This window comes from Magallana gigas, chromosome 9, assembly GCF_963853765.1.
Source record: "Magallana gigas chromosome 9, xbMagGiga1.1, whole genome shotgun sequence".
NCBI classification, from domain to species: Eukaryota; Metazoa; Mollusca; class Bivalvia; order Ostreida; family Ostreidae; genus Magallana; species Magallana gigas.
Window position 1 is genome coordinate 26,829,965 of NC_088861.1, and position 144,179 is coordinate 26,974,143.

The 144,179-nt window shown below is 34.6% G+C and overlaps 8 protein-coding genes across 8 annotated transcripts; all 8 read left to right on the top strand.

Annotated features, from left to right (window-relative positions):
* The first annotated feature begins 3,682 nt into the window (after positions 1 to 3,682).
* LOC136271641 (tripartite motif-containing protein 2-like) lies at positions 3,683 to 6,409 on the top strand. The gene is made up of 2 exons (XM_066072019.1): positions 3,683 to 3,766; positions 4,404 to 6,409. Exon 2 carries the CDS (start codon positions 4,446 to 4,448, stop codon positions 6,114 to 6,116), a length of 1,671 nt encoding a protein of 556 aa, XP_065928091.1. The 5' UTR covers positions 3,683 to 3,766; positions 4,404 to 4,445; the 3' UTR covers positions 6,117 to 6,409.
* A 17,487-nt stretch (positions 6,410 to 23,896) lies between these two features.
* LOC105323131 (tripartite motif-containing protein 2) lies at positions 23,897 to 26,860 on the top strand. The gene is made up of 3 exons (XM_066071316.1): positions 23,897 to 24,062; positions 24,250 to 24,356; positions 24,928 to 26,860. Exons 1-3 carry the CDS (start codon positions 23,897 to 23,899, stop codon positions 26,629 to 26,631), a joined length of 1,977 nt encoding a protein of 658 aa, XP_065927388.1. The 3' UTR covers positions 26,632 to 26,860.
* A 3,696-nt stretch (positions 26,861 to 30,556) lies between these two features.
* Positions 30,557 to 39,725, top strand: LOC117692324 (mitogen-activated protein kinase kinase kinase 4-like). Its single transcript, XM_066071274.1, has 8 exons — positions 30,557 to 32,280; positions 33,106 to 33,381; positions 33,763 to 33,912; positions 34,448 to 34,605; positions 35,009 to 35,215; positions 37,759 to 37,858; positions 39,278 to 39,361; positions 39,595 to 39,725. Exons 1-7 carry the CDS (start codon positions 30,580 to 30,582, stop codon positions 39,329 to 39,331), a joined length of 2,646 nt encoding a protein of 881 aa, XP_065927346.1. The 5' UTR covers positions 30,557 to 30,579; the 3' UTR covers positions 39,332 to 39,361; positions 39,595 to 39,725.
* On the top strand, positions 39,460 to 40,567 carry LOC136271389 (mitogen-activated protein kinase kinase kinase 4-like). Its single transcript, XM_066071318.1, has 3 exons — positions 39,460 to 39,480; positions 39,595 to 39,873; positions 40,394 to 40,567. The coding sequence occupies exons 1-3, from the start codon at positions 39,460 to 39,462 to the stop codon at positions 40,565 to 40,567; spliced, it is 474 nt and encodes a 157-aa protein (XP_065927390.1).
* Positions 40,568 to 58,957: 18,390 nt separating this feature from the next.
* LOC136269551 (tripartite motif-containing protein 3-like) lies at positions 58,958 to 61,687 on the top strand. Its single transcript, XM_066070936.1, has 2 exons — positions 58,958 to 59,114; positions 59,692 to 61,687. Exon 2 carries the CDS (start codon positions 59,726 to 59,728, stop codon positions 61,397 to 61,399), a length of 1,674 nt encoding a protein of 557 aa, XP_065927008.1. The 5' UTR covers positions 58,958 to 59,114; positions 59,692 to 59,725; the 3' UTR covers positions 61,400 to 61,687.
* Positions 61,688 to 68,026: 6,339 nt separating this feature from the next.
* Positions 68,027 to 79,646, top strand: LOC105334041 (mitogen-activated protein kinase kinase kinase 4-like). The gene is made up of 12 exons (XM_066072444.1): positions 68,027 to 69,812; positions 70,666 to 70,941; positions 71,323 to 71,472; positions 72,008 to 72,165; positions 72,569 to 72,775; positions 73,774 to 73,873; positions 75,287 to 75,370; positions 75,603 to 75,881; positions 76,886 to 77,035; positions 78,576 to 78,737; positions 79,344 to 79,477; positions 79,565 to 79,646. Exons 1-12 carry the CDS (start codon positions 68,112 to 68,114, stop codon positions 79,644 to 79,646), a joined length of 3,483 nt encoding a protein of 1,160 aa, XP_065928516.1. The 5' UTR covers positions 68,027 to 68,111.
* A 10,329-nt stretch (positions 79,647 to 89,975) lies between these two features.
* LOC117680578 (E3 ubiquitin-protein ligase TRIM71-like) lies at positions 89,976 to 92,814 on the top strand. The gene is made up of 2 exons (XM_066070941.1): positions 89,976 to 90,110; positions 90,824 to 92,814. The coding sequence occupies exon 2, from the start codon at positions 90,858 to 90,860 to the stop codon at positions 92,529 to 92,531; it is 1,674 nt and encodes a 557-aa protein (XP_065927013.1). The 5' UTR covers positions 89,976 to 90,110; positions 90,824 to 90,857; the 3' UTR covers positions 92,532 to 92,814.
* A 39,885-nt stretch (positions 92,815 to 132,699) lies between these two features.
* On the top strand, positions 132,700 to 135,441 carry LOC136271274 (tripartite motif-containing protein 2-like). The gene is made up of 2 exons (XM_066070945.1): positions 132,700 to 132,782; positions 133,439 to 135,441. The coding sequence occupies exon 2, from the start codon at positions 133,481 to 133,483 to the stop codon at positions 135,149 to 135,151; it is 1,671 nt and encodes a 556-aa protein (XP_065927017.1). The 5' UTR covers positions 132,700 to 132,782; positions 133,439 to 133,480; the 3' UTR covers positions 135,152 to 135,441.
* The last annotated feature ends 8,738 nt before the right edge of the window (positions 135,442 to 144,179 follow it).

The window sequence follows — 144,179 nt, forward strand, 5'->3', positions numbered from 1 at the left end:
TTGTAATAAGTACATACATGTCTAGATGGTTTGAACTTTTAAAAAAATCAAAGAATAGAGATAGTCTTTGCGTAGTTCCAGACACATGTAAGGCTATTTTGATAATGACGAGAGAACATCGTATCACTGTTATATATTTACATCTACCAAGTATTACTATATATAGTATTCCCTCTACTTCTTACGGAAACTTATAGTTTATTCATAGCTCTATAGAAACAGCCAGATTAAAATCTACACGCCCCGTTTACTGATTGGTCGAAATCTACAGCGGCTGAAACTGACAAGAAAGTGACAGGAACAAACTTGACACACCCAGTTTATCGATTGGTCGAGACCTACAACTACCTAGGAAAAATCACGGACTGCACGAAATAACCATGACGACGTCAGACTCAAAGTCTCACAGGAGACGATTTGGCTGTTTCTTATAGTTAACGTACAGTTTACTTACATTAACAGTAATTTAGTGAATTTTACTTACTTTTCATGATCTATTTATCAATTGGCTAAAAAAAGATGTTAATATAAACAATAAATTGATTCATTCGGGTAGCGATCATTGCAGAAAAAAAATTACATATTAAACCGCTAACGCGGGTTATGTATTTTTTTCTGCAATGTCGCTATCTTCATATCCTGAATGAATCGCCAAAGAAAGCATTTTATTGTTTAAATGATAGTGTGCATTTCATGAGATTGAATAGTTAAATCAAAATTGTAAAATTCATAGTCCGTTATGATTGAATTGACTATAGTCTGTCAAAAGTTATTGCTTCCATCAATTTTTGATGATTTTTAATAAAAACTAGACTTTGACCCGTGCATGCACAGGTTGACATTGCATATCGGACATTTACGAAATAGGTACATCGACACACTTTATTACTGACATTTACAAAAGAAAGCTACAAGAAATCACATTGACGCAAGCGTCAAATGGGCCGCAAAAATATAATTGTTGTATAAATCATAACTTCAAAGAAAATAACGAGTTGGTTGTACTAATATATATTTAATGGTAGATTTTAATTTAAATAACTATATTTTCAGCAACTCGTTTTTAACATTTTACTTTTATTCAGAATAGAGTTCGATAATTTTTTTTCCAAAATGGAATTATAAATCTTCTATACACTACAGTTTATAAAGATAATCATTGTTATTTCAAAAGAATTTTAAAAAAAATAAATCAGGTTAGCTCAAATTTTCAGATCAATACAAATTTTCAGTTTTTTCATATTTTTGCGTGAAAAAATGATATGGATGTCATTTCATGATAATTTTCTACCACAAAGCACATGGCATTATAATAAATTCACACACAAGGTCATTTTATTTGACGCAGCACATAGAAATTCAAATACATCATTTATATAAAAGTTCATGTCATTCAGGTCTTTAGTATTTCAGGTCTTTAGGATGTCCCGTATACTGATCCCAATACAATGGAAAACTCCGAAATTTTCCGAATAGATTATAGTCTCGATAAAATCACGTCTATGACCAACTTTTCGTTTACAAGCAAAACAAAAAATATGTAATATTTTTAAAAGGCATAAAACATATTTCTACATACAATTTTACTTATAATTGATAAAAATGAGCATAATATTAATTCATGAAAAAAAAACTATCCCGCAGAAACGCAGTTACAATATTTAAATGTGTATCAAATAACGGACCGCCTCCTGGCGGCCCGTAATAAGCCTACAATAATGCTATTAGTTTCACTTCACTTTCCTTAGTTTGAATAATCTAACTGTGCTTCGGGAAAGGCCCTCACCACAGTTAGAATGCATCCCTTATACCCATAATGTAGCCAAAAAATTGCAGAATCGCTCCGGAACGATTTTGGAGAATGTTAATGAAGTTGACTTGAAAATAACGGTCAATTTCATCACAACAAAACTTTTTGGGGCTTTTTGAGACTGCAAATACCTTTCGACTAAAAATTATAATCCATTAAGGGAATTATAATTCAACACCATATAACCAACGTACACGTATTTTCTTTGTAAAACTGGTTCCGTAGGACATTATTCATTTTTACGATAAAACATATTCTAGCTTCACTCTTCTATTAACAAATATAATGTAACTTTTTGCATGTGATCAAATAATTTTTGTCATAGTAAGTACTCAGTTGAAATGAACATTTGTTATTTTATACTTTCTCTCATAAGAAATCATTAATATATATGAAGAGAATATATAGCAAAAGTCCAATGAAAATTTACCCTTATTTGTATTATCATTTCTGAGTTTATTCATGCAGATGTGATATTGTGGAAATTTAAACTAACGATCCGGTTAGCGTGAATGTATTGCGCAAGCGCAAGATTGTGAAATCCAAAAACTCCAGGTGATTTCCGGGATTTTTTGAGGAATTTTCGTTGATAATTAATTAGCAAAGCTTAACTAAGAAAAAATAAAACAAATGGGTAATCTTCAAGTACCAATTATGTTTAAAATATATAAAACAAAACACAGTATTCTTCCGCTTTCTTGGTATTAAAGACCAAATATTCGAGTCTATTATTTTAATATAGTACTATAGATACACATACCTGGGAAAGAAATACAATTGAAATCGATGAAAAGGAATATATCCAAGATATCTTCTTTGAACAATTATCCCTTTTCACTCATAAAATTTCACAGGAACGAAAACAATTTTCTTACGGAGATTTGTAATGGGAAATGTTTACATCTTTTCTCCATTCGGAATACACTCGGAATACATCGCGCAATTTTTTAACATTATCATCCGGGCTTATTAATGGCAGATGCAATGCAAAATCTCCGTAGACTTTCAATTTTTGGATGTGTATTGAAATCTGAAGCGGTAGAGGGGGCGTTTCAAAACAGATAATCTGGACATTTTTCATATTAGTTGATGAACGTAGTTTGAGCACAAAGGTATTTACTATTATTGAAATATCAAGTAAAAAGTGGTGGAAGCAAAAACTCGGGACAGAGTATAATAGATAAAGTATCAAACTTTGCAACATTTTTAGTGAACAATTTTTAGATTTTTTCTTATACCAGAAACTTGTAAATTATTGCATTTTTTTCTCTAGATATCTTTTCTTCAAAATAATACAAAATTATTAAGCATTTATATATTAACGGGATGGCCAATATTGGAGTTAATTTCACGGTTTCATTTTACTCTTTAATGTATTGAAAACTTTAAAAGCTTTGCCCCATTAACCCTTCCAATCTAGCTGCCGGTCTGTAGTTCCCGGTCTGAAAAAATTCAGATGGGCGACCTGGTCGTCTATCCGATTTTTTCAGACCGGGAGCTACAGACCTGCAGCTACCCCTAATCTTACAAGTTTAGGATCTTTAAGAGACCGCCCCTAAAATCCTGCAAGTCTACATATCCTCTCCTATATACCAACGTGGACCCCAGACCGTGACTTGAGACAATGATGCATTTTATGCCAGCAAATTTCCCCATAACCCCACCTTTGAAAATTAATTTTCTGGATCCGCGCCTAGGGGTGTCGACCCCCCCCCCCCCCCCCCTTCTCCAGCCTCAGATACACTTTACGCTAACCACATTCCGAAACTTCTTGTTAAAACAAATTCTTAACGATTGTCATTATTTTCAACGAGTTCCATCACGAAAAATGTGTTTATAAATACAGTAAGGTAAGAGGCGACCCATTGACCTACAAATAAAGAAATCACGTGACGATTGTACAGGTAACCAGACCCGGAAGAGAAAATATCCGAATCGCCATTTTGGAGTGTGAAGGTTTGTAGTTTGTAAAATTGTTTATGAATAAGTAAAATGAATATTAGGAAATGATAATATAGAACATCACCATAACATTGTGCACATTATTTCACTGTTTTGCCATGGGTTAGCGAACAAACTAGACCATCGCCATTAGTGTATGTCGGTAGGGGAGGGCGGGGGCGGACAGAGCAATCCTATTAACGAAAGTCGGCTAGAGAGTGTCGGGAGTCCCCGAACCCTAACCCTCATAGAAAAACGTAACTTAATTCAGAAAAGCAAAATTACACAAAAAATAGGGCATGGACTCCCCCACCCAACTTGAAAAAGAAAAATCACCCCCCCCCCAATTTTGAAATTTTTAGTACCCGCTTATGAGATTGAGATGAGACCCAGCCTGAAAAATATTCCATAAAGCAATGTTACAAAAAATGTACTCTAAGACTTTCAGAAAATATCTTTGTATGATACTCTCTTGGTCCCGTATACTCATATACTATACCCATCTGTTTGTTGGGGTGAGGGGGGGGGGGGGGCTTTCCCCATACCCATCCCTGTGACTATATACACTTTTGACTTAACTTACAAAAATGACATAAAGTTAGTAAAAACAATTTTGCTAATAATACATGTAACTCTTCTTTTTTTCTTTCAGAAATCATCTAAAAATCCCATCAAATTATCGAAGTGCCTGACCATGGACCGCCGTACTTGGGCCCAGGATGTGTTACGGTGTCATCTCTGTGAGACCCCGGGCCCCCCTATGTACTGTGACATTTGTCATATACATCTGTGTGTAGCCTGCGTTGGAAAACATCTCTTAGATGAATCCAAAGAACACAAAGTAGTGCCATTTAAGAAGAGGGGACTAAATCCTAAATGTTCCAAACATTCCACACAGTTATGTGACCTTCATTGTGAACACTGTAACATTCCTATTTGTGTGGAGTGTGTTTCCTCTAATGAACATCTAGGACACAAGCAAGTTGGCATTTTAAAAATTCTGGATACCAAGAGAGAAGCCTTAAAAAAAGATCTACAAGATTTAGAAAATTCCATTTATCCTAAATACCAAGAGATCGCATCTAACATCCCAGTTCAGAAAACTGATCTAAATAAAAATTCCAAGAAAGTAACAACAGCTCTAAACAAACATGGAGAAGACTTGCACAGAGAAATAGACATTGCCATCAAGAAACTGAAATCAGACATGGATGAAATGGAATCAAAACACCTGGTTGTCCTGAATAAGCAGGAAAATGAAATACAACGCAGTATTTCTGAAATCACACAGAGCATTGCTGATCTAAAGAAATTACTAAACTCCAATGATGTCAGCCTTGTCTCTGCCTACAAATCCAGGATTGCTGAGTTCAGAAGATTACCTCCTAAACTCACAGTTTCCTTACCAAGATTCACCCCTCAGAAAATTAACAAAGAACAGATTTATCAGCAGATTGGTTCTCTGTCAGCGTTATCTATTAAAACAGAAGAACATGGCTACACAATGGATTCTCCTGGTGCTGAGTCCTCTCCCCCTGACAGACCACTCATTGATGTACCACGGATCATCACAGATATAAACACAGAGTATGGAGAATCTAATAGATTACGCAGTGTATCCTGTCTGAGTGATGATGAAGTGTGGACGTCTGGTCAGGACAACATGATGAGACTCTACAACCTCCACAGTAAACTAGTGAAGTCAATCCAAACCAAGTCAGGGGATATACCAGAGGACATAGCAGTGACACAGAGTGGTGAGCTAGTTTATACTGATGACAATGATAGAACTGTGAACATAGTGAAGAATACACAGATACAGACAGTGATCAGACTACAGGGGTGGATACCTGGCTATGTCTGTAGTACCTCCTCTGGTGACCTCCTGGTTGTCATGGTCACTGATGATAAAAAACAAGCGAAAGTTGTGCGTTACTCTGGCTCTACAGAGAAACAAACAATTCAATACAATGACAAAGGACAACCTCTCTATTCATCTGAAGGTTACCCTAAATACATCAGTGAGAACAGGAACCTAGATATCTGTGTAGCTGACAATGGAGCCGATGCAGTAGTGGTGGTCAATCAGGCCGGGAAACTCCGGTTTACCTACACCGGTTCTCCCTCTTCTACCAAGGAACAATTTGTTCCAGGTGGTATCACTACAGACAGCCAGGGTCGGATCCTGACAGCAGACTTTAACAACCATCGTATCCACATCCTGGATCAGGATGGACAGTTCCTCCGCTACATTGACAACTGTCATTTACAGAGTCCCAGTGGTTTATGTGTGGACACCAGAGACAACCTCTTTGTGTGTGAATTGACAACAGGTAAAGTGAAGAAAATCCAATATTACATGTAAACAAACTGTGTTCCAGTGATCATAATATTACATGTCTACAGAGTGAACATCAAATATCTATGTAAATAAAGTGATTTAGTTTAAATGTTATAATACATCAACAAACTATCTAGAACTATATAAAATCCATGTATTACCAAACCATGATCGTGTTATTTGTTATGTTTTATCAAACTGCTGTGATTGTCACAATTCAGAGACTGTGTATTGTTCGTGTACATATGATTACTTACTATCTGTATATTTTACATGTAAATAAACTGGTTTTATATGTAAATAAATGTAAATAATCAGTATTTTGTTAATGTGGTTTCTTATATCATAACATTAAAGGATGTTGACATTTGCAAACATTTTTAATTCTTAGGTATAGATATATTAATAGTTCTCTAGCTATTATAGTGAAATGTAATATGTGTGCATGTATATTATTAATTATAAAATTAATGTAACTATTCAAAAGATAGGAGAACTTGACTTAATTCTGAAAAGAAATGTTTATATTATCAAGTGCCTTGGGATCAATATTTCAGAATATTTAAATATTATCATGATGATGAATTTCAGACTTATTGCCGGTAATAACAGACTTCCTGACACTGATTTAAAAATTGACACAGATGCTGGAATTTGACATTGAGTACTTTAGATACAAATCTCCTAAGAGTTAAAAGATCTTGGATACTATATTTGATTCGAAGTTAATTTTACATAGGTCCTCTCTTTATTTTGCAAAAACAGACATAATCAATGGATGAATGAATCATTCATTTTTTTAAAACCTCACCACTAAGTGTTTTAATTTGGAGAAAAAAAATTAATTGGGAAATAATTAACATTGCACCGCCGTCAATCCTGCCCTTACTCCAACCGAATTTCGATTTTGATTTGTCAAAACACTACCACCTCATGTTATACATATGTTACAGGCACGTATCATCAGAACAGATTCTGAATTAACATTTCTCTCTCTCTCTCTCTCTCTCTCTCTCTCTCTCTCTCTCTCTCTCTCTCTCTCTGTCTCTTTCTCTCTCTCTCCATTTCAAATGTTAAATTTAGCAATTCTATTATAAAGAGTAAAATAAATTATGCAAGGGTCTGACTATGCATATTTATTGTTTTTATATTTCATACATAGACACATCTAGGTTAAAATCGCTATTAAAAAACACTAAAAATTGGTTTCTGAGGGTAACTGTTGTCATGTTAACTGAAGTTAACGATGGGAAAATAGCAAAACTTACCTACATGTACTTTGAAGCCATGTTAGAAGGTATGCCCAATAATATCAAATATCAAACACAAAAACAACATTTATTCCTATTTTTAATTTTTTTTTTCATAGAAGAAAACTATTGGAGAATACCAATACTTATTGAATTTTTTTTACGTTTTTCATTAAGCAGAATAGAGAAACTAATGAATTTTACTTACCTATTAGTGACCATGCAATATGTACGTTTTATTAATGAAAATTGACACCCATTGCTATAAGAACATGGCAAAGAAATGCAAAAAAATTGGAAATTTTAAGGTGATTTTGATATGCTGTAATTTCCTGATTTTACAGATTTTTGGCAATTGTTTTTATTGGAAGTTGTATAGATAAGCCTTAATTTTCTTTATAAACCACAGATAGCTTTGTTCTGCAACATAGTTCTAAGTGTTGTTGCTATAAAATGTAAAGTTGCATGGAAAAATCCAATAGCAAATTGCAGATTTTATCATATATTTATATTTTCCTGTGAATAATACCTATTCAAAAATGCCTCAAAATATGAGAATTAACCTTATTTTTCCGCTGGTTGCCATAGCAACGGTTTTCAATATTGATTTATAAATTCTTAATTTCTCAATCAGGATAGTGTGCACAGAAATTCAAGATTTGCATTTTAAATTCAGATGAAATGAAGAAATCATATTGTGAAATTTCTCTTTACATGTAGTTACCATGGATGACTTTTAAAACATGCGTTTATAAAATATGTGAACACTGTTTGTTTCTATTGAAAAATGACAAACTTCTTCATAATACATTCTACCCTGGAAACCCCAAATTGTTGTCATTACTCAGAAAATGTTCTTGAATAAGCCTAAAAATGCCATTTTAAAATCTTTTCTCTCTGTTACCATGGCAACGGTTCCACATAGCATCAAAGAAATTGTGTTATGCTTCTTTTCAAAGTCTATCAAACTGAAAAGTATGAAAAAAATCTGTGACTATGTGTGGCTACCGAATTCTTATTTTTGCAAAGAATTGCGCGGATTCAGAAACTTTTCCAGGGGGCAGTGGGGGGGGGGGGAGAGGGGGTCCAAGGGATCCCGCTAATTTTATTTGTCGGGGTGGGGGGGGGATAAGCGGATCCCCCTCTCCCAACCCGATTCCCTCTAGATCCGCGTATGAATATACTGAATACTGTACCACCTTCCCACATACATGTATATATAGTGACGACTTGAAGCTTCAAGAAAACACAATCATGAATTTTTCATTTTTTTTTCAAGCTTATCTACCCTTGTACTTGGAGAAGTGGTTGTCACGTCATTTAGGCATTTACAAGTTGTCTGATAAGTATGTATGAATTGTGGGTAAAATGGAGATCGAGTTCAATACACCAAAAAATAGCATTCAAAACAAAATCGAAACAGGTATTTTCTTGAAGTAAATCTACGTTAGTTCAAACAACATATCTAAAGAGGGAGCGCATCATCCCATGTAAAGAATATTGTGGATTTTTTTTTTTAATAAATTAGATCTATTTCTGAGAGTATAGCTATTAAAAGTAGAACACTCATAACCAGTGTTCATGTGCACATTGCATTCTTATGATTTTTTTCTCGCTAGTATTCATATAAGTTTTTGCTTTGTTCGCGACCATTTTCAGATTGCAGAAAATTCATAATCCATTCGATCTTTGGTACACAAGAAATTCTCTCTCTCTCTCTCTCTCTCTCTCTCTCTCTCTCTCTCTCTCTCTCTCTCTCTCTCTCTCTCTGTGCAGTATGGCAATTTATTTACAATTATAGCTTAACAATTAAGAGAGCTCGATGGTCGTGGCCATTTTTAGACGGTATTGCTCTCCTTTAGAAGAAGAGCTCTATATCAAATAATAGGAAAATACCAAATATAAAGGGTGATATATATGATTTTCTTTTTAACTAAGTAATAGCTTATAGCTTAACAATTCATACCTTAAAATTATAGGTAGATCTGATGGTGAACCTGTTGACAATCCAGCCTTTTTAAACGATTACATGTTTACTTTAACTAATTTCTTTATATATAAAAAGATCAAGTTAACAATAAGCGGTTCTAAACCTTTGATATCATCAGTAGCTGCGTATATTTATCTACATCCAGCAATCCACTGGGGCTGCATGGTGAATCAGTCCTTGGTTTGCTAGTGATGACTGTAGCGTACGTAGCCACGCATTAATTTGACCCTATAAGTGTATACGACAAACCAACGATAAAATGTGATAATTAAAAATGTATGAAAATAAATAAGTAAAATGAAATGAAAATGAAAAGAAATGCTAAAAATAATGACGATATAAGTATAACGGGGGTCCTTTGGCATGAATATATATATACCGGTACTCTGCAATATAAATTTGCAATGCATACATTATTACTGGTCAATATAAATTAGCTCATAGCTTTTTAGGTTAATAATTTATTAAAATAAAGTTACATATTCATAAATGGACAATCATGCAATTGTACATTTGAATTATATAATTTATTTAAAATACACCGACTATTAGATGTACTCATTTCCCTCGTTGGCAAATGACTTTCACGCCATTTACTAAGTATACATGTATATGGAGAGAAAATTAATTGTCATATTTGAATTATATTTAAAATACACCGACTATTACATAAGTTTGAAAGCCCCCCCCCCCTCCCACCCTCCCCTCTGACTTGCTTTGAATTTGATAAGTTGTAGTTGTTTTTTAAACCCAAAAAGTAGTGTAAATTTCAATTAAAGAAAAGATTTTCTCAGAATATATGGTCGTGAAAAAAGAGAGAAAAAAATCGCAATTCTTGACATAAACATCTTCCTTATATAAAAAAAAAATTTGTTTCTTGTTATCATATTTTGACGTTTGATATCAGTTGAAAATTTCTCTATTATAAAAAGAGGTCATACCGATATTGTGATATTTTTATTATAAAGATATTAAATTGATTGATATCTGAAGTTCTATTCCTTCAATTTCTTCAAAATTAAAATAAAACGACATTCGATCTGTATTAAAGGTTCAAGAATATCAGATAAATCAAAAAAAAATTCATATTCTTCATATTAAAAAATAAATTAGCATTTCTTCTTAAAATTACCAAACAATAATGATAGCCAGACTACATATTAAAGGATTGATAAACTGCATGTAATACATTGGGTAGAAAATTAAAGAAGGAAAACTCTGACCATGTTCACCGAGCAGGAGTTATCGAAACTTGATATGGCGGAACGGGAATTAAAAACTCCCTTGTTGACAACGCCAACCGAAGATTTTAACCCACTGGCGGAAGATCCAGACGATTTCATCAGGTAGATTAGCTTATTGTGACTTAGATATTTTGCATAATCAAAATAATCGTGCTAAAACAATGCATCCGACCTGCATTAATGCTGCAAGCAAGCAGTGTCGTGAACGTCGTACATGTTATCTTGGACGGAATGACTAGGTGATACAAACATTGTATCATTGAGTCTTAGAATACACAAAATAAACACTTAGCTATCTGTTGGAAATTATTAACATTTGCAAGAGCTGTAATACAGCGTTTCAAAAAATGATTCTGTGTAAATGGGTTCAAGGTTAGTGTTAATAAAAAAAGGGCTTGGAAAGGGGGGGGGGGGTGGTGGTAAGATATTAGTGCGTTGTCAATCTGGTTAGAACAGTGTTTGATGAAATTGAAATAAGACTGTAATGTGCATGGTGTTTTTGTTGGTTCATCAATCCGTGGAGTTACATATGCCAAATTACATGTAAGGTGCTATAATGATAAACATGATAAAAAATTTCTAGTCTGAGAGAGAGAGAGAGAGAGAGAGAGAGAGAGAGAGAGAGAGATATGTTGCATTATTTAAACAGTGTTAAAAATGAATTATTTTGTGTTTTTCTATGGTTATGACATATTAATGCCATGTTTATGAAGTGTGAAGTGAAATTTAATTTTGTCAGTTTTATTTTTTTTTTCTCAGTGGACATTCTCCTCAAAGACAAGGTCATCATGATGCAGATTGTAGTGGAAGTGAAGAAGAGAGTGATTACCAATGTAATTCTATGGAAGAAATGTCAACAGGAAACTTGTATGGTGTCACCCCACCACCTTTTATGCGTGGAGTAAAAAGAGACAAAAAAAAAACACCAGACAAACATTCAAAAATCATCCCATAAACAATTCACAGAACTGAAGAAGGCCTCCAAGAAGTCACATCGAAATGCAGTTATAAAAGATAGGTATGCAAATGACCCTTTATTTTGCAAACTTGGACATATAGACCCTGACGACAATTTAGACAAAAATTTTGCAGACTTTTTTTAAAGAAATAATTCTTCCAACTTAAATCCTGCATAAAGAAATATGCCAAATTTTGCAGTAGTGAATTATATTGAGTTGTGCATGGCATTTTTAACCCATTAAATATAATCATTGGAAGTTTTGTGGAATTTGCCGTTTTGTGGTATTGAGAAGTATTTTTTGTTGTTGAAGGATCTGGAAATAGCTGCGGACATTAATATTGCAATGACCACAGTTTTTAGCTGAACTTAAAACAAATAATTTTGTGATGGTAAGTATGTGATTGTGTCTCTAGCTTGAAGCAGTGAAGTCTAGGCCATCTTCTCCACACTTTGTAACAGAAAGTGACATCACCTTTAAGGTCAACTTCTTGACCAATGACCCAGGATATCTGATGTTCGTCCCGTTCATCGACCCTCATCTTGCAGCTGTTAAATGTGACTTGTGGACGTTAAGACTTAAGCGCCTCAATACAAAACCTTGGTACTCTCAAAGAGGACGGCTACCTACTGATGGTGTGTTGTTTGGGGTGGGGGTGGGGGGGGGGGGCAGGGAAGCATGAAGGAATCCCCCTGCTGGTTCGGTCAAGTCGTCAAAGTGCACCCCACCTCTGAAACAGCCATCGCATTGTCTCACATACAGGTACCATTGATACCCTCTACTCTTATGTAAAATATTCAGGTAACACCATAACACTATCCTTATGTAAAGTTAGATTATCCTATAAAATTAATGTGAAAATTTACAAGCTGGAATAATTTAAACTTATTATGAGAAGAAATAGTATGGATGTAAATACTGCAAATATTTTAACATGTAAATTGATTGACCTATTATAATAGACACATTTTTGCACCATGAAAATAAAATGTGTTTTTTATGTTTTGATTAAGAGAGCTGGATGAACATGGCCATTTTTAGACTATATTTATCTCCTTTAAAAGAAGAGCTCTGTTTAAAGATATGCAGAAATATTCATATTTTAAAGTAAAATACTTTTTTACTATTGAGTAAATACTGTATAGGAGGTTAAAATTGCGGTCGGAAAAGATCGCAATTTTTTCATTTTGCATTAAATCGCGGTAGCTTGAATTTGTGGAAAACAAAAACTTGTAAAACATAAAATTCAAACACGATCATGATTATCTGTATATGGTACATGTATATTAACTCGCAATGATCTTGGATTCATTTTCAAAATATGTATTTTTGTTGAAAAACAATTAGAGTGATATCTAATGAAATGCTTTTCTATAAAAACAGCGGTTTGTGTAGTACCCGTTCATGAATTGTCCGGTTAATATAACAGTTTCTTTAAGTGCACCCCACTTCTATAATGGAAAGATTGCTTCTGTCAATTGAGTTTCACACTTTTTTTATGTGGTAGACACTCGTGAGAACCTTGTATAAACACAATGAGCCCCCAAATCACTTTGAAGTTTACTGAGAGCACTGGGCAGACAGAATTATTCACGCATTACCGCATGTGGCTTGGGTACCTGTTAAGTGTCAATCCAATCATGTTTGATTAATGCAGTTCTTTTTAAAAGATTATGTAACATGAAGAATGTGCTTTTAAAGAAGTTATTAAAAACAAATTTTCCCTTGTATGCCAAAACCGAAAGTAGAGGGAAAAACCTTCAAAATGAAAGCATGTCTCTATTGGTAGATCATAAAATATTTCCAGTTTGTAACAATAGCAATGATCTGTTAATATGATAGACTGCTTAATACCATTATCTTTCTTGACAAAATACTGTGGTTTCATAAATTTTTGTTGAATATCAATTTTCATGGATTTCGTTGTTAAGTTTATCCATGAATTAAATGTTAAATAAAGTGAAATTTCTACTCACAATTTGAATTGATAGGGTCATTGCCATGTATTTACGTATCCTTGAAATTGTGATTTTCACTTTATCCACGAAAATTAATACCCTTGAATATTAATGAAACCACAGTAGCTATAAATTAAGTGGGGTCAACTATACTACTATGCCATTAAAACGGAAACATATTTTGTGTTTTGTGTTTTGATGATAAAATAAATGATTTTAGTAAATCCTATTTCTTTATCATTATTATACTTTACAAGATGTTAAATTTGCAGAGTTTTAATTTCAGCGAATATAGCGAAAATTAACTCCGCGAGTTAATTTCCTGGTATACAGTAATAGTTTTTAGCTTTGAAAATATTACCTAAAAATTTAAGGTGAATTTGATGACTAAGTTGTTGACCACCTAGACTCTTTAAATACTGATATGAAGGTTGATAGTAATCAAATGATTGAGAGTGTTTGTTGTTTTAATGGTTTGTTTAATTGTTTGTTTATTTACATGTTCATTTGTAGTTAGAAGGTCTACTCCTTGTTGGTATACATTCCTCTCAGCTCAGAGAAAGGAGTTTGAATCCTTGATGGGGAAAACGATGCAACTTATGTACAAGCAGACATTTTCTCATCAAGCCATAGCCGAATCCTTGACAGAGCTGAAGGTAATGTCTGGTGTTCTTGTGATAATGGAAATTAAGGACTACGGACCCAATTCAAGATTTCACACCTTTGCGCAGACATTTTGTCATCAAGCCATAGCCGAATCCTTGACAGAGCTGAAGGTAATGTCTGGTGTTCTCTGAAACTGTAAATTAAGGACTACGGACCCAATTCAAGATTTCACACCTTTGCGCAGACATTTTGTCATCAAGCCATAGCCGAATCCTTGACAGAACTGAAGGTAATGTCTGGTGTTCTCTGATACTGTAAATTAAGGACTACGGACCCAATTCAAGATTTCACACCTTTGCGCAGAAATCTGCGCATATGCTATGAATATGACTGTCGTAATAACATCAGATTAAGAGAAAATAATGAAATTTTCACTCTATTAAATGTAATTTGTGGTGCAGAAATATTTTTAGTGGTTTAGTTGATTTCCTGTTTACACAAGATTACGGTAAGTAAAACTTGGCACTCCTGACTCATAATCCGTAGCCTCAGTATTGCTCTTTCAGATGAAATGAAGGAGTTGGCTGATGAAATTATCTTGTTTGAGGGCATGCAGCATCCAAACTTGGTGCAGTATCACGGAGTTGAAGTCCACAGGGTGAGGATTTGTTACTGATATGTTGGATTCATCAGATATTTAAAGGATTTAGAATTCTGTGGGTTTTGTGAGTATCCCCCCCCCCTTTTTGCAGGTACAAGTTTCTGTTCACATAATCATTGACTCTTTGTTAATACAATTACTGTAAGCCGACCTCTATATATGTTGCAATTTTTCTGTGATAAACAAGTTCAATGTGCCTAATTTTCATGACCAGATCTTTTTAATCCAAAAAATGTTATTAAGAGGTTAAAAAAACGCTTTTTGGCGAACACATTGTCTCAAACCACAGTCTTGCATCTGTATATCTGGATAGCTCTTTCATACCCATGACTGCTAGAACACCTTATTCATCAAAATCTTGAATAATATCACCAAATGTGTAATGTCCACTTCAACCAATGAAAATTAGTGTTTAACCTTGCATGGTCACTGCCTTTGTAGCAATGATATAATACTGTATGTTACGTAAACTGTGATTGGATAATCAAAGGTTGCTTCAAAATTGTCAATACCTATAAATAAAAAGATTATATTAATATAATAATTTATTCATTACTTATAACATACCGGTATGTAACTTGCTTGCTGTAGCTTTAAATTACAGCAGAACAGATTGACAATTTGTATAGTTTTGTATCGGATATGTCGGCTTACTCACTTTTTTCTTCCAATATATTATAGGTCTGGATGAAATGCTGGTGTTTATGGAATACTGTGATTGTGGAACTCTGGAGGAGGCGGCTAAGGCGAGTCTACCCGAACAGAGCATTCGAGTGTACACGTTAGAGATTCTACTGGCCGTCAATTACCGTCATGGTAGGACCTACATGTACCAGTACATGCACATACATACACAAGTGATGTCACAGTCATACTAGTTATGCCTGGTCCTTTTTTTTTAATTGTTAAGATACATGTATGCATCGGTTGGGAGGTGGGGGACGGGGACCTGTTGAAATACTAATATTTAGTCTTTACTTTAATTTAAAGGGGCATCGCCATGATTTGGATCAGAAATAAATTTTTTGATTTTAATGTTAACAATGCTTTAGCAAGGCATTTTCAATAGGCAACCAAAATTTGAGTTTCATTTGTTAAGTTATAAGCGAGTTACAAAGCTTACAATTCTTTGCAATTTAAACAAAGCTTTTGTTTACATTTTAAATGTTGAAGTGAAAATTCTAGTTTTAGACCTAAAATGAATGTGTGAGTCATTAGGAACTGTTTATTTATGTTTAAAATAAATAAAACTATAGACAAATCAGCTTGAAAAGATTTTTTACTGGTATATTGAACCTATGTAAACAAAAACAGGGCACGAGCCTTGTTTACATGACAAAGAATTGTGAGCCCTGTATCTTGCTTAAAACTCATTAACGGGCACTCAAATTTCAGTTGATCATTAGAAATGTATTCTTGAAGCAATATAAATAATAATAACAGAAAAATAGAATTTGACCAAAATCGTGACCATGCCCCTCTGAAGTTATTTCCTATAAAATTTCTCTCTCTCTCTCTCTCTCTCAGTGTGTATATAGTGTAATTTGTTGTATTGATTGCAATAAAATTAACATGGACCTTTCAGAATTATTACATTTTTTGAATTGCCAAACAACGGATCAATGATGTTTATGTCCATTTTACTGACATTATCATTACTTTGTTATGCAGATCCCACTACCATACTGTAAACTCACGGAGAGGGGCAGCTGTCAACCCATATCATAGTTTTTCCTCTAACAAGACTTGTAATGGGGGTGCATCTTTATCCCCAATGAACCCAATGTAAAATAACAACATGTTGTAAGGTAAGTTTATCATATTTATTTTTATGACAATAACACTGAAATGTAAATATGAGGGATATGCAAATTTATTATGCTGGTCAGTGTGTACCTAGACACAAAACATTTAATGTATAAATACATGTATATGTTAATAAATATTGGTTAGAAAGTGTCAGTGTAAGCATTTAATATATAAAAACATATGAATAATTATTGATTAGAACCTGCTTGTAACTTTTTAAACCTAATTGTATTGCATATTTTTATTACAAAAATAGTTGTAAGTTCTAAATAAGTCTTTTGTTCTCATTGTAGGCTATGAAATGTATCTACTAACACTGTTTAAGGTTTGGTTGCTGGCATTGAACTGTGACTGCCCAAGACTGATGAGGTCTGCTGAAAACTCTAATCTCTGTAACACTGTTACATCCTTTTTGGCCGCCTCATCTTCATTAAGTGTCTTGGGCGTCACTGTTCATGGTAACATACCAGACACTAACACCCAGAAGAGCAGCTGTATGTAGAGATGTATGACCCTACATGTATATATGTATGGTGTAAGTCTTCTTACTAAGTTACAGCTTCGAAGAGTAACCACAGAGAAACAGACCCTCGAAGTGTAAGTGTGTGGGGGGGGATGAGAGGAGGAGAGTGTTATTGGACCTATGGTGAGCTTTGAGAGAGAAGCATATTATTTTTTATGTAGATTTTCACCAATAGAGTTGTTCATCAAAGAGTCTGACTGATATCATGGATATGAGGAGTGGATCTGAGATTTCAGTGATGAAGACATCAGTTATCGTAGGTAACTGTTAGAACCAGGCTCACTTTGATTCAAGTCATGTCAATACAGCTGAAGAGTAATATGGTGAGAGAGGATTTAATATTTTGTCATCAACTGAGTATTTTCTGGGGGAGAAAACAAGTGCGTTACATGTACAATTGTGAAAAAGCATAATCTAACTAGTTACCGGTAAATCAATTTTTATGCATAAATATGAACATTCATTATTAAAATCGCTTTCAAATGCATTGTGTAGTTTATTTTAAAAAATCTCATTATTTATTAAATATATCACATGTAACTTTTTTGATTTGTGCTTTGTTTTGTACAGTACTTTTTGTCGACTTTACTAGAATTATTTCATGTTACATTCAGATTACGGACTTGCTTGGACTGACGCAAGCAGACAGTTGTAGTTTCCATTATGGTAACCTTCACTTATACCAAAAAACCGGCTGTTCGTTCTTTGTTTATAACTATGCAATCATACTGTTAAATTGTAGATTTTAAATTATTCAAACTGTGACCTCTTAACCATAACTGGGCTCCAAGGAGTGCTTCAAATTTTAATACTGGAATATAGTTTAGATTTTAAATTTTTCAAAACATGACCACCAAACTCAAGTAAAAAAATAAGAATAAGAATTTCAATGTGTATTAGAAATATTCTTTGAAAGAACTGCAATGCTACAATTTGTCATATTATTATGTATGAAAGTGCCATAAAGCGTCATTAAAGCGTTTGCATTTTAAATTGTGCTCAATAAATATTTGTAAAAAAAATCTTTTTAAGCAAGATATTCTCTACTACATTGTCAATTTGTTTTATATATGACTCCATAAAGGTGATCATTGTCGGATACCCACGGGGGATTGCGTCTTTTACTAAAAGACGCGATCACCCGTGGGTATCCAACGATGAAACGTGATTTGATCAGTTATTGCTATTGTTTTCTTGTGAGCGATGTGGCCCATGGGCCTCTTATTTTATCATTACAGCTGTAAATGTCATAATAAGTGGATGTTATTTTGTCTTCTTTGGTGTTTTATGTGGGTATGAAGATAAATAGCAAAATACAGTATATAATTAACCCGCTTTAGTATGCTGTGTTATTTTTTGTCTGCAATTATTGATACCTTCAAAGTCCGTCTGAAACTAATTTCCACAGAGAAAAAAAACACGTGCTTAAAGATATTTCATATTAAAAAAGCGTTTTCGGATGAACGAATGCGCTGAAATTGAGAATTAATATGACTGTAGACCCGAGATAAAAGAGGGTATATTTCGTGTTCCTAAATTCCTGTCATCTTCAAGCAGTAAAATTGTTTCCTTTGGTGGTTCTTCCTTTTCGCTAGCCAAGAATGACGATCCACTGTGTCTCTATATTCTCTATAGAAGGTGATGGTTCTCACACAGTCAAATTGGGTTAGAAGGTGCACGTTATTCGGTTTAGACAAAATAATCTCAATAAACACTGTGGCATTAGAAATGTAGTATAAAATACCCTGTTGTTGTTATCTTACAATTCATTTCATTCTCGTCTGTATAAAACCTTAATAATGATTAATTTTTATTATACAATCATAAGAATTGAGTAAGGAAGTGTTTGTGTGTGTGCGTGGGAAAGGGGGGGGGGGTTATAGGGCCTGTGAATTGCGTTTGATTAATATAGTTTCATTAAATTCTTAAGTACTACTCAGTATCCTTTTGACATATTTAAATTTTAGCAATTACAATGAATTACCAATTAATACATGCATTATGACGATATGTCAGAAGGACCCATAAATAAGATAAATATTGTCTGCCATTATATAATCACATTAACATGTATTTGAGATTTAACAAATTAACGATCAGCGCCGATGGGGAGAATAGAGATGCTTTACCATTGGGTGCATTGGCGGATCCAGAGCGGGGGGGGGGGGGGGGGGAGTTCCGGAAGTCGGAACCCCCCCCCCTTTCTCTGGGACATATGAATTTTTCGAAAACGTTAATGCCTATTTAAAGGCAATTTTTCCCATTTATAATAGAAATACTGTAATTATTTCAAATAAATGCTTTAAAAATTGCTTTTTTAAAGAATTTCGTATACTGCGTCCAATAATTTTGTTCTTATATGAAAAAAAAACCCTATCGATATTTTATCGAAATAACGTACATGTACATTGTACTCCTTAAAATCAGCATCTGGTGTTTACTACACTGAGTAAACATGTGGAAAATGAAAGAAAAAATACATGAAATTAAGCAGTATCTTAAAAAACGCAGATTTATAATAACATCTACAATGTATTTTTTACTCTATTTTTAAAAAAAAAATTGATTATAGTTTATACAGTTTTGAACTGTCATGCCATCGAGTAAAACGACGTTCAAGTACGAGTACACGCATTCGTTTTACTCAAGTTTAAAAGTATTGTTTAGTTAACTAACTAAAGTAATTATAATAGATGAGTTTTACTTCCTTTCATACGAAAAATATACAAAGGAAATTACATGACCCGCTTATGCGGGTTATATATATAAGCTATTTTTCTGGAATGCTAGCTACCTTCATACACACATGAAACACGAAAGAAAGCTTTTTTTTGTTTTGTTTCCAAGAATCGGAAATGATGTTACAAAAATACCGTGTAAAGGTTTTATATGTAAACCACTATGAAAATGCCCAACTTTTCAAAAGTTTTCTAAATATGATCGCATCTGTACTAGTGCCGGATGATGTAGCGCACCCATTAAAGAGGTCACATCAAGTTCCCTGGGACGACAATTGCTTTTACCATTGTATTACACACGTACCATCTATTCAGCAGATAAATTATCCCCATTCTTTTGTCATATCCTATCATTTAGACCTTTATTTAAGAAGGCAATCGATAGAAATCAAAATCGATGTATAGTTCAGAATAGACATATAAAATTACCAAAATATCCATTTTTAAAATAGTTTGTCGTAATTAGTCTGAGTTATTTTTTGTTTCTTAGTGTTTCTTTTCTGTCAAGCATAGACGCACTTTCTCATTGCTGGAGACTTGGGTTTCTTGAGGCTAAATATTATGCAAATCTTCCTTACCTAAACCAAAACGCTCAATAATGCTGTTGAAATAGATGTAAAATAGATAGTGATAAGATAAATGTTTATTAAATACAGTTGTATACGCACGGAAATGTTCAAAAACTCCTTGTTTATTGACAAATGATGAATTTTGCACATATTGGTTTTTATCAAATGGACCCCCCCCCCTTTTCCAAATTGCTGGATCCGCCTCTGTGGTGGGTGAGGTATCCCAGCCTATCGTTAATCTGTTGTTAAATTTCACTGGCACCTGTCAGGGTACAGTCAAATTATACAATATATGTACTCATACATAAGTGTGACTTATTTTTATAGAAACGAGTTAGTATGCACCGACAACTTGATATAATACCTTTGAAATGTGTTCTTTTACCAAGTCACTCTTAATGTCCAAACCGATAGTTCTAGTATACTTCTTGCATACGTAGAATGACGAAGGCATTTGTATGATATATGCAGGATTTACGGTCATTGGGATATTTCGAAACATTCTTCGTTTCGTGTTTTCGGAATTTTGAACTTCAGAAGTATCGCTATTCCGAGTACAAAGACCTTCTCTACAAATCATACCGGTAACCATCTAGACGAGGACGTCTACTTTTTCCGAAGCGCGAGAGAATTATCATGGAGTGAATTTTTGACAAACTTTTGTTGAAGAATTTTTTCTAAAATTCGACTTACTTTTATATATTTTCAAAAGAATTCATTAATGTACCTTTCCCCTTTGTACAACAAGACAATAATTCACTTTAGTTATAATTGCTTAATTATTCTTACACCTCACCTTTAAATTTAATGGCTCTCTCAAATTGAAGTTTTACTCTATGATATATGTCACTCATACTCAATTTCTTATTTCTAATGTTTTCAATTCATATTTGTTTTGTGATATACATGATTGTCGAGAAAGAGGAATTAGGTTTCGGGATTTTCAAGTGTAGTTTTTTTTATTCCCAGAAATCACATATATCGACCTAACTATAAGTAAAGTGCTTTTTACCATCTTTAGAACAGTTTAGTCTAACATTGTTGCCGGATGTATAACGCCTTATTTTCCTCAGTGATATTATATCAAATCTAAAATTGTAATAAGGGGAAAAATGGACTGATGTAATTATTTTTTTTTTTACTTTTTATAGAATGTTGGGAAATAATATGAACTATTTAAATTGTAATTTTCGTCGAGCTTGGTTTCTTTTTTTTAGTTCCACTACCCGGGAGACAGAAATGATCCTCAATTAAATGTTTAAGTGATGTTTTAATACATGTAAAAAAAAAAAACCGGTTAAAGTCGCAAAAACAGAAATGTTTTGTAACAGATATCTGTTTACTGTTGGAACAAGCATCAAATAATTAACATCAGTTTTACATATATCTGTGCAGAGGCGAATCCAGAAGAAGGTTGTGCCCCCTTCATTTGAAAATGCTAAAGAAAAGAAAAAAGAGGGAAAGAGAGAGAGAGAGAGATAGAAAAAAAGGAAGAAAAAAGAATTAAAAATAAAATCGCCCAAAATACACATGCATTTAAAGTAGAATGTTTTGGCATTGCTTGTACTTGTATAACTGTAGATAGGTGTTTGCCATGCACCAATAGTTATAGTGATGTCGTACACACACGTAGCATCACCCCCCCCCCTTTTCTTTTCTGGCAGCAACTACTTTTCTTAAATTTACGTATAAAAAGTTGAATCAGCTTGTCCCCCTTTTTTGGATTGTGTGTTTAATATTGAAATGAAATAAAGAAATTATGAATGAATTTGAAGTTATATATATATATTACGCCAGCCCGGCGCCCCCCCCCCCCTCCCCAACGGATTAGAATTTTGAAGATATGTATGCCTCAAAACCGATGCTTTTTGTATTTTGTGGTCGAAAAAATATAGTATCTCAATATGTAAACTAGAGTATCCAATCCATCTGTTTTTGAGAACTATATACCTCAATTGTTTTAAAATTTAAGAGAATTAGAGCATCCTGCGTAAATACCATTTCCAACTCCTCATCCTTAAATAGCTTAAAATTTGGATTTAAAGAAGATGGGGGAACAAGATAGCGCAATTACCCATTTGGTTTTGTCATAAAAACAATTTCAAATTAATTTTTTTCCAACCGAATATACTACATGATGTTATATTACAAGTTACAAAAGCACAATTTCTAATCATATTCAGTTTTGAATATTTTAACAAACGATAGAAAAAACAAATAAATTCATAAGTTTTGGTATCCAACCCACAACCTGAAAACCCTAGCTCATGAATGTTACCTTATGTATGGTGCTCTAACCACTGAGCCATTTCAGTCACAACAAACTCCATTGTTAAATGTTAAATGCAACTTCAACCAGAAATTTACGGACTTGTAGTATTTCTCTAAAACGTTTATTTGTTGGGATACAAAGTGATATTTTTAAAGTATCAGGCACGTAGCCCCCCCCCCCCCCCCCCACACACACTTTTTCTGGCAGCAACAAAGTTTTTAAAATTTACAATAAAAAATGGAATTATCATTGAGTTGGCCCCACGGATTAGGATTTTGAAGATTTTGGGAAACTAAAAATTTTCCTTTTTTTTTTTTTTTTTTTTTTTTTCTTGCTTGTCAAGATTTTTTTGATGAGTCTGCCCCCCCCCCCTCCCACTTTCAAAAACGATGCTACGTGCCTGAGTATAGTGGGTCAACTCTCCATGTTTTTGTCGATTGAAATCGCGGTTTGATTTCCTTTAAACCTTACATAGACTTAGACAAAAATATGGAGCCCAGACCCACTCTAGTCCAGAAAAGGCATTGAAGTTCTAAAAATGACACTATTTGGAGGTTTTGACACGCATACGCCAGTTTAAATCAACCTATTCTAAATATTTAACATACCGGTATGTAAAGGTTATAAATCGATGTTTTGTCAAATATACATTGTCTTCAATGTTGAATAATTTAGGAAGAAATTATAAGATTTGTTCATATTTTAATTTATAGTATCTTATCTATCCCTGTATAGGCAGTTTACACGCCAAATTCACCCATCTTTTTTCTTCAAACTTTTGTATTGAGTAATAGGCACATACTTGTACATTCATGATTTGTTCATAAAAAAGTCAATTAAAGAAAATACATGTAGATATTCCTTAGTCAGACACGTGACGATTTCAACGATTAGAGAACATCATATCACCGTTTTGAAGTGTTATTATTATGCAATTTTTAAAAAATATTTTTAATATTAAAATTGTAAAATTCCTATTCGATTTAGATACACTAATATTTAAAGACGACGAAATATTCAACTTTGCACGATGTTAGAAAACAAAATGTCTAACTAGACACCCTTAACTGCAATTTTTAAAAAATAAAAATTGTAGAATTCCTATTCGATTTAGATAGACTGATATATAGAGACGACAAAATATTCAACTTTGCAATATTTAGGAAACATAATTAAAAACCCTTGACTGCAAAAAAGACTTCGCCCCTGGACCCCCTAATCATAGATGGGTCTCCATGCAACCGCCCCTATATCCCCTTCCCCTGAAAAACTTCCTGCAAGCATACATGAACTGTACTTACATGATCACAAAACACGCCCAATATCTATAAATCTCTCCCACCTGTGTGGACTCAAGATCGTGGCTAATGACGTTGTTGAACTTTATGCCAGTAGGCCTAATTTCCCCCTCAATTCCCGACCTTTGAAAATTTTCTGGATCCGCACCTGGGGACCCCCCCCCCCCTTCTACGTTAAGCACGTCCCAAAAGTTTTTAACTTCTTACACAATAACTTTGTCAATATTCTTGGTGATTCCCATCACGAACAACAGTTTACAATATAATTTGAACATTGCAGGAAGGAGGCGACACATTGACCTACATATAAAGAAATCACGTGACGATTGTACAAGTAACCAGACCCGGAAGAGAAAATACCCGAATCGCCATGTTGGGAGTTTGAAGGTTTGTAGTTTGTAAATGAATAAGTAACATGATTATAAAGAAATAATAATGAAGAACATAATCAAAATTGTACAGTGGGCATCGTGTAATGTTTTACAATCAGTTACCGAACAAACTAGACCAGTGCCATTGGTGTGTGTCCGGAGGGGGGGGGGTGGGCGCACGGACCGACTAAGAAATCCTATAAAAGTTGGAGAAAGCGCGGAGCGGATCCTGACGGCCACAGGATGTCAGGAATCCCAGGAAACTACCATTCATATAGAAAAACGTAATATAATTTTCAAAAGTAAAATTTTAAAAAAGTAGGGCTTTGACATCCCCCCCCCCAACTTGAAAAATAAAAATCACCCCCACCCCAGGACCTGTGCATGAGATTGGGAAGTGACACAACTTGAAACTGGTTAACCCTATAGCTCAGTAAGTAGAGCGTAGGGGGGGGGTCTTGATTCTACGTACCTCCCATCCTTGTGAGAACACTTTTGACTACACATACAAAACTGACATAGAATTAATAAAAACAAGTTTGCTAATAATAGAATACATTCATGTAACTGTTCTTTTATTCTTTCAGAAATCATTAAAAATCTCATCAAGGTGTCTGACCATGGACCACCGTACTTGGGCCCAGGATGTGTTACGGTGTCATCTCTGTGAGACCCCTGGCCCCCCTATGTACTGTGACATTTGTCATATACATCTGTGTGTAGTCTGCGTTGGAAAACATCTCCTAGATGAATCCAAAGAACACAAAGTAGTGCCATTTAAGAAGAGGGGACTAAATCCTAAATGTTCCAAACATTCCACACAATTATGTGACCTTCATTGTGAACAATGTAACATTCCTATTTGTGTGGAGTGTGTATCCTCAGGTGAACATCTAGGACACAAACAAGTGGGCATTTTAAAAATACTAGATACTAAGAGAGAGGCCTTGAAAAAAGATCTTCAAGAATTAGAAAATACCATTTATCCTAAATACCAAGAGATCGCATCTAACATCCCAGTTCAGAAAACTGATCTGAATAAAAATTCCAAGAAATTAACAACAGCTCTAAACAAACATGGAGAAGACTTGCACAGAGAAATAGACATTGCCATCAAGAAACTGAAATGTGACATGGATGAAATGGAATCCAAACACCTGGTTGTCCTGAATAAGCAGGAAAATGAAATCAAACACACCATTTCTGAAATCACACAGAGCATTGCTGATCTGAAGAAATTACTCATCTCCAATGATGTCAGCCTTGTCTCTACCTACAAATCCAGGAATGCTGAATTCAGAAGATTGCCTCCTAAACTCACAGTTTCCTTACCAAGATTCACTCCTCAGAAAATTAACAAAGAACAGATTTATCAGCAGATTGGTTCTCTGTCAGCGTTATCCATCAAAACAGAAGAACATGGCTACACAATGGATTCTCCCGGTGCTGAGTCCTCTCCCCCAGACAGACGGCTCATTGATGTACCACGGATCATCACAGAAATAAACACCGAGTATGGAGGATCTAATGAATTATGCAGTGTGTCCTGTCTGAGTGATGATGAAGTATGGACGAGTGGTATGGACAACATGATGAGACTCTACAACCTCCACAGTAAACTAGTGAAGTCAATCCAAACCAAGTCAGGGGAGATACCATATGACATAGCAGTGACACAGAGTGGTGAACTAGTTTATACTGATGACAGTGATAGAACTGTGAACATAGTGAAGAATACACAGATACAGACAGTGATCAGACTACAGGGGTGGAGGCCTTTCTATGTCTGTAGTACCTCCTGTGGTGACCTCCTGGTTGTCATGATCACTGATGATAAGAAACAAGCAAAAGTTGTGCGTTACTCTGGCTCCACAGAGAAACAAACGATTCAATACAATGACAAAGGACAACCTCTCTATTCATCTGATATTTACACTAAATACATCAGTGAGAACAGAAACCTAGATATCTGTGTAGCTGACAATGGAGCCTGTGCAGTAGTGGTGGTCAATCAGGCCGGCAAACTCCGGTTCACCTACACCGGCCCTCCCTCTACTACCAAGGAACCATTTAGACCAGTCGGCATCACTACAGACAGCCAGAGTCGCATCCTGACAGCAGCCTGTTACAACCACCGTATCCACATTCTGGATCAGGACGGACAGTTCCTCCGCTACATTGACAACTGTCATTTAGAATATCCATATGGTTTATGTGTGGACACCAGAGACAACCTCTTTGTGGCTGAAAATGAAACAGGTATAGTGAAGAAAATCCAGTATTACATGTAAACAAACTGTGATCATAATATTACATGTCTACAGAGTGAACATCAAATATCTATGTAGATAAAGTGATTGTGTTTAAATGTTGTAATACATTAACAAACTATCTATGATTATATCAAATACATGTATTACCAAACTGTGTTTATTTTATAATTATGTTATGTTTTATCAAACTGTGGTGACAGTAAATGTCACAATTCAGACGCTGTGTATTGTTCTTGTATATATGATTACTTACTATCTGTATATTTTACATGTAAATAAACTGGTTATATGTGTTAATAAATGTAAACTATCAGAACTTTGTTAATATCGTTGCTTATATAATTACAAAGACTTTTGTCATTGCAAAGATTTCTTATTCTTTGGTAAATAGTTTTCTAACTATAAAGAAAAGTAATATGTGTATGTAAAATTTATATAAAATTTATATAATTTTCAATAGGTAGGAGAACTTGACCTACCCCTGGAAAGAAATGTTTGCATTATCGAGTGGCCTATGATCAATATTTCAGAATTTATATGAATATTATAGATTTCAGATTTATTAATAAGTTTTATTTTGTATGTATGAGTTATATCCCTTTGATCAAAGTATCTCTTAATATTGAGGAGGCTGGATGGTCATCAAGTTAACCCTCAGATCTGCCTAAAATTTTAAGATATGATTTGTTTAAGTATAAGCTATTATTTAGGAGGAAAAAAAACAAATTTTTTACATTCTAAATTTAGTAAGGAAAAAAATCAATACATTTTACCTTTTAAACTTGGGTACATATACTTATATATATACATGTAAACCTTCTCTTGTAAATGAGACCAATGCAGTATACCCATTAACCATGGCCACGACCATCGAACCCTCTAAATACAACAAGCAAACTCTGCTCAAATCAAATTTGGAAGGCCCGCACAAAATTGCTGTGGCAAGAAGTCCTATTAATTAAATGAGCATAAAAATGCCATTTTAAAGGGCGTTAATCTAAAGTCTATCAAACTGAAAAGTATGAAGAAAATCCGTGACTATGTGTGGCACCAATTTTTATTCTTACATAGAATTACGCAGAACCAGAAACTTTTCCAGGGAGTAGAAGGGGAGGGGGTCCAGGAGATTCCGATAAGTTTATTTGTCGGGGTGGGGGGGGGGGGGGCGGATCCCCCTCTCCCAACCCGATTCCCTCTAGATCCGCATATAAATATACTGAATACTGTACCACCTTCCCACATACATGTATATACTATATAGTGACGACTTGTAGCTTCAAGAAAACACAATCATGATTTTTTTCATTTTCTTTTTTTTGGCAAGCTTTGGTTGTCACGTCATTTAGGCATTTACAAGTTGTATGATAAGATGTATGAATTGTGGGGGAAATGAAGAGTTTCCTTCAATACAAAAAATAATAGCAAAAAAAAACCCAGGCGTTTTCTTGAGGTAAATTAAATCTACGTTAGTTCAAACAACATATCAAAAGAGGGAGCGCATCATCCCATGTGAAGAATATTGTGGGTTTTTTTTAAATAAATAAGATCTATTTCTATAGCTGTTAAAAGTAGATCATTCATAACCATTTATGTGCACATTGCATTCTTATGATTTTTTTCTCGCTAATATTCATATACTTTTTGCTTTGTTCGCGACCATTTTCGGATTGCGGAAAAGTCATGATCCATTTGATCTTTGGTACACAAGAAATTAATTAATTCTCTCTCTCTCTCTCTCTCTCTCTCTCTCTCTCTCTCTCTCTCTCTCTCTCTCTCTCTCTCTCTCTCTCTCTCTCTCTCTCTCTGTGCGGTATAGCAATTTATTTACAATTACAGCTCAACAATTAAGAGAGCTCGATGGTCGTTGCCATTTTTAGACGGGTTTTCTCTCCTTTAGAAGAAGAGCTCTATATAAAAGGGGTGATATATATTATTTTTTTCTTTGCTGAGTAATAGCTTCATTATAGCTTATCAAATCTTATCTTAAATTCATAGGTAGATCTGATGGTGAACCTGTTGACCAACTAGCCTTTTTAAACGATTACATGTTTACTTATACTAACTTCTTTATATAAAAAAAGATCAAGTTAACAATAGGCGGTTCTAAACCTTTGATGTCATCAGCAGCTGCGTATATTTATCTACATCCAGCAATCCACTGAGGCTGGTGAATCAGTCCTTGGTTTGCTAGTGATGACAGTGGCGTACGTAGTCACACATTTGACCCTATAAGTGTATACGACTAACCAACGATAAAATGTAACTATATAAAAATATGAAAATAAATAAGTAAAATAAAATGAAAATGAAAAAAAAATTGATAAAAATAATGACGATATAAGTATAACGGGGGTCCTTTGGTATAAATATACCGGTATTCTGTAATATAAATTTGCAATACATACATTATATTGCTGGTCAATATTAATTGGCACATAGCTTTTTAGGTTAATAATTTATTAAAATAAAGTTATAAATATTCATAAATGTACAATCATGCAATTGTACATTTGAATTATATAATCTAAAATATACCGACTATAACATAAGTTTGAAAGCCCCCTATCTTCCTGCCCTCCCCTCTGACTTGCTTTAAATTTGATAAGTTGCAGTTGTTTTTTAAACCCAAAATGTAGAGTAAATTTCAATAATAAAAAAAAAAAATTCTCAGAACATAGGGTCATGGGAAAAAAAGGGAAAAAATCGCAATTCTTGACATAAAAATGTTTCTGATAAAAAAAAAATTACTTAGTTTTTTGTTATCATATTTTGACGTTTGATGATAGTTTAAAATTTCTCTATTATAAAAAGATGTCATGCCGATATTGTGATATTTTTGTTATAAAGATATTAAATTGATTGATACCTTCAATTTGTACTAAATTAAAATAAAACGACATTCGATCTATATTTAAAGGTTTAAGATATCAGATAAATTAAAAAAAATCTTCGTATTCTTCATATCAAATCATATATATATTATAAAATAGATTAGCATTTGTTCTTAAAATTACCAAACAATAATGATAACAAGAAGTTCCATCTTAAAAGATTAATTAACTACATTCAGATTTCGTTTGGGTAGAAATTTAAAGAAGGATAACTCTGACCATGCTCACCTAGCAGGAGTTATCGAAACTTGACATGGCGGACGGGGAATTAAAAACTCCCTTGTCGACAACGCCAACCGAAGATTTTAACCCACTGGCGGAAGATCCAGACAATTTCATCAGGTAGATTAGCTTATTGTAACTTAGATATTTTGCATAATCAAAATAATCGTGCTAAAACAATGCATCCGACCTGCATTAATGCTGCAAGCAAGCAGTGTCGTGAACGTCGTACATGTTATCTTGGACGGAATGACTAGGTGATACAAACATTGTATCATTGAGTCTTAGAATACACAAAATAAACACTTAGCTATCTGTTGGAAATTATTTACATTTGAAAGAGCTGTAAGACAGTGTTTCAAAAAATGATTCTGTGTAAATGGGTTTAAGGTTAGTGTTGATAAAAAAGGGGCTTGGAAAGGGGAGGGGAGTGGTAAGACATTAGTGCATTGTCGACCTGGTTAGAACAGCGTTTGATGAAATTGAAATAAGACTGTAATGTTTGATGCAGGGTGTTTTTGTTGGTTCATCAATCCTTGGAGTTACATATGCCAAATTACATGTAAGGTGCAATAATGATAAACATGATAAAAAAGTCCTAGTCTGAGAGAGAGAGAGAGAGAGAGAGAGAGAGAGAGAGATTTGTTGCATTATTTAAACAGTGTTATGAATGATTTATTTTGTGTTTTTCTATGGTTATGACATATTAATGCCATGTTTATGAAGTGTGAAGTGAAATTTAATTTTGTCAGTTTTATTTTTTTTTCTCAGTGGACATTCTCCTCAAAGACAAGGTCATCATGATGCAGATTGTAGTGGAAGTGAAGAAGAGGGTGATTACCAATGTAATTCTATGGAAGAAATGTCAACAGGAAACTTGTATGGTGTCACCCCACCAACTTATATGCGTGGAGTAAAAAGAGACAAGAAAAAACACCAGACAAACATTCAAAAATCATCCTATAAACAATTCACAGAACTGAAGAAGGCCTCCAAGAAGTCCCATCGAAATGCGGTTATAAAAGAAAGGTATGCAAATGACCCTTTATTTTGCAAACTTGGACATATAGACTCTGATGACAATTTAGACAAGGATTTTGCAGACGATAAAGATAAGAGAAGCATGGATCGACGAGAAATGAGAAAGAAAAGCATGACTAAAACAATTGCTCATGAGCGCTTAGCGAAAAGAAGTTCTAGCGATTTAGCTGCCATAGACACATCTACAGTGGATGTTCCTGTGCCTCAGGCGGCCGCAAAATTTGACACCTCTGGAAGATTTTCTTCCTTTAATTTCGGCAGTAAATTGCCAGTGGATAGTTCCGGCAGATTCACATCGTTTAATTTGAAATCTCATCCCCTCTCCATGATGGGACAGTCTCTGAGCTCAAGCTGGTCTGTTGGAAGGAGTGAACACAGGAGGCAGTCTGTGGTAAATGTGGAAGTGCCCAAAGAGAGAGTGGATTTTTTCAAGATATTCTCAACACTGCTTAATATGGGCTCAAATTCCAAAAAAGAGAAAGACGCAAAGGGAGTGAAAGAAAAAATGAGTTACAGAAGGCAGATCAGTTCAGAGCAGGAATTGTGGCAAGAACGTTACAAGGATTACCTGTGGCTGGAACTTCAGATGGAAAAAAATGGATTTCAGAATCAGCTTGAACAGGAGGAATTTCTACAAAATGAGAGAGCAAAAATTCCAGGTGTGATTGAAGAGATACTGAATTTTAGGTTTGAATGTTCAGTAGAACTTAGTGACAGCAAGAGTGAAGAAGATTCCTATGCTAATCGGCAGAATGAAGGGACTGCATATTCATTCACTCTTTCAAGTGAAACTGTCGCTCAACAGAGGGAAGCTTTGAAATACGTCCAAGAATTGCTGGACAAACTAGATTCTTGTGAGAAACTGTTTCCAACATCAAGGTCCTTTGCAAAAGAATATGAAATGTATAAAAATGAACAATTTACTCAAAGAGTGAAATCACTTTATCTTTGGCAAAGTATTACCAAAGATCTGTGCCACAAAATAAAAAAATTAGGACTAGTACTTGGTGCACAACACGCATCAGATTTAGACTGGCCAGTTATAGAAAGTCCCCGATCATCGGAGGAATTTGATTTTACAGGTTTAAATAGGGTAGATATTCCTAAAATTCAAGAATCTGTCAGTGGAAATAGCGAAGACGAAGTTGAAATTCCATCACCAGAATGTTTAGGTGCACAGACAGACAATGCTAAGCGTGTAACGTTTACACTCCATCCTTCAAGGGCATCAAAGATCAGTAGTCCGGACTCCTCTGAGATTCCTTCGAGAGGATCCAAGTTGTCCTCGACCTACTCCCTCGGTAGTCTCTCTCGAGCCTCCAGTGAAGCCAGCCTTGATGAGCTGCATCACACTTCAGCCAAACTGTTGTTTAGAAAGTATGTAGACAAGACATTAAAGCGAATGGGCATGAATAAAATGTTGTTGAGGTTCAAAGAGCTCTTGGACAGAACGTTACAGAGAGCAAGAGAAGCTTTACAGAGACCAAAGACTCTCCCTCAGTTAGAAATGCAGGTAAACAAGTTTTAACATTTGCAGTAGTTTTAAAGAAATTTGCAGTTTTAATGCATTAGATTAGGATGTTTATCATGTTTATTTGTATTACAGTATCGACTAGACACAACTTAACACCAAAGCAGTCCGTAAAAGTTTTAAAAAAAAATGCATCTGATCTCAGGTCTGATCAGGGTCTGTTATGGGTTTACTCGGGGTCGGTTCTTGGGGTTGGCTTTATGCACAAAAGCTGATTAATCTTTTTTCTTACAACCTGTAAACCCGCACCTAATATATTCCAAATACACAATCAAGTAGAGACTTTTGGTCATATTTCAGTAGCAATTTAAGGGTCTGCTTCTGAAATCGGAGTCTGCTTTCGATGTTTGCTCTGGGTTAGCATGGGGTCTGCTTGGAGTCAGCTCTGGGTCCGCCATAGCAAACCCTAAGCAGACCCTGAGAGGACACAGGGAGCAGAATGGGGGTTTGGTTGGAGTCTACTTTCTGTTAGGTTGGGTCTGGTCATACTGTATATGTACTGCTATACATCTCTTAATTGTTCACGTCTAGCACTTCAGATGTTATGTCAGTGTCTGATCTAAATTTTAGGTTTTATTCATTAATATAATTATAAAAGAAATAAATGAATAAAATTTCACTTTTTGTTCACTGTGATTATTGTATATTAATTTTTTGTACAAGTTATATATTTTTGCTCACTTGCACTTTTGATTTTGCAGGTTTTTTAAAATCAAATTATTCAATTTTATTTGCCACAGTTCATTCAATTGTACTTCTTTGCCGACAAATTTCAGGATTTTCAGTACTTTTGATTTGTGATTGTAGTCACCAGAGGTAGATGGCACAGTCCAGCTCTCATCCTCACCCTCCTTGGATCTCCACTACGCCGACGCTAGCTCCACATCCATCAATTTCCACCGAAGTTCCAGCCTCACAGATTTCGGAGCTTGGTGCGAACAGTTCATCCAGATGGGCTTGCCTTCATTCCAGTCCAGCTACCTATTCCTACTGCATGTGTTTTTGGAAGTCATTCATGAAGCCTTGCGGCTTCGCCTGGAGCAGAGACCTGTTATCGACCCCTCGTTTCTCAGCATAAGACCGGTATGTTTTCAAATTTCATGTTAATGGCTACATGTCTGGTATAATGGGCAATACTGTTTGTTCCTCTTGCTTTTGAAATGGAATTAGAGGCCTCCATTTTGCATTATCTTATCTAGCAACACATTCAGAGTCTAAAAACCAGGACTATTTATAGAAGAAATTAAACATCTTTTTAACACTATGTATAGAACCTGTTTATAGTCATAGTCTTCATGAAACCATCTTTGTTTGGTTACGGAAGGACCAACCATTCATTGCTTATTACCAATACAAATTAATATTCATAATAATTACAATAATTACCACATGGATTCTGAAATGTACTAGTAAACCCATGCTTTGTGCATACTGTACTCTTTGAGATTTATTGTTCTATGTTAGCTTTTGAGAGAATGCAAAGAGGTTTTGAGGGGAGCGGTGATAGTCAAGCAGTATTTCCAGACCATGGTGGACGAGGTAACATCAGAAGGGGACACCAACACAATGAAAGATCTGGAAGAGTTTGACAACGATGTCCGCCAGATGTTAGAAGTAAGTTTAATAAGACCCACAAGATGTTACACGTAAATTTATGTCCTACAAGATCAGTGGTCCAAGTTGCGAATAAAATGATTTGCAACCAGAAATTATGAGTATTTTGCATATTTGTGACAGAGTAAATCCCGGCCAGCAATCATCTTTTATAAGTGTAAATGTAACTCGGAGCATTGCACAAGATGTTGGACATAAATTATGTTCCACAAGAAGTTAGATTCAAGTTTATATACTGCAATATGTCAGACCTAAGTTATAGTCTCGCAAGATATTACACATAAGTAAATGTCTCGCAAGATGCTAGACTAAGTTAAAGTCTTGCAAGATGTTAGACTTAAGTAAAAGCCTCACAAGGTGTTAGACTTAATTTAAAGTCTCAGAAGAAGTTAGATGTTGGTTTTTATCCTTGCTAAGAAGTATTACAGAGTCTGTGTTAAGTATCGAAGTCTTTTTGTATTCCCCAACATCACAACTCATAGATTTAGGAGATTTGATTACAGGCATAAACTCTTTGTATTTGTACTTGCTGCAGGTGTATTTCACATACCTACAGAGCTGGATGTTGGCTCTCCAGAGTCTCCCTGAGGCATCTCTCAGTCTGAAAAATGTCCTGGAGTCAGAATGGCTCTTCACCAAGCAGATATGTCCCCATGTTATTGGAGGGGAGGCAGAAGCAGGCAAACGATTCAGGTATTAGAATGTTGTATACAGGCCCTGTATACACTCCATCCCTGTATTACAGAGTTATTTTTGCTCTCGTAATTTTCACCCTTCTCCACATGCAATCAGTTTTGCCCCATTTTGGAGTCTTCCAGACAAAGTTGTGTTTAGAGAGAGCCAATATGAGATATTCAGATTAATCCAGTCTTAAATTTTTCCACTGACAACAAACGTGAAAGGTTGGAAATGAAACAGGGGCGAATATTCACCTAAATACAGTACATGTACTGGCTACAGACTTCATAATGATATTCTAAAACAGCCAATTTAGGTTTAAATTTTTACAAAGGTGTGATTTTGAAGGGTGAAGGAGAAGACAGCTCAATGTTTTTTTAAATCACTTTAGTGACATGGATTTTACATGTGCTTTCAGCTCACTGGCCAGTAGTCTGCTGAATTCTATTGCGGACTTTTTGGAGAGCGGAATTGATGATTTCTCAACAAGCCTGTACAACTTAACGATCAACGATGATAGCGTGGATAGATCAGACCCAGGGGAGAAGGACACTAACAACAACAACGACAGCGACACCAATGATGAAGTGCAGGATCAACAGAAGATGGTGATCCAGGATATCAGGTCAGAAGTGCAGGCAATATATATACGATTTTTGTCTCATGATGGTGAATCTAATAGCATTTTATATCTCTCTATAGTATTTGTCTCATGTGTAGGCTTTGTATCTCTTTATGGTTATTGTCTCATATGCAGACTTTATATCTCTTAATGATATTTATATCATATGAAAGCTTTATATATCTCTGTATGATTTTTGTCTCATATGCAGGCTTTATATCTCTGTATGATATTTGTCTCATATGCAGGCTTCTTAATGATATTTGTCTCATGTGCAGGCATTATATCTCTCTAGGATATGTGTCTCAAGTGCAGACCCCACATATCTCTATGATATTTGTCTCATGTGCAGACTTAATATCTCTTAATGATATTTACCGTATTTTCCCGACGACTCGTCGATGCGGACGACTCGTCGAATTGCTAATTTTTAGCCAAAATTTAAACAAAATCCTACGATACGTCGTTTCAGACGACACGTCGAACTTATCGCTTCAAAATGGTGTATAAAACTGCAGTAACATTATCAGTGTATGATGCCACGATGTCCCCGATATTGCTACCAATTATTATTAATGATTAACATTTAAACAATTACTCTTTATACTTATGCATCATATTTTCAATTACCGACAACATCTACAAAGTCGCTTGCATTGTAAACAATTCCCGATATCGCGTGTTATGCAAAATTAAACTTACTTTGACAGAAATATTTTATTCCCATGCATTAAAATAATCACCCACTCTGACCATCGCCAGTGTATCCGCCATTACGTAACCAGCCACCTGTTGACTCGGCGCGTGGTCAATGTTTGTTTAACAATTTCCGGTGTCAGAGGCATGCACCTGTCTCGTGTCGGACTTCAAAGGGGTATCTCAAAAGCAGAAAGCTTAGCAATTACTTTGATTTGATGAAACTTGTTTACTTTGTATCCAGTAATACAGTTACATGTTATTATTTTAAAGAGACACTGTCAGAATAGATCGATCATTTGTACGACTTGATAATGACGATATACGACATACATACGTTTCCTAAATTTTTTATTTAACAATAATCAAAGAATTGGACAATAATTAATTAATGAACTATAATCACTCTTATAACGGTACTCTTTATGTACACAGTGAGTGAAATTGCCGTATAGATTTCAGCCTTAGCAAGATTATTAACACAACCTGGATCAGTCTACCGTATAAACAATAGAGTTGATAATGGCCGATTACGTATTTTAAGATTGATTTTGACCATAAAATATTTCTTATTTATACTTTCCACTAACAACTCTTTACTAATAAAATAATAAAACTTTAAAACATTCCCTGGACCTACTGCAATATTTTTTCCCATCCAAGTTTGGTTTCAATTTTACTGCGCAATATTATCTTCCCACTATAGTGATATATGGAATCATGTGACAATGTGGTTATAAAAACCGAACGGTAAAACTTTTAATTGATTAAAAAAATACACCATTGTTCAATAACTGTTATTAATATGTATTCTAGTGTTAACAGATGAGTGAAAATGATAATAATTAAAGATGAACATTGAATTCAACAACGTAATTTTCAATAACACAGCCAGCTCAAGATGATTAAAACCAAGATTTTTAATATTTTTAGACGATAAGTCGAGTGCTCTGCTTCAGAGAAAAAAATACCGACTTATCGTCGGGAAAATACGGTATCTCATATGCAGGCTTTATATCTCTATTCGATATGTGTCTCAAGTGCAGGCTTTACATATCTCTATGATATATGTTTAATGACCCGCTATAAACATGCACCTCTCTGCAATAATTGTCTCATGTGCAGGCTATATATCTCTCAATGATATTTATCTCATGTTCAGACTTTACACCTCTGTATGATATTTTTCTCATGCTGGTTAATCTTGATTCATATTTTTGGGTTTCATAAATATTTGTGAAAATTAATTTTGCTGCATGGATTCAATGAATTTGCAGTTTCAAGGAAAAATTGTATTATGAAATTTTTTGATGAACATTTTATTTTATTAATCAAATCAACAACAACATTTCGGCGAAAATCATTTAAAACTATAGTATATTTCACTATGTTATTTGTCTGGGAACAGCAAAAGTAGAAGCATTTTAGAAGCATTCTATACCATGGACACAGAAATTCATTAATTTAAAAAATGAAATCAAACTCTCCCTCCCACCCCCACCCCCCCCCCCAAAAAAAAAAAATAAAAATTAATCTATAAGTTTTTCAGGCGAACAATTTTTTAAGATGGCAAAATAATACAATGTATAAGAATAAATGTGGCAACTTTTATCAAAATTATATGATGTTCAACAAACAATCTTATACTCATCGACATATTTGATTTTGTTTGCATGTCAGAAAATTCAAAAGTTTTCAATTTAAAAGAGATTGTGAAAAAATTGAAAATTAGACCATCTCAAAAATTACGGGATATACGGTATCATTGTATTGAAATTCTGTTATTCAAGATGCCTTTCAAATTATGTTTGTTACATCTGTGTGTTAATGATAATGTATTGATTTTACAGGCATCTGTTTCAACAGACATCAAGAAATTGCAAAAAACTCTTCAATGAAGCAAGAGAAAGGGCTTCAAAAGCATTAGGATTTGCAAAAGCACTGCGAAAGGTATCCTTACTTTATTCTAGAATTTGAATCTTCTAGATTAAAGTGAAAAACGTAATGTGGAGATTTTCTAAAGTAAGCTAAATTTTAAAACTGGCATGTACATGTACATGATGTATTTTACAGATTTATGATTCAACATAAGACTTGCAAGATCTAAAGGTATCAGATGTACAATTGACCAAAAAATGATAGCCAGCGCGAGTTATTCAATTTTGTATGCACACACCATTGCAGTTATGAGACCTGATTTTTCAAAAAATAATGATTCAATGCTCAAATACCAAAATATGAATCAACCATAAATGACTCTGTGATGTTGTAATAAGCATGCATTTTTTACATGATAAGATTGTGTACTCATACCACACATAACATCGGACATGGGAAATCTGGCTGAACTTGTCAATCAAATTTTGAGTATTTGATTTCTGTAAACAGCAAAGTGAAACAAATTGACTTTAAACCAGTCGGAATTGGTATCTAATAGCATTATTTGAATGATATAAAATCCAGCGATTTGAAAAAGAGTGAAAAATGTACCGTTCATGCACATACATGTAATATGAAATGCGAATCCCGATGAAAAATTGCAATCAGTGATTAGAAATTTCATTATTTGACTCTTGGTTACATGATTTACGGAAAAAAACAAGGATATGTTTAAACACAGTAATTAAAATAAATGTGTACAAGCATTTTAACCAAGAAATCCATTATGCATGGTACTTATTAAAAATAGTTAGTAGCAAATATGCCGTTATACAAATGTTAGGTCCAAAACACTCTGTATGTATAATGAAATTAGGTATACAAAAAATTGAACAAATTGAATAGGGCCATACAATTACCAGATTACCCCAATTCAAGTTATGCACAGTCACAATATCTACAAAATCAATACCGGTAATTAAAACGACTTACTCAGTATTTTTCGACGAAATACGCGACTTGTTCACTGCAAACTTTACTCTATAAATTAGGGTTTTTTTTCTTCACATTATTGCAATAGCGCCAGGGGAAAAAAATAACGTCATACAACGGCAAATGACGTAAAGCTGCTACAAGTCACAATCAGCGTAAGGGGGGGGGGGGAGTTAAAATAATTCGTTTTAAAATTATGAAAAAAAATATTGCTTGACTTAATGCATCAATTGTTAATTCTTTATTGTTTATTATGTTAAATAAATAATGGTGCGACTTTTTGAAAATTCATTTCAAGCTCCGTAATCTACCGAGCTCATCCTGGAAAATCCCGAGCTCTCAGGCTCAATTGTACATCCGATACCTTAAGTGAATTTATTTGACATGTTTGAAACATAATTCCTACAACTCAGATCATGCATATGAAAATGATATGCCAAATTTTGCCCAAGTGAATTATGTTGTGCTGTAATGAGAAGTATTTTTTTATTATTGAAGGATCTGGAAATAGCCGCTGACTTTAACATTGCAGTGACCACAGTTGAGCTTTAAGCTAAACTAAAAACAACTAATTTTGTGATGGTAAGTGTGTGATTGTGTCTGTAGCTTGAAGCAGTGAAATCTAGGCCATTTTCATTACACTTTATAACAGAAGGTGACCTTGAGCATTTTATCAAATAATGCTACAGAACCAGTTAATGGTAATGGATTCTTTGATTGGGATTGTATATATTATTTAAGACAAGTATCTTCTGCAGGTAAATTGGAAATTTCTTTCAGTGAAGAAAAGACAAAATATTTGTTTTTTCTTTAAGGTCAACTTCTCGACCAATGACCCCGGATATCTGATGTTCATCCTGTCCAGAATCGCTGACAACCGACGCCTCATCTTGCAGCTGTTAAATGTGACTTGTGGACAAGAAGACTTAAGCGCCTCAATACAAGACCTGGGTATGCTCAAAGAGGACGGCTACCTACTAATGGTGTGTTGTCAGGGTGGGCAGGGGAGTGTGAAGGACTGCCCCCGCTGGTTCGGTCAAATCGTCAATGTGGACCCAACAGCTGAAACGGCCATTGCATTGTCTCACATACAGGTACCATTTATACTCTCAAATGTTATGTAAAATATTCAGGTACCTCTATCATAATGTACAGTAAGCATTTACCAGCAGGTGTAATTTACACTTATTATGAGAAAATTTATATGAATGTAAATACTACAAAAATGGCCACATTTGAATTGATTGGACTATTATAATAGGAAAATTTTTGTACCATGAAAATTAAATGTCTTTTTTTATGTTTTAATTAAGACGGTTGGATGATCTTGGGCTTTTATAGACTATATTTATCTCCGTAAAAAGAAGATCTCTGTATAAAGATATACAGAAATATTCATATTTTAAAGCTAAGATAGTTAAAATACTTTTTTACTAAATAATAGTTTATAGCTTTGAAAATCATACCGAAATATTTAAGATGAATTAAGTGGCTCGACTCTTTGAATAGTAATATAAACTTAAGGTTGGTAGTATAAATCATTGAGATTGTTTGTTGTTTTCATGGAATGTTTGTTGTTTTAATGGTTTGTTTAATTGTTTTGTTCATTTGTAGGTAGAAGGCCTACTGCTGGTTGTTATTCATTCCTCTCAGCTCAGCGCCCAGAGAAAGGAGTTTGAATCTTTGATGGGGAAAACGGTGCAACTTGTGAATGAGCAGACATCTTGTCATCAAGCCATTGGGTATATCCCTCTAACTATTTTTAGAAACGGTAGGACAACAAAGTAGTGCCTATAAGCAAAATAGTCCCTATTCTTGCAGATTGTATATACATTTATTTGGACATTTTAAATCGGAATGCTTGACACAGGTCAGAGAAGAGAATTTTCAATTTTTAAAACAATTGTCAAAATTGAATAATCATTTGAAGAAAAGAATTGAAATTGTTTGATGTAAACCCTTTCCAAAACTGAGAAATTCCCTACTTTTACTTTCATTTTCAGAGTTTTTCAATACAGACGCAATTTGCCGGAAAACAAATCTGACTTCAAACCACGAAATTTGAACAGGAAAGAGACAATTTGATGAGCTTTCATTCAAGAGGTCCCTCGTTGCTGAAAGAAAATTAGGGCCGGAGCTATGAACCATAACGTTAACATTGCCGCCTATGGAAAATGCATTAGTGGACTATACCCATATTGAGCTCCATGCATGCTGGTAAGGCATATTTCTTACTATGATATTAAAGAAATTGTGATTTTAACTTGAACATAATTTATTTTGAGTTTTTACATAAAAAAATGAAAAGGTGTGTGTGTTTCTAATTATATATGAGTTTAGAAGACATATTTATAAATTTTGATACCAAATATCACTTCGGGTTTTTAGTGCGATCATTTCAAGCGAACAAAAGTGAAAGTAGAAAAGCAGAAAGTTTCCGGTGAGGAAAAATACTTCATTCTAGCAGTGTCCAGCTATCTAAGATTAGTTTACATTGTAAGTGAATTGAATTAGTGTCCGGTAGGTTCCAATTCTATATTTATGATGATAGATTTGCATTAAATTTGAGTAAATTGATTTGTCATGCATGTGGCATTACTATGTACCGAAGATGTAGGTATGCACTCTTTAACATGTAGAAGCCTTTTGCAAAAATAGATCAATATGTTGGGGTGGGTGTTGATATTGAATGCTATGGGGGGGGGGGTGTTGGTCTTTATGCTGTATAGATGTGTTGTGCATGAAGATGTAGTTATTGTTCCCTATATGTTCTCTCTTTCTGTATCTTTCCCCCTCTCTCTAATTCTCTCTGTGTCACTTAATCTCTCTCTCTCTCTCTCTCTCTCTCTCTCTCTCTCTCTCAAACTAATGGCTGCTTTTGACATAGAATTGCATATGTTGGGGATAGTGTTTGATAATGTAAAATTTAATTCAAAACATTTCATTTTAGATAACATGTAAATTGAAATGGAACTTCTTCAAAGAATAAAACACAACAATGAGCCACACTTGATGTAAGTAAAATTTATTTTTGTAACTACACTCGTCCAAGTTTAAAAGAAGAAACCTGTAAAACTATATACCCTGGCCAGTATTTTACATGCAGATAATTTAGAATATTAGATACTGGGAAACTTTACATTGATTATACATATTTCACAGACTTAATGGGTATTTCTTGTTCTTCTGGATTTTGAACTTCAGTTAGATGTATTCGACTCTCTTCCACTGGATGTCTTTTGATAATTTTTGTTAAATTTGTTACCATGGTAACAATTAATATACAAGAGTAAAAGAAAAAATCCTTATTAGCAAGTTTCTTTTCCCTATGACATATATTTAATGAGTTAAGGCATGGTGCATTTGTTCCGAATTTAGGCTTGAATAAAATTAAGCAAATATTACACTTATGTGAGTAAAAACAACTCATTACTATGACGTCATAGTTGAGGTAATCTCAAGCTAGCATCAAAATGGAGCAAAAACTGAATTGAGGGTCTCACATTATAGAGTCATATAACTTTATTATTTATAAACCAATACCTACATGTAATACATTGATGGATAGGGAAATTCCTAAGTCTATACTTTTCTATTTTACCTTTTTAGTGGTGTTTGAAAACAATTCTTTTTTGTAACTAAAGAAAAAGTAAAATCAGACATAATTGAGCTTTTTCATAAGAATATAAACAAAATGAATTTGGTAAAATATTGAATGTTTATGTTTTACATGTATTTTAATCCTTGAGATTAAAGTTTCCTCAATTTATGCAATTTGAAGAGCATCGAGTGCCAATGAGCTAGGCCTATATGTTGTGTAGGTAAATTATGACTGGACTGTTTCTTCCGATTTCATGCATGTGTATCAATGCTGCAAAATCCATAATTATGTATTGAATTTTTCCAAATTTGGAATCATGGTTCTATATAGTGTCTAGAGTGAATAAGCTAAGAATTGTAAATAACCACAATGACTGTTTTATATTGCTTTTCTATAAAAACACCGGTTAATGTAGTACCCGTTCATAAATTTTGTTAGGTTAATATAACAGTTTCTTTAAGTGCACCCGATTTCTATGATGGAAAGATTGCTATCAGTTGAGTTTCACACCTTTTTTACGTGGTAGACACTCATGAGAACCTTGTATAAACACTATGAGCCCCCAAATCACTTTGACATTTACCGAGAGCACTGGGCAGACAGAATTAGACACGCATTACCGCATGTTGCTTGGGTACCTGTTAAGTGTCAATCCAGTCATGTTTGATTAATGCACTTCTTTTTAAAAGATTATGTAACATGAAAAATGTGCTTTTAAAGAAGTTATTAAAAAACAAATTTTCCCTTGTATGCCTTGTTAGATATAGCCAAAACCGAAAGTTGAGGGAAAAACCTTCAAAATGAAAGCATGTCTCTATTGGTAGATCATAAAATATTTCCAGTTTGTAACAATAGCAATGATCTGTTATTATGATAGACTGCTTAATAACATTATCTTTCTTGACAAAATACTGTGGTTTCATAAATTTTTGTTGAATATTAATTAGGGCCCCGCAAGGATTTGCGGGTGCCCTATAGTAATCACTCTGTCCGTCCGTCCTTCTGTCCGTCCGTCCGTCTGTCACTCTTCCGTCCACAAATTTCCTGTTTTTTTCTAATAACTTTTTTTATGGTTGCCCAATCAAGTTCAAATTTGGTATGGTAGTTCAGTAGGCAGAAATACATATTTTGATGCTAAGTTTGGTTCTCTATGTCTTCTGGTTTGGAGCTGGGGTGGTGGGGTAGATTCATAACTATGCATAAGAAGAATGGGCAAAGAGAGATAACTGCTGAGAATGAATGGGCAAAGAGAGATAACTGCTGAGAATGTTACCATTGTATACATGGAAGGCTGTGCAATATTTGTCCTTTGGGATTAATTAACCTTCCACAGGAAGAAAATCCTAAGCTTTATCTTTATCTGTCACATTGAGATTAATTACTGCACTGCCTGTGTCTGCAAATGAACTTTGTTTTGAAGTTAAGGTCAATTTTGAATGATGTGTAGTATTGTGTACATTCTTTGAAATATGGATTTGAAATATAATATTCATATTTTTTGGGGTTAAAATACCGTACACAATGATTTATGATAGTTTTATTGAATAGAGGCAAAGCCTAGGTATCATTGCATTGGTATCAATTCTTTGTTTTTTTAACAAATTTTATTTCATCCCATGTTAACCCACTTTATCCCGTGGATATGACTCATTGGATATTTTTTTGATATTCCAGAGTTGTGACTTTACAATGGGATTTGCCTAGGCATAATGAAGTAAAAATAATGTAGAGTTTTATAAACAGTGTAAACATTGATTGCGGTGTATAAAATATGGGATAAATAGAATCTCATGATTTTGTAGTATAATATGATTTTTATCCAACTTGTGTGTTTTATCCCCTCACTAAGGCTCAAGAAAAAAACACTTTAATTGTTGGATGAAAATCATATCCAACTACAAATCACGAGATCCTATATATTCCAGTTCTTTACATCTTCTGCCGGGCATTTATTTTTCATCATTGTTAATATAAAGAGGATGGAATTCAAAGTTTTTTTCACTTCTCTATATTAATTGTCATAGCGGGGCCCTTCCTGACTGGTCAGTTTTCTAGTTTTCATGGATTTCGTTGTTAAGTTTATCCATGAATTAAATGTTAAATAAAGTGAAATTTCTACTCACAATTTGAATTGGTAGGGTCATTGCCATGTATTTACGTATCCTTGAAGTCCACGAAAATTAATACCCTTGAATATTAATGAAACCACAGTAGCTAATAAATTAAGCGGGGTCAACTATACTACTATGCCATTAAAACGGAAACATATTTTGTGTTTTCATGATAAATCCTATTTGATTCTTTATCATTATTATACTCAAATAATTTACAAGATGTTAAATTTGCAGAATTTTAATTTCAGCGAATATTGCGAAAATTAAGTACGCAAGTTAATTTCCTGGTATACAGTAATAGTTTTTAGCTTTAAAAATATTTATTTACCTAAAAATTTAAGGTGAATTTGATGACTAAGTTGTTGAACACCTAGACTCTTTAAATACTGATATGAAGGTTGATAGTAATCAAATGATTGAGATTGTTTGTTGTTTTAATGGTTTGTTTAATTGTTTGTTTATTTACATGTTCATTTGTAGTTAGAAGGTCTACTTCTTGTTGGTATACATTCCTCTCAGCTCAGAGAAAGGAGTTTGAATCCTTGATGGGGAAAACGATGCAACTTATGTACAAGCAGACATTTTGTCATCAAGCCATAGCCGAATCCTTGACAGAGCTGAAGGTAATGTCTGGTGTTCTCTGATACTGTAAATTAAGGACTACGGACCCAATTCAAGATTTCACACCTTTGCGCAGACATTTTGTCATCAAGCCATAGCCGAATCCTTGACAGAGCTGAAGGTAATGTCTGGTGTTCTCTGATACTGTAAATTAAGGACTACGGACCCAATTCAAGATTTCACACCTTTGCGCAGAAATCTGCGCATATGCTATGAATATGACTGTCGAAATAACATCAGATTAAGAGAAAATAATGAAATTTTCACTCTACTAAATGTAATTTGTGGTGCAGAAATATTTTTAGTGGTTTAGTTGATTTCCTGTTTACACAAGATTACGGTAAGTAAAACTTGGCACTCCTGACTCATAATCTGTAGCCTCAGTATTGCTCTTTCAGATGAAATGAAGGAGTTGGCTGATGAAATTATCTTGTTTGAGGGCATGCAGCATCCAAACTTGGTGCAGTATCACGGAGTTGAAGTCCACAGGGTGAGGATTTGTTACTGATATGTTGGATTCGTCAGATATTTTATAGGATTTAGAATTCTGTGGGTTTTCCGAGTATCCCCCTTTTTGCAGGTACTTTTACCTACAAGTTTCTGTTCACATAATCATTGACTCTTTGTTAATACATGTACAGTACTGTAAGCCGACCTCTATTTATGGTAACTTTATGTTGCGATTTTTCTGAGTGTAATAAAAAGGTTTAATGTGCCTAATTTACATGACCAGATCTTTTTAAGCCAACATTTTTTATTAAGAGGTTAAAAAAACGCTTGTTGGTGAAACATTGTCTCAAACAACAGTCCAGCATCTGTATATTTGGATAGCTCTCTCCTACCCATGACTGCTAGAACACCTTATTCACCAAAATCTTGAATATAAACACCAAATGTGTAACGTCCACTTCAACCAATGAAAATTATTGTTTAACCTTGCATGGTCACTGCCTTTGTAGCAATGATATAATACTGTATGTTACGTAAACTGTGATTGGATAATCAAAGGTTGCTTCAAAGGTCAATCTCCGACTATGCTTTACCTGCATTGGTTAATACTATAAGAAACTGAGTTATTTTTGTGTCGAATCGTGCAACCACAGCGAGGTGGAAGAGGGTCATACATATTGCCAGTGGTTTGTGACGATGTGAGAACATATTCTTGACAGTGATATTTCTGCATGCAAATTAAAGATAATTTAAAGTACATGTATCAGGATAATTATTCAATCAAGATGGCTTAAGGTATTCTAATGTAAAAAAAAAAAAAAAAACTCTGTCCCACTGAGGTTTTTGCAATTCATTTAACATTTACTCCCCATAATAAGTATATTTCTGACTGGACTAACTTGTCAGTAACCTATAAAAAAAAAGGTTAATATATTTATTCAGTACTATTATACATGTAACTTGATGGCTATGGCTTTACATTGCAGCAGAACGGATTGTATAGTTTTGTATCGGGTACCTCAGCTTACTCACTTTTTCTTCCAATACATTATAGGTCTAGATTAAATGCTGGTGTTTATGGAGTACTGTGACAGTGGAACTCTAAAGGAGGCGGCTAAGATGGGTCTACCCGAACACAACATTTTCGAGTGTACACACAGGAGGTTCTACTGGCCTTCAATTACCTACATGGTAGGACCATCAGGTACATGCACACATACACACAAGTGGTGACACATTCATACTAGTTGTGCCTGGTCCTTTTTTTGTTGTTTGTATCATCAACCTTTAAAAGAGTTTTGTTTGATGTATTGGTTGGGAGGTGGGGGACGGGGACCTGTAGAAATACTAGTATAAAGTCTTAACTACAATTTAAAGTTATTTCCTATAAAAAAAATTTCTCTCTCTCTCTCTCTTTCTCTCTCTCTCTCTCTCTCTCTCTCTCTCTCTCTCTCTCTCTCTCTCTCTCAGTGTGTATATAGTGTAATTTGCTGTATTGATTGGAATAAAATTAACAGGGACCTTACAGAATTATTACATTTTATGAAATGCCAAACAACCGATCGATGATATTTATGTCCATTTTATTGACATTATCATTACTTTTGTTATGCAGATCCCACTACCATACTGTAAACTCACAGAGAGGGGCAGCTGTCAACCCATTCCATAGTTTTCCTCTAACAAGACTTGTAATGGGGGGGGGGTGCATATTTATCCTCAATGAACCTCAATGTAAAATAACAACATGTTGTAAGGTAAGTTTATCATATTTATTTTTATGACAATAACACTGAAAAGTAAATATGAGGGATATGCAAATTTATTATGCTGGTCAGTGTGTACACACAAAACATTTAATGTATAAATACATGTATATGTTGATAAATATTGGTTAGAAAGTTTCAGTGTAAGCATTTAACGTATAAATACATATGAATAACTATTGATTAGAACCTGCTTGTGACTTTTTGAATCTAATTGTATTGCATATTTTTGTTACAAAAATGGCTGTAAATTCTAGATAAGTCTCTTGTTCTCATTTTAGGCTTTGAAATGTATATATATATATATATATCTACTAACACTGTTTTAGGTTTGGTTGCTGGCATTGAACTGTGACTGCCCAAGACTGACGAGGTCTGCTGAAAACTGTAATCTCTGTAACACTGTTACATCCTTTTTGGCCGCCTCATCTTCATTAAGTGTCTTGGGCGTCACTGTTCATGGTAACATACCAGACACTAACATCGTGAAGAGCAACTGTATGTAGAGATGTATGACCCTACATGTATATATGTATGGTGTAAGTCTTCTTACCAAGTTACAGCTTCGAAGGGTGACCACAGAGAACAGAACCCCGTGGTGTATGTTGATATGTGTATGTGTGTGTGTGTTTGTGTGTGTATGTGTGTGTGTGTGTGTGTGTGTGTGGACCTATGGTGAGCTTTGAAGAGTATATCATTTTCTTAGATATTGACCAATAGAGTTATTCATCAATGTTTCTGACTGATATGAGGAGCGGATCTGAGATGTCAGTGATGAAGACATCAGTTATCGTAGGTAACTGTTGGAGCCAGGCTCACTTTGATTCAAGTCATGTCAATACAGCTGAAGAGTAATACGGTGAGAGAGGATTTAATATTTTGTCATCAACTGAGTATTTCCTCCATAAATTCTGAACAAAAAAACATGATTATGTACAATTGTAAAAAAGCATAATCTAACTAGTTACTGGTAAATCCATTTTCAGGCGTAAATATTAACATTCATTATTAAAACCGCTTTCAGATGCCTTGTTTAGCTCATTTTCAAAAATCTCATTATTTATTAAAATATATCACATGTAACGTTGCTGATCGGTGCTTTGTTTCATACGGTACTTTATTGTTGACTTTACTTGAATCATTTCATGTTACATTCAGATTACTTGGACTGACACAAGCAGACAGTTGTAGTTTCCATCATGGTAACCTTCACGTATACCAAACAAGAGGCCCATGGGCCACATCGCTCACCTGAGGAACAATAGAACAATGTACAATCATACATGTAGATCCTGTATAAATAAAATCTATTTTTCCCCCTGGATATTCTTATGTTTAATTATAATCATTAGTCCCTTTTCTAACAGGATGATTTTATAGTCATACAGCCAGTTCAAGCATATCTTTTACAACATACACCATAGCATAGCATAGCATTGAAATCTCATAGCATAGCATTGAAATCTCATAGCATAGCATTTGAATCTCATACCATAGCATACAATCTCATAGAATCGCATTCGTCATATCATACCATGGCATAGCATACAACATTCTTTTAACTCGGTTTTAAATGTTTTTATTTGAAAAAATAAATGTTTACATAATATATTTGTGGTAAACTTTGGCTTCTTCTTATTTTACTGCGAAAGGTGTGGAACTCTTCTGTGTATGGAGGCGTTTTTGTTCAAATCTCATAGCATAGCATACCATATCATTAAGCCCTTCATTTCAATTTCTCATAGCATAGCAAACAAGTCTCATAGCATAGCATACACATCTCATAGCATATCATTAAAATCACATACCATAGCATAGCATAAAGGACTATATATGATATGGGCCTAAAATGGCCCCCTAAAATGAACATCATTATTATACTGTAATTCTTTGTTTTCTTTGTACAGATATATATATTATGTTTTTATATAATGTTCATTTTGATTCAACTGCCCACAATTTAGAAATATGACATCGTAAAGACAACCTTTCCCGCCATTTTTTGTATTTTTAGCATAAAACAGCTTGTTTTCAAGCAGTTTTTCTTTCAGAAAACATAGAGCGCATGCTTGAACAAACAGAATATTTTAATCAGAGATTTATCTTGCCAAGGGTAATAAGTGACCAAACAATTTTCCTTGTTCAAGCATGCGCTCTATATTTCCCATTCATAAAAAAATAAGAAAAATGTCAGTTTTTGACTGATTTTGATTGAATTATAGAAATAGCGTCACTTCTGACGTCATATACTGCCAGTGAGTGCAAATTAATCAAATAATTAAGTGAAAAATATATTTTACATCAACTCTTCTAAAATATAACATAACATTTTATTGTACCAGAAACTCTAAAAAATGGCGAATTACAGGGGCCAAATTTAACATATCATATACATGTATAGTTCTTTATAAAAGATATGCATGAAATGACTGTATCACATGTTAAGTATTTTTTATATATGGGATATAAGGCTACATCAAACTCTGAACATTCTTGTGAGGCCGAAGAATTGTCATGGAGCCAAAGTCTTAACAATTATAAAGAATCATCTGGCTGATTAGTTTCTGAGAAGAAGATTTTTAAAGATTTACTCTATATATTCCTATGTAAAACTTTAACACCCCCCAATTGCAATGTGGCCCTACCTACCCCCAGGGATCATGATTTTTAAAACTCTGAATCTACACTACCTGAGGATACTTCCACACAAGTTTCAGCTTTCCTGGCTGATTAGTTTCTGAGAAGAAGATTCTTAAAGATTTTTCTCTATATATTCCTATGTAAAACTTCGACCCCCCATTGTGCCCCACCCTACCCCCGGGGGTCATGATTTTCACAACTTTGAATCTACACTACCTGAGGATGCTTCCACACTAGTTTCAGCTTTCCTAGCTGATAAATTTCTGGGAAGAAGGTTTTTAAAGATTTACTCTATATATTTCTATGTAAAACTTCAACCCCCCATTTTGGCCCTACCCTACCCCCAAGGGGTCATGATTTTCACAAGTTTGAATCTACTCTACCTGAGGATACCACACAAGTTTCAGCTTTCCTGGCTTATTAGTTTCTGTGAAGAAGATTTTTAAAGATTTACTCCATATATTCTTATGTAAAACTTCGACCCCCCATTGTGGCCCCACCCGACCCCCGGGGGTCATGATTTTCACAACTTTGAATCTACACTACCTGAGGATGCTTCCTCACAAGTTTCAGCTTTCTTGGCTGATTAGTTTCTGAGAAGAAGATTTTTAAAATATTCACTCTATATACTCCTATGTAAAACTTTGACCCTCCGGCCCCCATTGTGGCCCCATCCTACCCCCAGGGGTCATGATTGTCACAACTTTGAATATACCCTACCTGAGGATGCCGCACAAGTTTCAGCTCTCCTGGCTGATTAGTTTCTGAGAAGAAGATTTTTAAAAATTTACTCTATATATTCCTATGTAAAGCTTTGACCCCCCCCCCCCATTGTGGCCCCATCCTACCCCCGGGTGGTCATGATTTTCACAGCTTTAAATCTATACTACCTGAGGATGCTTTCATACTAGTTTCAGCTTTCCTGCCTGTTTAGTTTCTGAAGAAGATTTTAAAAATTAAAGATTTATTCTATATATTCCTATGTAAAACTTCGACCCCTCATTGTGGCCCCACCTTACCCCAAGGGGCCATGATTTTCACAACTTTGAATCTACACTACCTTAGGATGTTTCCACACAAGTTTCAGCTTTCCTGGCTTTATGGATCTTGAGAAGCAGATTTTTCAATATTCCTAAAAAAAAAAATTCATTAATTTCTAATTCTCTCCCCTTGAAAAAGGGTATGGCCCTTAATTTTCACAACTTTGAATCCCCTTTGCCTAAGGATGATTTGTGTTAAGTTTGGTTGAAATTGGCCCAGTAGTAATGAGAAGATGTTGAAAATGTGAAAAGTTTACGGACAGATGGACGACAGACAAATTGTGATCGGAAAAGCTCACTTGAGTTTTCAGCTCAGGTGAGCTAAAAACCGACTGTTCGTACTTTGTTTATAACTATGCAATCAAGTGTAGATTTTAAATTGTTCAAACTTTGATCTTTTAACCATAACTTGGCTCAAAGGAGGGGTTCAAATTTTAATATTGGTGTATTTTTTAGATTTTCAATTGTTTAAAACATGACACCCCCCCCCCCAAAAAAAAAAGAAAAAGAACTTGTTCTGTTGTCTATGAAGAAGTTAAAATATGAGAATAAGAAAACCAATGTGTATTAAAAATATTCTTTGCAAAAAATGCAATGCTACAATTTGTCATATTATTATGTATTAAAGCGACATTAAAGCGTTTGTATTTTAAATTGTTTAAACAACAATCACTAAAACAACAAAAGGCGCTCAATAAGAATATGTAAAAAAATCTTTTAAAGCAAGATATTCTCTACTACATTGTCCATTTGATTTGTATATGACTCCATAAAGGTGATTTCATCAGAGTTATTGCTATTGTTTCTCATGCGAGCGATATGGCCCATGGGCCTCTTATTTTATCATTACAGCTGTAAATGTCACAATAAGTGGATGTTATTTTGTCTTCTTTGGTGTTTAATGTGGGTATGAAGATAAATAGCAAAATACAGTATATAACCCGTTTTTAGTATATGCAATAATGTTACTTTTTGTCTGCAACTATTGATACCTTCATAGTCTGTCTAAAACTAATTTCCTCAGAGAAAAAAACACGTGCTTAAAGATATTTCATATAAAAACAGCGTTTTCGGATGAATGAATGCGCTGAAATTGAGAATTAATATGACTGTAGGTCTAGATAAAAGAGGGTTTATTTCGTGTTCCTAAATTCCTGTCATCTTCAGGCAGTAAAATTGTTTTCTTTGGTGGTTCTTCATTTTCGCTAGCCAGGGTAACGATCCACGGTGTCTCTCTATTCTCTATAGAAGGTGATGGTTCTCACACAGTAAAATTGCGTTAGAATGTGCACATTATTCGGTTTACAGACAAAATAATCTCAATAAACACTCTGGCATTAGAAATGTGGTATAATATACCCCGTGGTTGTAATCTTACAATTCATTCATCCTCGTCTGTATAACACCTTAATAATGATTTATTGTCATTATACGATCATAATAATTGAGTAAGGAAGTGTTTGTGTGTGTGTGTTGGGGATGGGGGGGGGGGGGTATAGGGCCTGTGAATAGCGTTTGATTAATATAGTTTCATTAAATTCTTAAGTACTATCCTCTTGACATATTTTAATTTTAGCAATTAAAATGAATTCCCAATTAATACATGCATTATGACGATATGTCAGAAGGACCCATAAATAAGATAAATATTGTCTGCCATTCTATAAACACATTAACATGTATTTGAGATTTAACAAATTAACGATCAGCGCTGAATGGGAGAATAGAGATGCTTTACCATTGGGTGGGGTGTGGTAGGAGAGGGTATCCCAGCGTATCGTTAATCTGTTGTTAAATTTCACAGGCACCTGTCAGGGAACAGTCAAATTATACAATATATATATACTCATACATAAGTGTGACTTATTTTATAGAAACGAGTTAGTATGCACCGACAACTTGATATAATACCTTTGAAATGTGTTCATTTACCAAGTCACTCTTAATGTCCAAACCGATAGTTCTAGTATACTTCTTGCATACGTAGAATGACGAAGGCATTTGTATGACATATGCAGGATTTACAGTCATTGGGATATTTCGAAACATTCTTCTTTTCCTGTTTTCGGAATTTTGAACTTCAGAAGTATCGCTATTCCGAGTACAAAGACCTTCTCTACAAACCATTCCGGTGTTATATAGTGCCTTTTCCCCCTAGCCATCTTTCCCCCCGGAAAAATGGCTATTTAGCAGTTCTTCCCCCCGGAAAAATGGCTATATAGCAGTTTTTTTCCATCGGAAAGCTGACTATATAGTGGGCTTTCCCCCTTTTTATAGCCAGATTACCCCCACAGAAAACCTACTATATAGTGGATTTTCTCCCATTTTTACTTTCCGGCCATGTTTATCGCGGACCATTCCTGACAATTATTTGCAATAACTGATATGATATTAATTTCTCACATAAAAGGATAACCATGGCATTTATTTTTTTCAACTCCAAATATGAACTAAGGGATGCGCCTTCATAACATGCATGTGTCATCATCGTTTATTTCACCTGTTCTCACCCCTTTTTGGAACAACTTTTACACGGATTTCGGAATACCTCGAATCTTTTTCATCTAATCGATGCTTATCTACAGTTTTGACTTCGACGTTATGAACACGTAAGAACACATTTGAGTGAAAATACGCCGGTTTGGAAATTTGATTTTCCAATGTATTACCATCAATGTACAAGCTTCTCCCAGGGAACTAACTGACCAATATTGACTTAATTTTGTAGAGGAAGGGAATAAAAAGTGGAAATGTATTACTCCTTTCGTCCAAAAGGTTATCAAATTTAAAATAATACCGTTAGAATTGACGATCTTAAAAACAATTATATATTTCTTCTAAATATCAAACGGGAGACAGGGTGCAATGATATAATGAGAAACTGAAATGTTTTAGTTCTTTGATTGATGGGGTTCTAAATCATGGGTAAGGGATATTTTAATTATGTATTAAAAGCATGTGTAAAGTTAGTGTTTACCATTTCTTTTTAAAGTTACGCATATTCATATTTTTAAGCACATTTCTACGAAACGCGAGATATTATGATGTAAACATTTCATGAGTGATTGTGTATTTTTAAATGATGTTTTTACTTTTAAATGACCGTAAAAATATGTGCATGTGGTTATCTAGAGTTTTTGAGATATGGGGCCCTAAAATACATATTCTTTATAACTGGATTTCAAACATCGGGCTCGAAAACAACAAAGGCTCCTACCCTGCATGGGGGCTTAAATTTTTGATGTCATCTACTAGTGGTATACCACTACCACTGTGAAAATATGGTTAATTGGTCATCTCTAGAATTTGAGATTCGGGTCCCCACTTATAGAACATTGGCGGATCCAGAGGGGGGGGTTCCGGGGGTCGGAACCCCCCCTTTCTCTGGGACATATGAATTTTTTTGTAAACTTGAAATGCCTATTTAAATACTGTAATTATCTCAATTAAATGCTTTTAAAATTGCTTATTTTAAGAATTTCGTACAATGTACCAGAATTTACAATCATGTACCGGTATTTCTTATATGAAAAAAAACCCTAACGATCTTTTTATCTAAAAAAGTACTCCCCTTCTGCATCCAATGTTCACTTCTATGAGTAAACACGTGGAAAATAAAAAAAAATCATAAACTTATGCAGTATCGCTTAAAAACAAAGATTAAGAATAACTTTTAAAATGTATTTTCTGCTCCATTTCTTAAAAAATATCGATTATAGTTCATACAGTTTTGAATTTTGAATCATCGAGTAAAACGACGTTCAAGTACGATTACATGCATTTGTTTTACTTTTAAAAGCTGCTTTCAAATGTATTTTTTAGTTAATTAACTTAAGTAATTATGATAGAGAAGTTTTACTTCGTTACATACGAAAAATACACAGAATATTATATAATAGCTTATTGTAATTAATTTAGTCTGAATTATACTTTTTCTTAGTGTATATTTCTATTAAGCATAGACGCGCGTTCTCATTGCTTTTTTTTACCTAAACCAATACGCTAAATAATGCAGTGCAGTCTGATATTAAAATAGATATGAAAAAGATATTGACGAGATAAATGTTTATTAAATTACGCACGGAAAACGTTCAAAAGGCCTTGTTTATTGACAAATAATGAATTTTGCACGTATTGATTTTCAACAATTGGAACCCCCCCTTTTCCAAATTGCTGGATCCGCCTCTGTAGAACACTATTCAATCATAATAATGGGGTTTTAAACATAGGGCCCTGAAACATCAAGGGCCCCTACCCTGAGGGCTGAAATTTTCAGAGTCATCTTCAAGTGGTTAACCACTGCCACTTCTGAAACATCGGAAACAAAATTTCTCTAAAACAGAGGTTTAGCCTGGATGAAATTCTCACAAACAGACAAACAGTCTGATAGATTTATCAAGAAATTCTTAAAACATTCTCGTTTAATACAATTTCAGAACACAGAATTATGCATATAAGTGTATAACTTGTAAAACTTTTTTTCAATATTTTACCTAAATTAAGTTCTATGTGTAATTCCATTACACACATGTTCAACTTTCAGCATTGTCTATAAAAATAATAAATCGGCAAAACGAAACTTAACCTGTACAGATGAATGCAGATATATGCAACCTGGGAGTGTAGAAACATTGATTTTAATCCTTACTGGATTTCCATAAATATTTTTTATAAAATCTGAACCAAAAACGTGAGGAAGAAACCCTACTATGGGGGAAAAGGTACTATATAGTAGCTTTTCCCCCCGGGGGAAAAGGCTACTGTATAGTAGGTTTTCCGGGGGGAAAAGCTACTATGGGGGAAAAACTGCTATACAACACCGGTAACCATCTAGACGAGGACGTCTACTTTTTCCGAAGCGCGAGAGAATTATCATGGAGTGAATTTTTGACAAACTCTTGTTGAAGAATTTTTTCTAAAATTTGACTTACTTTAATATATTTTCAAAAGAATTCATAAATGTATCTTTCCCCTTTGTACAACAAGACAATAATTCAGATTAGTTAAAATTGCTTAATTATTCTTACACCTCACCTGTGAATTTAATGGCTCCCTCAAATTGAAGTTTTACTCTATGACATATGTCACTCATACTCAATTCCTTATTTCTAATGTTTTCAATTCATATTTGTTTTGTGATATACATGATTGTCGAGAAAGAGGAAGTAGGTTTCGGGATTTTCAAGTGTAGTATTTTTTTGATTCCCAGAAATCACATATAACGACCTAACTATAAACAAAGTGCTTTTACCATCTATAAAACATTTAAGTCTTACATTGTTGCCGGGTGTATAACACCTTATTTCCTTCGGTGATATTATATCAAATCTAAAATAATAATAAGGGGGAAAATGGACTGATGTAATTATTTTTTTTTTTACTTTTTATAGAATGTTGGGAAATAATATGAACTATTTAAATTGTAATTTTCGTCGAGCTTGGTTTCTTTTTTTCAGTTCCACTTCCCGGGAGACAGAAATGATCCTCAATTAAATATTTAAGTGATGTTTTAATACAGGTAAAAACCCCGGTCAAAGTCGCAAACACAGAAATGTTTTGTAACAGATATCTGTTTACTGTTGGAACAAGCATCAAATAATTAACATCAGTTTTACATATCTGTGCAGAGGCGAATCCAGAAGAAGCCCCCCCCCCATCCTTTTGAAAATGAAAAAGAAAAGAAAAAAGAGGGAAAGAGAGAAAAAAGAATTTAAAATAAAATCGCCCAAAATACACATGCATTTAAAGGGAAATGTTTTGGCATTGCTTGTACTTGTATAACTGTAGATACTGAAGCTGTTTGCCATGCACCAATAGTTATAGTGATGTCGTACACACACGTAGCATCACCCAACCCCCTTTTTTCATTTCTCACAGCGACTACTTTTCTTAAATTTACGTATAAAAAGTTGAGTTGAATCAGCTTGCTCCCTTTTTTGGATTGTGTGTTTAATATTGAAATGAAATAAAGAAATTATGAGTGAATTTGAAGTTATATATATATTACGCCAGCCCAGCCCCCCCCCCCCCCCCCCCAACGGATTAGAATTTTGAAGATTTGTATGCCTCAAAACCGGAAACCAGAAAAAATATAGTATCTCAATATGTAAACTAGTATCCAATCCATCTGTTTTTGAGAACTATATACCTCTATTTTTTTTTAAATTTAAGAGAAGTAGAGCATCCTGCATAAATGCCATTTCCAACTCCTCATCCTTAAATAGCTTAAAATTTGGATTTAAAGAAGATGGGGGAACAAGATGCAATAGCGCAATTACCCATTTGGTTTTGTCATAAAAACAATTTCAAATTAATTTTTTTCCAACCGAATATACTACATGATGTTATATTACAAGTTTACAAAAGCACAATTTCTAATCATATTCAGTTTTGAATATTTTAACAAACGATAGAAAAAACAAATAAATTCATAAGTTTTGGTGGTATCGAACCCACAACCTGAAAACCCTAGCTCATAAATGTTACCTTATGTCTGGTGCTCTAACCACTGAGCCATTTCAGTCACAACAAACTCCATTGTTAAATGCTAAATGCAACTTCAACCACAAATTTACGGACTTGTAGTATTTCTCTAAAACGTTTAATTGTTGGGATACAAAATGATATTTTTAAAGTATAGTGGGTCATCTCTCCATGTTTTTGTCGATTGAAATCGGTTTGATTTCCTTTAAACCTTACATAGACTTTGACAAAAAATATGGAGCCCAGACCCACTCTATTCCAGAAAAGGCATTGAAGTTCTAAAAATGACACTATTTGGAGGTTTTGACACGCATACGCCAGTTTAAATCAACCTATTCTAAATATTTAACATATGTAAAGGTTATAAATCGATGTTTTGTTAAATATACATTGTCTTCAATAATTTAGGAAGAAATTATAAGATTTGTTCATATTTTAATTTATAGTATCAGAAGTATCTTATCTATCCCTGTATAGGCAGTTTACACGCCAAATTCACCCATCTTTTTCTTCAAACTTTTGTATTGAGTAATAGGCACATACTTGTACCAGTCTGACTAAAGCCAGCCCCTACTAATTCACTTCGTTGTAAAGCCAGCCCCTACTAATTCACTTCGTTGTAAAGCCAGCCCCTACTAATTCACTTCGTTGTAAAGCCAGCCCCTACTAATTCACTTCGTTCTAGACAACGAAGTGAATTAGTAGGGGCTGGCTTTAGTCAGACTGATACTTGTACATTCATGATTTGTTCATAAAAAAAAGTCAATTAAAGAATATACATGTAGATATTCCTTAGTCAGACACGTGACGATTTCAACGATTAGAGAACATCATATCACTGTTTTGAAGTGTTATTATTATGCAATTTTTAAAAAATATTTTTAATATTAAAATTGTAAAATTCCTATTCGATTTAGATACACTAATATTTAAAGACGACGAAATATTCAACTTTACACGATGTTAGAAAATAAAATGTCTGACTAGAAACCCTTAACTGCAATTTTTAAAAAATAAAAATTGTAAAATTCCTACTCGATTTAGATAGACTGATATATAGAGACGACAAAATATTTAACTTTGCAATATTTAGGAAACATAACTAAAAACCCTTGACTGCAAAAAAGACTTCGCCCCTGGACCCCCTAATCATAGATGGGTCTCCATGCAACCGCCCCTATCCCCTTCCCCTGAAAAAATTCCTGCAAGCATACATGAACTGTACTTACATGATCACAAAACACGCCCAATATCTATAAACCTCTCCCACCTGTGTGGACTCAAGATCGTGGCTAATGACGTTGTTGTACTTTATGCCAGTAACTTCCCCCTCAATTCCTGACCTTTGACAATGTTCTGGATCCGCGCCTGGAGACCCCCCCCCCCGCTCTCTCACATACCTTCTACGTTAAGTACGTCCCAAAAGTTTTAACTTCTTACACAATAACTTTGTCAATATTCTGAGTCAGTCCCATCACGACCAACAGTTTACAATATAATTTGAACAATGCGGGAAGGAGGCGACATATTGGCCTACATATAAAGAAATCACGTGACGATTGTAAAAGTAACCAGACCCGGAAGAGAAAATACCAGAATCGCCATGTTGGGAGTTTGAAGGTTTGTAGTTTGTTAATCATAAATGAATAAGTAAAATGATTATAAAGAAATAATAATGAAGAACATAATCAAAATTGTACAGTGGGCATCGTGGACATTATTTTAATGTTTTACCATCAGTTACCGAACAAACTGTAGACCAGTGACATTGGTGTGTGGGGGGGGGGGCGCACGGACCGACTAAGAAATCCTATAAAAGTTGGAGAATGCGCTGACCGGATCCTGACGGCCAGAGTGTGTCAGGAATCCCAGGAACCTACCCCTCATAGAAAAACGTAATATAATTTTCAAAAGTAAAATTACCAAAAAGTAGGGCTTTGAAACCCCCTCCCCCAACTTGAAAAATAAAAAAAATCACCCCCACCCCAGGACCTGTGCATGAGATTGGGAGGGACACAACTTGAAACTGGTTAACCCTATAGCTCAGTCAGTAGAGTGTGGGGGGTGGACGGGGGGGGCGATACTACCTCCCTTCCATGCAAGAAAATTTTAGACTACACACACAAAAATGACATAGAATTAATAAAAACAAGTTTGCTAATATTACATTCATGTAACTGTTCTTTTATTCTTTCAGAAATCGTCTAAATATCTCATCAAGGTGTCTGACCATGGACCGCCGTACCTGGGCCCAGGATGTGTTACGGTGCCATCTCTGTGAGACCCCGGGCCCCCCTATGTACTGTGACATTTGTCATATACATCTGTGTGTAGCCTGCGTTGGAAAACATCTCTTAGATGAATCCAAAGAACACAAAGTAGTGCCATTTAAGAAGAGGGGACTAAATCCTAAATGTTCCAAACATTCCACACAATTATGTGACCTTCATTGTGAACAATGTGACATTCCTATTTGTGTGGAGTGTGTTTCCTCTAATGAACATCTAGGACACAAGCTAATAGGCATTTTAAAAATACTGGACACTAAGAGAGAAGCCTTAAAAAAAGATCTTCAAGAATTAGAACATACCATTTATCCTAAATACCAAGAGATCGCATCTAACATCCCAGTTCAGAAAACTGATCTGAATAAAAATTCCAAGAAATTAACAACAGCTCTAAACAAACATGGAGAAGACTTGCACAGAGAAATAGACATTGCCATCAAGAAACTGAAATCTGACGTGGATGAAATGGAATCCAAACACCTGGTTGTCCTGGATAAGCAGGAAAATGAAATAAAGTGCACCATTTCTCAAATCACTCACGACATTGCTGATCTGAAGAAATTACTCAACTCCAATGATGTCAGCCTTGTCTCTGCCTACAAATCCAGGATTGCTGAATTCAGAAGATTGCCTCCTAAACTCTCAGTTTCCTTACCAAGATTCACTCCTCAGAAAATTAACAAAGAACAAATTTATCAGCAGATTGGTTCTCTGTCAGCGTTATCTATCAAAACAGAAGAACATGGCTACACAATGGATTCTCCCGGTGCTGAGTCCTCTCCCCCGGACAGACCACTCATTGATGTACCACAGATCATCACAGAAATAAACACATATTATGGAGAATCTAAAAGATTACGCTGTGTGTCCTGTCTGAGTGATGATGAGGTATGGACGTGTGGTAATGACAACATGCTGAGACTCTACAACCTCAACGGTAAACGAGTGAAGTCAATCCAAACCAAGTCAGGGAACATACCAGAGGACATAGCAGTGACACAGAGTGGTGAACTAGTTTATACTGATGCCAATGATAGAACTGTGAACATAGTGAAGAATACACAGATACAGACAGTGATTAGACTACGGGGGTGGATACCTCGTGGTGTCTGTAGTACCTCCTCTGGTGACCTCCTGGTTGTCATGATCACTGATGATAAGAAACAAGCAAAAGTTGTGCGTTATTCTGGCTCCACAGAGAAACAAACGATTCAATACAATGACAAAGGACAACCTATCTATTCATCTGATCATGAATACTCTAAATTCATCAGTGAGAACAAGAACCTAGATATCTGTGTAGCTGACAATAAAGCCTGTGCAGTAGTGGTGGTCAATCAGGCTGGGAAACTCCGATTTACTTACACTGGTCCTCCCTCTACTACCAAGGAACCATTTCATCCAGTCGGCATCACTACAGACAGCCAGGGTCGGATCCTGATAGCAGACTGCAACAACCACCGTATCCACATCCTGGATCAGGATGGACAGTTCCTCCACTACATTGACAACTGTCATTTACAGAGTCCCAGTGGTTTATGTGTGGACACCAGAGACAACCTCTTTGTGGCTGAATTCTTCACAGGTAAAGTGAAGAAAATCCAATATTACATGTAAACAAATTGTGATCATCATATTACATGTCGATAGAGTGAACATCAAATATCAGTAAATAAACTGATTGTGTTTGAATGTTGTAATACATTAACATACTATCTAGAACTATATTAAAATCCATGTTTTAGCAAACCGTGATCGTTTTATATGTTGTGTTTCATCAAACTGCTGTGATTGTCACAATTCAGAGACTGTGTATTGTTCATGTACATATGATTACTTTTTACTATCTGTATATTTTACATGTAAATAAACTGGTTTTATATGTAAATAAATGTAAATAATCAGTATTTTGTTAATGTGGTTTCTTATATCATAACATTAAAGGCTGTTGACATTTGCAAACATTTCTTATTCTTAGGTATAGATAGTTCTCTAACTATAGTGAAATGAAATATGTCTGCATGTATAATTATATATAATTGATATAACTATTCAATAGATAGGAGAACTTGACCTAATTCTGGAAAGAAATGCTTACATTATCAAGTGCCTTGGGATCAATATTTCAGAATATTTAAATATTATCATGATTATAGATTTCAGACTTATTGCCGGTAATAACGGTCTTCTTGACACTGATTCAAAAATTGACACAGATGCTGGAATTTGACATTGAATACTTTAGATACAAATCTCCTAATAATTAAAATATCTTGGATACTATATTCAATTCGAAGTTAATTTACATAGGTCCCTCCTTTCTTTTGCAAAGATAAACATAATCATAATCAATGGATGAATGAATCATTGAATTTTTTAAAGTCTCAGGCGCTAAGTGTTTTAATCTGGAAAAAAAATTAATTGGGAAATAATTAACATTGCACCGTAGTCAATCCTCCCCCGTGCTCCAACCGAATTAGGATTTTGATTTGTCGATACACTACCACCTCATGTTATATATATATGTTACAGGCACGTAGCATCAGCGGGGCCTGACCCCCCCCCCCTTTTGTGCAGCAGAGATGTTTTTAAATGTTACATAAAGAAATTGAATGAACATAGAGTTGGCCCCCCACTTTTATGGGACCATGTAAAAAAATTACTTGTCCCCCCCCCCCCCCCCCCCCACGGATATTAGGATTTCAGAAAGAACCTTTTCCTTTTTTTTTTAAGAAATAAAGAAATGAATTGATTTCTTTCTTTTCAATCCCAATCCCCTAACTTTCAATTTGCTTCTGACGCCTATGGTATTGTTTAATATATAGCTTACTTTCTCAAAGATCTGAAAAATGTAATGAAATTGTACATCAAGGCAAAATCTGTAGTAGTTTTAATATTAGTTTTCAGGTCGACAACACGAGTAGTTTGGCATTTGACCTTGTTATTATAAAATCAATAAGAGTCATTTACTCCTAAATGGGTTTCAGCGATTCAATTTTGAGGTGTAGCTAAAAAAGGATTCTAAAGATATATCATATGATATTGCCTAGTCGATTGTGATTTCCTACTTTAAGAATTGTCATCTTCTCCTTTTAAGGTACTTCACTACACCTAGACTTATGCTTTTTAAGATACTACGTCACAAGATGGCGATTTAAATGTTTTGTTAAAGTGTTTGTATCAATCAATTCTGATGTATATCGTCATAGCTCAGTGGTTAAAGTATCAAGCTTGTGAACCGCAGATCATGAGTTCGAATCCACCTGTGGCTTTTGTTCATGTTTACTGAATGAATTTTTTTAAAATATCATTTTTATCCAAAATTGCACATTATTTCGCCTATTTGACATGTATACTTCTTATCCATCATGATCTCTATCATAATCAAGTAATTTTCTGCTGATTTGAGAAACTATTTGAAGGTGTAGTGGAGTACCTTAAGGTACCAGTAAACTAGCTTCACGCTTGGCTAGCAAAGAATTCATTATATTTGATTGTACTACACCTGGTTTATCAATTCACCAAACAGTTTTATTTTATATGTATGAGTTATCTCCTAGATCTGCCTAAAATTTTAAGATATGATTTGTTTAAGTATAAGCTTTTATTTAGGAAGGAAAAAAGCTCAAAATTTTTAACCTTCCAAATTTAGTTAGGAAAAAAAATCCATACATTTTACCTTTTTAAATTTGGGTATTTTCCTATACTTTTACATATACATGTAAAGCTTCTCTTGTAAAGGAGACCAATACAGTATACTCAGTAACCATGGCCACGACTATCGAACTATCGAACCCTCTTAATATAACAAGCAAACTCAGCTGAAATCAAATTTGGTAGGCCCGCACAGAATTCCTGTGGTAAGAAGTCGACTCAGCACACGAGTTATGGACCTTTGATATCAGGAACAAGTCTTAGAGCTAAAGCGGAAATAAAATAGAAGTTCAGCATTTACATCTATATGTTGGGGTTGGGGTTTTTCCCATGGGGATCCAAAGGATAATTTTTTCCAGGGAAGGTCTAAAGTCTTTTTTTGGTAATTGTAATATGAATTGAATAAGTTTTAATTTCCCAAAAGGGAGGGGGGGGGGGGTTGAACTCCAAACCACACATTATTATTGATATTTTAAAGTTAAGGTTGTTCCGAAAAATAAATTTCATGGAAAATGCATGCATTACACACATACTAAAAATACACATACTTTTAAAAACAGATTCTGAATTAACATCTCTCTCTCTTTCTCTCTCTCTCTCTCTCTCTCTCTCTCTCTCTCTCTCTCTCTCTCTCTCTCTCTCTCTCTGTGCGGTATGGAAATTTATTTACAATTACATGATTCATGATTTTTCATGATTTGGGATTTAAGGTTTTTTGTGCTTGTCAAGATTTCTGAGGATTAGTTTAGTAAATACCTTTGTGCTTAAACTACGTTCATCCACCAATATGAAAAATGTCCAGATTATCTGTTTTGAAACGCCCCCTCTACCGCTTCAGGTTTCAATACACATCCCAAAATAGAAAGTCTACGGAGATTTTGCATTGTATCAGCCATTAATAAGCCCGGATGATAACATTGAAAAATTGTGCGAGGTGTCCCGAGTACTTTCGAATGGAGAAAAGATGAGAACATTTCCCATTAAAAATCTCCGTAAGAAACTTGTTTTCGTACCTGTAAATTTTAAAGAGTGAAATGGGATAATTTGTCAATGAAGATGTCTTGGATATTTTCCATTTCGTCGATTTCAACTGCACTTCTTTCACAGGTATGTGTATTTTAATTAAAAATCATCAAAAAGTGATAGAAGCAATAACTTGGGACAGACTATAAGTGTTTTTGCTATGAAATGTCAAGTTGCATGGAAAAAGCTATCAGCAAATTTCAGATTTTATTCAAGTTGCTTCAAAGGTCAGGTCATATACTTGATTTTTTTTTCTCGCCAAACATATCAAATATTTATATTTATATGTGAATAATACCTATTCAAAATTGCCTCGAAATGTGAGAATTAACATTATTTATCTGCTTGTTGCCATAGCAACGGTTCTCAATATTGATTTATAAATTTCACAATCATTGTAGTGTGCACAGAAATGCAAGATTTGTATTTTAAATTCAAATGAAAAGAAGAAATCATAATTTGAAATTTCTGTTTAGTTACCATGGAAATACTTTTAAAACATGCATTTATAAAATATGTGGGGTTTTTTCTATTGAAAAATGACAAACTTCTTCATAATACATTCTACCCTGGAAACCCCAAATTGTTGCCATTACTTACAATTTGTTCTTAAATAAGCATAAAAATGCCATTTTATATCTTTACCCTCTGTTACCATGGCAACGGGACTGCATAACATCAAAGAAAATGTGTTTGTTTTTTATTCAAAGTCTATCAAACTGAAAAGTATGAAGAAAATCCGTGACTATGTGTGGCTGCCAATTTTTTATTGCGCAGATGCAGAAACTTTTCCAGGGGGTAGTCGGGGAGGGGGGGGGGTCCAAGAGATTCCGATAATTTTATTTGTCCGGGGGGGGGGGGGAATCCCCCTCTCCCAACCCGATTCCCTCAAGATCCGCGTATGAATACACTGATTACTGTACCACCTTCCCACATACATGTATATAGTGATGACGTGTAACTTCAAGGAAACACAATCGTGAATTTTCAACTTTTTATTTTTTGGCAAGCTTATTTACCTTGTACTTGGAGAAGTGGTTGTCACGTCATTTAGGCATTTACAAGTTGTATGATAAGTATGTATGAATTGTGGGTAAAATGGAGAGTTCCCTCAATTTGATACAAAAAAAAATAAAAGCAAACAAAACAAAATCGAAACAGGCGTTTTCTTGAAGTAAATCTACATGTACGTTAGTTTAAACAACTTATCAAAAGAGGGAGCGCATCATCCCATGTGCACGAGGAATATCATGGTTTTTTTTTTTTTTAAATAATTAAGATCTATTTCTGAGTGTATAGCTATGTAGAACATTCATTACCAGTATTCATGTGCACATTGCATTCTTATGACTTTTCTCGCTAGTATTCATATACTTTTTCCTTTGTTCGCGACCATTTTCGGATTGCGGAAAATTCATAATCCATTCGATCTTTTGTTCACAAGAAATTCTCTCTCTCTCTCTCTCTCTCTCTCTCTCTCTCTCTCTCTCTCTCTCTCTCTCTCTCTCTCTGTATGACAATTTATTTACAATTACAGCTCAACAATTAAGAGAGCTCGATGGTCGTTGCCATTTTTAGACGGGTTTTCTCTCCTTTAGAAGAAGAGCTCTATATAAAAGGGGTGATATATATATTTTTTTTTTCTTTGCTGAGTAATAGCTTAATTATAGCTTAACAAATCTTATCTTAAATTCATAGGTAGATCTGATGGTGAACCTGTTGACCAACTAGCCTTTTTAAACGATTACATGTTTACTTATACTAACTTCTTTATATAAAAAAAAGATCAAGTTAACAATAGGCGGTTCTAAACCTTTGATGTCATCAGTAGCTGCGTATATTTATCTACATCCAGCAATCCACTGAGGATGGTGAATCAGTCCTTGGTTTGGTAGTGATGACAGTGGCGTACGTAGTCACGCATTAATTTGACCCTATAAGTGTATACGACTAACCAACGATAAAATGTAACTATATAAAAATATGAAAATAAATAAGTAAAATAAAATGAAAATGAAAAAAAAATTGATAAAAATAATGACGATATAAGTATAACGGGGGTCCTTTGGTATAAATATACCGGTATTCTGTAATATAGATTTGCAATACATACATTATATTGCTGGTCAATATTAATTGGCACATAGCTTTTTAGGTTAATAATTTATTAAAATAAAGTTATAAATATTCATAAATGTACAATCATGCAATTGTACATTTGAATTATATAATCTAAAATATACCGACTATAACATAAGTTTGAAAGCCCCCTACCTTCCTGCCCTCCCCTCTGACTTGCTTTAAATTTGATAAGTTGCAGTTGTTTTTTAAACCCAAAATGTAGAGTAAATTTCAATAATAAAAAAAAAAAAATTCTCAGAACATAGGGTCATGGGAAAAAAAGGGAAAAAATCGCAATTCTTGACATAAAAATGTTTCTGATAAAAAAAAAAATTACTTAGTTTTTTGTTATCATATTTTGACGTTTGATGATAGTTTAAAATTTCTCTATTATAAAAAGATGTCATACCGATATTGTGATATTTTTGTTATAAAGATATTAAATTGATTGATACCTTCAATTTGTACTAAATTAAAATAAAACGACATTCGATCTATATTTAAAGGTTTAAGATATCAGATAAATTAAAAAAAAATCTTCGTATTCTTCATATTAAAAAATAGATTAGCATTTGTTCTTAAAATTACCAAACAATAATGATAACAAGAAGTTCCATCTTAAAAGATTAATTAACTACATTTCGTTTGGGTAGAAATTTAAAGAAGGATAACTCTGACCATGCTCACCTAGCAGGAGTTATCGAAACTTGACATGGCGGACGGGGAATTAAAAACTCCCTTGTCGACAACGCCAACCGAAGATTTTAACCCACTGGCGGAAGATCCAGACAATTTCATCAGGTAGATTAGCTTATTGTAACTTAGATATTTTGCATAATCAAAATAATCGTGCTAAAACAATGCATCCGACCTGCATTAATGCTGCAAGCAAGCAGTGTCGTGAACGTCGTACATGTTATCTTGGACGGAATGACTAGGTGATACAAACATTGTATCATTGAGTCTTAGAATACACAAAATAAACACTTAGCTATCTGTTGGAAATTATTTACATTTGAAAGAGCTGTAAGACAGTGTTTCAAAAAATGATTCTGTGTAAATGGGTTCAAGGTTAGTGTTGATAAAAAAGGGGCTTGGAAAGGGGAGGGGGGTGGTAAGACATTAGTGCGTTGTCGACCTGGTTAGAACAGCGTTTGATGAAATTGAAATAAGACTGTAATGTTTGATGCAGGGTGTTTTTGTTGGTTCATCAATCCTTGGAGTTACATATGCCAAATTACATGTAAGGTGCAATAATGATAAACATGATAAAAAATTCCTAGCCTGAGAGAGAGAGAGAGAGAGAGAGAGAGAGAGATTTGTTGCATTATTTAAACAGTGTTATGAATGATTTATTTTGTGTTTTTCTATGGTTATGACATATTAATGCCATATTTATGAAGTGTGAAGTGAAATTTAATTTTGTCAGTTTTATTTTTTTTTTCTCAGTGGACATTCTCCTCAAAGACAAGGTCATCATGATGCAGATTGTAGTGGAAGTGAAGAAGAGAGTGATTACCAATGTAATTCTATGGAAGAAATGTCAACAGGAAACTTGTATGGTGTCACCCCACCAACTTATATGCGTGGAGTAAAAAGAGACAAGAAAAAACACCAGACAAACATTCAAAAATCATCCTATAAACAATTCACAGAACTGAAGAAGGCCTCCAAGAAGTCCCATCGAAATGCGGTTATAAAAGAAAGGTATGCAAATGACCCTTTATTTTGCAAACTTGGACATATAGACTCTGATGACAATTTAGACAAGGATTTTGCAGACGATAAAGATAAGAGAAGCATGGATCGACGAGAAATGAGAAAGAAAAGCATGACTAAAACAATTGCTCATGAGCGCTTGGCGAAAAGAAGTTCTAGCGATTTAGCTGCCATAGACACATCTACAGTGGATGTTCCTGTGCCTCAGGCGGCCGCAAAATTTGACACCTCTGGAAGATTTTCTTCCTTTAATTTCGGCAGTAAATTGCCAGTGGATAGTTCCGGCAGATTCACATCGTTTAATTTGAAATCTCATCCCCTCTCCATGATGGGACAGTCTCTGAGCTCAAGCTGGTCTGTTGGAAGGAGTGAACACAGGAGGCAGTCTGTGGTAAATGTGGAAGTGCCCAAAGAGAGAGTGGATTTTTTCAAGATATTCTCAACGCTGCTTAATATGGGCTCAAATTCCAAAAAAGAGAAAGACGCAAAGGGAGTGAAAGAAAAAATGAGTTACAGAAGGCAGATCAGTTCAGAGCAGGAATTGTGGCAAGAACGTTACAAGGATTACCTGTGGCTGGAACTTCAGATGGAAAAAAATGGATTTCAGAATCAGCTTGAACAGGAGGAATTTCTACAAAATGAGAGAGCAAAAATTCCAGGTGTGATTGAAGAGATATTGAATTTTAGGTTTGAATGTTCAGTAGAACTTAGTGACAGCAAGAGTGAAGAAGATTCCTATGCTAATCGGCAGAATGAAGGGACTGCATATTCATTCACTCTTTCAAGTGAAACTGTCGCTCAACAGAGGGAAGCTTTGAAATACGTCCAAGAATTGCTGGACAAACTAGATTCTTGTGAGAAACTGTTTCCAACATCAAGGTCCTTTGCAAAAGAATATGAAATGTATAAAAATGAACAATTTACTCAAAGAGTGAAATCACTTTATCTTTGGCAAAGTATTACCAAAGATCTGTGCCACAAAATAAAAAAATTAGGACTAGTACTTGGTGCACAACACGCATCAGATTTAGACTGGCCAGTTATAGAAAGTCCCCGATCATCGGAGGAATTTGATTTTACAGGTTTAAATAGAGTAGATATTCCTAAAATTCAAGAATCTGTCAGTGGAAATAGCGAAGACGAAGTTGAAATTCCATCACCAGAATGTTTAGGTGCACAGACAGACAATGCTAAGCGTGTAACGTTTACACTCCATCCTTCAAGGGCATCAAAGATCAGTAGTCCGGACTCCTCTGAGATTCCTTCGAGAGGATCCAAGTTGTCCTCGACCTACTCCCTCGGTAGTCTCTCTCGAGCCTCCAGTGAAGCCAGCCTTGATGAGCTGCATCACACTTCAGCCAAACTGTTGTTTAGAAAGTATGTAGACAAGACATTAAAGCGAATGGGCATGAATAAAATGTTGTTGAGGTTCAAAGAGCTCTTGGACAGAACGTTACAGAGAGCAAGAGAAGCTTTACAGAGACCAAAGACTCTCCCTCAGTTAGAAATGCAGGTAAACAAGTTTTAACATTTGCAGTAGTTTTAAAGAAATTTGCAGTTTTAATGCATTAGATTAGGATAATATCATGTTTATTTGTATTACAGTATCGACTAGACACAACTTAACACCAAAGCAGTCCATAAAAGCTGACCCCTGTTCTGGCCTTGGTCTGCATTTAAAAAAAAAAATGCATCTGATCTCAGGTCTGATCAGGGTCTGTTATGGGTTTACTCGGGGTCGGTTCTTGGGGTTGGCTTTATGCACAAAAGCTGATTAATCTTTTTTCTTACAACCTGTAAACCCGCACCTAATATATTCCAAATACACAATCAAGTAGAGACTTTTGGTCATATTTCAGTAGCAATTTAAGGGTCTGCATCTGAAATCGGAGTCTGCTTTCGATGTTTGCTCTGGGTTAGCATGGGGTCTGCTTGGAGTCAGCTCTGGGTCCGCCATAGCAAACCCTAAGCAGACCCTGAGAGGACACAGGGAGCAGAATGGGGGTTTGGTTGGAGTCTGCTTTCTGTTAGGTTGGGTCTGGTCATACTGTATATGTACTGCTATACATCTCTTAATTGTTCACGTCTAGCACTTCAGATGTTATGTCAGTGTCTGATCTAAATTTTAGGTTTTATTCATTAATATAATTATAAAAGAAATAAATGAATAAAATTTCACTTTTTGTTCACTGTGATTATTGTATATTAATTTTTTGTACAAGTTATATATTTTTGCTTACTTGCACTTTTGATTTTGCAGGTTTTTTTAAATCAAATTATTCAATTTTATTTGCCACAGTTCATTCAATTGTACTTCTTTGCCGACAAATTTCAGGATTTTCAGTACTTTTGATTTGTGATTGTAGTCACCAGAGGTAGATGGCACAGTCCAGCTCTCATCCTCACCCTCCTTGGATCTCCACTACGCCGACGCTAGCTCCACATCCATCAATTTCCACCGAAGTTCCAGCCTCACAGATTTCGGAGCTTGGTGCGAACAGTTCATCCAGATGGGCTTGCCTTCATTCCAGTCCAGCTACCTATTCCTACTGCATGTGTTTTTGGAAGTCATTCATGAAGCCTTGCGGCTTCGCCTGGAGCAGAGACCTGTTATCGACCCCTCGTTTCTCAGCATAAGACCGGTATGTTTTCAAATTTCATGTTAATGGCTACATGTCTGGTATAATGGGCAATACTGTTTGTTCCTCTTGCTTTTGAAATGGAATTAGAGGCCTCCATTTTGCATTATCTTATCTAGCAACACATTCAGAGTCTAAAAACCAGGATTATTTATAGAAGAAATGAAACATCTTTTTAAAACTATGTATAGAACCTGTTTATAGTCATAGTCTTCATGAAACCATCTTTGTTTGGTTACGGAAGGACCAACCATTCATTGCTTATTACCAATACAAATTAATATTCATAATAATTACAATAATTACCACATGGATTCTGAAATGTACTAGTAAACCCATGCTTTGTGCATACTGTACTCTTTGAGATTTATTGTTCTATGTTAGCTTTTGAGAGAATGCAAAGAGGTTTTGAGGGGAGCGGTGATAGTCAAGCAGTATTTCCAGACCATGGTGGACGAGGTAACATCAGAAGGGGACACCAACACAATGAAAGATCTGGAAGAGTTTGACAACGATGTCCGCCAGATGTTAGAAGTAAGTTTAATAAGACCCACAAGATGTAACACGTAAATTTATGTCCTACAAGATTAGTGGTCCAAGTTGCGATTAAAATGATTTGCAACCAGAAATTATGAGTATTTTGCATATTTGTGACAGAGTAAATCCCGGCCAGCAATCATCTTTTATAAGTGTAAATGTAACTCTGAGCATTGCACAAGATGTTGGACATAAATTATGTTCCACAAGAAGTTAGATTCAAGTTTATATACTGCAATATGTCAGACCTAAGTTATAGTCTCGCAAGATATTACACATAAGTAAATGTCTCGCAAGATGCTAGACTAAGTTAAAGTCTTGCAAGATGTTAGACTTAAGTTAAAGCCTCACAAGGTGTTAGACTTAATTTAAAGTCTCAGAAGAAGTTAGATGTTGGTTTTTATCCTTGCTAAGAAGTATTACAGAGTCTGTGTTAAGTATCGAAGTCTTTTTGTATTCCCCAACATCACAACTCATAGATTTAGGAGATTTGATTACAGGCATAAACTCTTTGTATTTGTACTTGCTGCAGGTGTATTTCACATACCTACAGAGCTGGATGTTGGCTCTCCAGAGTCTCCCTGAGGCATCTCTCAGTCTGAAAAATGTCCTGGAGTCAGAATGGCTCTTCACCAAGCAGATATGTCCCCATGTTATTGGAGGGGAGGCAGAAGCAGGCAAACGATTCAGGTATTAGAATGTTGTATACAGGCCCTGTATACACTCCATCCCTGTATTACAGAGTTATTTTTGCTCTCGTAATTTTCACCCTTCTCCACATGCAATCAGTTTTGCCCCATTTTGGAGTCTTCCAGACAAAGTTGTGTTTAGAGAGAGCCAATATGAGATATTCAGATTAATCCAGTCTTAAATTTTTCCACTGACAAGAAACGTGAAAGGTGCGAAATGAAACAGGGGCGAATATTCACCTAAATACAGTACATGTACTGGCTACAGACTTCATAATGATATTCTAAAACAGCCAATTTAGGTTTAAATTTTTACAAAGGTGTGATTTTGAAGGGTGAAGGAGAAGACAGCTCAATGTTTTTTTAAATCACTTTAGTGACATGGATTTTACATGTGCTTTCAGCTCGCTGGCCAGTAGTCTGCTGAATTCAATTGCGGACTTTTTGGAGAGCGGAATTGATGATTTCTCAACAAGCCTGTACAACTTAACGATCAACGATGACAGCGTGGATAGATCAGACCCAGGGGAGAAGGACACTAACAACAACAACGACAGCAACACCAATGATGAAGTGCAGGATCAACAGAAGATGGTGATCCAGGATATCAGGTCAGAAGTACAGGCAATATATATACGATATTTGTCTCATGATGGTGAATCTAATAGCATTTTATATCTCTCTATAGTATTTGTCTCATGTGTAGGCTTTGTATCTCTTTATGGTTATTGTCTCATATGCAGACTTTATATCTCTTAATGATATTTATATCATATGCAGGCTTTATATCTCTGTATGATATTTGTCTCATATGCAGGCTTCTTAATGATATTTATCTCATATGCAGGCTTTATATCTCTGTATGATATTTGTCTCATATGCAGGCTTCTTAATGATATTTGTCTCATATGCAGGCATTATATCTCTCTAGGATATGCGTCTCAAGTGCAGACTTTACATATCTCTATGATATTTGTCTCATGTGCAGACTTAAAATCTCTTAATGATATTTATCTCATATGCAGGCCTTATATCTCTATTCGATATGTGTCTCAAGTGCAGGCTTTACATATCTCTATTAATCAAATCAACAACAACATTTCAGCGAAAATCATTTAAAACTATAATAGTATATTTCACTATGTTATTTGTCTGGGAACAGTAAAAGTAGAAGCATTTTAGAAGCATTCTATACCATGGACACAGAAATTCACTAATTTAAAAAATGAAATCATACTCTCCCTCCCACCCACCCCCCCCCCCCCCCAAAAAAAAAAAATAAAATAAATTAATCTTTAAGTTTTTCAGGCGAACAATTTTTTAAGATGGCAAAATAATACAATGTATAAGAATAAATGTGGCAACTTTTATCAAAATTATATGATGTTCAACAAACAATCTTATACTCATCGACATATTTGATTTTGTTTGCATGTCAGAAAATTCAAAAGTTTTCAATTTAAAAGAGATTATGAAAAAATTGAAAATTAGACAATCTCAAAAATTACTGGATATACGGTATCATTGTATTGAAATTCTGTTATTCAAGATGCCTTTCAAATTATGTTTGTTACATCTGTGTGTTAATGATAATGTATTGATTTTACAGGCATCTGTTTCAACAGACATCAAGAAATTGCAAAAAACTCTTCAATGAAGCAAGAGAAAGGGCTTCAAAAGCATTAGGATTTGCAAAAGCACTGCGAAAGGTATCCTTACTTTATTCTAGAATTTGAATCTTCTAGATTAAAGTGAAAGACGTAATGTGGAGATTTTCTAAAGTAAGCTAAATTTTAAAACTGGCATGTACATGTACATGATGTATTTTACAGATTTATGATTCAACATAAGACTTGCAAGATCTAAAGGTATCAGATGTACAATTGACCAAAAAATGATAGCCAGCGCGAGTTATTCAATTTTGTATGCGCACACCATTGCAGTTATGAGACCTGATTTTTCAAAAAATAATGATTCAATGCTCAAATACCAAAATATGAATCAACCATAAATGACTCTGTGATGTTGTAATAAGCATGCATTTTTTACATGATAAGATTATGTACTCATACCACACATAACATCGGACATGGGAAATCTGGCTGAACTTGTCAATCAAATTTTGAGTATTTGATTTCTGTAAACAGCAAAGTGAAACAAATTGACTTTAAACCAGTCGGAATTGGTATCTAATAGCATTATTTGAATGATATAAAATCCAGCGATTTGAAAAAGAGTGAAAAATGTACCGTTCATGCACATACATGTAATATGAAATGCGAATCCCGATGAAAAATTGCAATCAGTGATTAGAAATTTCATTATTTGACTCTTGGTTACATGATTTACGGAAAAAAACAAGGATATGTTTAAACACAGTAATTAAAATAAATGTGTACAAGCATTTTAACCAAGAAATCCATTATGCATGGTACTTATTAAAAATAGTTAGTAGCATGCCGTTATACAAATGTAAGGTCCAAAACACTCTGTATGTATAATAATGAAATTAGGAATACAAAAAATTGAACAAATTGAATAGGGCCATACAATTACCAGATTACCCCAATTCAAGTTATGCACAGTCACAATATCTACAAAACCAATAATTAAAACGACTTAACGGTACTCAGTATTTTTCGACGAAATACGCGACTTGTGCACTGCAAACTTTACTCTATAAATTAGGGTTTTTTTTCTTCACATTATTGCAATAGCGCCGGGGGAAAAAATAACTTCATACAACGGCAAATGATGTAAAGCTGCTCCTAGTCACAATCAGCGTTAGGGGGGAAAGTTAAAATAACTCATTTTAAAATTATGAAAAAAAATATTGCTTGACTTAATGCATCAATTGTTAATTCTTTATTGTTTATTATGTTAAATAAATAATGGTGCGACTTTTTGAAAATTCATTTCAAGCTCCGTAATCTACCGAGCTCATCCTGGAAAATCCCGAGCTCTCGGGCTCAATTGTACATCCGATACCATAAGTGAAATTATTTGACATGTTTGAAACATAATTCCTACAACTCAGATCATGCATATGAAAATAATATGCCAAATTTTGCCCGAGTGAATGATGTTGTGCTGTAATGAGAAGTATTTTTTTGTTATTGAAGGATCTGGAAATAGCCGCTGACTTTAACATTGCAGTGACCACAGTTGAGCTTTTAGCTAAACTAAAAACAGCTAATTTTGTGATGGTAAGTGTGTGATTGTGTCTTTAGCTCGAAGCAGTGAACCTAGGCCATTTTCTTTACACTCTATAACAGAAGGTGACCTTGAGCATTTTATCAAATAATGCTACAGAACCAGTTAATTTTAATGGATTCTTTGATTGGGATTGTATATATTATTTAAGACAAGTATCTTCTGCAGGTAAATTGGAAATTTCTTTCAGTGAAGAAAAGACAAAATATTTGTTTTTTCTTTAAGGTCAACTTCTCGACCAATGACCCTGGATATCTGATGTTCATCCCGTCCAGAATCGCTGACAACCGACGCCTCATCTTGCAGCTGTTAAATGTGACTTGTGGACGAGAAGACTTAAGCGCCTCAATACAAGACCTGGGTACGCTCAAAGAGGACGGCTACCTACTAATGGTGTGTTGTCAGGGTGGGCAGGGGAGTGTGAAGGACTGCCCCTGCTGGTTCGGTCAAATCGTCAAAGTGGACCCAACAGCTGAAACGGCCATTGCATTGTCTCACATACAGGTACCATTTATACCCTCAACTGTTATGTAAAATATTCAGGTACCTCTATCATAATGTACAGTAAGCATTTACCAGCAGGTGTAATTTACACTTATTAATATGAGAAAAATTATATAAATGTAAATACTACAAAAATGGCCATGTTTGAATTGATTGGACTATTATAATAGGAAAATTTTTGTACCATGAAAATTAAATGTCTTTTTTGTGTTTTGATTAAGAGGGCTGGATGATCATGGGCATTTATAGACTATATTTATCTCCGTAAAAAGAAGATCTCTGTATAAAGATATACAGAATTATTCATATTTTAAAGCTAAGATAGTTAAAATACTTTTTTACTAAATAATAGTTTATAGCTTTAAAAATCATAGATTACCTAAATATTTAAGATGAATCTGGTGGGTGGACACTTTGAATAGTAATACAGTAAAACTTGTTTAGTACGAACACAGATATAACGCATTCTCGGATATAGCGAAGGTTTTTGGAGTCCCGGTAAAATTCTTAACAAACCTTTGCACAATTTTACGGCTATAACAAATTCGGATATAACAAATTTACGGATATAGCGTACTGATTTTGAATCCCGTAGAAGTTAATAATAACGAAATTTAACATTTTTATAATGAATTTCCTTCAGTTTAATAAAGTTTGCAATACTTATATTTAACATAATAGTTTGAATAAATTTATTTTCATATAAATTTTTCGACTCACAATCATTATAGGTATCAAAGTAATGTATTTTTATTCTAAGCCTCAATTAGTAAAAATTGGATGTGTCTTGTGAAAGAAAACATATGTTATATAGTGAATTAACTATAGTTATTATTAGAAATTTGTTATACGGATATAACGAATTACGGATATAAAGGAGTAAATCCTTTGGTCCATAGGACTTCACTATAACCAAGTTTTACTGTATAAAGGTTGATAGTAATGATATGATTGAGATTGTTTGTTGTTTACATGGTTTGTTTAATTGTTTTGTTCATTTGTAGGTAGAGGGTCTACTGCTGGTTGTTATTCATTCCTCTCAGCTCAGCGCCCAGAGAAAGGAGTTTGAATCCTTGATGGGGAAAACAGTGCAACTTGTGAATGAGCAGACATCTTGTCATCAAGCCATTGCCGAATCCTTGACAGAGCTGAAGGTAATAACTGGTGTTCTCTGATACTGTTAATTAAATTCCTGTTCACGGAAATAAGTTTATAAAACTTGTATTAATTAGATTATCTTTGCTGATCTACCTGAAATAAAAAAGACAATAATTTACTTTTATGAGTACATATATAATATACATGTACTGGTAGCTAGAAATTAAGTTTATTTCTTTTTATTATACCCCCCGCAAACGAAGTTTGGGGGGGTATATAGGAATCACCTTGTCCGTCCGTCCGTCTGTCCGTCCGTCCGTCTGTCTGTTCAATTCATGTCCGGTCCATTTCTTTCGTATGGAGAAACATTGGAAGTTCTTACTTTACACAAAGATTGCTTATGACCTAAGGGTGTGTCACGACGTTGACCTAAGGTCATTTGGGCAAGGTCAAGGTCACTGGCAGAAAAAGTGCAAAATTCGTGTCCAGTCCATATCTTTCTTAAGGAGAAACATTGGAAGTTCTTACTTCACACAAAGATTCCTTATGACCTAAGGGTGTGTCACGATGTTGACCTAAGGTCATTTGGGCAAGGTCAAGGTCACTGGCAGAAAAAGTGCAAAATTCGTGTCCGGTCCATATCTTACTTAAGGAGAAACATTGGACGTTCTTACTTTACACAAAGATTGCTTATGACCTGAGGGTGTGTCATGATCTTGACCCAAGGTCATTTGGGCAAGGTCAAGGTCACTGGCAGAAAAAATGCAAAATTCGTGTCCAGTCCATATCTTTTTAATGGAGAAACATTGGAAGTTCTTATTTCACACAAAGATTCCTTATAACCTAAGGGTGTTTCATGACGTTGACCTAAGGTCATTTTGGCAAGGTCAAGGTCACTGGCAGAAAAAGTGCAAAATTCGTGTCCGGTTCATATCTTTTTAATGGAAAAACATTGGAAGTTCTTACTTCACACAAAGATTCCTTATGACCTAAGGGTGTGTCATGACCTTGACCCAAGGTCAATTGAGGAAGTTCAAGGTCATTGTGTAAAAAAAATCGGACTCAGTATACCAATAATTCAAAATGTTTATATATTAAATGGCTGCTTAACATGTGGAATTTTGTTTGATTCGAGTCCTGTTTGTTAACATAAGGATTCAAATGTCCTCGTGCATTAACAGATAACTTGAACTAAAATGGAATTTAAAGAATAGAAATTACTTTGTGTACTCATATTAGCATTAATAGTTTCAAAAAATAGAGCAGTTGTTATTTATAAAAAATGGACGGTGAAATAGAATCATCCAATAGTTTCTATAATAGAAAAAATATGAGTTATGATTTTTTCGTAGCGGGGGGTATCAATTGTGAGCTTGCTCACAGTACCTCTAGTTTAATTTGGTCACTTTCTTGTTCAAAAAATTAAATGCATTTAATATTTAAAATGACTTTGAATCTGAGCACAATGTTTAAGCAGATTAAATACATTTAATACACAAGTTATGTTTTACAATATAGACATCATTTAATTTGATAAGGCAATCAAATACATGCAGCAAGTTACAACCAAAATTAAATTATTTATTATTGTAATAGAGCTCTGCAATGGAACTTCAGGAGAGAGTGGTCCAAGCCATCAAATCGGTGGACGAAAAGTTTTACTGTGAAGAAATGGCAAACTTTGACGACAACGAGAGGAACCATCTTTTGAATCTCTACAGAGAAACCATGCTCAAAGGATACAACTTTGGGTTTGAGGTGAATACCTTTTTAACCCTTGCCCTGATTTGTTTTCCTTTGGAAAATAGCAACATTTTATTCAATATCTTAAAGGTGTTATTTATTTTCTATTTTGTTTCTTGTTTAAGTTAATAAATTTTTACCATAGATTGACTTTAACAATGTTAACCCTGATTAATTTTTATTAATTAGAATTAGGATTCAGTTAATTCAATGGCTGTTTTGTTAAAGTTTCATTTATTGATTGCAATTTAATTTTTGTCCCTTTTCTCTATCTCGGGTATATTGGTACATTTTACGTTGTACTTAGTGAAATCTCAAAGCATTTATTAATGATTGATAGATAATTATTTGTTTATATTATGATTGATAATGAATCTGAGTTTGAGGAAGAGAATGGGGGAAATTGAAATTGAAAGATTTTTTATTTTAAAAATAAAATTCTTTAAATTTGAATAATTTTTGAATTTATGTAACTTTATATAGATGCCATAGTGTGCAAGTACAATAGATGTATTTTGGATGAGTGACACATTTTACGTGGCATTTGCTATTCTGTGTCTTTTAAACGTCTAAGTTTTGTGTTTATGCATGTATGATACATATTGTTACATGTTTATGCAGTATCTTAGAGAGGTGACTCGCCTGGTCTCAGGCGACACCAAACAGAGGCTGAGCAAACGACTCGTTAACTTTGCCAAAGAGTGGATGGCCTTTGTCACAAACAAATGTGAGAAAGGGAGAGGCATGATGCCCAAGTAAGTACAGAACAACAAATAAATAGTGGATACAAAATTACATATCAACAAGGCAACTTAGAATATAATCTATCTTTTACTATTTAGGTGGGCTAGTCAAGGAATGGACTTTCTCATTGTTGCATGTAAACCTAAGGTTCTGGCTTGCTTGACAGATGAAGAATATTAGGCAAGTATTGGAGTAAAGTTTCAAAAAGCCCATATGTAGAAAAGTAATTATTACTTGGCTGTTAAGTATCATCTCACTTATTAATAAAATATATAATTATGTAGATATTGAGATGGGGCATCAATTAATTCTTTATACTGTGGAATTTGAATTTTGATATGGGCCAAGTCTCATGTATTGTCAATCATTTACAAGTAAAAGGGGTCATTATTTTCTTAATTTATTAATGAATAAATAATGTGGTTGACAATTCTTTGAGGATGTAAAATTATGCCCATCAAATGCATAGCATAGAAAAATTGAGCCACAATAAATGCTGATGACTTTGCATTATTGATATTTGATAATATAATATTGGTATTATCCTGATTGTTAACAAAGTAATGATGTTTATATAGGAATTGAAGAAGAGCATCAACAGTTGTATCAGTCATATGATCGGTTCAGCCGACCGGACACCTGTCAGTCCAACCCACAGTCAAGGTCAGTAGTTGTTGGAATCACTGCTTTGGGGTTTATAAAAATAAGCTATCCCAAAGTTCTGTAATATTGTATAACTTGGATAGAAATTTTATTCATCCCTTAAACAGATGTCAATTAGAAATTAGTACTGTGTATTTTACAGGAACGTCCCTCATTCCACACTCTTCCAGTGTCGACCCTGGCAGACAGCCCTATTTGCGGTATCCCTCGCGGTCTTCTGAGCAGGTACAGGGAAAGTTTAACAATTGTATTTTTTAACAGTTGAAGGGACAGAAGATTAGAAGCAAATGGACGGAAGAAAGCAGACGATAGATTAAAAGAGAGGAGACAGGCTCACCTCAGAGACTAGTTAGGGGTCATCAGGTTGTTGCTAGTCACGAGATCGAGCTTGAACACAACATTCCAGTGTACACTTTGGAGATTCTACTGGCCGTTGATTACCTACATGGTAAGACTTACTGGTAAATGTACACATATACAAGTGATGTCACAGTCATACTGGTACCTTTTTTTATGGCTTACGGCCATCTAGTTGCCGGATAATCTTTACGGCAAAGAGTTCAGTTATCTGAACATGCGCGACAAAAAATAGTTCTATTCGAATGTGTTTGTTGTTCATAATAAATATCTTTAAGCAAGATTATATTTTCCATATGTTATTATCACTTATGTTATTGTAACCAATATGAATTGACTTTATTTAAATAAACTCGAAATCTAACGCGAATGAATATTAACTGCAGTGTTTTCCCTAGGCCGTTTTTGCTATATATAGCCCCCCGCCATGCATCACACAGTGCCGCCATGCTTTCCGCTATGCATACTTACATGTATTATAAGCAAACAATCTTTTCCCAATTATTTCAGATCCTAACAGTGATAAGTAAATGTAAAGTTGTCGTTATTTTGTTCAATCTTCATAAAAACGTTTGCACCCGCAGAGAGCGTCGCTAACCTTGATCGACATCGATCTCAGCAAGGGGGAAAGTGTTTAATGGTTAAAGAACTGAAGTTATGATTGAGATATATTGAAACTGGGATTATAAATCAGTAATAAATGCATAAATAGAGGGGCAATTACTACTTGTTTTAATATAATGTGCCTTCTTCGACACCTCCGCCATTATCGAATGTTGGAGATTTTCCAAGATCTAAAAATAACACAATGTTCCCTCGATGGAGTTACCTTGGTTGTGCTATGATTGAACTGTTTATTTGTCGTAAAAATATTGGAAACTTGAGACCAAATGTACTCACATAAGAAAACAATATACAGTGAAGCTTGATTGCAAGTCATATACGGAAGCGATGTCACATTACTATAACATAGAGACATATCGTATAGTATGCCTCTGAAAATGACTGTGTACACATGTCATGTGAAGAGAGACTGACTGCAAAGTTATAGTGCAGTAATTAATTTTAATTAAATTTGATGTCAAAACAAGTTTGCTGTAATTGCATAGTTCTGCCTTTTTTTTGCCCTCCCTCCCCCTCCAAAGAGTTTATCTCTGTACAAAGAGAAAAAAATAAAATAGAAGGTGTTAGAACTGCCTTGTGAATCTATATTTCTTATAAAAGCTTGTGAAGGTCAGCCTCTTAAAAAAGTAGAAAAAAACCAGTAAAATATGAATAGATATACATTTATAAAATATAAATAAAATGGAATAATACTTGTTGGTGTAGATTTCATGAGAATTCATTAATTATAGTACATAACATGCAGTACATTTCATCATTTGGTTATATTATTTTTACGCGCAATGATTTCGCGCTGGCTGTGGCGCTGTTACGTCGCACCGTGCACCAACTCTCGCGCAAGTTCATAGTGCATAGGAATACAAGGTATACTGATATTTGAGAGCATGTTGGTTTTAAGTGTTTTTGTGTCCTATATAGTTGAATGAATTTACAGTTAATGTACTTCAGTCTTTGGATAAAAGAAAGAAACAAATTGTCTCATATTGTAGTTTGAGTCTGACATCATCATTATTATTTTATGCAGTCTATGATTTTCCTAAAAGCAATGGTGGTTTCAACCAATTGATAAAAGAGGCGTCTAGATTTCATTCCTGTCTCTTTCGGTCACTAAGGTTCGACCAATCAACAAATGGGGCATGTTGATATGGGTCCTGTTAGTTTCTATAGATCTATGAATTACATGTAGCTAGTTACTTTCTATAGAACTATAAATAAACTAAAGTTTCCGTAAGAAATAGAGGGAATCATACTCGATCCATGTAAATAAAGTCATATCAAACCCGTAAGCCATTATGGCCCTTCAGGCCTTTGATTTTTGTTTAGGCCACACCAATATAATTTCTTGTTCGTCGGACCCCGTGCGCTAAGTATTTAAGTAAAACATTACAAATAATATTATTATCAATTTTACCGCATCCAGGAAAATCTGTGCTGTTTTCTCTTCTATTTTCGCTCTATTTTATGCAATTTAAATAGTTTTAATTTGTAAATCAATTTCACTGCATGTCTGATGAACAAAAAATTATATTGGTGTGGCCTTAGCTATGTGTATGTAACATCAACCTCTAAAAAAGTTTGGTTTGATGTATTGGTTGGGAAGTGGAGGATGTGTGCTTGTTGAAATATTTAGTCTAAGATAACTTTAATTTTTGTTAGCAAAATTTTAATTAAATTATTTCCTATTGAATATGTCTGTCTGTCTGTCTCTCTCTCCCTCTCTATCTCTCTCAAAAACTCTCAGAGTGTGTATGTAATGTAATTTGCAGTGTTGATTGCAATACATTTGACATATAAACCTTACAGAATTATTACAGATTTTGAATTGCCAAACAACGAATCAATATAATGCCATTGTTGATGTTTACATCCATTTTATCGACATTATCGTTTCTATTGTTATGCAGATCCCACGACCATACCGTGAACTCAGGGAGAGGGGAACCTGTCCCCCTATCCCTCTTCTTTCTCTTCTGACAAGACTTGTAATGAGGTACATCTTTTAACCCCCAATGAACCCAATGTAATAAAACAACACGCGGTAAGGTAAGTTTATCATATCCAACCGAGAAATGAAATCATGAGGGATATGTAAATTTCTTATGCTGGTCAGTGTTTATTCAATATTTAAATACATATCAATAAATATTAGTCAGAAATTATTTGTAACTTTTTAAATCCGATTGCATTGCATATTTTTGTCACGATAATAGGTGTAAGTTCTTATTTTAGACTTTAAAATGAATCTACTATACCAACCGCATCGTAAAGTTTGGTTGCTGGCATTGAACTGTGACTGCCCAAGACTGATGAGGTCTGCTGAAAACTTTAATCTCTATAACACTGTTACATCCTTTTTGGCTGCCTCATCTTCATTAAGTGTCTTGGGCGTCACTGTTCATGGTAACATACCAGACACTAACATCATGAAGAGCAGCTGTTTGTAGAGAGGTATGACCCTACATGTATATATGTATGGTGTAAGTCTTCTGACCAATTTACAGCTTCAAAGGGTAACCACAGAGAAAAGACCCTCCAAGTGTGTGTGTGGGGGGGGGGGGGGTTGAGAGGGAGAGAGTGTTATTGGACCTATGGTGAACTTTGAGAGAGAAGCATATTATTTTTGATGTAGATTTTCACAATAGAGTTGTTCATCAAGAGTCAGACTGATATGAGGAGTGGATCTGATATGTCAGTGCTGAAGACATCAGTTAACGTAGGTAACTGTTGGAGCCAGGCTCACTTTGATTTAAGTCATGTCAATACAGCTGAAGAGTAATATGGTGAGAGAGGATTTAATATTTTGTCATCAACTGAGTATTTCCTCCATAATTTCTTGAAAAAAAAATGTTTATGTACAATTGTGAAAAAGCATAATCTAACTAGTTACCGGTAAATTAATTTTTATGGCGTCGAGCGAAGCTCGAAAGCCATCTAGGGATCGTACGTCCGGAAGTTACATTTTTAGGAGCCAAACAACTCAAATGAGTGCAAAGTTTTCGTATGTGTTTGAAGAAAAATAGATGACATACTTCAATTTCGAGCAGAACTGTACGTCAACAAAACAAGTTTGCAGATTCGAAATGGTTGCCGTCTTTAAAAATGTTCACATTTTATTGAAAACAATATGTCTCGGTTTCAGCGGATGAATACACTAGCACCGAGACACATGCGATAGCTGGGCTTACATACTCAATTTGGTTATGAAATGTACTAGCCTGCAAAATAGATTATTTTGTATCCATATCGAAAATTGACAATGCACAAATGTTTGATCTTGTAGAAACAAAACTTCCTAATCGAGCGATAATACATCTACAACCAAAAGTTAAGTGAACTACTTTCACTTTGTAAACAACGTGAATGGGTGCTTTCTTTTAACTACCCCCGATATTTTCGGCCCGTGTCATTTGGACCCTTGTGAATTTTAGATGAAATTGATAATAAGAGACAGAGTGGTTATCAGCAGTATACAATATATAGAATTAAACACAATAATAATTTTAATATTTATTTCCATATAAATAGAGAAAAAAATATAAAAAATTTATAACTCCTAAGATATCTCTATAAACTTAAATTTTCAATTGAAATTCAAAACTTTTTAAGAGGTGAGCAAATTTGTAATGGATTGTAATTTTATTAGTTATGTGATAAATAACATTTTCTATTTTTTTTTAAAGTTGACTAATGTGTTTTTTATTTTTTTATTTTCGATAATTTATGAAAAAAATACCAGCTTTTGAACTTGGTCATTTTTTGGCAAAATATTGCATATAGGGTACCCTCATTGTACAGATAAGTCCTCCTACAGTTTTCAAAATAGGAAGTTGTTCTTTTGCAGATCAATTATACATATATCAGAGGTATGCATATTGCTAGGATTTTGATTTTCGATAATTTATGAAAAAAATACTAGCTTTTGAACTTAGTCATTTTTTGGCAAAATAGTGCATATAGGGTACCCTCATTGTATGGATAAGTCCTCCTACAGTTTTTAAACTAGGAAGTTGTTCTTTTGCAGATCAATTAAACATATATCAGAGGTATGCATATTGCTAGGATTTTGATTTTCGATAATTTATGAAAAAAATACCAGCTTTTGAACTTAGTCATTTTTGGCAAAATATTGCATATAGCGTACCCTCATTGTACGGATAACTCCTCTTACAGTTTTAAAGATAAGAAGTTGTTCTTTTGCAGATCAATTATACATGTATCAGATGTGTGCATATTTCTAGGATTTTTATTTCTGATTATTTGTGAAAAAAATACCAGCTTTTGAACTATGTCTTTTTTAGCAAAATATTGCATATGGGGTACTTTATTTCACTGGATATGGGTTGACATGGATTATGGATACAGTTCGCATATAAAAAGAAAACCCGGTTAGCTGTCACATTGACAGCTTTTCACTTGTTTAAAAAATTATTTAGGTTTTTACTCTTCAAATTAACTTTAACTCGACGCCATTGTGGCCCTTCAGGCCTTTGATTATGTGTAAATATGAACACAGATGCATTGTTTAGCTTTTTTTAAAAAAATCTCAGTATTTATTAAAATATATCACATGCTTTGTTTCATACAGTACTTTATTGTTGACTTTACTTGAATTATTTCATGTTACATTCAGATTACGGACTTGCTTGTTCTCACACAAGCAGATTGTAGTTTCCATCATGGTAACCTTCACTTATACCAAACAACCGGCTGTTCGTTCTTTGTTTATAACTATGCAATCATACTGTTAAAGTGTAGATTCTAAATTATTCAAACTGTGACCTCTTAACCATAACTGGGCTCCAAGGAGGGGTTCAAATTTAAATATTGGAATATAGTTTAGATTTTAAATTGTTCAAAGCATGACCCCCCCAAACTCGTTCTGTTGTCTATAAAGAAGTTAAAATAAGAGAATAAGAAATTCAATGTGTATTAAAAATATCCTTTAAAAAAATACTATGCTAAAATTTGTCATATTATTATGTATCAAAGCGTCATTAAAGCGTGTTTATTTTTTTTTAAATTGTTAAAACAACAATCACTTAAACAACAAAAGTCGCTCAATAAGAATATGTAAAAAAAAAAATTAAGCCAGATATTCTCTACTACATTGTCCATTTGTTTTGTATATGACTCCATAAAGGTGATTTGATCAGTTATTGCTATTGTTTTCATGTGAGCGATGTGGCCCATGGGCCTCTTATTTTATCATTACAGCTATAAATGTCATAATAAGCGGATGTTATTTTGTCGTCTGTGGTGTTTTATGTGATATGAAGATAGCGTTTTCGGATGAATGAATGCGCTGAAATTGAGAATTGATATGACTGTAGGCCAAGATAAAAGAGGGTATATTTCGTGTTCCTAAATTCTTGTCAGCATTAAGCAATAAAATTGTTTCCTTTGGTGGTTCTTCTTAATTTTTGCTAGCCAGGGTGACGATCCACGGTGTCTCTCTATTCTCTATAGAAGGTGATGGTTCTTACGCAGTCAAATTACGTTAGAATGTGCACGTTATTCGGTTTATAGACAAAATAATCTCAATGAACACTGTGGCATTAGAAATGTAGTATAATATACCCCGTTGTTGTTATCTTACATTTCATTCATCCTCGTCTGTATAACACCTTAATAATGATTTATTTTCATTATACAATCATAATAAGTGAGTAAGGAAGTGTTTGTGTGTGTTGGGGATGGGGGGTTATGGACTTTGAATTGCGTTTGATTAATATAGCTTCATTAAATTCTTTATTAGTACTGTCCTTTTGACAAATTTGAATTTTAGCAATTAAAATGAATTACCAATTAATATTATTATACTTTCATGTGAAATGCTAAAATCAGATTGGTTTAGACGCAGTTGATAATATATAAATAGTGCCTGTTTGGGAGGGTAACAGTTGAAATTGACACCCCGAGAAAACCATTGTCAACTGACGCAAAGCGGAGGTTGGCAATGGTTTTCAAGGGATGTCAATTTCAACTGTTATCCTCCCAAACAGGCACTATTTATTTTGTTATACTGAATGTCTTAATTTTTAAGAAAATTTTACTGCTTTTATATAAGAATAACGTGAATTTTACAGCGAACCGTACGCGCATAATTTTTGCGCATGTAACATTTTTTAATGTTACCCGTTGCTAAGTGCGTTGCTAACGCTGAGGGTAATAGAAAGGATTATGAACTGCGTCTTAACCAATCAGATTTCAGTATTTAACATGAAAATATAACAATCCGTTCTATTACCCTCAGCGTTAACAACACACTTAGCAACGGGTAACACAACGAATTGTTACATGCGCGTAAACTATGCGCGTACGGTCACATCATTCATATACATGTATAAAAGTATTAAGTTTTCTTTGAAATTAAGACATTCAGTATAATTTAATAAATAGTGCCTGTTTGGGAGGGTAAGAGTTGAAATTGACACCCCTCGAAAACCATTCGCGTCGGTTGACAATACTTTTCTCGGGGTGCCAATTTCAACTCTTACCCTCCTAAACGGGCACTATTTATATAATATAGGCATTATGACGATATGTCAGAAGGACACATAAATAAGATCAATCCTGTCTGCCATTTTATAATTACATTAACATGTACAGTACATTTATTTGAGTAAAACACATTATGTGATGATGACCAACTGATGTTGAGAATAGAGATACTTTACCATTGGGCGGGGTGTGGTGAAGAGGTTATCACAGCGTATCGTTAATCTGTTGTTAAGTTTCACAAACACAGTTAAATTATATTCATGTACATATATAAGTGTGACTTATTTTTCATTTCATTGTCGAAAACAATAAACCTCTGTTAAGCTATTTAGAAACCATACATGTAAAATTACGTGGTTTTCATCCCTGCACAAATTAGGTTGCTAACTTGCCATATATTCTATTAAGCAGAATTGTTTATTCGTTGAAAAAAAAAATCATGTGTTTCAATCATGCTCATTAAATTTAGTCACATATTTATTAATCCTAATATCACATTTTCACAGCAAAATAAAACGCTGAAAAATATCAACAGTAAAGACAGATACAGTTTATTTACTTCACTAACAATAAAGCCCAGGAAAGCCCAGGAAAGAGTGTGCATGAAAATATACACATACAACATGTCTGTGTAACATGTCTGAAGTATTGAAATCAAAAATGCTAGGGGAAATGAATTTAAGAACAAACAGATGATTGCAGGGATTTTTTCTGTTATTGACCAAACTACTATAAGCGTTATGTCATATTGTAAATTTGTCATTTACTGGAAGGAATGATTTGTCATGTTGTAAATTTTGAATTTACCGGGTGGCAGTAAATTTTGTATTCACTGCCTACCGGTAAAGTCAAAATTTACAACATGACAGATCACAATTTACAGGTTAAGTGTAAATCCGAAATTAAACAACGTGTTGCATTGTATTTTTTATTTTTTATCTATATTTGTACACATGTCAGAAGAGGGTTGCCCCCCCCCCCCTTTCAAATGCAAAAGAAAGGAAAAGAGGGGGAAAGGGAGAGGAAAAGGGAAGAAAAAAAGAATTTAAATTAAAATCGACCAAATACAAATGCATTTAAAGGAGAATCAGTTTCGGCATTGCTTGTATTTGTATAACTGAAGAGGGGTGTTTGCCATGCACGTAGCAACAGGGGACCGTCCCCCCCCCCTCCCCCACACACACTTTTAAAATGAAAGTAAGGAAATTAATAGTGAAAAAGAAGTTAGATATATACTACGCCAGCCCCCCCCCCCCACACACACACACACGGATTAGGATTTTGAAGATTTGGATGAGTCTGCCACCCCCCCCCCCCTCGAAAAGTATCTCAATATGTAAACTAGTATCTAATCCACCTGTTTTTGAGAACTATATAGCTTTATTTCTTTCTAAAATTAAGAGAATAAGAGTATCCTGCATAATAGGACCATCTCCAACTCCTCTTCCTTTAATAGCTTAAAAATTGGATTTAAATTTCTTCAAACTTTTGTGTTGTCTAGTAATACGCACATACTTGAACATTCGTGATTTGTCCTTAAAAAAGTCCATTAAATAATATACATGTAGATAGTCAAGACACGTGACGATTTCAATGATGAGAGAACATCATATCACTGTTTTGAAGTGTTATTATCATGCAATTTTTAAAAAATATTTTTGATATTAAAATTGTAAAATTCCTATTCGATTTATATAGACTTGGTAATATTTAAAGACGACCAAATATTCAACTTTGCATGATGTTAGAAAACAAGATTTCTGACTGGAAATCCTTATATGCATTTTTATTTAAATCAAAATTGTAAATTTCCACTACGATTTAGAAAGACTAATATTTAAAGACGACAAATTATTTACCTTTGCACGATGTTTAAAAACATAACAAAAACACTTGACTGAATTGTTTAATTCTTATTTTCACTCAAATTAATGCATTTTTTAATAAACATAATTATATTAGCCGATATTGAGGTTAATTTCACGCTTCTAAAGACTTCGCCCCCTGGACCCCCTAATCATATGTTGGTCTCTAAGCGACCATCCCTATCCCCTTCCTCTGAAAAAAAAAACCTGCAAGCATACATGTACTGTACTTACATGATCGCAAAACACGCCCAATGTCTATAAATCTCTCCTACCTACATGGACTCAAGACCGTGGCTAGAGACGTTGTTGTACTTTATGCCAGAAAATTTCCCCTCGATTCCCGACCTTCGAACTTTTCTGGATCCGCGCCTGGGGCACCCCCCCCCCCCGCCCTCACGTATCTTCTACGTTATTAAGCACGTCCCAAAAGTTTTAACTTCTGACAAAATACCTTTGTCAATATTCTGAGTGTGTCCCATCACGAACAAATATTTATAATATAACATGAACTTTGCAGGAAGCAGGCAACCCTGGATTGACCTACCATGCACTAAAGAAATCACGTGACGATTTTACAGGTAACCAGACCCGGAAGAGAAAATACCCGAATCGCCATGTTGCGAGTGTGAAGGTTTGTAGTTTGTTAATGAATAAGTAAAATGATTATAAAGAAATAATAATTAAGAACATAATCAAAATTGTACAGTGGACACCGTGGGCATTATTTAAATGTTTTACCATCAGTTACCGAACAAACAGTGTAGACCAGTGCCATTGGTGTTTGTCGGGGGGGGGGGAGGGGCACGCACCGACAAAGAAATCCAGGCCTATCAAAGTTGGAGAATGCGCGGAGCGAATCCTGACGGCCAGAGGGTGTCAAGAGTCCCTGGAACCTACCCCTCATAATATAATTTACAAAAGTGAAATTACTCAAAATTAGGGCTTGGACACCCCCCCCCCCTAGATAGAATGTTCTATCGTTAAAATGACAGATGTCCTACGGATCTGGTTTTAGATAGAATGTTCTATCGTTAAAATGACAGATGTCCTACGGACCCGGTTTGTGACCTGAGCGTAGCCTGGTCACGGTAAGATTATTCTTTCTACCCCCCCCCCCCAAACTTGAAAAATACAAATCACCCCCACCCCCTCAGGGACCCATGTATGAGATTGGGAGGTGACACAACCTAAAACTGGTTAACACTATACCTCAGTCAATAGAGCGTGGTGGGGGGGGGGGGGGGCTCTATACACTTTAGACTACACACTCACAAATTCATATAATTATTAAAAACAAATTTGCTTATATTAAACATTCATGTAACTGTTCTTTTATTCTTTCAGAAATCATCTAAAAATTTCATCAAGGTGTCTGACCATGTACCCCCGTACTTGGGCCCAGGATGTGTTACGGTGTCATCTCTGTGAGACCCCGGGCCCCCCTATGTACTGTGACATTTGTCATATACATCTGTGTGTAGCCTGTGTTGGAAAACATCTCTTAGATGAATCCAAAGAACACAAAGTAGTGCCATTTAAGAAGAGGGGACTAAATCCTAAATGTTCCAAACATTCCACACAATTATGTGACCTTCATTGTGAACAATGTAACATTCCTATTTGTGTGGAGTGTGTTTCCTCTAATGAACATCTAGGACACAAGCAAGTTGGCATTTTAAAAATACTAGATGCTAAGAGAGAAGCCTTCCAAAAAGATCTTCAAGAATTAGAAAATATCATTTATCCTAAATACAAAGAGATTGCATCTAACATCCCAGTTCAGAAAGCTGATTTGAATAAAAACTCCAAGAAATTAACAACAGCTCTTGACAAACATGGAGAAGACTTGCACAGAGAAATAGACATTGCCATCAAGAAACTGAAATCTGACATGGATGAAATGGAATCAAAACACCTGGTAGTCCTTGATAAGCAGGAAAATGAAATAAAGCGCACCATTTCTCAAATCACTCAGGCCATTGCTGATCTGAAGAAATTACTCAACTCCAATGATGTCAGCCTTGTCTCTGCCTACAAATCCAGGATTGCTGAATTCAGAAGATTGCCTCCTAAACTCACAGTTTCCTTACCAAGATTCACTCCTCAGAAAATTAACAAAGAACAGATTTATCAGCAGATTGGTTCTTTGTCAGCGTTATCTATCAAAACAGAAGAACATGGCTACACAATGGATTCTCCTGGTGCTGAGTCCTCTCCCCCGGACAGACCACTCATTGATGTACCATGGATCATCACAGAAATAAACACCGAGTATGGAGAATCTTATGAATTACGCTGTGTGTCCTGTCTGAGTGATGATGAGGTATGGACGAGTGGTTGGGTCAACATGATGAGACTCTACAGCCTCCACAGTAAACTAGTGAAGTCAATCCAAACCAAGTCAGGGAATGTGCCATACAACATAGCAGTGACACAGAGTGGTGAACTAGTTTATACTGATCCTGAAGATAGAACTGTGAACATAGTGAAGAATACACAGATACAGACAGTGATCAGACTACAGGGGTGGAGGCCTTTCTATGTCTGTAGTACCTCCGCTGGTGACCTCCTGGTTGTCATGATCATTGATGATCAGAAACAAGCAAAAGTTGTGCGTTATTCTGGCTCCACAGTGAAACAAACCATTCAATATGATGACAAAGGACAACCTCTCTATTCATCTGATTATGATTACCCTAAATACATCAGAGAGAACAAGAACCTAGATATCTGTGTAGCTGACTATATAGCCCGTGCAGTAGTGGTGGTCAATCAGGCCGGCAAACTCCGGTTTACCTATACCGGTCCTCCCTCTGCTACCAAGGAACCATTTAATCCAGTCTGCATCACTACAGACAGCCAGAGTCGGATCCTGACAGCAGACCTCAACAACGACCGTATCCACATCCTGGATCAGGACGGACAGTTCCTCCGCTACATTGACAATTGTCATTTACATTATCCAACAGGTTTATGTGTGGACACCAGAGACAACCTCTTTGTGGGTGAACCGTTAACAGGTAAAGTGAAGAAAATCCAGTATTACATGTAAACAAACTGTGATCATAATGTTACATGTCTACAAAGTGAACATCAAATGTCAATGTACTAGTAAATAAACTCATTGTGTTTAAATGTTGTAATACATTAACAAACTATCTAGAACTATATAAAATCCATGTTTTAGCAAACCGTGTTCGTTTTATATGTTATGTTTCATCAAACTGTCACAATTCAGAGACTGTGTATTGTTCGTGTACATATGATTACTTACTATCTGTATATTTTACATGTAAATAAACTGCTTTTATATGTAAATAAATGTAAATAATCAGTATTTTGTTAATGTGGTTTCTTATATCATAACATTAAAGGCTGTTGACATTTGCAAAGATAGTTTTCTAACTATAGTGAAGTGAAATATGTCTGCATGTATGATTATGAAATTTTAAAATACAACTAATCAATGGATAGGAGAACTTGACCTGCTTCTAAAAAGAAATTTTAACATTATCAAGTGCCTTGGGTTCAATATTTCAGAATATATGAATATTATCATGATGATAGATATCAGACCTATTACCGGTAATAATTAAGGCCTATACAAAAAATTGTGTGTTGAGGGTAACACTGATGAAAAAAATAGGTTAGGTAGGAAGGGTTTTCTTCTATTTTATCATATTTTTTTCTGCATAATTCCTAAGAATGTTTGTTTGTGTCACATTTAAAAACGAATGTTTTATAGAAATAATATAAAATTCACAATCGGATAAAAATTGACATATCAAAATGGTAGGATAGTGGCATTTTTGTAGGTTAGGTCTGGTTACCCAAAACACACAACTTCTTTTTTTTAGGCCTAAAAGTCGATCTTCTTGACACTGATTGAAAAATTGACACAGATGCTGGAATTTGACATTGAGTACTTTAGATACAAATCTCCTAATAATTAAAAGATCTTGGATACTATATTCGATTCAAAGTTACTTTTACATAGCCCCCCCCCCCTTTTTTTTGCAAAGATAGACATAATCATAATCAATGAATGAATGAATCATTCATTTTTTCAAAATCTCACCGGTCTGTGTTTTAATCTGGAAATAATTAATTGGGAAATAATTAACATTGCATCCCTTTGATCAAATAACCTCTTTATATTGAGGAGGCCTCAGATCTGCCTAAAATTTTAAGATATGATTTGTTTAAGTATAATTTAAGGTATTATTTAGGAAGGAAAAAATCCATACATTTTACCTTTTTCAAATTGGGTATTGAACAGTATTTTCCTATACTTTTATATATACATGTAAACCTTCTCTTATAAAGGAGACCAATACAGTATACTCAGTAACCATTGCCTCGACCAACAAACCCTTAATATGACAAGCAAACTCAGCTGAAATCAACTTTGGTAGTCAACTCAGCATACGAGTTATGGACCTTTGATATCAGGAACAGGAGCGAAAGCGGAAATAAAATAAAAGTTCAGCATTTACATATATTTCTATGGATTATCCCCATGGGGATCCAAAGGATAATTTCTTCCAGGGAAGGTCCAGGGTCTATTTTTGTAATATAAATTGAATAAACTTGTTTTACTTTCTCAAAAGGAGAGGGGTTCGACTCCAAACCACTCATGATTATTGATATTTTAAAGTTAAGGTTGTTCCGAAAACTAAATTTCATGGAAAATGCAAGCATTACACACATACTAAAAATACACATACTTTAAAAAAGAATGACTAGGAACGGATTCTGAATTAACATCTCTCTCTCTCTCTCTCTCTCTCTCTCTCTCTCTCTCTCTCTCTCTCTCTCTCTCTCTCTCTCTCTCTCTCTCTCTCTCTCTCTCTGTGTGCGGTATGGCAATTTATTTACAATTTAATAACACCTCAACAATTAAGAGAGCTCGATGGTCGTGGCCATTTTTAGACGGTATTGCTCTCCTTTAGAAGAAGAGTTCTATATTAAATAATATAGGAAAATAGGGTAAAGTGTATGATTTTTTTCTTTACTAAGTAATAGCTTATAGCTTAACTAATCATATCTTGAAATTATAGGTAGACCTGATGGTGAACTTGTTAACCAACCAGCGTCCTTAAACGATTACATGTTTACTTATACTAACTTCTTTATATAAAAAAAGACCAAGTTAACAATGAGCGGTTCTAAGCCTTTGATGTCATTAGTAGCTGCGTATATTTATCTACATCCACTGAGGCCTTGGTTTGCTAGTGATGACAGTGGCGTACGTAGTCACACATTTGACCCCTTAAGTGTATACGACAAACCAACGATAAAATGTGATTATAAAAAAATATGAAAATAAAGAAGTAAAATTAAAAAAAATGATGAAAAAAATGACGATGTGATAAGTATAACGGGGGTCCTTTGGTATAAATATACCGGTATTCTATAATATGAATTTGCAATACATACATTATTGCTGGTCAATATAAATGGCACATAGCTTTTTAGGTTAATAATTTATTAAAATAAAGTTATAAATATTCATAAATGTACAATCATGCAATTGTACATTTGAATTATATAATTTATTTAAAATATACCGACTAAGTTTGAAAGCCCCCCCCCCCCACCTTCCTGCCCTCCCCTCTGACTTGCTTTGAATTTGATAAGTTGCAGTTGTTTTTTTTTAACCCAAAATGTAGAGTTAATTTCAATTAAAAAAAAATTTCTTCAGAACATATGGTCATGGATATTAGTTTAAAATTTCTCTATTATAAAAAGAGGTCATACCGATATTGTGATATTTTTATTGTAAAGATATCAAATTGATTGATACCTTCAATTTTTACAAAAAATTAAAATAAAACGACATTCGATCTATATTAAAGGTTCAAGATATCAGATAAATTAAAAAAAAATCTTCATATTCTTCATATTAAAAAATAGATTAGCATTTGTTCTTAAAATTACCAAACAATAATGATAACAATAAGTTACATATTAAAAGATTAATTAACTACATGAAATACATTCAGATTTCGTTTGGGTAGAAATTTAAAGAAGGATAACTCTGACCATGCTCACCGAACAGGAGTTATCGAAACTTGACATGGCGGACGGGGAATTAAAAACTCCCTTGTCGACAACGCCAACCGAAGATTTTAACCCACTGGCGGAAGATCCAGACAATTTCATCAGGTAGATTAGCTTAATGTAACTTAGATATTTTGCAAAATCAAAATTATCTTGCTAAAACAATGCATCCGACCTGCATTAATGCTGCAAGCAAGCAGTGTCGTGAACGTCGTACATGTTATCTTGGACGGAATGACTAGGTAATTCAAACATTGTATCATTGAGTCTTAGAATACACAAAATAAACACTTAGCTATCTGTTGGAAATTATTTACATTTGCAAGAGCTGTACTACAGTGTTTCAAAAAATGATTCTGTGTAAATGGGTTCAAGGTTAGTGTTGATAAAAAAGGGCTTGGAAAGAGGGGGGGGGGGGTAAGACATTGGTGCGTTGTCGACCTGGTTAGAACAGTGTTTGATGAAATTGAAATAAGACTGTAATGTTTGATGCAGGGTGTTTTTGTTGGTTCATCAATCCGTGGAGTTACATATGTCAAATTACATGTAAGGTGCAATAATGATATTAAAACATGATAAAATTCCTAGTCTGAGAGAGAGAGAGAGAGAGAGAGAGAGAGAGAGAGAGAGAGAGAAATTTGTTGCATTATTTAAACAGTGTAATGAATGATTTATTTTGTGTTTTTCTATGGTTATGACAGGTTATTGCCATGTTTATGAAGTGTGAAGTGAAATTTAATTTTGTCAGTTTTATTTTTTTTTTCTCAGTGGACATTCTCCTCAAAGACAAGGTCATCATGATGCAGATTGTAGTGGAAGTGAAGAAGAGAGTGATTATCAATGTAATTCTATGGAAGAAATGTCAACAGGAAACTTGTATGGTGTCACCCCACCAACTTATATGCGTGGAGTAAAAAGAGACAAGAAAAAACCCCAGACAAACATTCAAAAATCATCCTATAAACAATTCACAGAGCTGAAGAAGGCCTCCAAAAAGTCACATCAAAATGCGGTTATTAAAGAATGGTATGCAAATGACCCTTTATTTTGCAAACTTGGACATATAGACTCTGACGATAATTTAGACAAAGATTTTGCAGACTTTTTTGCAAGATCCTTTAAGTGAATTTATTTATTAATAAGAAATACCGAAATTTTTCCAACTTAAATCAAGCAAAAAGAAGTACCGGGTATGCCAAATTTTGCAGTAGTGAATTATATTCAGCTGTGCACAGCATTTTTAACCCATTAAATACAATCGTTGGAAGTTTTGTTGAATTTTCTATTTTGTGGTATTGAGAAGTATCATTTGTTGTTGAAGGACTCATGCCCCTGCTGCATGGTTCGGTCAAGTCGTCAAAGTGGACCCAACAGCTGAAACAGCCATTGCATTGACTCACATACAGGTACCATATTTACCATCTACTGTTATGCAAAATATTCAGGTACTACTATCATAATGTACCGTTTACGGTTAACTTTATCCTACAAATGTGAACATTTACAAGATGGAATGATTTACACTTATTATGAGAAGAAATAGTATGAATGTAAATATTGCAGAAATGTTCACCTGTAAATTGATTGGACTATAGAAACATTTTTGCACCATGAAAATTGAATGTCTATTTTATGTGTTGATGTTTTAAACACATGGCTTTCTTAAGCCTCGTAGTTGTGGTGTTTCTTGAAAAACATGATGACTTTATTATTATGCCCCCCTTTGGTTGCAAGGGACATTTGAAGGCCTGTATGTACTTTGAAAATTAGTGAATTGATTTTAGGTGATAATTTTATGGTAGCAGGGAGTCATTCCTGTATTTTGATGTAAAGCATGTAGGTCCCATAGTGTTATAGGGGATGCTTGGGAGTCAGATGCGAAACGGCGGCTGTTGACAGGTGTGCTTACTTTTCATGCAAGAAGAAAGTAGGGCAGACGGTAAGTGAAATAGTGTGAAAATGACATGGATGGGGGGTGTGGCGAATAATCGCAAGGGGGTACACCCGTCTGAGAGGTAATAACAAACAAACTAGCATGTAAACATACATATTTTCTTTTGTATATGTATTGCTAGAATGTATATTTATCATTTAAAGCTAAGCTTATGATGATTGAGCCCATTTAGTGCCGAGTATAGGACTACCTTAATTGTATTTAATTTACTAAAAACGTAGGGAAAATTCAAAATTATAGACACTGACAATTTTGGCTAATATGTAAGTGTCTCACCTTGATGCAATAAGTCAGAGTTGGGAAAAATCTGTTGATATAGAATCTATAGGCTCTGTAGTATTTCTCTATTTTTTAGTTGTCTTCAGTCTTTTTGAGTTTTTGTAGTTTGGACCCTTAACAAATGACAACTCATACTTTCTCGTAAAGAGCTTTTTTTATTCAAAATCTACATGTTTTGTTCCACTGGCATATTTCATTCTCCATAGTATCATCTTCAAAATTTTGTCAAGTTTACTCCGTCATAGGCTTGAGTAGTCTTTAAGGCAGTTTCACCCCTATTTAAGGATGTTCACTCAAAGTTAAAGGTAGCAAGGGACAGTTTTGCATAAAGTACCCATCAATATTTTAGTAAAAATGAGTGTTACTGTATTTGAAGGCCTGTATGTACTTTGAAAATTAGTGAATTGATTATAGGTAATAATTTTATGGTAGCAGGGAGTCATTCCTGTATTTTGATGTAAAGGGCAGACAACTCTTCTTTTTTTTTTGATAATTTTATTTTTTCTTATCAATAAACTCTTTTAAAAAAATTTAAGTGCAAAAAGTTCATTTAATTGACTACATACATACGTTCAAGTTTGGTTTATGTCAGCCTCATAATAGCTTTAAAATATGTATTTGTTGTAGTATAGATCAATCAAATTTGTTAAATTTGCCTTAGTTATGGATGGACTACCTTCAGCCATAAAAGGTTGTTTAGAGGTTAAAAAAACACCAAATGTCACATGACAACCATGTATATTGCCGTGCAATAGGTACGTTTAGCTTATATATAGTACAACTGAATATATTTATTGACAGGGTACATTCTATTGTGTACACATGACACAAGGAGAGATTGACAGCTAATAGATTATCTACAAGAAGAATAGATAAGTTAAACTTTATGAGTAACAATTTTTTTTTATTTTGAGGGATTTTAGGGTAGACCATGGTGGAATGAATGATGTTACAAAGAACACGAAAACAGCCATCCATCAAGCCACATGCTGCTACCAACTTCTTTGTAAAATCAAAATTGGAGCAAGATGAAGGTAACTAATTTTTCTTAATAAGCTAGTATATAATATCTCTATAGAATTTTAAGCCAGGAAACAATTATAAATACTTTCTTTCACTTTTTATAGCAAGTTGACCCATTAAAGCTTTTTAATATCTAATTTAATTAATTATTCATTTTATTTTGTAGATGTCACAAGAGCAGAGGTCCTGTTTGCCAACTGCATTACAGAATTAAGTGCTTTTTGAACTGCTATACCATACTATTTATTGTTTGTTGAGATTTTAAAATTGATTTAATAAAGATTGATTTAATATATGAAAATAAAGTTATGTACTTTATTTATGATTTCATTTGAAAGAGGAGATTGTTTGATAAACACATTAGGATAATGATAAATAGTTGAAGAAACAGATGAATTTCTAAGTATACAAAGCAATTACACGACAAAATGCCGCGAAATTTCCTTCTAGGAAAATGTCGTCGCGCGTAAAATCCCCCATGGAGATTTTCAAAAGTTGGCATGTATGAATGTGTAACGTCCACCTCAACCAATGAAAATTATTGTTTAATTATTGTTTAACCCTGGTCACTGCCTTTGTAGCAATGATATAATACTGTATGTTACATAAACTGTGATTGGATAATCAAAGATTGCTTCAAAGGTCAATCTCCAACTATGCTTTACTCACATTGGTCAATACTTTGATAAAGTAGGAGTTATTTTGATCTACTGCAACCACAGCGAGGTGGAAAAGGATCATGCATATTGCCAGTGGTATGCGACGATGTGAGAACATATTCATTACAGTGATGTTCTTGCATGTAAATTTAAGATGGTTTAAAGTATTCTGATCTCCAAAAAATCTCTGTCACACTGAGGTTTTGGAAATTCATTTAACTTCAATATAAATAATAAGCATATTTTTAGACTGAATTCTCAATGACCTATAAAAAAAGATTAATATATATATATATCTAGTACTTTACTACCTGTAACTTACTGGTTGTGGATTTGCATTGCAGCAGAACGGACCGTATAATTTTATATCGGGTATGTCAGCTTTCTCACTTTTTCTTCCAATAAGTTATAGGTCTAGATTAAATGCTGGTGTTTGTGGAGTACTGTGATCGTGGAACTCTGGAGGAGGCGGCTAAGATGGGTCTACCAGAACACAACATTCGAGTGTACACGCGGGAGATTCTACTGGCCGTCAACTACTTACGTGGTACATGTAGGACCTACTGGTACATGCACACATACACACAAGTGGCGACACATTCATGCTAGTTATGTCTGGTCCTTTTTTTATTGTTTAGCTATGTGTATGTATATGATCAACCTTTAAAACAGTTTAGTTTGATGTATTGTTTGGGAGGTGGGGGACGGGGGCTTGTAGAAATACTAATATTTAGTCTTTAATAATTAAATTTAATTTAAAGTTATTTCCTATAAAATTTGTCTGTCTGTCTGTCCGTTCTCTCTCTCTCTCTCTCTCTCTCTCTCTCTCTCTCTCTCTCTCTCTCTCTCTCTGTATATAGTGTAATTAGCTGCATTGATTGCAATAAATTTAACATGGACCTGACAGAATTATAACAATTTTTGAATGGATTGATGATGTTTATATCCATTTTATTGACATTATTATTACTTTTGTTATGCAGATCCCACTACCATACTGTAAACTCATGGAGAGGGGCAGCTGTCAACCCATATCATAGTTTTTCCTCTAACAAGACTTGTAATGGGGGTGCATCTTTATCCTCAATGAACCCCAATGTAAAATAACAACATGTTGTAAGGTAAGTTTATCATATTTATTTTTATGACAATAACACTGAAAAGTAAATATGAGGGATATGCAAATTTATTATGCTGGTCAGTGTGTACGCACAAAACATTTAATGTATAAATACATGTATATGTTAATAAATATTGGTTAGAAAGTGTCAATGTAAGCATTTAATATATAAATACATATGAATGATTATTGATTAGAACCTGCTTGTAACTTTTTAAATATAATTGTATTGCATATTTTTGTTACAATAATAGCTGTAAATTCTAGATAAGTCTCTTGTTCTCATTTTAGGCTTTGAAATGTATATATATATATATATATATCTACTAACAACTGTTTAATGTTTGGTTGCTGGCATTGAACTGTGACTGCCCAAGACTGATGAGGTCTGCTGAAAACTGTAATCTCTGTAACACTGTTACATCCTTTTTGGCTGACTCATCTTCATTAAGTGTCTTGGGCGTCACTGTTCATGGTAACATACCAGACACTAACACCGTGAAGAGCAACTGTATGTAGAGATGTATGACCCTACATGTATGCCATCCTCGCTAGCCAAGGGTTTACGATCCACTCTGCTCCTTTATACAACCTTTGGCAAATTCAGACGACAAAATCAAACTTGCGCAACGGAATCTGATTGGCTGCGAAGCAAGGCGAATTCAGGAAATCAATTAATTGGCTGTGCAGTTATTTATGTTTTCATACAAAATTTAGATACAATCATTGTCACAATTTTTATGTGATTAATTTTAATTACATATGATATATAATTACAAATATATGGGTGTCACATTTAATGTCCAAACTGTTTCTCATAGTTTTAATTGGTACATATATTTTAATCCAAATCGGGTGTCCATAGATCTTTTTTTAGTACCTTTAAACTCAATCAACTGGTTAGGCATTTAAATACCTGGCTGGTGTGGTCTGTTTGGGCGTAGCAGGCACCTGATAAGGACATGCTGTCCTGCACTAGAGCTTGTTCAGCTTAAAGTAAAGTATTTGCCTCTGAGCATATTCTAACAAGGTTCTTCTCACTTTTGAGTTTGTTTATTGTAAATTTTCAGTTGCCATGACAGCCAAGTTGCTTTTTGTGTTTTGTAGATTTGTTCCATAATGTTGTCTTAAACTTAACAAATTGTTTGAGTATATAAAAACTGGTAATGTTAATTAAAGTATACAAGTAAAGTATACAGCTGTAAAGTAACAAAGCTATGTAAACATTGTAAAAAGTTTGTACAGTAATTGCGTGAATTCAGTGTATAAGTATACATGCTATTTGCGTAATATGTAGAGTATGTGTAAAAGTATAAGTTTACATGTGAAAGTAAAACTATATAAGTAAAAACATCAGTAAAAGTATGCATGTATAATATAAGTAAATACATGTGAAGTAGTTGTGTAAAGTAATTTATATATATATATATATATATATATATATATATATATATATATATATATATATATATATATATATATATATATATATATATATATATGGAAAAACATGCATAGTATGTAACCCTAATGTATGGTATATACAGCTATGATATGTGTATTATTTAATAGATCCCAGTTTGCAGTATCCCAGTTTGCAGTATCTCAGTTTGCAGTATCCCAGTTTGCATTATCCCAGTATTGTAGAAACACAGTATTGCTGTTCTCCAGTATTTCCGTATTCCATGCAGTGCAACAGTATTTCGGGAACTCAATTTTCCGTAAACCCTAAATATTCAACAATACAGATTCAACAACATTTGGTCTGTCATACCTGGACGGATGGTTTGGGAGCCCTCTAAGGCCGCCATTACGGACCAGCCAATGATTGAACCAAACAAATTAAACATTTTCTTTGTCAAACTAAAACACAAGATAAACAAATGTATTGTATTAAAATGTAGTAAAATACAGTTATTCTTTATGACAACTAACATAGCCAGTCTGTGGCACATATAGACTTCCTTTTAGAAACAAAAGGGGTCACAGTATAGAATGGATTAAAGAGCGTGATGTGTTCTGGGAGATACTGAGAGGAACCCAAAACCAAACAGACTGTACAAGTTAAAAATTTATCTTATCTCAGCATTTTTGCGCAACTGGCACCATTTGTTGAATAAATGTTTGTTACTATTGCGAAATAATACATTCAATTGGAACCACCAATACTGTTGCAAATTATTTACTTTACTTTACTATTTACTTTATTACTAATAATGGCTTTAAAACAAAAACGGTGCAACTTATACATACAAGTATTTTTTTTTTTTAATCAAACAAATACATTTAACAATGATGTAAATAATATTACAATTATTTTTAAATATTTGAAAAGTGTCCGTGACATTTAACACGGTTCAATTTATTGGCTGATATAGGCAGATAAACATCAGAATGTGTTTTAATTAAGCGACCGCCCCTAAAAATCCTGCAAGTCTACATATCCTCTCCTACCAACGTGGACCCCAGACCGTGACTTGAGACAATGATGTATTTTATGCCAGCAAATACCCCCATAACCCCCACCTTTGAAAATTTTCTGGATCCGTGCCTGGGGGTCTCTACCCCCCCCCCCCCCCCTGGTGTCCGGTCAAGTCGTACACAGACCAACTCGTATACAGGTCAACTCGTATACAAAATTTCCGCATAAAAAACCGAAAGTCAACTCGTATACAAAAAACATTTCCGTATACCTAACCGAAAGTCAACTCGTATGCAAAAAAATCCCGTTACAAAATCGAAAGTCAACTCGTATACAAAAATTTCCGTATATTTAACCGAGAGTCAACTCGTATGTACAAAAAATCACCGTAATTTGAAAGTCAACTCGTATACAAAAAGTTAGAAACAAAACGTAAAAGTAATTTAAAAGTAACTTAAAAACACTTGGTTTCTTGTAATAAAATTTCTTTATATATTGCTTCCGTAATTCAGCGTAAAAAGGACATATAAGAATAAAATGGATGTTATCAACAATTACGAAGATTGTAATTCATGCATTATCATTAAACTCGGTAACGATGTGAAATTACAACAAAAAAGTTAACGATAATTAATTGTGTCAATCCAATCATTATTATTTGGTAATTATTTCTACACATCAAAACATGTAAACATCCGGGGGTTTGGTACTCTCATTCCTATTAAAAGAATATCAGAGGCAAGTGAAGTGACAATATCTGTAGTAAAATGTCTGAGGAATTTTTTGGGATTAAATATTTGTACAGAATGTGATCGTAGATGAAATTAATCAGTCAAAACCTAGCGCAATTTTTTGTGCGCCGTAAATTGCAGTTTTTTACTATGGGAGGCACTGTAGCTCCAAGGTCGTCCATCCGAATTTTTTCAGACCGGGAGCTACAGTCCTGCAGCTAATCCCGAAACCTGACTTCTTGTTTAAAAAAACCTCTTAATGGTTGTCATTATAATATTTTCAACGAGTCCCATCACGAAAAATGTGTTTATAAAGGAAGGAGGCGACACATTGACCTACAGATAAAGAAATCACGTGACGATTGTACAGGTAACCAGACCCGGAAGAGAAAATACCCGAATCGCCATGTTGGGAGTGTGAAGGTTTGTAGTTTGTAAAATTGTTTATGAATAAGTAAAATGATTATAAAGAAATAATAATATAGAACATCACCATAACATTGTGCACATTATTTCACTGTTTTGCCATGGGTTACCGAAGAAACTAGACCATCGCCATTGGTGTCTGACCGGGGGGGGGGGGGATGCGCGAACCGACCAAGCAATCCTATAAACAAAAGTCGGCCAGACGGTGTCAGGAGTCCCCGAACCCTACCCCTCATAGAAAAACGTAATTTAATTCACAAAAGCAAAATTACACAAAAAATAGGGCTTGGACTCCCCCACCCAACTTGAAAAAGAAAAATCATCCCCCCCCCCCAATATTGAGATTTTTAAGACCAGCTTATGAGATTGGGAGGAGACCCAGCCTGAAAAATATTCCATATAGCAATGTTACAAAAAAAGTACACTCAGACATTCAGGAAATATCTTTGTATGATACTCTTTTGGTCCCGTATACTCATATACTAAACCCATCTGTTAGTTGGGGGGGGGGGGCTTTCCCCATACCCATCCCTGTGACTATATACACTTTTGACTTAACATACTAAAATGACATAAAATTAGTAATTTAGCTAATAATAAATGTAACTCTTCATTTGTTCTTTCAGAAATCATCTAAAAATCCAAACAAATTATCAAAGTGCCTGACCATGGACCGCCGAACTTGGGCCCAGGATGTGTTACGGTGTCATCTCTGTGAGACCCCGGGCCCCCCTATGTACTGTGACATTTGTCATATACATCTGTGTGTAGCTTGCGTTGGAAAACATCTCTTAGATGAATCCAAAGAACACAAAGTAGTGCCATTTAAGAAGAGGGGACTAAATCCTAAATGTTCCAAACATTCCACACAATTATGTGACCTTCATTGTGAACAATGTAACATTCCTATTTGTGTGGAGTGTGTCTCCTCAGGTGAACATCTAGGACACAAACAAGTGGGCATTTTAAAAATTACTAGATGCTAAGAGAGAAGCCTTAAAAAAAGATCTTCAAGAATTAGAAAATACCATTTATCCTAAATACCAAGAGATTGTATCAAACATCCCAGTTCAGAAAGCTGATTTGAATAAAAACTCCAAGAAATTAACAACAGCTCTTGACAAACATGGAGAAGACTTGCACAGAGAAATAGACATTGCCATCAAGAAACTGAAATCTGACGTGGATGAAATGGAATCCAAACACCTGGTAGTCCTGAATAAGCAGGAAAATGAAATAAAGCGCACCATTTCTCAAATCACTCAGGATATTGCTGATCTGAAGAAATTACTCAACTCCAATGAGGTCAGCCTTGTCTCTGCCTACAAATCCAGGAATGCTGAATTCAGAAGACTGCCTCCTAAACTCACAGTTTCCTTACCAAGATTCACTCCTCAGAAAATTAACAAAAAACAGATTTATCAGCAGATTGGTTCTCTGTCAGCGTTATCTATCAAAACAGAAGAACATGGCTACACAATGGATTCTCCTGGTGCTGAGTCCTCTCCCCCGGACAGACCACTCATTGATGTACCACGGGTCATCACAGAAATAAACACAGAGTATGGACAATCTAATGAATTATTCAGTGTGTCCTGTCTAAGTGATGATGAAGTATGGACGACTGGTCGGGAAAACATGATGAGACTCTACAACCTCCACGGTAAACTACTGAAGTCAATCCAAACCAAGTCAAGGAAGGTACCATGTGACATAGCAGTGACACAGAGTGGTGAACTAGTTTATACTTGTGACAGGGATAGAATTGTGAACATAGTGAAGAATACACAGATACAGACAGTGATCATACAACGGGGGTGGTATCCTCTCAATGTCTGTAGTACCTCCTCTGGTGACCTCCTGGTTGTCATGATCACTGATGATAGGAAACGAGCAAAAGTTGTGCGTTATTCTGGCTCCAAAGTGAAGCAAACAATTCAATACAATGACAAAGGACAGCCTCTCTATTCATCTGAACTTTACCCTAAATACATCAGTGAGAACAAGAACCTAGATATCTGTGTAGCTGACCATGGAGCCCGTACAGTAGTGGTGGTCAATCAGGCCGGCGAACTCCGGTATAAATACACCGGTCCTCCCTCTACTACCAAGGAACTATTTAATCCAGTTGGCATCACTACAGACAGCCAGGGTCGGATCCTGACATCAGACCTTAACAACCACCGTATCCACATCCTGGATCAGGACGGACAGTTCCTCCGCTACATTGACAACTGTCATTTAGAATATCCATATGGTTTATGTGTGGACACCAGAGACAACCTCTTTGTGGCTGAGAGGAAAACAGGTAAAGTGAAGAAAATCCAGTATTACATGTAAACAAACTGTGATCATAATATTACATGTCTACAGAGTAAACATCAAATATCTATGTAGATAAAGTGATTGTGTTTAAATGTTGTAATACATTAACAAACTATCTATGATTATATCAAATACATGTATTACCAAACTGTGTTTATTTTATAATTATGTTATGTTTTATCAAACTGTGGTGACAGTAAATGTCACAATTCAGACGCTGTGTATTGTTCTCTTACTATCTGTATATTTTACATGTAAATAAACTGGTTATATGTGTTAATAAATGTAAACTATCAGAACTTTGTTAATATCGTTGCTTATATAATTACAAAGACTTTTGTCATTGCAAAGATTTCTTATTCTTTGGTAAATAGTTTTCTAACTTTAAAGAAAAGTAATATGTGTATGTAAAATTTATATAAAATTTATATAATTTTCAATAGGTAGGAGAACTTGACCTACCCCTGGAAAGAAATGTTTGCATTATCGAGTGGCCTATGATCAATATTTCAGAATTTATATGAATATTATAGATTTCAGATTTATTAATAAGTTTTATTTTGTATGTATGAGTTATCTCCCTTTGATCAAAGTATCTCTTAATATTGAGGAGGCTGGATGGTCAACAAGTTAACCCTCAGATCTGCCTAAAATTCTAAGATATGATATAAGCTATTATTTAGGAGGAAAAAAACAAATTTTTTACATTCTAAATTTAGTAAGGAAAAAAATCAATACATTTTACCTTTTAAACTTGGGTACATATACTTAAACCTTCTCTTGTAAATGAGACCAATACAGTATACCCATTAACCATGGCCACGACCATCGAACCCTCTAAATACAACAAGCAAACTCTGCTCAAATCAAATTTGGAAGGCCCGCACAAAATTGCTGTGGCAAGAAGTCCTATTAATTAAATGAGCATAAAAATGCCATTTTAAAGGGCGTTAATCTAAAGTCTATCAAACTGAAAAGTATGAAGAAAATCCGTGACTATGTGTGGCACCAATTTTTATTCTTACATAGAATTACGCAGAACCAGAAACTTTTTCAGGGAGTAGAAGGGGAGGGGGTCCAGGAGATTCCGATAAGTTTATTTGTCGGGGTGGGGGGGGGGGGCGGCGGATCCCCCTCTCCCAACCCGATTCCCTCTAGATCCGCATATAAATATACTGAATACTGTACCACCTTCCCACATACATGTATATACTATATAGTGACGACTTGTAGCTTCAAGAAAACACAATCATGATTTTTTTCATTTTTTTTTTTTGGCAAGCTTATTTACCTTTGTACTTGGAGAAGTGGTTGTCACGTCATTTAGGCATTTACAAGTTGTATGATAAGATGTATGTATTGTGGGGGAAATGAAGAGTTTCCTTCAATACAAAAAATAATAGCAAAAAAACCCCAGGCGTTTTCTTGAGGTAAATTAAATCTACGTTAGTTCAAACAACATATCAAAAGAGGGAGCGCATCATCCCATGTGAAGAATATTGTGGGTTTTTTTTAAATAAATAAGATCTATTTATATAGCTGTTAAAAGTAGATCATTCATAACCATTTATGTGCACATTGCATTCTTATGATTTTTTTCTCGCTAGTATTCATATACTTTTTGCTTTGTTCGCGACCATTTTCGGATTGCGGAAAAGTCATGATCCATTTGAACTTTGGTACACAAGAAATTAATTAATTCTCTCTCTCTCTCTCTCTCTCTCTCTCTCTCTCTCTCTCTCTCTCTCTCTCTCTCTCTGTGCGGTATAGCAATTTATTTACAATTACAGCTCAACAATTAAGAGAGCTCGATGGTCGTGGCCATTTTTAGATGGTATTGCTCTCCTTTAGAAGGAGATCTATATATCAAATAATAGGAAAATACCAAATATAAAAGGGGTAATATATATGATTTTCTTCTTTACTATAAGTAATACCTTATAGCTTATCAATTCATATCTTAAAATTATAGGTAGATCTGATGGTGAACTTGTTGACCAACCAGCATCCTTAAACGATTACATGTTTACCTATACTAATTTCTTTATATAAAAAAGATCAAGTTAACAATAAGCGGTTCTAAACCTTTGATGTCATTAGTAGCTGCGTATATTTATCTACATCCAGCAATCCACTGAGGCTTGTGAATCAGTCCTTGGTTTGCTAGTGATGACAGTGGCGTACGTAGTCACACATTTGACCCATTAAGTCCATACCACAAACCAACGATAAAATGTAATTATAAAAAAAAATATGAAAATAAATAAGTAAAATGAAATGAAAATGAAAAAAAAATGCTAAAAATAATGACGATATAAGTATAACGGGGGTCCTTTAGTTTATAAATACCGGTACTCTGCAATATAAATTTGCAATACATACATTATTGATGGTCAATATTAATTGACACGTAGCTTTTTAGGTTAATGATTTATTAGAATAAAGTAATAAATATTCATAAATGTACAATCATGCAATTGTACATTTGAATTATATAATTTATTTGAAATACACCGACTATATTACTCATTTTCCCCGTTGGCAAATGACTTCCACGCCATTTACTAAGTATATATATGTAGAGAAAATTAATTGTCATATTTGAATTATATTTAAAATATACCGACTATTACATAAGTTTGAAAGCCCCCCCCCCGCCACCTTTCCTGCCCTCCCCTCTGACTTGCTTTGAATTTGATAAGTTGCAGTTGTTTTTTAAACCCAAAATGTAGTGTAAATTACAATTAAAAAAAGATTTTCTTAGAACATACGGTCATCGAAAAAAAAGAAAAAATCGCAATTCTTGACATAATACGGAAGCGTATTAGTGCCACTTTATATATATTTTTATTTTTTAAAATTCCAACTTTAAAGTTGGAATTTCCAACTTTAAAGTTGATTTTTCCAACTTTAAAGTTGATTTTTCCGACTTTAAAGTTGGAATTTCCAACTTTAATCTTGGAATTTCAACTTAAATCTTGGAATTTCAAACTTTAATCTTGGAATTTCCAACTTTAAAGTTGATTTTTCCAACTTTAAAGTCACCGATATTGTGATATTTTTATTATAAAGATATTAAATTGATTGATTTCTGAAGTTCTATTCCCTCATTTTGTACAAAATTAAAATAAAACGACATTCGATCTATATTAAAGGTTCAAGATATCAGATAAATTTTTTAAAAAATTCTTCATATTAAAAAATAGCTTAGCATTTGTTCTTAAGATTACCAAAGAATAATGATAGCAAGAAGTTACATATTAAAAAAAATATATCAAAAGATTAATAAACTACATGTAAATACATTCAGATTTCGTTTGGGTAGAAAATTAAAGAAGGTTAACTCTAACCATGCTCACCGAGCAGGAGTTATCGAAACTTGACATGGCGGACGGGAAATTAAAAACTCCTTTGTCGACAACGCCAACTGAAGATTTTAACCCACTGGCGGAAGATCCAGACGATTTCATCAGGTAGATTAGCTTATTGTAACTTAGATATTTTGCATAATCAAAATAATCGTGCTAAAACAATGCATCCTACCTTCATTAATGCTGCTAGCAAGCAGTTGCGTGAACGTCGTACATGTTATCTTGGACGGAATGACTAGGTGATTCAACCATTGTATCATTGAGTCTTAGAATACACAAAATAAACACTTAGCTATCTGTTGGAAATTATTAACAGTTGCAAGAGTTGTAATACAGCGTTTCAAAAAATGATTCTGTGTAAATAGGTTCAAGGTTAGTGTTGATAAAAAAAGGGCTTGGAAGGGGGGGGGGGCGGGGGGTGTAAGACATTAGTGCGTTGTCGACCTGGTTAGAACAGTGTTTGATGAAATTGAAATAAGACTGTAATGTTTGATGCAGGGTGTTTTTGTTGGTTCATCAATCCTTGGAGTTACATATGCCAAATTACATGTAAGGTGCAATAATGATAAACATGATAAAAATTCCTATAGTCTGAGAGAGAGAGAGAGAGAGAGAGAGAGAGAGAGAGAGAGAGAGAGAGAGAAATACGTTGCATTATTTAAACAGTGTTAAAAATGAATTATTTTGTGTTTTTCTATGGTTATGACAGATTATTGCCATGTTTATGAAGTGTGAAGTGAAATTAATTTTGTCAGTTTTATTAGCTCACCTGAGCTGAAAGCTCAAGTGAGCTATTCTGATCACATTTTGTCCGTCGTCCGTCTGTCCGTCTGTCTGTCCGTCCGTCCGTCTGTCTGTCCGTCTGTAAACTTTTTACATTTTGAACTTCTTCTCTAAAGCCGCTTATCCAATTTCAATCAAATTTGGCACAAAGCATCCTTATGGGAGGGCGAATATAAATTGCAGAAATAAAAGTCCGATCTGTATTCAAAGCGGAGAAAACCTTGAAACTGTAGAAAAAGGGGGATGGATTTTAAAAATCTTCTTCTCAAGAATTACCGAGTCCAATTCAACGTAGTTTAGCATAAATAATCCTTATGGGAAGGAAAATATAAATTGCAAAAATTAAGTGCTAATTCGGTTTCAAATCTGAGTTATTACGAAAATAATAATAAAGAAAAGGCGTGTTTCAATCAGTTTAATAGCTTCGGCTTCGGCATACGGTAAAATGGGTAGGCAAGACTTGGCCTGAGCAAAACAAAAGATTGGCGGGTATTAATCTGCCAATCTCATTAAAATTTCAGGATATTTGATGGACCAGTGTATTTGTAGTCGCTGTAAATATTGTTGCAAAATAATGCGTATTTGGAATTGACGATTGCCGATCTGCCCCGGCTTTTATTTTGCCACGGCCCGGGTTTGCATACCCATTTTACCAAGACTCGTATTCCATACTTCAAAACGAGGTTCTTTGTTTAAAGCAGCCATGACATTATACGAAAAAGGGTCGATCTGACTATGATGAATATGCAATAGATCGCGTATGAAGGGAAATTTTTGAAACATGCAAAACATATTGGTGCCGATTTTGTGAAGTAAATTGAGGCTAAATATTTCAATGCGTTGACAGTTTTCACACATGACGTTGGTGTTAGCTTGTTCTGATTTTCGTTTCGTTTTCATTATTTATGCTTTGTAACCTGAGAACTATCGTCTGTATTTCGTGATTTTTACGTATCAAATCAAACAGAGACTTCGGTAAATCAAACAGTTAACTGTTTACCTGCGCAAATTAAGCAAAATCTGATGTATCAAAAAAGTACTGAAATACAATTCATTCTATCGGTAATTCAGCATTATCTTTTGCGTAATGGTAGATTAATGCAATAGGTTTTGTTGAGATGCTCGGCATTTTCTCGAGTTTATTCAGTTTAAATAGAGTTTGATATCGCTGACGGAAATATGTAGGTATATACATGTATACCGGTATAAATAATTCATTTCGAAAAAAAAAATTGTGTTCTTTATTTGTTCTGGTGCATGTTTCTTGTGTTTCATTGTTTACAATTTCTGTTTACTAACTATATTTGAGTGTTAAGTTTCGAATTATAAGCAAGATACAGAGATTTGCTCACAATTCTATGTTTGTACACAGATCTTAAAAACTAAAGATTAAAAAAGTAAAAAATTGGTCAATATTTATTAAGAAAATTTTCAAAGTCTGTTCTTCCAGAAACCAACTTTAACAATTTATTGTATTGTAAACTTAACCTTTTTTTCGTCATTTTCACTCCTACTGTACATGTAATCCTTGATTGAGTTTGTGTTCATTGGTATAAACTGATTTTGAACCTCAAATACCAGTGAAATGGTCTTGAGTGAATAAAAGAATTGAAAATCTTAGGCCATTCTTTTTTTTCCATTTTAAATGCTGAATAGGAAATACCAAGTTAAAAATCTTAAGCTGAATGTAATAAACTCATGTGAACAAAATATGACTCAAACCTAGGTGAACTGTGAGCTCTGTATCTTGCACATAATTCTACGATTGACGCTGAAATTTTGGTTGAACATTAGAAATTCTATATGAATTAGAGTATGTTAAATACTTGTACTAACAAAATAAAAAAATGATATTCTGTATATACCTACTCTCTGGGGCCCCCTCTTTATACAATAAATAATGTGAAAATCTACATCAATTTTGATAGTTTTTCAGACACGAGTAAATAAAAACGACATCTTTAAAACAGTTTCAATAGTTCTGAAACATTTCTGTTGCGGGGATTAAGTAATTTTCACTATTCCTAAGAAAATATCACAGCGGAAAATTATCCTGGTTTGTACGCAAAGTAAATAACAGTCATTTAATTATAATGGAAAAGACAATTAAATTTTTGAATGTTTTTAGCTCACCTGAACCGAAGGTTCAAGTGAGCTTTTCTGATCACCCGTTGTCCGTCGTCCGTCCGTCCGTCCGTCCGTCCGTCTGTCTGTCCGTCCGTCTGTAAACTTTTCACATTTTCAACTTCTTCTCAAAAACCACTGGGCCAAATTTAACCAAATTTAGTACAAAGCATCCTTATGGAAAGGGGATTATAAATTGTGAAAATAAAGGGCACAGCCCTTTTCAAAAGGGAGATAATTGCGAAACAGTGAGTATAGGGTGCATGTCTTTAAAAATCTTCTTCTCAAGAACCACTGCACCAGAAATGCCAATATTTACACAAAAGCTTGTATACATAGTGAAGATTCTAAATTGTAAAAATCGTGACTCTCGGACCAAAACTGGGGCCCCAGGCGGGGTTCAAAGTTTAACATAGAAATACATAGGAAAATGTTTAAAAAATCTTCTTCTCAAGAACCACTGCACCAGAAAAGCCAATATTTACACAAAAGCTTATATATATAGTGAAGATTCTAAATTGTAAAAATCGTGATCCTCGGACCAAAACTGGGGCCCCAGGCGGGGTTCAAAGTTTAACATAGAAATACATAGGAAAATGTTTAAAAAATCTTCTTCTCAAGAACCACTGCACCAGAAATGCCAATATTTACACAAAAGCTTGTATGTATAATGAAGATTCTAAATTGTAAAAATCGTGACCCTCGGACCAAAACTTGGGCCCCAGGCGGGGTTCAAAGTTTAACATAGAAATACATAGGAAAATGTTTAAAAAATCTTCTTCTCAAGAACCACTGCACCAGAAATGCCAATATTTACACAAAAGCTTGTATATATAGTGAAGATTCTAAATTGTAAAAATCGTGACCCTCGGACCAAAACTGGTGCCCCAGGTGGGGTTCAAAGTTTAACATATATAGAAATACATAGGAAAATGTTTAAAAAATCTTCTTCTCAAGAACCACTCCACCAGAAATGCCAATATTTACACAAAAGCTTGTATACATAGTGAAGATTCTAAATTGTAAAAATCGTGACCCTCGGACCAAAACTTGGGCCCCAGGCGGGGTTCAAAGTTTAACAAAGAAATACATAGGAAAATGTTTAAAAAATCTTCTTCTCAAGAACCACTGCACCAGAAAAGCCAATATTTACACAAAAGCTTGTATACAAAGTGAAGATTCTAAATTGTAAAAATCGTGACCCTTGGACCAAAACTGGGGCCCCAGGTGGGGTTCAAAGTTTAACATAGAAATACATAGGAAAATGTTTAAAAAATCTTCTTCTCAAGAACCACTGCACCAGAAATGCCAATATTTACACAAAAGCTTGTATATATAGTGAAGATTTTAAATTGTAAAAATCGTGACCCTCGGACCAAAACTAGGGCCCCAGGCGGGGTTCAAAGTTTAACAAAGAAATACATAGGAAAATGTTTAAAAAATCTTCTTCTCAAGAACCACTCCACCAGAAATGCCAATATTTACACAAAAGCTTATATATATAGTGAAGATTCTAAATTGTAAAAATCGTGATCCTCGGACCAAAACTGGGGCCCCAGGCGGGGTTCAAAGTTTAACATAGAAATACATAGGAAAATGTTTAAAAAATCTTCTTCTCAAGAACAACTGCACCAGAAATGCCAATATTTACACAAAAGCTTGTATGTATAATGAAGATTCTAAATTGTAAAAATCGTGACCCTCGGACCAAAACTTGGGCCCCAGGCGGGGTTCAAAGTTTAACATAGAAATACATAGGAAAATGTTTAAAAAATCTTCTTCTCAAGAACCACTGCACCAGAAATGCCAATATTTACACAAAAGCTTGTATATATAGTGAAGATTCTAAATTGTAAAAATCGTGATCCTCGGACCAAAACTGGGGCCCCAGGCGGGGTTCAAAGTTTAACATAGAAATACATAGGAAAATGTTTAAAAAATCTTCTTCTCAAGAACAACTGCACCAGAAATGCCAATATTTACACAAAAGCTTGTATACATAGTGAAGATTCTAAATTGTAAAAATCGTGACCCTCAGACCAAAACTGGGGCCCCAGGCGGGGTTCAAAGTTTAACATAGAAATACATAGGAAAATGTTTAAAAAATCTTCTTCTCAAGAACCACTGCACCAGAAATGCCAATATTTACACAAAAGCTTGTATATATAGTGAAGATTCTAAATTGTAAAAATCGTGACCCTCGGACCAAAACTGGGGCCCCAGGTGGGGTTCAAAGTTTAACATATATAGAAATACATAGGAAAATGTTTAAAAAATCTTCTTCTCAAGAACCACTGCACCAGAAATGCCAATATTTACACAAAAGCTTGTATACATAGTGAAGATTCTAAATTGTAAAAATCGTGACCCTCAGACCAAAACTGGGGCCCCAGGCGGGGTTCAAAGTTTAACAAAGAAATACATAGGAAAATGTTTAAAAAATCTTCTTCTCAAGAACCACTGCACCAGGAATGCCAATATTTACACAAAAGCTTGTATACAAAGTGAAGATTCTAAATTGTAAAAATCGTGACCCTCGGACCAAAACTGGGGCCCCAGGTGGGGTTCAAAGTTTAACATAGAAATACATAGGAAAATGTTTAAAAAATCTTCTTCTCAAGAACCACTGCACCAGAAATGCCAATATTTACACAAAAGCTTGTATATATAGTGAAGATTCTAAATTGTAAAAATCGTGACCCTCGGACCAAAACTTGGGGCCCAGGCGGGGATCAAAGTATAACATAGAAATACATAGGAAAATGTTTAAAAAATCTTCTTCTCAAGAACCACTGCACCAGAAATGCCAATATTTACACAAAAGCTTGTATTTATAGTGAAGATTCTAAATTGTAAAAATCGTGACCCTCGGACCAAAACTGGGGCCCCAGGCGGGGTTCAAAGTTTAACATAGAAATACATAGGAAAATGTTTAAAAAATCTTCTTCTCAAGAACCACTGCACCAGAAATGCCAATATTTAATCAAAAGCTTGTATGTATAATGAAGATTCTAAATTGTAAAAATCGTGACCCTCGGACCAAAACTGGGGCCCCAGGCGGGGATCAAAATTTAACATAGAACTACATATGAAAAATGTTTAAAAATTTTCTTCTCAAGAACAACTTCACCAAAAATGCCAATACATACACAAAAGGTTGTATATATAGTGAAGATTGTAAAAATTGTGACCCCCGAACAAAAGTGGGGCCCCAGGAGGGGTTTAGATTTTAACATATATAGGAAAATGTTTTAAAATCTTCTCAAGAACCATCGTGCAACTGTTTGGGATATTACTATGCATACATGTACATCCTTAAATAATGTAGATTCAAAAAATTGTAACTCCCGGACAATTGATGGGCACCAAGAGGGGTTCAAAATTTAAACATTTTAAAAAACAAAGGAAAAGTTAAAAAATTTTCTTCTCAAGAACTACAATGTTTTAGTTAGTGGAATATCTATGCATGCATCCTTCGCTTATGTAGATTCCTAATTCGTAAAATCGTGACCCCCGGACCAATAATGGGGCCCCAAGATGGGGTCAAAGTTTATTATAGAAATATAAAGGTAACAGGTTAAAAAATCTTCTTCTCGAGAACTACAATGCTTCAATTTGTGAGATTGCTATCATGCATACAACCTTGGATAATGAAGGTTCGACAGTTTTAAAATAGTGACCCCTGGACTAACACTAGGGACCCAAGATGGGTTTAAAGTTAATTGTAGAAGTACCGGTATATATGGAAAATGTTTAAAAATCTTCTTTTCGAGAACTACAATGCATCAATTTGTCAGATAACTACGTAAGCACCCTCAAATAGTGTAGATTCGAAATTATAAAAGCCGTGACCTCAATCTAATACTGGGGCCCCAAGAGGTGTTCAAAGTTTAGCATAGAAATATAGAGGGAAAATGTTGAAAAATCTTTTTCTAGGGAACTATAATGCTTCAGCTTGTGAGATAACTATGCAAGCATCCTTAAATAATGTAGATTCCAAATAATTAAAACTTTAGCACTGGACTAATACTGTGGCCCCAAAAGGGGTTCAAAGTTTAACATAGAAAGATATATTGAAAATGTTTTTAAAAAGTTCTTCTCGAGAACTATAATGCTACAGTTTGTGAGATTACTATGCAAGAATCCTCAAATTGTGTAAACTCTAATGTAGTGGAACCAAGAGTTATCTTTCTTAATGTTCTGTACAGTCTGAGAGTTATTCCTCTTGAAGTGGAACTCTTCTACGTTCAGTTTTTCAGGTTGTGTACGTGCGGTCCCACCGCAGTGCTACACATTTTCATTCCTATGTTACTATTTATGTTGTTCAAGCCAACCTTAAACCTCGGACCATTACTGGGTCCCCAGAAAGGGGTTCAATGTTTAAAATAGAAAAAGCATATGCTACGAAATGTAATGTTACAAGGAACTGCTGTTCGGGTGAGCGATGTGGCCCATGGGCCTCTTGTTAATTTGAGGAATTGAGCACATTGAGGTACAATTTTCTTCTTCACATCTATACATGTAGGAGTTTTTAAATAAAAAACAATAACTATTATATATTCTTTTTAAATACAATAACTAGTAAGTAGTTGATGCAAAAAATGTACCTATATGCTCTCATATATTTTGATCGCTTTACAAAGTGGAGGGGGGGGGGCAGAAAGAAAATTTAGGGAATTGGAAGTAACAACTTAACAGTGTACCCCTACCAAATGTTTAGTTTTATATCTTGCGTAGGATTTTCTTATTCTGGTAAAAAAATAGTATTTGATGAAGGTTCAATGTCAAAGATTACGTGTATGCAAAAATAAGTGTAAAATTCGAATACTTTACAATATATTTATTTTTTGTAATTCTACCGATGGACCATATGGCACAATATCTTTTGAACGCCCATTGTTGCTCAGGTAAGCAATGTGGCCCCATGGGCCTCTTGGTTTTTTTTCTCAGTGGACATTCTCCTCAAAGACAAGGTCATCATGATGCAGATTGTAGTGGAAGTGAAGAAGAGAGTGATTACCAATGTAATTCTATGGAAGAAATGTCAACAGGCAACTTGTATGGTGTCACCCCACCAACTTATATGCGTGGAGTAAAAAGAGACAAGAAAAAACACCAGACAAACATTCAAAAATCATCCTATAAACAATTCACAGAACAACTGAAGAAGGCCTCCAAAAAGTCACATCGAAATGCGGTTATTATAGCATTGAATCATGATTTTTTGAAGTATACACTCTCATAACTGCCGCTGTGTGTGCATACAAATTGAGTAACGCGCGTTAGCGCGTTATGAAAATTTGTATGCACACACCGCGGCAGTTATGAGAGTGTATACTTCAAAAAATCATGATTTAATGCTTATATTTACATTTTTTCAACTTCTTGCCTTGTCTGCAAATGTGATTCATGCCTTAAAATTCCTATCTTATTCTAAGGGTAAGTTAATATTAATGGAAGAGCCACAGTAACAGCCACAAGCGTGAACTTTGATTTTCGCTTGTGACGTTGCAGTTTGTAGCGTTCAGCGTTTGTGACGTCATAATAAAACTCGTCAATTTGACCTTTGACTACTTGTTGCATTTAGAGGCATTTGAAGATCACAGAATTTAATGGGAAAACAAAGTAGAATGTAAATATTAAAGAACGGTATGCAAATGACCCTTTATTTTGCAAACTTTGACATATAGACTCTGACGATAATTTAGACAAAGATTTTGCAGACTTTTTTGCAAGATCCTTTAAGTGAATTTATTTCTTAATATAGCATTGAATCATGATTTTTTGAAGTATACACTCTCATAACTGCAGCGGTGTGTGCATACAAATTGAGTAACGTGCGTTAGCGTGTTATGAAAATTTGTATGCACACACCGCTGCAGTTATGAGAGTGTATACTTCAAAAAATCATGATTTAATGCTTATATTTACATTTTTTTAACTTCTTGCCTTGTCTGCAAATGTGATTCATACCTTAAAATTCCTATCTTATCCTAAGGGTAAGTTAATATTAATGGAAGAGCCACAGTAACAGCCACAAGCGTGAACTTTGATTTTCGCTTGTGACGTTGCAGTTTACAGCGTTCAACGTTTGTGACGTCATAATAAAACTTGTCAATTTGACCTTTGACTACTTGTTGCATTTAGAGGCATTTAAACATCACGGAATTTAATGGAAAAACACAGTAGAATCTAAATATTAAGAAATACCGAAATTCTTCCAAATTAAATCAAGCAAAAAGAAGTACCGGGTATGCCAAATTTTGCAGTAGTGAATTATATTCAGCTGTGCATAGCATTTTTAACCCATTAAATACAATCATTGGAAGTTTTGTGGAATTTTCTATTTTGTGGTATTGAGAAGTATTATTTGTTGTTGAAGGACTGCCCCTGCTGGTTCGGTCAAGTCGTCAAAGTGGACCCAACAGCTGAAACAGCCATTGCATCGTCTCACATACAGGTACCATCTTTACCATCTACTGTTATGCAAAATATTCAGGTACTACTATCATAATGTACCGTTTATGGTTAACTTTATCCTATAAATGTGAACATTTACAAGATGGAATAATTTACACTTATTATGAGAAGAAATAGTATGAATGTAAATATTGCAGAAATGTTCACTTGAAAATTGATTGGACTATAGAAACATTTTTGCACCATGAAAATTGATTTTTATGTGTTGATGTTTTAAACACATGGCTTTTTCAAGCCTCGTAGTTGTGGTGTTTCTTGAAGACTTTTTTATTATGCCCCCCTTCGAAGAAAGGAGGGCATATTGCTTTGGTACATGTAGCAAGGGACAGTTTCGCATAAAGTACAATATTTTAGTAAAAATGAGTGTTACTGTATTTGAAGGCCTGTATGTACTATGAAAATTAGTGAATTGATTATAGGTGATAATTTTATGGTAGCAGGGAGTCATTCCTGTATTTTGATGTTAAGCATGTAGGTCCCATAGTGTTATAGGGGGAGTCAGATGCGAAACGGCGGCTGTTGACAGGTGTGCTCACTTTTCATGCAAGAAGAAAGTAGGGCAGACGGTAAGTGAAATAGTGTGAAAATGACATGGATGGGGGTGGGGCGGTACAGAGGGGCAGGGAGGGGACATGTTAGACTACAGGTTGCACCCTGTCCCGGGGGTCATCTCTCTGCAGGGAATACGGTAGGGTGGGGTCTAAATGGGCCAAAATGGGTAAAATTTTGACATTACACAGGGGGGTCAATTAGACATATTATTTGACCAGAAATAGATATGGGTGTCATTATGGGTAAATTTTTAACCTTAATGTCCTTCCTTAAGTCTAACAGGTAGTTACAAGTCATTTTTGATCCAGGTGCAAATTATATTTTTCCAGCAACATAGTGCTAAATGGGTGTACCCCCACCCCACTATTTTATGCATAAAAAAACTGTCCCCGGCTACCTTCAAGCATAGGTCAAAATTATGAATCCCCCCAAAACTAGTGTTAGTGACATATCCTGTTGCATAAGATGCTGTTAGTTCCAATTGGCCAGATTTTGTCCTCTGTTGTATCTGTTTACACTCATTTTTGGCTTTGTAGCCAAGGAAAGATAACTCTAATATTTGGCTAGGAATAGGCAGTGATTACTAAGCCTGTTGAATAGCACAATGGACGGACCTGCAGACACTGGGGGCTCTTGGTAACAATATTTTTGGCTTATGTTGCCCCATCACTTCATTTCATTAATTAATTAAGCAGATTATTAATTAAATTATCAATTAAAATGGCCCATTGATCTTTCCTTATTGTTAATTACAGGTACTTGACCATATTTGGTTTTTACCTCTGCATCTCTAATGTAATTATGTCTGCAGTTTACGAAATCAATTTAATGGAAGAGCAGAAAGCTCAATTCATATCTGAAATGGAAAGGAAGGTCGATAGGACCAATTTTTGTCATTTTTGGTTAGGCAGCCTTAACGAGTCAGGGTATGGGGTTTTTCGCCCCGTCATCAATAGTAAACAACACAAAGTATTAGTGCACAGATTTTATTTTTTTATACAAGGACATCATATTGACAAAAGTTTACATGTTTCTCATCTGTGTCACTGTAAAATTTGTATAAACACACAGCATTTGTCTATTGAGCCGCAGTCTGTAAACAATTCATGGAAAACATGTAAGTCGTTAAGGAGATGCATGGGTCATGAACCGTATCCGCAGTGTCTGTTTCCATAAGGTAGTATGATTTTACTGTTAAGGTTTAGCGGTTGGTCTTGTACTGAATTGTTTTCTTTCATAGGCTGTGGTACTGCCTCAAGCGATCGAACTGTGTCATCTTTTGGTGAAATGGTCCTGCATGGTTTCAGCGCACACCGACCTTGTTGGCAATGAGAGATGATGAAGATCTAGTGCCGTGAGTAGAGGTATGAACTGCAGAGTGACAAGGTGCGGTGAAGTTTCTGGCCCAAGTGGTGGCATTCTTCGGTGCATAAGTGAACACTGTCTGATGGAGACTCTCACATTTATTAGTAATTGAGAGTCTGCAGATTTTTGGTAAGTTTTGGCCCAGTATCTGCTTATTGATGACCCTCTGTATGCTGGAAATGTCTTCAGGTTCCAGGTCCAGGTGCCTTCGATAAGGTAGGAATTTGGCACTGTAAGTAGGTAGGTGGGCATTGCATGTAAACGACATTCTGCGACAGTGGTCATGGACTCCGGAAAAGCACGGCAGAATGTTGGATATGGCCTGCTCAGCCTTATGTATGAAAAGTTCATCAGACTTGCACAGTTTTCTTACGTGCACCAGTTCATATCGAACTTGTGCTCGCACACATGTTGCCAGTCTCTGAATAAAAGCATCTCTGTTGCTACTGGGTGGGAGGGGGGACTTTAGCTTTATGCTCCTGATGTTCTTTTGCAGGTTCCTTAGCTTATGAATAAAGCCCTTGTACTGTATGATTTCAGTGCTAGTCGCTGCTGAATAGTCTCTGAGTGTCTTATCAAGTTGTGCAGAGGAGTTACTGGTTACTGATCTTAGGGTACATTGAGAATGTTCTCCTCGCGCAGGGAATCTAAGTTTCTCCTCACCAGGGTAGCTTCACTTGATGCAATGGTCTCATCATTCTCATAAATTTTCTTGCAGTTCTGGTGGTCACAGGATCTTTTACTACAGAGCTTGTTGGCAGTCTGTAGCACCAGCACCAGCGTCCGGGGAGTGTTGTTCTCTACAAGGGGTGAGAAGCTCAGAGTCCCAGCCTCAAAGCCTGCCTGTGGTCTGTTGTTATAGCTTCATTCTCAGCTGCCTTAATGTTAAGGCACCTGACACAAGGGGAATACAGCGAAAACTGAACTCACTCTGTGACCGAGTGGAAGAAATTAACTCTAAGAGCATGCGAGAAAACCAACGATACTTGAGGAGGGTGAACCGCTTGGCAGGAAGGGAGGAGACGGAAGTTGACTTGGAGACTGACACGCCATAGTGTCTGACACTCAAACCTTTATTTTTAGGCAGCCAAGTAGAAGGGCCTCGTTGAGGGTTCCAGTCTCCGGTCTTCTAGATTTCTTGTGTTTTTCGTACAGCTGCACCTGAGGCCTAAAAAAAAAATAGTGTGTTTAGGGTAACACTGATGAAAAAATTAGGTTAGGTAGGTGGAGATTTTTTTTTATTTTATCTACTTTTTTTTGCCTGAATCCTAAGAATGTTTGTTTGTTTCATATTTAAAAACGTATTTTTTATTGGAAATAAGATAAAATTCACAGTCGGATAAGATCAGGCATCTAAAAATGGTAGGATTGGGCCATTTTTGTAGGTTAGGTCGGGTTACCCGAAACACACAACTTTTTTTATTAGGCCTGACTAGAGCTGAACCGACAGGTAAGACACTTGGACTGGCCTGTTATGCAAAAAGTCATTGTCTTTTGGAAATGCTAAAGTTCATTTTAGGGCTACTGCAGTAATGGTGGACTGCTGTTTTTTGCAGTAGCGCAGTCTGTGATTGTACCTTGACTATAATGTTTTCTCCGTCAGACCGATCCTCACTTGCAATTTTGACTGTTGTAGGCTTAACAGGACGGAGACGGGATGGCAGAACCGCAATGGACTGTTGGCATAAAGAGGACATGAATGAAAGGGCATCTCGATAGGCTTCCTGGGGTGGACGCATTCACTGGTCACTGGCCGAGACTGAGTTTACATTTTTTGTTCCACTGGCATATTTCATTCTCCATAGTATCATCTTCAAAATTTTGTCAAGTTTACTCCGTCATAGGCTTGGGTAGACTTTAAGGGAGTTTCATCCCTATTTAAGGAGGTTCACTCAAAGTTAAAGGTAGCAAGGGACAGTTTTGCATTAAGTACCCATCAATATTTTAGTAAAAATGAGTGTTACTGTATTTGAAGGCCTGTATGTACTTTGAAAATTAGTGAATTGATTATAGGTGATAATTTATGGTAGCAGGGAGTCATTCCTGTATTTTGATGTAAAGGGCAGACAACTCTTCTTTTTTTTCGTAATTTTATTTTTTCTTATCAATAAACTCTTTAAAAAAAATTTAAGTGCAAAAAGTTCATTTAATTGACTACATACATACGTTCAAGTTTGGTTTATGTCAGCCTCATAATAAAATATGTATTTGTTGTAGTATAGATCAATCAAAATTGTTAAAGGACTATGTGCGGTATGGTCAAATATCTGCCCCCGATTTCAACCAATTTTTAAATAGTATCGTATAAAAATAAAATCTTCACAAATCATTGTATAGAGGATACCTATAACTTTAATCTTGATTTTAGTCATCATTGCTCATTCGCTGCTTATCTATGACGTCACTAAAATGACCTAATTTCCGCAAATTTGCAAACAAATGAAAATATTCTCATTTTTGCTCTATATTTTGCATTCGGAAGTATAGAGCGCAGGTCTGCTCAAGTGCGATTTTAACATATGTTTTTCTTCAGATAGATATACACATTATACTAAAAAGTGGTACTTGAGCAAGCCTGCGCTCGATGTTTCCCAGTCGAAAAACCATCGGAAAACACCCATATTTGGCTACAAAACATAAATTTATCAAAATAATGCCATCTTCATGACGTCATTTCTACATTATGACGTCACTGTGGTGATAACCTTTTACACCTTTATTTCCAATATGATTTTAACTATCTTTTACCTTATTTTCAAAGCTCTTTCTAAAACTTTGATTTTGGGGGCAAAAAATGCATAAAACCGCACATAGTCCTTTGCCTTAGTTATGGATGGACTACCTTAAGCCATAAAAGGTTGTTTAGAGGTTAAAAAAACACCAAATGTGTAACGTCCACCTCAACCAATGAAAATTATTGTTTAATTATTGTTTAACCCTGGTCCCTGCCTTTGTAGCAATGATATAATAATCTATGTTACGTAAACTGTGATTGGATAATCAAAGATTGCTTCAAAGGTCAATCTCCAACTATGCTTTTCTCACATTGGTCAATACTTTGATAAAGTAGGAGTTATTTTGATCTACTGCAACCACAGCGAGGTGGAAAAGGATCATGCATATTGCCAGTGGTATGCGACGATGTGAGAACATATTCGTTACAGTGATGTTCTTGCATGTAAATTTAAGATGGTTTAAAGTATTCTGATCTCCAAAAAATCTCTGTCACACTGAGGTTTTGGAAATTCATTTAACTTCAATATAAATAATAAGCATATTTTTAGACTGAATTCTCAATAACCTATAAAAAAGGATTAATTTATATATATCTAGTACTTTACTACCTGTAACTTACTGGTTGTGGATTTGCATTGCAGCAGAACGAACCGTATAATTTTATATCGGGTATGTCAGCTTTCTCACTTTTTCTTCCAATACATTATAGGTCTAGATTAAATGCTGGTGTTTATGGAGTACTGTGATCGTGGAACTCTGGAGGAGGAACACAACATTCGAATGTACATGCGGGAGATTCTACTGGCCGTCAATTACTTACGTGGTACATGTAGGACCTACTGGTACATGCACACATACACACAAGTGGCGACACATTCATGCTAGTTATGTCTGGTCCTTTTTTTATTGTTTAGCTATGTGTATGTATATGATCAACGTTTAAAACAGTTTAGTTTGATGTATTGTTTGGGAGGTGGGGGACGGGCGCTTGTAGAAATAGTAGTATTTAGTCTTTAATAATTAAATTTAATTTAAAGTTATTTCCTATAAAATTTGTCTGTCTGTCTGTCCGTTTTTCTCTCTCTCTCTCTCTCTCTCTCTCTCTCTCTCTCTCTCTCTCTCTGTATATAGTGTAATTAGCTGCATTTATTGCAATAAATTTATCATGGACCTGACTGAATTATAACAATTTTTTAATTGCCAAGCAATGGATTGATGATGTTTATATCCATTTTATTGGCATTATTATTACTTTTGTTACGCAGATCCCACTACCATACTGTAAACTCACGGAGAGGGGCAGCTGTCAACCCATATCCTAGTTTTTCCTCTAACAAGACTTGTAATGGGGGTGCATCTTAATCCTCAATGAACCCCAATGTAAAATAACAACATGTTGTAAGGTAAGTTTATCATATTTATTTTAATGACAATAACACTGAAAAGTAAATATGAGGGATATGCAAACTTATTATGCTGGTCAGTGTGTACACACAAAACATTTAATGTATAAATAGATGTATATGTTAATAAATATTGGTTAGAAAGTGTCAGTGTAAGCATTTTAATAGATAAATACCTATGAATAATTATTGATTAGAACCTGCTTGTAACTATTTAAACCTAATTGTATTGCATATTTTTGTTAATACAAAAATAGTTGTAAGTTCTTAATATGTCTCTTGTTCTCATTTTAGGCTATGAAATGTATCTACCAACACTGTTTTAGGTTTGGTTGCTGGCATTGAACTGTGACTGCCCAAGACTGACGAGGTCTGCTGAAAACTGTAATCTCTGTAACACTGTTACATCCTTTTTGGCCGCCTCATCTTCATTAAGTGTCTTGGGCGTCACTGTTCATGGTAACATACCAGACACTAACATCATGAAGAGCAACTTTATGTAGAGATGTATGATCTTACACGTATACCATCCTCGCTAGCCAAGGGTTTACGATCCACTCTGCTCCTTTATACAAACTTCGGCAGATTCAGACGACAAAATCAAACTCGCGCAACGGAAACTGATTGGCTGCAAAGCAAGGCGATTTCAGGAAATCATTTAATTGGCTGTTTAGTTAGTTGTGTTTTCATACAAAAATTTAGATACAATCATTGGCACAATTTTTACGTGATTGATTTTAATTACATATGATATATAATTACAAATACATGTATATGGGTGTCACATTTTAATGGCAAAACTGTTTCCCATAGTTTTAACCTGTACATATATTTTAATCCAAATCAAGTATCCATAGATCTTTTTTAGTACCTTTAAACCCACTCAACTGGTTAGGCATTTAAATGCCCGTGCTGGTGTGGTCAGTTTGGGCGTAGCAGGCACCTGATAAGGACATGCTGTGAGCCTGTCCTACACTAGAGTTTGTTCAACTTAAATTTGAGTATTTGCCTCTGAGCATATTCTAACCAGGTTCTTCTCACTTCTGAGTTTGTTTATTGTTAGTTTTCGGTTGCAATGACAGCCAAGTTCCTTTTTGTGTTTTGTAGATTTATTCCATAATATTGTCTTAAACTTAACATATTGTTTGAGTATATAAAAACTGGTAATGTTAATTAAAGTATACAAGTAAAGTATACAGCTGTAAAGTAACAAAGCTATGTAAACATTGTAAAAAGTTTGTACAGTAATTGCGTGAATTCAGTGCATAAGTATACATGCTATTTGCGTAATATGTAGGGTATTTATAAAAGTATAAGTTTACATGTGAAAGTAAAACTATATAAGTAAAAACATCAGTAAAAGTATGCATGTATAATATAAGTAAATACTTGTGAAGTAGTTGTGTAAAGTAATTTATATATATATATATATATATATATATATATATATATATATATATATATATATATATATATATATATATATATATATATATATGGAAAAACATGCATAGTATGTAATCCCAATGTATGGTATATACAGCTATAATATGTATATTATTTAATAGATACCAGTTTGCAGTATCCCAGTATTGCAGAAACACAGTATTGCTGTTCTCCAGTATTTCCATATTCCATGCAGTACAACAGTATTTTGGGAACTCAATATTCCGTAAACCCAGTATTCCATAAACTCAGGTCAATGGAACCATCCTTAATATTCAGCAATACAGATTCAACAACCTTTGGTCTGTCATACCTGGACGGATGGTTTGGGAGCCCACCAAGGCCGCCATTACGGACCACCCAATGATTGAACCAAAAAAATTAAATATTTTCTTTGTCAGACTAAAACACAAGATAAACAAATGTATTGTATTAAAATGTAGTAAAATACAGTTATTCTTTCTGGCAACTAGAATAGCCAGTCTATGGCACATATAGATTTCCTTTTAGAAACAATTAAAGGGGTCACAGTATAAAATGGATTCAAGAGCGTGATGTGTTCTGCGAGATACTGAGGGGAACCCAAAACCAAACAGACTGTACAAGTTAAAAAGTTATCTCAACTCGGCATTATTGCGCAACTGGCACCATTTGTTGAATAAATGTTTGTTACTTTTGCGAAATAAAACATTCAATTGCAACCACCAATACCGTTGCAAATTATTTTAGTGATTGCTAACAATGGCTTAAAAACAAAAACGTTGCAACATATACATACAAGTATTTTTTTTATACAAACAAGTACATTTAACAATGATGTAAATAATATTATAATTATTTTTAAATATTTGAAAAGTGTCTGTTACATTTAAAACGGTTCAATTTATTGGCTGATATAGGCAGATAAACATCAGAATGTGTTTTATTTAAAAACCAAAAAACTTTTTTAAAGTCAAAATTTAACCCTAGCTGTGTTCAAGCAAATTGTTTTGTATAGCCATCATAAAAACTCAAAAGTTGTGTGTATAGGGATGGTGAAATACATCACAGAGATCCTTCTTATATCTAATATGGTCTCAGGAAAAATTGCTAATGTTGCATATCCTTGTTCTTTTCATATTAACTATATTCTTTATGTTAGTTCTGACTTTTCATACAACTTAAATTGTAAAATCGTTTCTTATGTTCACAGTTATATTATAGCTTCTAAGCGATTTTGACTTTTTTTTTTACTTATTAGTTCTTTTTTTAATCACTGATTCTCTCAAATGGGCTGGATCATGACACCAATATACTATGTCTGTCTGTCCGTATGAATGAACGAGGTGATGGGTTTATAAATGTAGGAATGAATGTGTTCATGTATATGCTTACAGCTAAACAACAAATTAACTTACAATTTATAATCATATGACAAAATTAAAATCAAGCTTATTATTTATTATCCAATTATCCTTTGTGTTGTATACATAAAATATCAATAATATATCACTCTGTAAACTGGTAAATTATACTTTATACCATATTCTATGATTATTTTATAACACCACTTCTTGACTTTGTATTTTGGAGAGGGTTTATATAGGCTTTGCCTGTTGCCTAATCCATTTGATTACTCAATAAAATATGTTTAAATTAAAATGTCCTTGTTTTTAACAAAGTTTGGGCTACCTAGTTGTTTTCTCGCAGCAATATTTCATCATTGTGCACAGTAAATCACATTTAATTTATGAGCATTGCTACTAGAAATTGACGGAAGGCATCAGTAACTTTCAAGACAGAAAACGACAGAATTAATGGACAAATTGGTCATTCATTTTTTTTAGAGAATAAATTGGACATTGTACAAAGCCCCTTAAAATTAAACACATGAGTCTATTGTATTCTTTAAATAAATTGCATTAGAAGTAATGATATAAAAGCTTAGTTCATTTTTTTATATTAGAATTTGCTAATTGTATCTGCTGAGTGAATTTGAGTGTGTATGCAGAGCTACATGTACATGTTCAATTTGTTTACTATCTACCGTTCCTACACCGGGGGGGGGGGGGGGTTAAGGACTCCTTTTCCTTGAAAAGTCCTCTCCCTTCAAGGGGTCATTGCAGTGAATATTAATCTACTAATAACTTAATAACTTGCTGTTCGTAACATTAAAAATACATGTAAATTTTATATATTTTATTCATTATTTTACAACAATAGCGCTATCTCCTATGCACAGTATCAGTATCTTACTTGCAATGCGTGTATACATGTCAAAACAGAATTTCCCTAAAGATTTACCCCAAAACATATAGATGAGAAAAATCATTTCCGAGTTCAACCTGGGGACGAAGGGGGTTCTGTCTGCAACACGTGTTGAATATAATAGATAAAATAGCATGTTAAATACCTGGCTCCTCCGTCACCAACATTTTAAAATTACTCAACTCAGTTCTCAACTCAATTCCATGAAAGATGAGTGCATACAAGATGAGAAAAATTAATTGGCGACGACGATCCTAATTTCCCCAACTTTCGTAATAATACGAGGTAATATGAATTGTGATTACTGAATGTTTAATTCTATTCTAAGCTTTTTACATTTATTGATAAATTAATTTGAGAAAAATTACACTGAGAGTATCTTCGACTGTACGGAGAGCTACATGTACCTGTTCAATCTATTTACTATTTTTATAGCTTGACAAACAGCGCTATCCCAAACTGTACACTTCCGTTCCTACACTGTGATCTGAATTTCAGTTGGCGGGGGGGGGGGGGGTTACGGTCTCCCTCTTCTAGAAAACCTATTTGTAAATCTATCTAAAATAAGCATCGGGATACCCCATTTGGCAGCAAAATCATATTTACAAGACCCCTTATGAAAACATTTAATCGTGGATCCAAGCGTGCTCTATTACGATTCACTTCACAGTCACTTAACATCAGCTTTATATCATAAGAAAATTAAGCTTTTAAAAAATGTACAACATTGCATAGAGCAGAGACATAAATAACAATGTTATTTATGTCTCTGTACAGAGTAAGCCGGTTTTTTGTGTTAAGCATTACCCAATGGAACGGCTGTAAATTGTAAAATCCCACCGTTGACGAGGGTTTATTATAATTCTCCCATGCCAAAAGTACTGGTTAATTTTGATTGACAGGTGATTTGTTCGTGGACGTCTATTCTCGATACATGTGAACCATGCAGTTTTTAGAAATTTATCTTGATAATGAAAATGGAAACTAAAGTTAAATGAAATAAAAACCGAGTGAACAATAACCATGTAAAGTAAAATGTAAAAATGTGGTTAACAAACTTCTTTCACTATAATTAATGTTGATTAGAAAATTAGAAAATATGATGATTTCTCTCTAATCTTGGGTTTGATGGCGGACGGTCAAATAGGGGAAGAGATGCAGTGGTTGATCCAGAAGGAGAGTTTGGGTTAACAAGAGTTGCAACCTCTCCTTGAAATTGGTAAAAAATAAAAGGGAAGAGAGAGAAAGAAGTAAGAGACACTGATTGTGAATTTACATCGGCCAAAATTGTCTTATATAGGAGAATATAGGAGACTGTTTCGGCAGTGTTTGCACATGTACTAATTAGTAAAATTATTTAAAATGCTGAGTGCTAATTTTCGTTGATGGGGGGGGGGGGTTATGAATGACTGCTATAGATCAACAATGTACAATATCTACATGTAATAAAAATTGTATTGATAGAATCATCGGCCATTAATTTACGTACATGTACATTGTAGCTAGTGATGTAAATATTCAAGAAGTCTGCTTTCTTTTTAGATATTTTATGCAAGAATTGTATTTTATGGTAGTAGAAACAAAATACAAGTAGTATCTAAATATTAAAACTACATGTTGTCCTTCTGGGTTTTTTTTAGAACTATAGTACGTTTTACTTTTCCAAAGATAACTACTCTACATGAGTATCCTGTATAACAGAATCATCTCGACTCCTCTTCCTTAAAAAGCCTAAAAAGGAAATTTTTAAAACAATTCTTCAAATGTAAAGCCTTGTAATAAGTACATACATGTAGATGGTTTAAACTAAAAAAAATCAAAGAATAGAGATAGTCTTTGCGTAGTTCCAGACACATGCATGGCTATTTCGACATTGATGAGAGAACATCGTATTACTGTAATATGATAGTGTGCATTTCATGATATTGATTTATAGTTAAATAAAAATTGTAAAATTCCTATTCTGTTATGATCTACTTATAGATAAAGTATCAAACTTTGCAACATTTTTAGTGAACAATTCTAAGACTTTTCTTATACCAGAAACTTGTAAAATATTGCAATTTTTTCTCTAGATATCTTTTCTTCAAAATAATACAAAATTATTTAGCATTTATATATAAACGGGATGGCCAATATTGGAGTTAATTTCACGGTTTCATTTTACTCTTTAATGCATTGAAAACTTTAAAAGCTTCGTCACATTAACCTCCTAATCTAGTTGCAGGTCTGTAGTTCCCGTTCTCAAAAACCTGGTCGTCTATTCGATTCTTTTTTAGACCGGGGGCTACAGACGTGCAGCTACTCCTATTCGTACAAGTTTCGGGTCTTTTAGAGACTGCCCCTAAAAATCCTGCAAGTCTACATATCCTCTCCTACCAACGTGGACCCAAGACCGTGACTTGAGACAATGATGTTTTTTATATTCCAGCAAATTTCCCCGTAACCCCCACCTTTAAAAATTTTCTGGATCCGTGCCTGGGGGTGTGGACCCCCCCCCCCCTCCTTCTCCGGCCTCAGATACACTTTACGCTAGGCAAATCCCGAAACTTGACTTCTTGCTTTAAAAAAAAAATCATTAACGATTATCATTATAATATTAACAACAGGTCCCATCAAGAAAAATGTGTTTATAAAGGAAGGAGGCGACCCATTGACCTACAAATAAAGAAACCACGTGACGATTGTACAGGTAACCAGGTAACGGGTGGTTTCGCTCCGATCACTTGTTCGCGCTGAGAGGTTTCGCGCCGAGAGGTTTCGCCCCTTTTCAATATATTATATAGGTATTATTAACGATCAAGGATTACCTGTATTTATCGATCTAAGCAAACCCCAAATAATTGCTAACGTTGTGTTTTATGGAATAATTTAAAATTATCTTGATTTTACGTAATCGAGCTGTCTTAATAAATGCCTTTTATAAACATTTGTGTATTCAGTTCAGTTATTTATTAACTTTAAGCTATACAGCTCATTAGTACAATAAATATAAACAATATACACGTACAGGTATATAGTGAAGGCATTTTTAGCCAATCTTCCGTGAGCCATTATATATCCGTGAATTCACTTAGTAATGTAAAATTTTAAAATTACTTACATTGCTTTCTTAATGCCTTTATGAACATTTGTAATGTCATTGTCATGGGAGTGAAATCATTTTTTGCAAATTTTCCGTGATTTCACTTAATTATGTATAATATTAATAGGTTTTCTTAATTAATTATGTAGTATACATCTTGTATATATAGATAATTATGCTGTTGTGATCTTTATCATCTATTACTCTTTAACTTAATTATATGGTGAACAGAAGAACAGAAGAAGACATGTAAACTTTTATAGATTAATTGTAATATAAAAGTCATAGAAAATATTGAGAAAACACATCAACATACATCAACACATATTAAAAAAAAAGCACTAGTGACTGAGGAGGTAGGTGCACTATCAAAGTCAAATTTAAAGCACTAGTGATAGTCTATTAGTTCACTATGGGTGTCACTCGCACACTTAATTTGCACTGTCGGAAATCACAGAATCAAGTCACTCGCATGGAGCATACATTTAATTTACCACTTATGTATAGATAGAAATAATTTAAATTACATATTTAAAAACCAAAGCAACAAGCAGTGTGTATTGTAGTGTTTATTAAAACAATCCGGGCGAATCCACTCGGGGCGATCATGTATTCAGAGCGAAACCTCTCAGCGCGAACAAGCGATCGGAGCGAAACCACCCGGATACGGTAACCAGACTATCCGAATCGCCATGTTGGGAGTGTGAAGGTTTGTAGTTTGTAAAATTGTTTATGAATAAGTAAAATGATTATAAAGAAATAATAATATAGAACATCACCATAACATTGTGCACATTATTTCACTGTTTTGCCATGGGTTACCGAAGAAACTAGACCATCGCCATTGGTGTCTGACGGGGGGGGGGGGGGGGGGGGGGCGACCAAGCAATCCTATAAACAAAAGTCGGCCAGACGGTGTCAGGAGTCCCCGAACCCTACCCCTCATAGAAAAACGTAATTTAATTCACAAAAGCAAAATTACACAAAAAATAGGGCTTGGACTCCCCCACCCAACTTGAAAAAGAAAAATCACCCCCCCCCCCACCCCCCCCACCCCAATATTGAGATTTTTAGGACCAGCTTATGAGATTGGGAGGAGACCCAGCCTGAAAAATATTCCATATAGCAATGTTACAAAAAAAGTACACTCAGACATTCAGGAAATATCTTTGTATGATACTCTTTTGGTCCCGTATACTCATATACTAAACCCATCTGTTAGTTGGGGGGGGGGGGGGCTTTCCCCATACCCATCCCTGTGACTATATACACTTTTAACTTAACATACTAAAATGACATAAAATTAGTAATTTTGCTAAAACAATTTTGCTAATAATAAATGTAACTCTTCATTTGTTCTTTCAGAAATCATCTAAAAATCCAAACAAATTATCAAAGTGCCTGACCATGGACCGCCGAACTTGGGCCCAGGATGTGTTACGGTGTCATCTCTGTGAGACCCCGGGCCCCCCTATGTACTGTGACATTTGTCATATACATCTGTGTGTAGCTTGCGTTGGAAAACATCTCTTAGATGAATCCAAAGAACACAAAGTTGTGCTATTTAAAAAGAGGGGGCTAAATCCTAAATGTTCCAAACATTCCACACAATTATGTGACCTTCATTGTGAACAATGTAACATTCCTATTTGTGTGGAGTGTGTCTCCTCAGGTGAACATCTAGGACACAAACAAGTGGGCATTTTAAAAATACTAGATACTAAGAGAGAAGCATTAAAAAAAGATCTTCAAGAATTAGAAAATACCATTTATCCTAAATACCAAGAGATTGTATCTAACATCCCAGTTCAGAAAGCTGATTTGAATAAAAACTCCAAGAAACTAACAACAGCTCTAAACAAACATGGAGAAGACTTGCACAGAGAAATAGACATTGCCATCAAGAAACTGAAATCTGACGTGGATGAAATGGAATCAAAACACCTGGTTGTCCTGAATAAGCAGGAAAATGAAATACAACGCAGTATTTCTGAAATCACACAGAGCATTGCTGATCTAAAGAAATCACTAAACTCGAATGATGTTAGCCTTGTCTCTGCCTACAAATCCAGGATTGCTGAATTCAGAAGATTGCCTCCTAAAGTCACCGTTTCCTTACCAAGATTCACTCCTCAGAAAATTAACAAAGAACAGATTTATCAGCAGATTGGTTCTCTGTCAGCATTATCTATCAAAACAGAAGAACATGGCTACACAATGGATTCCCCCGGTGCTGAGTCCTCTCCCACTGACAGACCGCTCATTGATGTACCACGGATCATCACAGAGATAAACACAAAGTATGGACGATATAGTTACTTATACAGTGTGTCCTGTCTGAGTGATGATGAAGTATGGACGTGTGGTCAGGACAACATGTTGAGACTCTACAACCTCCACGGTATACTAGTGAAGTCAATCCAAACCAAGTCAGGGAAGATGCCACGGGACATAGCAGTGACACAGAGTGGTGAACTAGTTTATACTGATCCCAATGATAGAACTGTGAACATAGTGAAGAATACACAGATACAGACAGTGATCAGACTACGGGGGTGGGGATCTCTCAATGTCTGTAGTACCTCCGCTGGTGACCTCCTGGTTGTCATGATCACTGATGATAGGAAACAAGCAAAAGTTGTGCGTTATTCTGGCTCCACAGAGAAACAGACGATTCAATACAATGACAAAGGACAACCCCTCTATTCGTCTGATGGTTACCCTAAATACATCAGTGAGAACAAGAACCTAGATATCTGTGTAGCTGACAATGGAGCCAGTGCAGTAGTGGTGGTCAATCAGGCCGGACAACTCAGGTTTACCTACACCAGTCCTCCCTCTACTACCAAGAAACCATTTAATCCAGTCGGCATCACTACAGACAGCCAGGGTCGGATCCTGACGTCAGACAGTTACAACCACCGTATCCACATCCTGGATCAGGACGGACAGTTCCTCCGCTACATTGACAACTGTCATTTAAAAATTTCATGGGGTTTATGTGTGGACACCAGAGACAAGCTCTTTGTGGCTGAAAATGAAACAGGTAAAGTGAAGAAAATCCAATATTACATGTAAACAAACTGTGATCATAATATTACATGTCTACAGAGTGAACATCAAATGTCTTTGTAAATAAACTGATTGTGTTTAAGTGTTGTAATACATTAATTAACAAACTGTGTATAACTATATCAAATACATGTATTACCAAAACCTGTTTGTTTTATATGTTATGTTTCATCAAACTGTTGTGAATGTCACAATTCAGAGACTGTGTATTGTTCATGTACATATGATTACTTACTATCTGTATATTTTACATGTAAATAAACTGGTTATATATGTAAATAAATGTAAATAATCAGTATTTTGTTAATGTGGTTTCTTATATCATAACGTTAAAGGCTGTTGACATTTGCAAACATTTCTAATTCTTAGGTATAGATAGTTCTCTAATAGTTAGAGAACTATCTATACCTATATACACTTGGTCTATCAATTCACCAAACAGTTTTATTTTATATGTATGAGTTATCTCCCTTTGATTAAATAATCTCTTGATATTAAGGAGGCTGGATGGTCAACAAATTCAGGCACGTAGCATCGTTTTTGAAAGTGGGGGGGGGGGGAGGCTAAACGAAAAAATCTTGAAAAAAAAGGAGAAAATTTGGATTTTTCTTAAATCTTCAAAATCCTATTCCATGGGGGGGGGGGGGGGGGTGGCGTAGTCCATAACTTCAATTTCCTAAGTTCTGTTTCTTCATACCAATTTTTTACCTACTCAAAAAAAGTGAGGGGGGGGGGGGTGGCCAACTCCATGATAATTCAATTTTTACATGTAAATTTTTAAAAATCAGTTGCTGCGAGAAAAAGTGGGGGGGGGGGGGGGGTGAGGGGCCAGGCCCCCCTGCCCCCCCCCCCCCCCCCCCCGATGCTACGTGCCTGAAATTAACCCTCAGACCTGCCTAAAGTTTTAAGATATGATTTGTTTAAGCTATTATTAAGTATGATATTAAGTATAACTAATTATTTAGGAAGGAAAAAATCCATACATTTCACCTTCTAAACTTAGTCAGAAAAAAAATCCATGCATACATTTTACCTTTTTAAATTTGGGTATTTTCCTATATCTTTATATATATACATGTAAACCTTCTCTTGTAAAGGAGACCAAGAGGGGGGGGGGGGGGTTTCAAGAGATTCCGATAATTTTATTTGGTGTGGGGGGGGGGGGGAGGTCCCTCTCTCCCAACCCGATTCCCTTTAGACTGCGTATGAATATATTGAATACTGTACCACCTTCCCGCATACATGTATATAGTGACGACTTGTAGATTCAAGAAAACATCATCAAGATTTTTTCAAATTTTTTTTGCAAGTTTATTTACCCTTGTACTTGGAGAAGTGGTTGTCACGTCATTTAAGAATTTACAAGTTGTATGATAAGTATGTATAAATTGTGGGTAAAATGGAGAGTTCCTTAAATACAAAAAAAAAATAGCAAACAAAACAATATCGAAACAGGCGTTTTCTTGAAGTAAATCTACGTTATTTCAAACAACATATCAAAAGAGGAAGCGCATCATCCCATGTGAAGAATATTGTGGGGTTTTTTTTTAATAAATTAGATCTATTTCTGAGAGTATAGCTATTAACAGTAGATCATTCATAACCAGTGTTCATGTGCACGTTGCATTCTTAAGATTTTTTTCTCGCTAGTGTTCGTAAACGTTTTGCTTTGTTTGCGACCATTTTCGGATTGCGGAAAATTCATAATCCATCCGATCTTTTGTACACAAGAAATTCTCTCTCTCTCTCTCTCTCTCTCTCTCTCTCTCTCTCTCTCTCTCTCCGCGGTATGGCAATTTATTTACAATTACAGCTCAACAATTAAGAAAGCTCGATGGTCGTGGCCATTTTTAGACGACATTGCTCTCCTTTAGAAGAAGAGCTCTATATTAAATAATAGGAAAATACCAAATATAAAAGGTAATATATATGATTTTTTTTTCTTCACTAAGTAATAGCTTATAGCTTAACAATTCATATCTTAAAATTATAGGTAGATCTTATGGTGAACTTGTTGACCAACCAGCATCCTTAAACGATTGCATGTTTACTTATACTAACTTCTTTTAAAAAAATCAAGTTAACAAAAAGCGGTTCTTAACCTTTGATGTCTTTTAATCTTGAAATCGTCTGGATCTTCCGCCAGTGGGTTAAAATCTTCGGTTGGCGTTATAAAGATATTAAATTGATTGATACCTTCAATTTGTACAAAATTAAAATAAAACGACATTCGATCTATATTAAAGGTTCAAGATATCAGATGGTACATGTTATCTTGGACGGAATGACTAGGTAATACAAACATTGTATCATTGAGTCTTAGAATACACAAAATAAACGCTTAGCTATCTGTTGGAAATTATTTACATTTGCAAGAGCTGTAATACAGTGTTTCAAAAAATGATTCTGTGTAAATGGGTTCAAGGTTAGTGCACAGGGGCTCGTCACGAAGTTTTTTCAACCTTTTATATATACCACCTCTATACTATAAAATACACTTGTGTATTTTATAGTATAGAGGTGGTATATATAAAAGGTGTGTATTTTATAGTATAGAGGTGGTATATATAAAAGGTTGAAAAAACTTCGTGACGAGCCCCTGTGGTTAGTGTTGATAAAAAAGGGCTTGGAAGGGGGGGGGGGGGTAAGTGCGTTGTCGACCTGGTTAGAACAGTGTTTGATGAAATTGAAATAAGACTGTAATGTTTGATGCAGGGTGTTTTTGTTGGTTCATCAATCCGTGGAGTTACATATGTCAAATTACATGTAAGGTGCAATAATGATATTAAAACATGATAAAATTCCTAGTCTGAGAGAGAGAGAGAGAGAGAGAGAGAGAGAGAGAAATTTGTTGCATTTTTTAAACAGTGTTATGAAAGATTTATTTTGTGTTTTTCTATGGTTATGACATATTAATGCCATGTTTATGAAGTGTGAAGTGAAATTTAATTTTGTCAGTTTTATTTTTTTTTTCACAGTGGACATTCTCCTCAAAGACAAGGTCATCATGATGCAGATTGTAGTGGAAGTGAAGAAGAGAGTGATTACCAATGTAATTCTATGGAAGAAATGTCAACAGGAAACTTGTATGGTGTCACCCCACCAACTTATATGCGTGGAGTAAAAAGAGACAAGAAAAAACACCAGACAAACATTCAAAAATCATCCTATAAACAATTCACAGAACTGATGAAGAAGGCCTCCAAGAAGTCCCATCGAAATGCGGTTATAAAAGAAAGGTATGCAAATGACCCTTTATTTTGCAAACTTGGACATATACACCCTGACGACAATTTAGACAAAGATTTTGCAGACTTTTTTTTAAGAAATAATTCTTCCAACTTAAATCATGCATAAAGAAGTATGCCAAATTTTGCAGTAGTGAATTATATTGAGCTGTGTATAGCATTTTTAACCCATTAAAGGAAGTTTTGTGGAATTTGCCGTTTTGTGGTATTAAGAATTATTTTTTGTTGTTGAAGGATCTGGAAATAGCTGCCAACATTAATATTGCAATGACCACAGTTTTTAGCCGAACTTAAAACAAATAATGTTGTGATGGTAAGTATGTGATTGTGTCTCTTGCTTGAAGCAGTGGAGTCTAGGCCATCTTCTCCACACTTTGTAAGAAAAAGTGACATCATTTAATCAAATATTGCGACAGAACCAGTTAATGGTGAAGTATTCTATTATTGGGATTGTATATACTTTTTACGACAAGTATTATCTGAAGGTGAATTTGTACTTTCTTTGAGTAAAATAAAACACAAAATATTTTATTTTTCTTTAAGGTCAACTTCTTGACCAATGACCCAGGATATCTGATGTTCGTCCCATTCATCGACCCTCATCTTGCAGCTGTTAAATGTGACTTGGGGACGAGAAGACTGAAGCGCCTCAATACAAAATCTTGGTACTCTCAAAGAGGACGGCTACCTACTGATGGTGTGTTGTTGTTGTTGGGGGGGGGGGGCAGGGAAGCATGAAGGAATCCCCCTGCTGGTTCGGTCAAGTTGTCAAAGTGGACCCCACTGCTGAAACTGCTATCGCATTGTCTCACATACAGGTACCATTTATACCCTCTACTCAGACTCTTATGTAAAATATTCAGGTACCACTATCATAATGTTATGTATAGTTGGATTATCCTATAAAATTAATGTAAAAATTTACAAGCTGGAATAATTTAAACTAATTATGAGAAGAAATAGTATGGATGTAAATATTGCAAAAACTTTCACATGTAAATTGATTGGCCTATTATAATAGACACATTTTTGCACCATGAAAATTAAATGTCTTTTTTATGTTTTGATTAAGAGAGCTTGATGAACATGGCCATTTTTAGACTATATTTATCTCCTTTAAAAGAAGAGCTCTGTATTAAGATATACAGAAATATTCTTATTTAAAGTAAAATATTTAAAATACTTTTTTACTATTGAGTAAATACTGTATAGCAGGTTAAAATCGCGGTCAGAAAAAATAGCAATTTTTTCATTTTGCCTCTAATCGCGGTAGCTTGAATTCGCGGAAAACAAAAATTTGTAAATCATAAAATTCAAACCCGATCATGATTATCTGTATATGGTACATGTATATTAACTCGCAATGGTCTTGGATTCATTTTCAAAATATATATTTTGTTGAAAAACAATATTATTACAGTGATATCTAATGAAATGCTGGTTTGTGTAGTACCCGATCATAATTATTGTTAGGTTAATATAACAGTTTCTTTAAGTGCACCCCACTTCTATAATGGAAAGATTGCTTCTGTCAGTTGGGTTTCACACCGTTTTTACGTGGTAGACACTCATGAGAACCTTGTATACACACTTTGAGCCCCCAAATCACTGAAATTTACCGAGAACGCTGGGCAGACATAATTAGTCACGCATTACGGCATGTAGCTTGGGTACCTGTTAAGGTAGCAAGGGACAGTTTCGAATAAAGTACCCAGAATATATAAGATATCCACTAAATATGATTATAGGCTTAGTTTTTCATGAAAACAAGAAATCACATGTAGGGCGACATGACTTTTTGTGAATAAAAATGCTACAAATCATCCATTTACCAAAAAAGATCAATTTTAAATATCAGCGATGGTTGTTTTCAAATATGTGTAAGAAATGACTCAAAGAAACTGCCACAAGTTTCATAATATTAGGTTAAAGTGTTCAAACAAATGCTTCTTGTGAAAATCAAAAGATAGGGGGAGGGTATACATGTAAAGGGATTTCTAAGTGATGTGATGCTTTTATCATGATAATATCAAGCAGATGTATGTAGTATTGAATAAGGTTTCTTATTTAAGGAGATTGAACAACAGTTGACCTCTAAAAGATTAGGTAAAGATGCTTTATTTATGGAGAGCCCTGTGAATCTGTGTTAAATAGAGGAAAGTGGAAATGGTGGGTTCACTTAAATGGCCATATTTTTCTTAAACCTCAATGGAATTGGCAAAATGTGGTGTACTTTTTTTCAGAATAGCATAAGCTTTTTAATTTTAAGACAAGATGACTTTTCAGAGAATGTTAGTGTATGTTAAAGGTAGCAAGGGACAGTTTCGAATAAATTACCCGTCAATATTTTTGTAAAATTGAGAGTTGCTGTACTTGAAGGCTTATGAGTGTTGCTAGAATTCATGAAATGATTTTTAATGATTATCATAAGTTAGAGGGGTGTCTCTTGTTGAAATTGATATGCAATATGTAGGCCCCTTATCTTAGGTACATGAGAATCAGAAGTAAAATGCGAAACCTGCGGCTATGACTGTTGTGCTGACTTTACACAGTAAAATTTGCAAGTTACAGATGGGAGGTAAAATAACACGAAAAGTAGGTGGATGGGACATTGTAAACTATACACCGGTAAGTTTCTGACATGTGATAGTGCAACATGCACGCGGTACGGAAGGTCAACCCTCTGCAGGGAGTTAGCTGGGGGAGGTCTAAAAAGCTGAAAAATCATGAAAAATTAGCAAAATATGAAAGGGTCAAAATCTCATAAAAACCAGTATGTAGAGAATTTTACAGGTTTTGATTAGTAATTTTCTTCAGAAATTGGTGATTGGCCGTATAAAAAGTGAATTAATGGTATTTGTGCTGAATGGGAACTGAGGAAATTCTAGTTACAGAGTTCCGAAGACATGCATCCCTTGGCTACAATGAATTGTATAAAAAAAACTGTCCCCTGCCACCTTCAAGACTACAAGGTATTTTCATATTTCTCCTTTAAGTGAAATTTTGAGTGGATTTTGTACCATAAGTAATACATTTTGTGAAAATGGATGATTTTCTTTGCTATGGATGTCATGACGTGATTTATTAGCTAAAATATTCAAGGGGAGTAACTCCCTCTTAAATGTGTAGAATGACCACCACTAGAGTAAATTGGCTTTGAGAGTATGTATTTTCTATCCTGATGACAATTAATAGGCTTAAGTTAATTACTGAGATAAGAAGAAATACTTTAAAACAGTTTTTATCAATTAAATCATTAAATTTATGAATTTGCAGCCATTTTGCTGTCTGATTTAAAGAAATAACATTAATCCACCTGACTTAAATATCACCCAATTTTTTTAAAACAGCATATTTTTATTTCAAATGAACTTTACATATAGACAAATGCAGTTATCAAAGTATACAATATGTCAAAAAACTCAAGTTTTTGCTCCTTCCTATCAAAAAATGGTATTTTTGATGTATTTACAGAATTGAAAAAGCCACCCCCTCTTTCCAATGGACTCCATTATCATTACATGTAGGATATGTAAATGTACATTTGACCTTGAAATAACATCTGCTATGATAATAACTCTTGAAATGAACAAAAAACAACATATTTTTACCCTTTTATTGTATATATGCATCAAAAATGTAGAAAAACATGTAAAATTTGAACATTTTTCATGGAATTCTCATCCGTCCCCAGGTACCCGGGTGTGTTTGAATTTCATTTTAATTAAACGCACACATCATATTGTAGGTCTCACTAATTTAGCAAAGTTAAAAGGAGACTAGAAACCAGAATATATAAGATATCCACTAAATATGATTATAGGCTTAGTTTTTCATGAAAACAAGAAATCACATGTAGGGCGACATGACTTTTTGTGAATAAAAATGCTACAAATCATCCATTTACCAAAAAAGATCAATTTTAAATATCAGCGATGGTTGTTTTCAAATATGTGTAAGAAATGACTCAAAGAAACTGCCACAAGTTTCATAATATTAGGTTAAAGTGTTCAAACAAATGCTTCTTGTGAAAATCAAAAGATAGGGGAAGGGTATACATGTAAAGGGATTTCTAAGTGATGTGATGCTTTTATCATGATAATATCAAGCAGATGTATGTAGTATTGAATAAGGTTTCTTATTTAAGGAGATTGAACAACAGTTGACCTCTAAAAGATTAGGTAAAGATGCTTTATTTATGGAGAGCCCTGTGAATCTGTGTTAAATAGAGGAAAGTGGAAATGGTGGGTTCACTTAAATGGCCATATTTTTCTAAAACCTCAATGGAATTGGCAAAATGTGGTGTACTTTTTTTCAGAATAGCATAAGCTTTTTAATTTTAAGACAAGATGACTTTTCAGAGAATGTTAGTGTATGTTAAAGGTAGCAAGGGACAGTTTCGAATAAATTACCCGTCAATATTTTTGTAAAATTGAGAGTTGCTGTACTTGAAGGCTTATGAGTGTTGCTAAAATTCATGAAATGATTTTTAATGATTATCATTACGGTAGTTAGAGGGGTGTCTCTTGTTGAAATTGATATGCAATATGTAGGCCCCTTATGTTAGGTACATGAGAATCAGAAGTAAAATGCGAAACCTGCGGCTATGACTGTTGTGCTGACTTTATACAGTGAAATTGCAAGTTACAGACGGGAGGTAAAATAACACGAAAAGTAGGTGGATGGGACAGTGTAAACTATACACCGGTAAGTTTCTGACATGTGATAGTGCAACATGTACGCGGTACGGAAGGTCAACCTTCTGCAGGAAATTAGCTGGGGGAGGTCTAAAAAGCTGAAAAATCATGAAAAATTAGCAAAATATGAAAGGGTCAAAATCTCATAAAAACCAGTATGTAGAGAATTTTACAGGTTTTGATTAGTAATTTTCTTCAGAAATTGGTGATTGGCCTTATAAAAAGTGAATTAAAGGTATTTGTGCTGAATGGGAATTGTTACAGAGTTCCGAAGACATGCATCCCTTGGCTACAATGAATTGTATAAAAAAAACTGTCCCCTGCCACCTAAGTGTCTATCCAGTCATGTTTGATTAATGCAGTTCTTCTTAAAAGATTATGTAACATGAAGAATATGCTTTTAAAGAAGTTATCAAAAAACAAATTTTCCCATGTATGCCTTGTTAGATTTAGCCAAAACCGAAAGTAGAGGGAAAAACGTTCAAAATGAAAGCATGTCTCTATTGGTAGATCATAAAATATTTCCAGTTTGTAACAATAGCAATGATCTGTTAATATGAAAGACTGCTTAATACCATTATTTTTCTTGACAAAATACTGTGGTTTCATCAATTTTCGTTGAGTATCAATTTTCGTGGATTTCGTTGGTAAGATTTTCCATGAAATTAAATGTTCATTGAAGTGAAATTTCTACTAACAATTTGTATTGGTAGGGTCATTGCTAGACACATTTTTTTGTGCGCCGTTAATTGCAGTTTTTTACTATGGGAGGAACTGTAGCTCCCAGGTCGTCCATCCAAATTTTTTCTGACCGGGAGCTAGGTCATTGCCACATATTTATGTATCCTTGAAATTGAGATTTTTACTTTATCCATGAAAATTAATACCCTCGAATATTAATGAAACCACAGTAGCTAATAAGTTAAGGTCAACTATACTGCTATGCCATCAAAACAGAAACATATGTGTTGTGTGTTTTCATGATAAAATAAATGATTTTATTAAATCCTATTTCTTTATCATTATTATGCTCAAATAATTGTTCACTAGATGTTAAATTCGCGGAATTTTAATTTCAGCGAATATAGC

Coding starts and splice junctions, on each gene's coding strand:
- LOC105323131 (XM_066071316.1), top strand. CDS start 23,897: ATGGGTCTCCATGCAACCGCCCCTATATCCCCTTCCCCTGAAAAACTT. Junction 24,063..24,249: donor CGTTGTTGAACTTTATGCCA/GTAGGCCTAATT, acceptor TGAACATTGCAG/GAAGGAGGCGACACATTGAC. Junction 24,357..24,927: donor GCCATGTTGGGAGTTTGAAG/GTTTGTAGTTTG, acceptor TTATTCTTTCAG/AAATCATTAAAAATCTCATC.
- LOC117680578 (XM_066070941.1), top strand. CDS start 90,858: ATGTACCCCCGTACTTGGGCCCAGGATGTGTTACGGTGTCATCTCTGT.
- LOC117692324 (XM_066071274.1), top strand. CDS start 30,580: ATGGAAGAAATGTCAACAGGAAACTTGTATGGTGTCACCCCACCAACT. Junction 35,216..37,758: donor ATGGTGATCCAGGATATCAG/GTCAGAAGTGCA, acceptor TTGATTTTACAG/GCATCTGTTTCAACAGACAT. Junction 37,859..39,277: donor TTGCAAAAGCACTGCGAAAG/GTATCCTTACTT, acceptor TTATTATTGAAG/GATCTGGAAATAGCCGCTGA.
- LOC136269551 (XM_066070936.1), top strand. CDS start 59,726: ATGGACCGCCGTACCTGGGCCCAGGATGTGTTACGGTGCCATCTCTGT.
- LOC136271641 (XM_066072019.1), top strand. CDS start 4,446: ATGGACCGCCGTACTTGGGCCCAGGATGTGTTACGGTGTCATCTCTGT.
- LOC136271389 (XM_066071318.1), top strand. CDS start 39,460: ATGCTACAGAACCAGTTAATG. Junction 39,481..39,594: donor TGCTACAGAACCAGTTAATG/GTAATGGATTCT, acceptor TTTTTCTTTAAG/GTCAACTTCTCGACCAATGA. Junction 39,874..40,393: donor TTGCATTGTCTCACATACAG/GTACCATTTATA, acceptor GTTCATTTGTAG/GTAGAAGGCCTACTGCTGGT.
- LOC105334041 (XM_066072444.1), top strand. CDS start 68,112: ATGGAAGAAATGTCAACAGGAAACTTGTATGGTGTCACCCCACCAACT. Junction 77,036..78,575: donor AATCCTTGACAGAGCTGAAG/GTAATAACTGGT, acceptor TTATTGTAATAG/AGCTCTGCAATGGAACTTCA. Junction 79,478..79,564: donor GGGAGAGGCATGATGCCCAA/GTAAGTACAGAA, acceptor TTTACTATTTAG/GTGGGCTAGTCAAGGAATGG.
- LOC136271274 (XM_066070945.1), top strand. CDS start 133,481: ATGGACCGCCGAACTTGGGCCCAGGATGTGTTACGGTGTCATCTCTGT.